This window comes from Trematomus bernacchii, unplaced genomic scaffold, assembly GCF_902827165.1.
Source record: "Trematomus bernacchii unplaced genomic scaffold, fTreBer1.1, whole genome shotgun sequence".
Classification (NCBI taxonomy): Eukaryota; Metazoa; Chordata; class Actinopteri; order Perciformes; family Nototheniidae; genus Trematomus; species Trematomus bernacchii.
Window position 1 is genome coordinate 4553507 of NW_022987588.1, and position 135389 is coordinate 4688895.

Below are 135389 nucleotides of genomic sequence, written 5' to 3' on the forward strand. Positions count from 1 at the left end.
TTTTTTATTAACCACACATCTAGAAATACACGGTCTGTTTCTCTTCCTCTCTCTCGCAGTTCAGCTGCTCAGCTTTGAATAAATACGTATTTAAATGATCAAGCATCATGTTGTGTAAAACACAATAATGTATAGCAGTTACTCCATTCTTGTGTATTCACATATTTATTTGGTTTATGTGTTAGTTTATTCATATACTTTTTAATTAACCACACATCGAGACGGTCTGTTTCTCTTCCTCTCTCTTTCACCATGCAGCTGTACAGCTTCTAAAAATAAGTATTTAAATAATCAAGCAGCAGGTTCTACAAGCTGTAAAACCCAGATCTGTACAGAAGCCGCCTCTGGCTAACTCACCTGCAGTTTCTTCCGGAAACATCATTTTTTCACACGTTTTTTCTCTCATACAGTTTCCCTGTAGTCATGTTGAAAGGAAAATCACTTTTTTATGGAATTTGTGTTTTATTTTTTATTGGTTGTTTTTTTCATAGATTTCCAACTCAAGTGGACTTGTGAGGGATAACTTCTACAATATGTTCAAAAGTAAGTTGCACTACTTGCCCGTCTGATCTTTTTTAAACTAGGTGTATTACTTTATGTAAAGACACCACGTATAGCCAATATATCACTTTTACCTCCTGAAGACCTCGCTGGAAGCACATGACCTTTCAACAGAAGTGAATTAACAGGACTTCAGCTCCAATCATGAAAACAAATTGGCTTTAAAGAGCAAAAAAATATGATGAATGGATTACTCAATAGAAATAAACACCAATTTATTGCTGTTTTGTGCAAGTTTCAGGATGGAGCTGGATCTAAACTCCTCCAACATGTCCGTGGAGTCTGTTCGGCCGGAGCAGGGACCGGTGGAGTACCGCGTGGCGGGCCTGGTCTTCTACTGCATCGTCTTCATCATAGGATTCATAGTGAATATCACCGCTTTATGGGTGTTTTCTCTCACCACCAAGAAGAAGACCTCTGTCACTGTCTACATGATAAACGTGGCGCTGGTGGACCTCACCTTCATCCTGCTGCTACCCTTCAGAATAGTCTACCACTATTACGACTATTGGCCCTTTGGAGACGTCTTCTGCAGAATCAGTGCCGCTCTGACCATCTTCTACCCCTGCATGGCTCTGTGGCTCTTCGCTCTGATCAGTTCTGACCGCTACATGGCCATTATTCAGCCGAAGCACAGCAAAGAGCTGAGGAACATCCCAAAGGCCGTGGTGGGGAGTCTTGGGGTGTGGCTCATGACTCTGGGCAGCACCATCCCCCTGATCTTCTCTGAGGACGATCCAGACAGCGTCTCCAACTACACCACCTGCATCAAAATGCAAGACATCATCTACATGCGCCGCGACAACCCCGTCAACTTCGTACGACTCCTGTTCTTCTTCCTGGTTCCCATATGTATAATGATTGTCTGCTATATTGTCATTGTGGATAATCTGAAGCACGGCCGCACCTCTAAACTCAAGCCTAAAGTCAAGCAGAAGTCAATCCGGATTATCATCACACTCATTGTCCAAGTGTTGGTGTGTTTTGTGCCCTTCCATGTGTGTTTGGTGCTCCGTTTAGTGGGGACGGGCCAAGATGGCGGGTTTAGCACATGGGCTGTCTTCACCACATTCCTGATGAACATGAGCACAGTGTTAGACATCATTTTGTTCTACATTGTCTCCAAGCAGTTCCAGGACAGGGTGATCAGCGTGATTCTGTACAGGAACTATCTGCGGAGCGTGCGACGGAAAAGCAGGCACACAAACACGGGCAGCGTCCGATCAATCAGCAACTTGAACAGCGCAATGATTTGACGCGCGCATCAAACTTTCACGCCAAAAAACGAACTGATATCTACTGTGCTTGCTTTTTGCGCAATGTAACACTGAATGCTTCAATGTGTACATGGTTCATTATCGAGAGGATCAGAACTTGCAATTAATTTCCAAAGTGTAATTTACACTCACAGTATGGGAGCTGGTGCTGCTGTTGTGGCAAAAAACATCTGTGTTCAGAGCTGATTGACTCACCCATGAGACTTGAGATGGGTTTTTTTTGTGAGTCTTTGCTCTGGCAGACAAAGCACGAGTGTCTGTGGCTCAGGTGTTATACATGCAGGTGAAAATAAAGCTCATAATCATTCAAACATAGCCCACAGTATCACAGTGTTTGCTTTATTATTTTGCATCAACTATTCTCAGCCATGTGAATCAAGAACTATGAATGACCTGACTGCCTCCACGGGGGGGGAAACACACAGGAAGCAATCGTGGGTTGTTAAAGGTTGCTGCCTTTTGTTTGTGGTGGCTGCACCATTTTTGGAACGTCGCCTCTCAGTGTTGCATCGTGGTTTAAATATAACCATCAATGCTGCATTCAAATCTTTATATATATACAGTCTATGATTAAAATACGTTTTCTGAACCAGTGTCACTTCATTGTTTCATATTTGTGGAGTCGGAGTTACCATTTGATACAAGACATCGTTTTAACACAAACCACAATCGTCCTGGAAGATGCTGTTAATATATCGACCAGGTGAGGGCAGCATGGCACAGCGAGACCCTATCTGCCTGAAAGAGAAGGAAAAACTGCTTTCTTTACTTTTAAATTGAAAAGTGTAAGGTTCTTTATTCTCTGCTATAGAGTTCTTTATACTTGTCTTTGAACTTGAACTGTTTTGTATCTGTATTTTTTAAAATCTCAATTGGCTTTATAAAATAACCATTCCACTTCATCAGAAGAGAAGTTGTTAACAGCTTCCTCAACCGGGGAGTCAGACTAAAGTGTGTTTATGGTGCAATAGGAATCGTATTGATTAGATGTTAAATGATTCAGCCACTTGAAGTGCATTTACAGTAACATCCTCACGAGATGTCAGCTAGGCTATTTAGCAGATTTAAAGCAACCTTAACCTTAAAAAGAGAAAATATTTTATGTCAGGTCTCTGCTGCAAGCCAAACGATGTAGAACATGCATTGTGTCCACGATGTATACCTAAAATGACGGAAAAGTGAGGATTTTAAAAGGCGCTAAATGTGTGACGGTTCTATCTCTATGGAAAGACTGTTTAATTTAAATGAAGGAAACACTCATCTTGAGCAAGATGGTTTGATAGGTGTCCTGCACAAAACAGCAAATAATTGATTTGGTGTTCCCAATTGTTAGAATAATCTAGTTAGTGTGTGTGTCACACCAACACAGCCCTAACTGGATTAGACAGTGAGTCAGTGTGGCTGAGTAACTATGTAGTGTCTCATACAATTAGACAGTCTGGGCGTCCTGCGGTGTGACCACATGTACCATAGCATAGTAGTGTATTGCTGATCGATTGCCAACAAACTAAATACATTGTGATATACTGTCAAATTGAGATTGTGTTTTCTTTTTCAAGCCCCGTTTGATTTAGGTAAGTAAATATAATACGGTGGTAAGCGAAAAAACTGCACTCAGAGTCCATGTGGTGCTCGGTTGGTTTGTACAGTGGGATAAAGATGGACTAGATTTACACTGTGCTTAACAAGAGGAGGCAGGTTACAAGATTTCCATCTCACATGGAATTCTGGGAACTGCAGTTCATCACATGATGATAGGTTTATTGGCCGGCGGACTACAAGTGAATTTATAACCAAGAGGTCAAAGGTCAAATGAAACATCAGAGGGTCGTCTATCTGTCCCACCTGTTAGACATCAAAGGAAAACCAGTCACGCTGCTCACAGCAACTGGCATTTAAAACAATTAAGTTTCCTGTCAAGTCCCTGTGATGAATTATCCGGAAGCTTTACCCGCTGTAATTCTAAATCTTCCCAACAAGTGCCTTTGTTGTAGAGAAATTAATGAAAACAAGATTGTCTTTCATAGGAGCTGATCTAACAGCGCGACAGCCAGCTGCTCTTCTTTGGGAATAAAAACAGTCAGCATTAAACACAGCTCGCACAATATACTTTTTTTTTTCTTCTACCACTCGTGTGGAAAACAAATCAGGCGGCGAGCGCAGTGGCCATCTGTTTTGTTATTTGATATGTGTGAATACATGTTGTAATGACTTTGTTTGTGAATCACTCTGCGCGGCAGAACACACGAGAGCTCTCGAAGTGCTGGAGTGTTCAAAGCTAATCATATAATTGGACACAATAGTCGATGACAAATGGAGACGCTTGGAGCCAGCCAGCTGGGGAAGTGAATATGTAATCATTGTAAAATCATATCATTTTTGCATATTTGAAGACAGCTTAATAGAGTTTGCGTGTCAGCACACCATCAAATGATGATCAGAGACAGTGTTGCTGTGTTTGTTTTTCTATAGAGTGCTTGGTTGAATTACTTATCTTTGTTACAATTACTGAAAAGTGTTCTTACAAGTTGCAATTTTGAATGTGGAAACAGATTTCGGACAAATGACCCCTGTGAATATAAGAAAAGAAATATGGTACATCAGTGAACTGCCTTCACCAGGGGTAATTCTGCACTTTGCCAGGAGCTATGTGTAAATACTGTTTTGAAAGAATGGAAATGCAGGTAATATTGTACCTGAACAGCACACGATTTTCCATCGACAGTACTTATTAGCAAACAAAGTCGTAAAAGCTAGCTCGAGTGAATAGATACATGGGTGAAATAACATCTAAAAGTGTTTAAAAGATTAGGTTCAAAGTAGTGGGTAAACAATGTAATAGTTTTATCAAAAAGTATTGGATAATTTGTTGAAATGTCCAACTGATGCCACCCCAAGTGCTGGTACAACAAATTCAATCTTGACCAAACCAACCTAAACAGTAAAAGGGAAATGTTATTAGTTAAATCATTATAAAAATATCATGTTATAGAATTAATAGTCTTAATTAAAATCCAACTTCAAAGCAATTAAAACGAACATTTTTTGAACATGATTGATGGTGCTAATGGAGTTTGAGTAAAGGCCTGTGGGGGTGCGTCAGAGAAAAAAGGTTTTAGAAGCCTATTTATGACTATAACATATCAGAAATGGTTCAAAGCCATCATAATATCTGCATATGATCTCATTTATCACATACTTTTTTACTTGCTGTGTTGTGGTGTTTGACAAAACAGAATATGTTGCAGTTTGGTTTTCAAGCACTGTTCCGTACACTTTTACTATACCATTAGTCTTCATATTGTTTCCATTAGAGAGCGAGAGGACATGAAAGAGAGCCCATAACGTTATATAGATACTGTACACATCCAGCCTCGCCTGGGCCTCCTCGTCTACTGTACGGCATTAGCAGCAAGCAGCTGCCTGCGTTTACATCATTTAGCGTTTCTCTCAGGGCACTTTAATACACTGAACCTCTCCCCTGGTAAACTTTACAATAGGATGTAGAAGGATACTTCTAGACTGCCATAGGAAATGAGAGGCACATGTGTGTGGATGTAGCGCTGCAACAGTGGGTTCCCCCCTGTGATGCTGAGCTTAAGGGCGGCGCAATAAGACTAATGGATTCCTTTCGCGGACAAAACTAGGTTAAGCACATGAGCTATTGTTCTTATCACCGCACAATGATAACTTGAACAGTAGGAACGGTGTGAGGTATTCATTCTGTACACAGGATGGCTCTGCAGTAATCTTTTCCTTTGGCAATGGCAATGGCAATCTACTCCTGGATTGTCTTTAGTCTCCATTAAAAGGAGATCATCTACTGCAAGAGTTTCAAATGCTGCTAAACTGACTCCAATTGACCCTGCCGTTAGCAGAGAACAGAAGAAGAGGAAATGTTTGGCCTTGATTACAGCTGTGTGTCTATTTTAGCAGATTGTTCTGTTGCTGATCCACACACAGACAGCCACCATTAGCACGTATAAATAATGTAAGGCCCTCATCTCTCTCTGTTTTTTTTCCAACTCTCTACTCAGCTAAGTGCCTGCATGGAAACCTTGGCCTCCTCCTTGTCAGGTTCTCCATAGATTAGTATACGATTTATTTTAAGTCTGTACAAAGCAGCATGTTCTTGACAAGTGTTCCGTTCAATGCATGTGGGAATGTTTTTAATTGTATCATGTGAAGTGGAATAGGAGCTCCGGTGGGGACTGTGTCAGATTGTGTTAATATTTAATCCGGTCTCACTTCAGTTTCCTCATGATCCATGGTATCGTAAGAGCAGAGTAGGAAAGCAACATTACGGGATGGATAAAGAGACACGAGTTAAGACATTGTAGCTCCAGGACGCTGTCTCACTCAGGATGCAGCGTTGTGAAAAGCTTGTGAAGACACCATTACAAGACGCTTCTCCGACGAGGCCTGGGCCATTGTGCCCCGAACAGGGAGTGATATTACGAGGGCTAATGCTAATGCACTCACTTCAGCTGATGTGCATCTAAAGAGAGCTGACAGACAAATTGAATGTAAAAGCAGGTAGAGAGGAAGCGTTGTGTGTGTGTGCCTGGGAGGACACAGTGTGAACCTGTGGTGTGTGTTTGTGTGTGAGAGAGAGAGGGAAGGAGGGAGAGAAGGAGTGCAGAGCGAGAGAGGCCTTCCACTTCCTCTGTGTGCACATCACGTCTCCTCTCCCTGAGCTCAATTACAGGATTGATACTCAGAGAGGAAACTTCATCATGTCATACAGATGTCTTCACTGGGAGAAAGAGGGAGACGATGCATGTTGTCATTTAACGTGACATGGTCTGTGCTCATTCAAAACAAACAGAATGAGAAACAGTCCGACTATAGATTTCATTATAGGCTAATAATAAATGCGGAGCACCAGTAAAGAGTGGGAACTCGCTGGAGGAGGAACGGCAAATACTTACTGACAGAAGAGCGAACTGGAGGCGGCCATGCCTGTTGGATGGAGAATTTAACAATTCTGCTGAGTGAATTAATCTAAAACAATAACTTGTAAACAATAATACTCTTTCAGTGAGCCATTCAGCTCCATCACAGTAAACAGTTTTTACAACCCAGACAGCTCTATAAAGTGCTTTAGGCATCATTGGGCACGACCGTCATTAGTCAGTGCCTGTGTGTAAATCTGAATAAAACCACTGTGTTGGTGGTGCTGCGCAGACACAAGCCCATATCTATTTTACAGTGTTTCATTTCAAACGTGACACAAGCAGAGAACACACTCCACAACAATGGCCATGTTTTGCTTTAATTTGATTAGGTTTTGTCTCAGCAAATGCCAAGTCCTGTTTTGCCTCAAGAACATATCTCTTAATCACGTTCCATCCAGGCTGTCTTTCATCTAAATCTCACAGACGTGGCTCACACCCAACTTTATTTCGCTGAAAGGTAGGGAAAAAAAGCACACAGGCGCACACACACACACTACAAGGGGGAATACAATGACAAAAGCCTAGCTCTCATCTCTGTCACATAAAGTGATGTTTTGTGTTTAGCTGTGTGCGACTGAGGTGCGTGTGTGTGTGTGTGTGTGTGTGTGTGTGTGTGTGTGTGTGTGTGTGTGTGTGTGTGTGTGTGTGTGTGTGTGTGTGTGTCTGTCTGCAGGGCTCAGATCCATGTTGTTTGGTTTGTTTCTCCATTAAGAGAGCTGTAAAGGAGAGGGAACAGATGGCTGCTGGCCCGCTCTGTCCTGCATCCTCTCACAACTGCCACACTTCCTGTGCGTCCATTAATCTTCTCTCACTACTCCTGCAGCACAACTTTATTAAAACAACTCACGAGAGAGCGAACAACAAGCCTGCGCAGCTGTCAGGAGCAAAAGACAGAACCATTCGTCCACAGAAGAACGGCCTCGGATTTCTAGACGCATCTGTAAAACAGCTCGAGTAGAAGCTGCTTGGCTTTGAAGCAGGCTCTGCAAAGCGCTCGCTGCAGTGGAGACACAATAAATGCTCATTACAACGCAGCTGGAACTGCTGTTGTTGCGTAGTTCATAGGCATAGTTTGTCAAACTTAAACATGTGAGGCCCTTGCTCCCTGTCTGGGAAGGACTACTGTTTCCTTCTGCTCTGAGAACATGTGGGAAATCCTCTGTAATAGTAAAGCTTTGCCTGAGTGATGAAAACCTCATATAAACTAAATCTACAAATCTAATAAACAAACTGCTAAGATTATCACTTCTAAATGTGGTGTTTGTTTGTTTTAAAAAGATAATAAAATGGTTCTCTTGGCTAATTAGTGTTGACACGTTGAAGGGAAATCAGAGTTGCATTTCCACACCACATAAAGCGAGAGAAAAATACCTGATGCCTTAAGACCTACATTTGTTTCCCTTCCTGATGGTTCTCACAGGAGGAAATATATTAGTATTTAGTCGGCCTGTGCACATTTACATGTAGCATGCTGTCATGACAAACATTCTTGGAACGTAGCTCTATTTGGCCCTGCACTCTGTGTCCGTAGCAGTCAGCGGGTAAATTGAAAAATCAATTCCAATTTAAATTATTGGAATAAAGAACTCCAGGAGCTGGAGATAAAAAAAAAAGCAGAGGAGAAAAAACTCTCTTCTTCTAGATCCCCTTTAATTGGAAAGTCATTTCTTCAGGGTATTCTAATGGTTCTGAGGGAAGATTGCAAAATAAAGTTGATGAGCTGGGGGGAGGTTAATAGCGCGCGCTTGTGTTTGTGTGTGTTCGACTGACCCTGTGTGTTTTCTTTGCTTTGCCACGCAGTGTTCAGTCTTCCCCTCCCTTATGACAGAGGCACCAAATGAAGACTAATCCAGTGGGCTCACACACACTCAGACACACACTCCCTCACGCCTGTGGTCACTCGTCTCATCCATCTGCTATCTGGGGGAGTGTCGGGGGCTCTTGGGTCAAACTAAATTAACCATCCCTCTCTCACAATTGTAAAAATGTAATTGACTTAATATAACCAACCCTGGTGATTTGGATACTCCTGTGCCGTGAGTAATTGTGTGAAAGCTTACAGACGCCACTTCAGATTTGGAGCGTCTTCAAAGTCTAATATTGTATTGATGTATCGTGACAAAGTGGGTTTGCGGTGGAAGCTAATTTAGAAAAATGACAACAAGACTATTGTGAGAGTAATGTAAGTTATTGAAAATGTAGATACCCTTTGTGTTTGGCATTCATGTAGTGCAGGGGTGCCCACACTTTTTCAGCTTGGGAGCTACTTTTAAAATGACCAAGCCCAAATGATCTACCTACAGGGCCGCCCCTGCCCAATCTGTGTCGCGAGCACGGGGGGGGGGTTTGCTAGTGGCGCGCTTCCAATAATTGCGCCGCATAAGCGCATAATAGTGCGCCGCATTTGCGCTTCAGATGAGGAGGTGAGGCCCCCTCATAACTGCATGAACCCGTATGGCACAATACAACTCAGACTGGCTTACCTGTACGTTAATTAAGTGGCAAATGCCATAGTAAGGATGGATGATAGGCTATAACTTTAAAATTAAAATAAAAAAAATATTTGTTATTTTTCTTATTTTTAAAAAAAAGTTCAATGCCATGCGATCTACCCACACTACCTTTGCGATCGACCTGTCGTGTCATGTAGTGGATCAACTCTCTTTATTGATATTCACTGTGATGACACAGTCATTTTATACAAATGTATTTATTCTGAGGTTGGTAGGCACAACTTAAAGTGGCAATAATAAATACATTTATAATATCAATAAATCGTATGAGTATCATGTTTGGGTTTTACGACATGCAAGTTTACTCTTTTGGTTATTTCCAACCACTCTTATCAGTTTGCAACAACAGGCTTTTAGCAAAGAAGATAGAAAAACACATTGTTCACTATCAACTTAGCATCCAAACAGTTTAACCTTAAGCAGCAAAAAAGACAGATATTCCCATCAGGAGCTGATGAGGACCATAGAGGTGAGGTCCAAAAACGGAGCAAAGATAACATTGGACCATGGTTTAGTTCTAGGCAGACTTAACCATTGACAAGTCACAACTGAGCTAACGTTAGCAACACGGCTGAGCTAACGTTAGCATGCTTAACACGTTAGCTCTGCTGAAAAAAAAAAAAGTTCCGCTGTAAAATAAACTACGGATAAAACAAGTTTACGTGTATTAAAACATGTATGCTAATGTTACCAAGTGTAAACCAAGCTAGCGAAGGCCAAGTTAAAGTTTTTCAAACTACAGATATTTATCGTCTGCCTGATAAACAGTCAACATAGAGACACACAATATCTCATGGAAAGAAAAGTAGGCTACAGCAAAATCATGTTATTGTTATTTTAACTTACCAGAATTGAATCAGCGGAAGATGAGAGTAACGGTGCGTCTACACAGCAGCGTTAAAAAAATCTTGAAACGCTTCTGCCCATTCACTTTGAATGGGGTGACGTCACTTTCCCTCACTTTTCGCCGAAATGCATTGTGGGCAGGCGAGCGGAGATTTTCAGGATTTTCAGGATTCAAAGTTGAACAATGTTCAACTTTTGAGGCTGAGGTGGAAGCGTCAGCCAATCAAATCCTGTGTACGCAAATCTGACAGTTCAAGCTCTAGCCAATCAAACGGCGTGTATGCTGGGAGAGACATACCGCGGGTAATTTCCTCATATTCCAAAAAATGGAGGAGAAATTAGCGGTAGCGAATCACCCGGTGCTTTATGACCAGACCTACTGGGATATAAACCGGAGGAGCCAGGCATGGAGGGAGGTGGCAGAGACAGTGGTAGGTTTTCGCCTGTTTTGGGGAGTTTATATCCAGTTTACTTTGGGCTTTTTTGCTTCGTATGTCGCGGGCGGGAGATTCATGTGATTGGTTGTTCGTGCCTTGCTCGCAAAAAATCCTCAAGCTTCAGATACGCCCACCTCCAAGATTTTTTTAACGCTGCTGTGTAGACGGTCCGTAACACCTACGTCCCTTTCCGGGCGAAAATTACGGCCCGCCCACTTTTGGGGGAAAACAACGCTGTCATTTGAATAGAGTGGCGAAGTCACGCCCATCTACTTCCGCCCCATGGGACCTTATTTCGGAAAAATAATGTATTGAAGTCAATGGAGAGAGAAAACGTATCTTTCGATCCCGTTTGAATTGTGCCATGAATTACACATATGATGTTTGTCAATCTTAAAAAATAATTTCCATGTCAAAAAAGTCACAGTTTGTCGTAAAACTGTTGAAATATAAGACTATGAAAAATACGTAACTAGAAAGACTACAAATCCCAGAGTCGCGTAAGTGATGTCACAATTGTTTTCCTCCACTAAGATCTAAGATCAGCGCCATATAGATATAATCTATCTATATGGCGCCGGCTAAGATAAGATAACTTTAACAAGATGCCTGTGTGCTTAGTACCAGGTTGTTATTATACCAGCAATGGGTCTTGCTCGTTCTTTCGATTCCCGTCTGATGAAAGGACCAGGAGTACTCTGGATCATGCTAGCTAGTAGCTAGCACGTTAGTTAGCATTACAGCCTTGTCATTTTTATTAGCCTTAACATGAAGTAACATTAAGTAACCCAAAATGTTAAACAGTAAGAGTAGTAGTCATATTTCGTGAACCCTTTGAAGAGTACTGTCACCGGTGTGATCATTCTATAATACACAATTTAAGCCCGGGGGAGAAATGCTAACGCTAACGCTAGCGATCTTCTCTACTTCATGCTATCTGCACACATGGTTGACATTAAACATTAAAACGACCAGGCAGTTCAGAGAGAATCAAATGAAGGCAGGCAGGCAGCTTTGAGAGGCAAAGTCCCTCCCTTTCCGGTGGACCTCATGGGACCTTATTTCGGAAAAATTATGTATTGAAGTCAATGGCGAGAGAAAACGTATCTTTCGATCCCGTTTGAATTGTGCCATGAATTACACATATGATGTTTGTCAATCTTAAAAAATCATTTCCATGTCAAAAAAGTCACAGTTTTGTCGTAAAACTGTTGAAATATAAGACTATGAAAAATACGCAACTAGAAAGACTACAAATCCAAGACGCGTAAGTGATGTCATAATTGTTTTCCTCCACTAAATATAAGAGATAGCTAAGATAAGATAACTTTAACAAGATGCTGTGTGCTTTGTCCCAGGTTGTAATCATACCAGCAATGGGTCTTGCTCGTTCTTTCGTTTCCCGTCTGATGAGAGGACCAGGAATGGCTGGATCAAGTTAGCTACCTAGCTAGTAGTTAGCACGTTAGTTAGCATTACAGCCTTAGCCTTGTCATTTTTATTAGCCTTAACATGAAGTAACATTAAGTAACCCAAAATGTTAAACAGTAAGAGTAGTAGTCATATTTCGTGAACCCTTTGAAGAGTACTGTCACACCGTTGTGATCATTCTATAATACACCGTTTAAGCCCCGATGCCCCCGGGGGAGACATGCTAATGCTAACACTACATTAGCATCGGCGATCTTTTCTACTTTTGTGCTATCTGCACAAATGGTTAACATTGAACATTAAAAAGATCAGGCAGTTCAGGGAGAATCGAAGGAAGGCAGGCAGGCAGGCAGCTTTGCATGACATTCTTCTGGACGTGTTTCATTGTGGTGATAGTGAGGGTAGTCAATCCCTTGTTTGGCAAGACAGCAGTGACGGCCATCTTGGTGACGTGTGTTGTTGTGCGAGACCAGAGATGTAGTTCATTGAGCGGTTTCACACAAAAAAAGTCTTACTTCACAGTTTTACGGCAAAAAAAAAAAGTTTAACTTGAAAAATTATCTTTTAAATTGACAAACATATGTGTAATTCGTGGCACAATTCAAACGGGATCGAAAGATAACTTTTCTCTCGCCATAGAGAGGCGAAGTCCCTCCCTTTCTGGTGGACCTCAATTGGACCTTATTTCGGAAAAATTATGTATTTAAGTCAATGGCGAGAGAAAGATTATCTTTCGATCCCGTTTGAATTGTGCCACGAATTACACATATGATGTTTGTCAATTTAAAAGATAATTTTACAAAAAATATTTTTTGCCGTAAAACTGATTGACAAACATCATACAGTATTCGTGGGACAATTCAAACGGGATCGAAAGATAACTTTTCTCTCGCCATTGACTTCAATACATAATTTTTCCGAAATAAGGTCCGATGGAGGTCCACCGGAAAGGGAGGGACTTCGCCTCTCTATAACCAGCTTCTGTCCAGTGCAAGAGAACGAGCTAACCGCCGGGATGACTATAGGTCTTCTTCTCTTGTTTAATGCGCATGTGCTGGCCTATGTGTACTTTCATCTTATACTTTGGTCCAAACAGATTCTCTGTAGTTGAGCACCTACAAATATTCACATTTGAACATATTTTGAAACAAAATCCTTAGTTGAAAAAACATTAACAAAAAGGATTTAACTGAGTGGAAGTACAATTATAAATTGGATGAAGTACGGCTCCAAAAGAAAATATCAGTGGACATTTTCTTAGATAGCCAGAAGCAACAATGCTAATGTTGCTTCAAGTCTGTCTGATGTGTTATATTACAAGTTGGACAACGTGGACTTGACAAGCTCTTCCTCGGCTACCCACTAACCAAAAATAGGTGCAATAAAAAGCTACTTGCCTGTTAAACAGCGACCAGAGTAAAAAACATTTGGGATAATTGTTCAGTTTGCCTAAATAATTACAAAATAACATAAACATGACCTTATAACCATCATTTCTGTGTATGTTTGTGGATAAACCCATTTTATCCTCCATCATTCTCGCAGCTAACATCATCACTTCAGTAGGCCTATATCACAAGTGTAAGCCTTAAAATAGCGATTCACAAGCCAGCATCCATTATATTTCAACAGGGCCTCATTCTTCACACACTCTTGTGTAAATTACTGTAGCTCTCTTTGGGGCCCCTCTCATAGCAACCTGGTCCGAGACCTTTCTGCGCTAGCCTTGTTGACATTAAAGAAGCAATGTGCGGAGACATTTCCATTCAAGAAACTTGTTGACATAGTTATCAGACATCAAAGAGCCGTGTGTCATTTTGAAAAGGCCTTATGAGAGTAATGGAGATGTTAAAGGGCGTGTTGGCCCCACACATCACAAAAGGATGAGAGGATATGAACACGCTTTGACTGAAAGACTGAAAGGAGAGACAGCATGATAAAAAAAAGGAAAAAGAAAACTGAAATACATTCTCTAGAGAGCGAGGGAAGCGCTCGGCTCCATTTCCGCCTAAGAAGCGCAGAGTTAAAAGGTGGACCCTGTACAAATGAAACTCAATTTCACGCCACATTATCCCTCCCTGTTCTCTTTCCTGGCTTTCATTTTCATTAAGACCAGAGACAATCATAAATTAATAATTACTGCCGAATGTCTAAGCGCAGGCCGCAGTCCTAGCCCTCCCCTCGCCTCTGTGGTCTTCCATGTTCACGCTTGCAAAATGTTAATTTAGGTAATGTGGCCTGGCCCTTGTCAGATAAAACTGTTTTGTAGTTTCACTAATACATAATGGTCTATCTGATTAGGTGACATTAGTCCTATCTTTCAGACGATCAGCCTGCACCTTCCTAATGTCTCTCCTCAGGCTCGGGGCACCACTCAGTTATCAAGAGACATGAAATATCACTGCTTTCACTAAATGGCCATCTCCTGGTTGTGAAGATGAGCAAAGAATTACAACAGGGGGGGGGGGGGGGTTAAAAATGCAGTTGACACGGTGCTGAAGTACGAATATAACTTCATCTCTCCTGGGTAACTTTTTTTATCCTGTAAAAAAATAAATCTGTCGGCAGTGGCAGGATGTTTCCTCAGCTGGTCAAGCAAACACAAATCAACAATGTGCAATGTGATGTTAGGCACACCAACAGTGAAATAAGAGGAAGGATCATGCGGAATAATCACGTCTGGATGATGTCTTCATGAGCACATCTCCGCGTCAAGCCGAGGAAATAAAGCACACGGCTCACACGGCTTTGAATGTACAATCAGCACTGTGTTTTCCACACTACACTGAAGGAAAATGTAACAACACAGCTATAATGCACATTTGGTATTTAAAGTCTTCGTGCCTCATGGTCATATTTGTACCGAATTGAATTTATTACAAAATGTGCAGTGATATGAAACATGTAGCTGCAGGGCCTCCTCTCTCAGATGCCGGTGCATGGGGGGGAAAAAGCATCAAATAGAGAAATAAACAGAATATCTGAGTAATAGCTGCCCACGTCTCCCAGGCTCATTGGAGGCGAGGAGCGAATCTCTCACTGCAGCAAAAAGAGGGAACGATTGAGTAATTAAACGGATGAAGTGGACGTAGTGAGCTTAAGTTTCCTGAGAAGCTGCGACAGTCCGCGTGCGTCTGAACTCAACGAGAAGCATGGGTTCATGATTGATTGCCCATTGTGTGTCATATTGTTCTTTCAAGGTTGATTGAAACTTTAACCTCATTTTTAATAAAAAGAGGAAAAGCTTGAAATATATCAGGCCTTGAGTTTTTACAATGCAGCATTGAATTATGCAGCAATCAGTCAATTATTCATCTCTGTGGCTGTGTTACGGCCATGCCTTAAAAAGCATGCAGAATGGGAATGGGCCAAGCCTGCTGTGTCAACACATTTCACTCAGAATTGCTTACTAGAGAAATTTGTCTCTCAATGTCGATTTGGTGTTTTCTTATGCGTTTTAAGAGCCGTCCCTGTTACAGCTGTTCTGAAATGATCCCTGTGGATAACCGTTGTGTCTCGAGAGCAAAACAAATAATGTCACTCAAGACCAGTCAGCTCAGATTATAATTAAAAACACACAAGGAGAAATGTCGGAAGTGCCACAAAAACTGACAATGTCACATTTTCAAAACAGAACCATTTGACGTATTCAGCGTTAACAGAACAGCTTGGAAATGTCTTAACAACTCCCTGGAAGCTTCAGCGTTATTTAAAGAGAATAATATGATGCATGACCTTACAGCATGTACAACTGCTTAAAGGACTGCTGTTTATTTTATGGTGATATATTGTGAATTAGTGTCATACACTTCAAAGTACACATGAAATAATTTATTTACAGTGAGCTCGGTCACACCCTCATTTACATAATTTATATAGGATTAGCCTACGCAGTTTTTTTTTCTTGAAAACACACTCACACATGCAAGTCAAAGGTTACACACACACGCAGCCACACTCAGGGAAAAGGAAAGGTTACACAAGATATTCCAATCCTTTGATACCCATAAACATTTTTTTTTAAAAGTGAAGAACAATATGTTCATTTGTTTTCTACAGTTTACCTGCAATGTTTTTTAGGCTATACATAATACATGGAATGAGTTAGGGCTAAATATGCCAAAAACACAATATTTCAAAATGAAAAAAGAGCTGCTCACAACACCTGCTTACATTTCAGAATATTGAAATGTATTAAAAGCTGTATCTGGAATTTCAAATGTTCAGTGTGTGTCTCTCAAAACCCCTCAGCCTTGTGAGCAGAAGTGCGACAGAGGTGTGTTCAGGCAACATTAACTCACATGTGGTTTATCATCAACATGTTAACTTTATTTGAATTTGAAGTACAATGAAGAGATGATTTGAGAAGCTATATAAGTTATCAGTGACAACAGACCTAGACACTCCATTGAGAACAAAAAGAACAAACACATCGTGAACATGGGACACTCCTCCGCTCCTGATTGTAACACATAAGGTCTAAACTGTTCTGCAGTTAAAGGACTGACATCAGCTTATTATGTCTAGAGAATATACACAGGTGTTTCAGCACCAACAATTCAAAAGTGTTCAGGGAAAGTAACAGGAAAATTATAACTTATGTTTTTTTTCTTCTCATCAGGATATCATGAAACACTCTAGAAAGGAAAGGAAAAGTGTGTACGTTCAACAGCGATTTGAGCAATGTTATTAAATGACATTCAGTCCGTAGAGTTCTGTCATGACTGATTGTTTCTCAAGCTGACACGCGATTATTCGTCTTGATATTTTTTTTTAGAAAAGCATCGAGAGGCGTTGTTTTTGAGTGTGTCTCATGACAAAAAATGTACAGTAAATTCCAAGAAATATTACCTCTGTTACAAAGATTACAGTACTATTGACAGCAAAAGTCTTCATTTTGAAAGTGAAATGTCTGATAGTTATGTTTTTCAAAATCATCTGGGCTGGAGTGAGTCAACCCTAAGATTTGTTCAGCACAATATAGGATTTATTAAATATCATAATTCCAGGACAAACATTTACATGCCTGCATGCTTTCTCACCAAAATGGCAGCTATAGGAAAGAATGATGGCTCAGAAATAGAACAAAACAAACTGTAGGTTTATATAAATGGTGGTATTGTTTGCCTACTAGCTCTACAGCATACACAATACCTCTTAACGTTATATACACATACCTTATCAATCCGCTGGGGTTCGATAGAGTGAGTTCTCCTATCATTATCATCAGATCTTGTATATACAACAATGGTAAAAAGGAAACTTGATTGTATTGTCATCTAATTTAGAAAACATGGAAATCAATCTTCTCTTTTGATGATCACATGGATAGATTCACATTTTTTTTTTTCCATCTCCACGTGTCATTTTTAGCTTCTCAGAAAAATTCAATTTGAAATACAAAAACAAAACTTCAGTCCAATCTCTTTTTTGAAGCTTTCTCGCTGGCTGAGATACAGTATAAAAATCTTCAGTGCTGTGAATTTACGAGTTATTACCAACAGTGTACCATGGGTACGTTTTTACTGTGCTCGATATATGCGTTTATCCTTCACGTAGGCCAACCGCTATGTCAACACCTCTTCTATCAAACTACTTAATGTTGGCCTCTGTGAGAAATTCTTATTCTACATTCAGACACAACCTCCTTCAGCATTTGGGTGAACACAGCATTTCCATTCAACTTCTACAAGCAGCTTGACTCCTTCCCTCTACTAAATCAGCCTGGATAAGGGCTCTTGAGAATCTTCATGGGTTTTCTTTTTTTCCGTGTTTTTTCAGATTTTTTGTGTGTGTATTTCTCCTCCAGCTCTTCACGGCCGTATCAGTACATCACTGTGGTTTTCAGGAACAGTCTTCCATCTGCAACAGAGGACACACAGGAGCCAAGGATTAGCCAACAGCTAACTTCCTGCTGACGCACATGCACAATTCAGGAAGTGATTGTTGATGAAACTTCAAAATGCTGCCCTCTAGTCTTTCACTTTCAGCGGTGTTACTATGGATTCAGAAACCGATTTACGGATAAGATTAAGTTAGCAACCATGACTAATATGATTAAATATCATGCAGAGTCCATTACTTCACTGCAAATAAAAACAAGAAATTATAATGGTGTCAGGTAGAAAGAAAATGGGACTAACAATATCACATTTTTTACTTTTGAATTAAGGATCATACACAGTACATCAATATAATTACACAGTTACATGAATATTTCACTACAAACACAGCCCCTTCTGTAAAAGCAGATATCATCACCACTTTCCTCGCATCGGGATTGTGTTGAAGACATCTCTACTGATGTGCTTGTTTGAACATAATACTGCACTCATGATGTAAAGCGCTCTCTAAGTGACATTTCCTGCATGGAAATAGTGTTTATTGAAAACGGCAGACATTCCTCTGCTGCGTTATCTCCAGACACCTCCAACCTAACGAGCTTTGTCCATTTCCAGCGAACACTCTTGTCTGAGTGTTCGCCTGAGCGAGCAGTGCTGCTCCGACGCTGAGCTGGTAAAAGCATCTGTTAGGCACAGCTCAGGAGCATGTTTGACGTTTATTACCTTCACATTTCCTCTGCCGGAGAATGCTACAGTAATGCCTTTAAGAAGCACACCTCTCTATGGCAGCGCGCCCTAAATAATTCAATGTTCAAGAGAAACGCACACAAAGACATTTAGCAGCGCCAGTTGTTGGACATGACACAAGCAGCGCGGGACATTCGAGGAAACGCTTGACTCCTGTTCTACAGAGACATGAGAATACACCTGGTTACAATGTCTGGAAGGGCTTCTACTAACGCTGGGAGTCACATGTAAAGCACATTATTTTCTATAATTAAAAAGCATTTTTATCATTATTTAACCACTAACAAATTGTGCTTAATTTAAAATCTGTACTCATTACATTATCAATATTTTATCAATTGGTCCTGTTCCCCCTATTAGCCTGTTTTATATATCGCCGTGCATGCAGAGGAGACAACAAAGGCTTGTGTGTGTGTGTGTGTGTGTGTGTGTGTGTGTGTGTGTGTGTGTGTGTGTGTGTGTGTGTGTGTGTGCGTACAGTATGTGTGTTGGGGGGAAGGGGGGGGGGGTGTACAAACACACAGGCTAATTACCCAGCACTGCCGTAGGTCTCGGAGGCATTGCACTATGGCTGCCTCTATTCAAGCAACAACCACAGAGTTCTGTGTAAAAGTCATTACAGCATGAATGCAGCGCGATGGAAAAACAGACAGCCGGGGAGGGGGTCGGTGGGGGGGTGGGGGCCGGAGAGTGCTAAGAGTGTGCGCCGGGATACACAACTTGACACACACGCGTACACACACCTTAATAAAAAGAGCAGCTGAAACATCACAGGCTCACCTCGCAGTCTGTCTACCTGCCGGCCCGGCTTCACAGTTGGAGCAGTTTGTAAAGGGTGTTAATGAAAAGGAAGATTATAAGACGGATGACGACATTTAACACGTTGTCGAGAGCAGCTTTAATATTGCAGCATTTTGCTTCTAATAGATGAAATTATAATGAAAGACAGGGAATGAGTGAGGAGGTCTGATAAGCTAATCTCACTGCTTCAATTCCCTTTTTTCAAATCGGCGCGCAATATTCGTGCAAATGTTGAAACATCTGCTTTACACACATGACTAGAAGAATCGGTGACGTCCGGACACATTGTTTTATGAAGGACCGCCTCATTAAAATATGTTAAAACTTTAGTATTTTTATATTCAAATCAAGATGAAAAGTTCATTAAAGAGAATAAATATTTCATTAGATGCTAAATAAAACAAAGGGAATTTTTGGCTTCTCTCAGCATAAAATTCCTTTGAAAGATTAATTAATACATGTAAATTATGCAAATTATGCCCATGCAAATATTTTATGAAGACAATTAAGGGATCCATTAATTACAGTCTTTTTTGCTTCAGTGACATTCATTCATTTAATTTTAATTTCACTTTAACTGTTTTGATGTTTAATCTTGCAACAAAGAACTTTATCTCTGTGCACAGGGTCGTGTAAACTCGCCGAACACACCGAGTGGCAGGCGGCAGGGAACCAGGAGAGATACTGGGGGAAGATATTCACATGCGCACCGTTGCCAGGCAGTACTGGCGAGGTGCAGTCCCAGTAGCTCTCTGCCTGTGAAAAGAGCCACGTTCCCTCTTGGACGCGATTCAAAACATTGTAAAAGCAATTAATAAACACAGACTGTGTTAATATCGCAGAATTAGAGAAGTGTGACAAAAGACAAATAGAAATAATTAGTTCTCTAAAATTATGCCCTCATTATTATTTGTTTCTTCCCTCTCTCTCTCCTTTCAGCCTCCCTGAGTTTGGAGTTGAGAATATACCCACACATTTCTCTCGGCTTTCATGCGAGTGATAGGCTTGTTTTTTCCCTTCTGCTTGTGTAATTTATCAACATCATTTTTTGCCATTTGAGGTTAATTATACAGCGAGGCTTGCGGAGTAGAGCAGGGGAGACATGGGTGGCAGACAAATGCTTCTCTAATTGAACAAAAACACAAAATGCTGCCTGTTATTCAGCTCCCTCCTTCATCCCACTCTTCAAGGCGATGATCAGAGTGATTGAGACCGCAGAAATGATATGGCTGCTTTGTGCTGTTCCTAATAGGGTTTCGATTTTTTTCTAAAAAGCAAAGAAAAAGATCTGTGGCTGTACATTTAAGCAGAACAATGGCCGCTGTCGCTATAATGTGAAGATTCAACACGTTTCATTTGATACAATAGCCCCACAAAAGGGCCAGCTCTTCATAGAAGTGTAAGGAAATTAAAGTGGCTAAATGTACTAATTTGGCATGAAATAGGGGGCTATAATTACGCTGTATCTGCAAGTCATCTTTGTATTTAAATGATGACATATGGATTTCCTTTTTTTGGGACATCAAACTGCCTCAGATCCCCGCAGTGACTGAATGACATTTAATTACGGAGGAGTCATCGTTTCTCTCGTTCTTTTTGCCCTTTCACAAAATATCAGTTCAAGTAGACCAATCAAACATTAGAGAGTTAAAGGGACCCAACTTATTCTCGCATACAAAGAGGAATATTTCCCACTTTTCACAACCAAAATGACACGGAGCATTTTCCCAGATACATTGGGACCCCTCCCACTGATAAGGGCGGTTGTGAGCACACGCAGCCGAGGCGTATTAAAGGGGGACGTCCGAGTAATAATGAGGATATTCAACCTCTGCAAGGTGTCTTGTATCTGGGTAAACACAGATAGCAGACAGTCTACAGAGGTTATCACGAGCGCGCCCTTCCCCAAACACATACTGCACCCCCAAGGCTAACAAACAAACAAACCATTAAAAATGTACAAGGCTTATTCATAAAATGGATTGATTTGCCCCGTTTATTACCATCAAAGGGGGGATTGCACTGCTTTTTGTGGTTTTATGACTCATTAATGCTTCCTGAGCTGTAAACAAAACACTTCTGTCTTTCTCTGCGACATTCTAGCTGAGACTATTTTATCTACTGCGTTGTACGGGGGTTCCGACAAAGATCTGAGAAAGCTTCACCAAAGCCACTAAAAGTCAAGTAAAAAACAATATTATTTCAACAGGAAAAACCAATGATCTTGACCTAGTGCTGTGGCCCAGATGGCGAGCTGTATGCCTGAACAGCAGGCACAGAAACACTAATGTTCATAAAGTGAAGCGGTGTGTGTGTGAGGGGGAGCGAGAGAGGAAGCGAGGGGTGGGGGGGGGAGAAAAAGAGAGCAAGAGTGAGAGCCAGAGGAAGAGAGAGAGATTTATTGTCTCATCTGAGCCCCTGTACCTTGTATTGTCCTTTCAGCATCTGTTCTTCCACTGCTGCGGTCACTCTCCATCTCAGGGGTCAGAGAGTCTGCGAGGAGAGAGGGATCGCCGCCGTTAAACATCCGTGACATCAAGCCATCACAACGCCAGCTTCACAGCATCGCTCATTCAAAACAAGAGACCCAGCCTTCAAGCTATATCTCTCCATCGCATCTACCTCCATGTGTGCATGGGAGGAACTACACTTAACACTAGTGGAGGAAAAGGAGCTCAAATCTTTCATTTAACACTTTGGAATATTCAAATCTAACCCTGCATTCAAGTGATTGTTAAGTCCATCAATATGTCAAAGGTTCAATTGTACTAGCACTTTTGTAACTGCTCTTTTAACATTGTATTGTGAACTGCTGCTGGCCACAAACGCTCTTAACTTAGACAATCACTAAAAATGATTTGACCGATATAAATGAAAAACTTTGTATACAAATGATCCCATTACTCTTTGTCGCATTTAAACTATTTTTTCTGACGCACTGGGTAGTTTAAACTCTGACAATAAATCATGTGTGATGAGCTCATCGTGTTTTGTAATGCCTCACTTTGCAACTGAGTAGTAACTCCTGTCAGATCAAAATAATGAAAAATACTCTTCTTAACTTTAATGCTTGGATATTTGGTCAGTAACTTTATATCTGTATTAATAATTAAACTGTCAAGTATGCATTACAGGATTCGACAATTATTAATCTGCAAGTTTGTGGATGATTGATTGTTTAAATTATTTTTTGAGCATTCGTTCCACTTATTTTTACACTTTTTTTTATAGCATTCTTAGGTTTTGGGATGTGGACATTAAGAAGTAAAAACAAGGCATTTGAAGATGTCACCGTGGGCTTTTAAAGAACTATAATCAGCTTCTTTATAGTTAGACATTTCACAACGGAATAATCAAGACACACTATTTATATAACGAAGCGTTATGAGAATGGAAAGCAGGGATGAACACAGGGTTCTTACAGCTCAAGGCAAGTTAGAGTTAAGACTTTTTATAAAGCCGCTCGGAATTTAATTTAAGACCAATTTCACGCACTATTTTCCGCTATCTGGATCTTCCTGATGAAAATGTGCACTTGAGATAAGATACAGCACTCACAACAGCTTTTCATTTAAGGCTCATGATAAGATAACAGTCAGCATGCGAGTTGGTTTATTAGTATTTCTATAATCAAGTATAATAAAGTCATCTAAGACGTCACAATATTTGCTTCAGGTGACTTTCATGTCCTGAAAAATCACATTTTGAACTGACAGATTGTCATTTTTCCTCTTATTTTTGGCCCATTTACAACCCTGTTGAGTGTGTCAAAGTGAAATGTTTAGGATTGTGTCTCACTGTGGAAGTTCTGACCGTTGAGGGAGCGCATGCTGTCGGAGGGCGATGGCTGCTTCATGCTCTGCTCCACCTGCTCTCTCCTCTTGGACTCATACTCCAGAGCTTCTTGGAGTTTCCTCTTGGCCTTCTTCTCCTTCTTCAGACGCTTCTGAATGATTGCTGCGAAGGAGAAAGTCCACAGTGACAATAAATGAGCTGTAGGGCAAATGAGCGTAGCCTTTTTCCTTTTTTTGGACAGAAATCTGATTACTGTAGCCATTGTATTCTAGCAGGGAAAAATAATAATCACATTTAAAAAAAATCTAGCACACTATAATAGAAAAAAGGGAAATCAATTAAAGCTAAATATTTGATAATACATAAAGATCCTCCTTAATAAAAGAAAATACCGACTGCGACTTAACAAACTGCTAGAGGGAATTAAAGCAAATTGAAAAATGTATTGGGATATTTTTCATGAATTTCTCTCATTAAACCTAAACGACACAGTTAGCATGAGAAGCTGATGCATTTAACATGAGACTGAGAGTGAATTTCTCTAAATGAATGTGTATTACCAATTATGTCAACTGACTAAGAGCAGGGAAAGCGGCGCTAAGGAGATCACAGCGTGTCTGCGTGCGTGTGTGTAACCAAAGAAACGCAGTCGAACGTGTCACTGTTGCAATAAGAAACATTAAAACATACATGCAGGAGCGGGGATGTACATTCAGGAGCTATCACATCTACATGAGCATACGCCTGTGAACTGCTGGGAGAACACACACATTTACGCATGCCCCCACACACACACACACACACACACACATGGCTGAGTGTGTGTGTGTAGTCGTCAGGCAGTACCTCTGTTCTTCTGCTCCATGGCGAGCTGCTTCTCCAGAGTCTCCCTGAGCTCTCTCTCTCTGAACAGCTCCATCTTCAGCTCCGTCTTCTCCAGCTGCACCTGCTTCTCCTGAGCCCGCGCGTTGTCAATGGCCACTTTGAGCAGGCCCTGCACACACACACACACACACACACACACACACACACATATGTTTATACACAGTATGTACACACAGATATAGGCAAGGGAAAGAGAGAGTGATGTGGGCTATTTAAGAGCTTCAAGAGGAAGTGACAGCGAACCCCATGGAAAGTGTGTCTTCTCACACTGCCCTCAGTGGTGAGGCAGAACTCAGGGACTAAAACTGACTGCTGCTACATGATGGCTTTCAGGCGTATTACCACCTTTGATGGTCCTAGTGAAGATGTTTGTACCTCTTAGCTGCAACACAACTCCCACAAGATCTAGGAACATGAGCTTAGATCTCCCAAAGTTTTGTAATAACTATTTTTTGGATCATTTGAGAGCACTGGGAATTTCTGACACCTTTTTGGACAGAGCTGTGCAATACAAGATGCAAGGCTTTTATTGTCATTTGTACATTGCTACAGTGTAGATATGTCAATGAAAATCTTAGGTCACAGGCTCCTATAACGGTGCAACATAATAAAAAAAGTAATCCAAATCAAATAGAATAGAAATAGTGCAAGGAGAGTCTTTATACAAGTAATTGGAATAGGATATATTAGATACATATGTAGATAGACAATACATTTTAGAGGTGAACTGAACTGAACCAGACAGAAGCTTGATAGACACTAGAGGTTAAGATGGAGCTCACCTATTGGTCAGAGCTCCACTCTGCTAAGTATAGGGTTAAAGGTTTATGGGAAAGGTCAGAATCTTTACTCTACAGACTGGATCTGTACGTCCTTATGTTCCTAAACTATCCTTCTCTTCCCATTTACTACACAGCTGACAATTGTAACTGGATTGGTATTGATATACATTAGTCTCTGTAGCACATTTCCAAGCTCCTCACACAGCACACCAGGAATGAATAATATGAATGACAAGTATCCCATCATGTATCAATTACATTACTGCCATTCCAAATATACTCCTGATATTCCGAAATTGAAAGATGCGAGACTGCGTTCTGGTGAGAAAAAAGCCGCACGGCCATTTTCCTCACAAATATTCCCCATCCACATGCAATTATATCGAATGCACTGGGCTATATCTTACTAATTGTTGATTCTTCTGACCCCAATTTACTCTAAGTTGCTTTATCTTAATTTTCTGCTTGGCTTCATTTTGTTGATTTGTATATAAATATCCAAGGCGAGGATCATTATCAAAGATGACTTAGTGGAGTGTTGGGAGCCTGCGACGGCTTTACTTGTGACTTTCTAATTACCACACAGAGTCAAAGGAGAAGAAGGACTCGGATGCCAGCGGTACGAGTGCAAGGAGAAGGGCAGCAGTGTATACACATCATTACACTCAGACAGAAGGCAACACATTCATCTTTCTGACTGAGGGGGATGGAGCCGGAGCCTAAATAGCACTCTTGAGTAGACGGGTATTGTTAAGGTATGCAGATTTACAGTCCAGTGTTTTTCTAGTCCTGATGTTCATGTTACTGGAAGGACGATGTGGATGACGTCCACCTTTTTTGACTGAACATTTTAAATTGGCAATGACTTTTACGAACATCTTCTAGAATGGAAATCCTTGAATTGTTGAAAAACTATTGCTGTTAAAAACACCTGCTTAGTTTTATGTTCGGAGATAAAGGAAGTATTTTTTTACTGATTTAGTCCTGAAGCCTTCACGACATAATAGATCGGCATTGTATCGCTAGATTTTTTAGGAGCTTTGGAAATAATTTAATCCCTGTTTCTTTTTACAGTAGCGGATGGAGTTTGCAGCTGCTTAGTTCTCGAGTTAAGACTCCATGGTCCAAAATCAACGATGTTTGGAAAAATTGCGCAGATAGTTACGTTAAGGGGATTTTTTAAAATGATGTTTCACTTTGGCGCCCTCAAGGGGAAGTTGCAACAAAGACATATTACAGGGATTGTGTCCATGTTCAATAGCAAACAACTGACATCAGAATCCCAAAATGCCCCGATCACATGTACAATTTACTCATAGCAGCTTGAATCAATTATTGTTTGGGAATTTTGTCAGGCTTTTCCTTGAGCCTGACAACATGTACTGTACCTCTGCCAAATACTTTTTTAAATACAGTGCCGAGATCATTCACTGTATAAACCATCAGAAGTTGCTGAAAGTCGTGTCAAAACCTTTTAAAGCTGTATTGTTATGAGATCACAACCATCACTGGAAAATACCTGTATGTTGGTGAGGAGAGTCTCTATTGACGACAAGCCGTCTGGGAAGAGAAAGGGTGAGGGGAAGCCCGGAGGAAGGGCCTGTCCAGCAAATGACAACCTCTCGTAGCTTTCTCTCGCTGTCGGGGTGCACATTGGGTTGTCCTCTGCAAAGAAAAACAATAACATTGGAACTAGATTCATAATTCACAGAACATTTATGAGTGAAAACGAACTAGGTGGTAGAATAAGTGAGTCGTTTTTGGCGATGCTGACACATATTGACCCTGACTTGAATTGACCAGAGCAGTGACTGGTGGATATGGACCTGCTGCAGCCAATCCCAGCGTTCCTCTCAGTAATATAGTGGTCTGACTAGTCCCCTTGGAGATTCCTTTGTATTGCTTCTTCACAAGGCCCGCGCGTGGGGTTAAACAATATCTACCAGGACATAAATCCAGCTTCCCCCCCCATTTAAGATATGTCATGTGGACTCCAAAATCAGAAGCAGGCCCGCAGTTCGACCCCAGAGGCTCGGGCTTCCTTTGTGTACGCACGCACGGGTGCCTGTCAAAACCTAAGATGACATCATCCTCCATTCATCACCGGCAGAGGGGTAGGGCCCTGCCATCTGCTGTCCAGCCTCTCCACCAGGCCTCAGAGGAGAGGGGAGAGGAGCAGGAGAGGGGAGGGAGAGAAGGCGGGAGGCAGACACAGATACAGCCTGGTCAAACTAAAACAGTATGTCAAGACACCGCCGTTTGTTTCCCCATCAGATCTGACACATGTTTTTGTCCAGTGAGCTTTTACCAAGCCAAGTGTTACCATCTTGCAGAGAGCCAGTCTATTAAGCACGTACCGGCTAAAAAGGTCTCCGCAGGAAGTCTGCACCATCAGCTGTTTAATTGTTAATTTAATGAAAAGGGGGAAAAAACTTTTATTTGTAATGTGGAACCCTGGCTGTGTTGTGCACAGCACCTCTCTGCTCTCATCCAGTATTCATATCTGTTTATGTGGCAGGCTGAATCTTGTACAAACAGAGAGTGGAGCTGAACAGCCCTGCTTCTCCCTCCCATCAATATTCACCAACGCTAGCCAAGTGCTTGGAACAGCTGGTCTTACATTAATTAGTTTAAAGTATTTATTTCACCCATCCTCAGAGCAGATTGAGCAAAAACATTGGAGATTATTTCAAGCATCTGCAAATGCCCTGGAAACATCTCCGCGCCAAAAGTCGAGTGTTAGGATTCACAGTTTAGGTTTGTAATTTGAAGAAGGATTTTTTTTCTATTTCTCTGAGAGGGGAAAGATGGTGAAATATGCACCGCTGGTCCGTGGAGAGAGTAAACAACCTTTCTCCTTTTTCAGATGGAGTTCACTCCTGTTGATTAATTAGAATGGATGGTTGCCTAATGGATTAAAATTTGTTTATAATTTGACTTCATAAAAATAATGAATTGCCTACTTTTAAGAAGCCACTCTTGTGGTAATTTGTTTTGTTTGGTGCAGTACTGTCTGCGTTTTGACGTGGGCGTGTGGGTGGAAATATAAAATGCACTCTCCTTATACAGTGGCACAACATGAAAGTCCCATTTTATCTCAATAAAAGACCTAATCAAAGATCAAAAGCATTACAGTTGGCTCCAGCTCAGGTTGATATAGATGCATTGCATGTATTATATGCATGCTTCACCCACCTCCAATAAAATCAGCATAACAACTAGAGACGTTAGTAGACCTCGGGGAAAGGTCTGCTGTTGTAGCTTTGTAATTGATTTGTACTGTAGGCACTTTGTCCCTTATTTAGTGTTGGCATTAATCATAAATCATTGCTTTAACAAACTCCGGCTTCCCACTCAGCAGGCCTCCCCTCCAACACAATGTTGGATCACACAGAATATTTGATGGCTTTGTTGCAGGGGAAACAACCTGTCATGCTCTGGGAAAAGCAAACAGCGTGTTTTGTTCGACAGACTCCAACTACAGTACAGCACCCCTTGTCAGATAACATTTCCACCAGGAGCTATGCATAAATACAGGCGTTTAAAAAAAATAAAATAAGGAAATGGGAGGCTAATAAGTGACTAATTTAATCAATATAATCAAAACTGGCTTAATGAAACTCAAATGTAAATTCCAGTGGAACACGATTTTAGATCTGTGGTTTCTTTGCTTCTAATGTTATTTCCCCCCCCCCCCCCCCCCCCCCCCCCCCCCCCCCCCCCCCCTCCCCTCTTTTTCTCTGTGCCTGGCTGCAAATGCTGGCATGTGTTTGCATGTTTATTTCTCACCATTGCTCCACAATCATTGACTTCAACTTAATTACAGCGACAGGCGTTGGAGTGATGGGGGGCTGGTGGAATGGAGTACTCTGTTTCCAGGTGATATTTCTCCACTAGCAAGGCTGCCAACAGCAGCTGTGACAGCCTCTTGTGCTTACCGTACGCTAAAGGTACAGTTAAGGCCCCCGACTATGAAATACTGTGTGGAAAAACACTCGCAGGTCACCCCTGTCACAAATAACATTTCATGCACAACTGTTTCGGCGGATAATAGGAGCCACAAATAAAAATGGGACGCTGTAAATACAATGCATTCTGAATGAAATGCCATAATTTAAAACAACGCCCCCCCCCCCCCCCCTCCTCTCTCCATCCTCCTCCTCCACCCTGCTCTCGATAGCTGCAGAGGGAGTCCTTGACAGTGTGCTAGCAATGATGAATCACCTATCCAGTTAATTTTCTCACTCCTCATGTGTTGTGCTGCTAAAACAGGGGCCCAGGAATTGACTTGACAAACTATGAATGTAAAAAATATCACTTGGAGGGATCTGGGCTTATCTCCAATTTACATGTTATTAGATTTGTGTTGCAGGCGGCACTTGGACCTAGCAAAGCTGAGGCAAAAAAAAGATGGGGCACATGATAACCAGAGATAAAACATGTCTAAAACCCACTTGAAAGCCTTTGAAATATTTGACGGAGAGTCACGGGGAGCGGGGAGAAGCAGAGGAAACTGGCCTGATTTAAAATGTGACAGACACACATTGCAATCTGTGGTAAATCTAGAAGAAACCTTGGGAAATTTAGCTGCAATCTCTGGATAAATAGCTGTAATTGACCTTGGGAGTTGAAAATGTGCCATATGTTTCTGGTTCCTGTGTTTGAAACTGGGTCCCTCAGGACATTTCAGCTGAGTCCTCGCACGGAGCTCAGTGTGAGCGAGAGGAGTGGAAGATACAGAAAGACACACAAAGAGAGCGAAGGAGGACGAGAAGGATGCCAGGAAGGAGAGATAGATGGTTGAAGACAGAAGATGGATGGATGGATAGATAGGTGGAGGAAGAGGAGGCTGGAATAGAATGGGTGTGCAGAGAATGAAAGACTGACAGAGAGGAAGAGAGATAGGAGAGAGAGGAGGGAGAGCAGAGGTACATATGGCTGGCCAGTCAGTGTGATATATTGACAGGTGAAGCCTTTGTCCTTGCAAACCTGTGTTCCTCCCAGCAGGATAACTGAATGCTAAACCTGGAGGTTGTCAGCACAGCCAACACAAAGCAAGGCACTGCTCTGCTCTTCACTGCACAATTACATTTGATTTGACCTGCCAGGGCTGCGGAGAAACCAGCCTCCTTCAAATGGAGTAGTTATGACCTCTCGGACAGCCATTAGCAGCTAACACAGCATTATTCCACCTGCACTTAAAGCGCCGGATTTGGACAAATCTTGTCAAGGGAAATATCTGTCTTCTGGTACAAATGCAGTGATGCTTGGCAAAAAAAGTAGTTGCATGCATTTTGAGCACTTTAAAAAAACATGAGCCCAGCTTATCTTCCAAATGATGTGTGCACTCTGAAGGGTGTCTGAGGCAAAAAACATTCAGCTCTAAACAGATTTAAAGAGCTCTTAAGAGTATGTCATGGTTTTCTTCTTAATAAATGTTGATATTATTTTGTGTATCTTGTTTTTAAAATTCTATACACATGTAGAAGCAGGTTTCCAAAGGTTACAAATAATTTATTCTCAAGTCTCTTGACAGAAAATGTGTACTTAATAATACATAATGCAACTAGGCGAGGGTTAGATTGAAGTACCTACAGGACATACTGTGAGAATGTGTGCGCGATGAATCCATACAAGGCAAATTCCTTTAGAATGACTATCACATGCATATGTTGTGCATATGTGTGTGTGATGTCCTGTATACACTGTGAAGAAAGAAAAAAACACACACACGCAAGCAGATGTATGCAAACAAAAAGCCCTCAAACACACACACACACACACTCACTACACACACTAATGTGCCCTCATCACATTTAAGCTAATTTCCTTTTCATCACGGAGAGAGGAAAATGAGTGTTTGCCCCATCCCTGCTGGGGGACAAAGTCAAGAGCCCCGGCCGGTTTGGGCTGGATTAACAGGTAACATTTGGCTCCCACTCTCTTATCACAGCATGAAAATCAAACCGCGTGTTTTCCTCTATCGCTCTCTCTTTCTCCCCTCCCTAATGTTCCCTTCACTTAGAGATGAAATCGCTTGCTGCACAAACCCATTTGGAGAGAGGAGAGAAGGTGAGCGGGATAATCAGGCTGGCCACTGGGCCGTGTTTCCTAAATGCTCTCCAAAACATTACTGTGCACAGGCATAAAATTAGCGCCGGGACCTTAAAATGTTGACATTTAGCATGACTTTTTGGAGAGTGACACGCTCATATTTTCTTGTAGGATATCATTAAATTTCAACTGCCCTATGGCTGTGCCTTTCCATTAATAACCAATTCAGTGTGTCACTTTTCCCGCTCTCTCACTCCCTCTCTTGCCACCTTTTTAAAAGTAATGAGTCCATTGCTTTGCCTTAATAAATTGAATCGTATTCTCAAGGCCACATGAAGAGAGAAGCCACAGATGGACAGGCTGCACGGAGGAAATAACCATAAATCCTTTACTGTCAGAGAGGCAGTCTGAGGTGACAAAAGGAGACAATCGCGATGCTCAATTGGGATCACAGCGAGATTACAAAGACTGAGATAAAGGTTGATTCCCTCTGTTGAAACTGTCTCTTTCTGGCGTGAATAAAGGATATTTCTTCTATTGCTTTCATTACTGAGAAAACACCCGCTAATGATTAAATTAAAGGAATCTAATCATGCATGGAGATTAGACTTCTGACGGATGATTGTCCATACTAATCTGCCATGCGTGTACATTATGTAGAACACTACCAGAGCGGAGAGTGATACAAACTACAAATTGTGCTTCATAGATCACAACATCACGGTGCAAACAATTCAAATCGATTTCATCATTTGTGTAACTGTTAGCGGGAAAAAGAGGGAGGGAAACAGCCACAGATAGAGAGAGAGAGAGAGAGAGAGAGAGAGAGAGAGAGAGAGAGAGAGAGAGAGAGAGAGAGAGAGAGAGAGAGAGAGAGAGAGAGAGAGAGAGAGAGAGAGAGATAAATGGAAACAGAGAGAGCAAGAGGCAAGGGAACCGAATCTGTGTTGACTTCCATTCAGGAGGAAGATATCTTGTCTTTTTATGCGGCCCATGTCATATTTATTGCATAAAGGTCAGAGTGTTCATTTGTTCAAAGTCAGCGTTTTCCCTCTCTCCTCTCCTCCATGTAATAAATGCAGGGGCTATGTCATTATCAGACCTCTGAGGATTACAGGCTTGGCTGACTGTGATGACTGCATAAAAGCATACAGGACTTTTGTTTCTGCCGGCGCACACTATCAAACAGTAGTGGAGACAAAATGGCATTTTGTGTAGAGAGACGATCGCTGTTGGAATGGTCGAAAAAGGGACGGGGGCAAGGTTAGAGATCACGGCTTTTAATCCATGACCTTAGATAGCTTTTAGTCCAACCGGCAGGCTCAGGGTGGAGGAGCTAAAATCAACTTGTGGCTCAGGAAAAGAAAATGACAGCCAGGCAGACTTGAATAGATTTCTGTAATTCACATATTGACTATGGGCCCAAACTGTCGGGGAGATAATACTCAAAGAAGGACATTATAGTGAGGCACTTTGAGGTGTTTAGATTGCCTTTGCATATTGACCTCCGATGACTGGGTCCGTTTATTGACAGAAGAATCCCGGAGATTAAATTGGCCTCAACTATTGATTGGGTATTTTGCCTGAATCATTCCTATTTCAGAAGGGGATCATTTGTACTGTATACCCCACTAATCTCTCTGACCCACTAATCATCAAGCCATTTATTTCTCACTCTTTGTTTAGTTCTCCTTTGTTTAGCATTTATTAATTCATTAGAGCAACTTCTCATGCAGCTTAACTTAGACAGTGACTGGGGAGTCCTGTTTCTACCCGATAGCAAAGTGCATTCCAGTAAAGTATGCCACCGAATATGCACCCAACATCACAATACACATGCCAATTACATATTGATAATTAAGCATTCAAACAAACAAACAGAGAGGAAATCCCCCGTAATCACTAGGTTTTAATGGAACAAGTATTAGCTTGGTGTGGTTGGCCAGATAGCCTGCTGCTAGATGCTGGGTTTTGGAGGGGGGCGGGGCAGGGAGACACATTGGTGTCATTGCCTAGCATTGCAATCCTTAGGGAGAGACTGTGCTGTTCTCTCGCTACTGAACGAGCTTCGACGACGTCTGGCACTAATCCAGACTGGATATACTGAGCTGCTTTTAAATGAAGATGAAAGGACAAAAAAAGGAAAGCGGAAATGTAAACTTTAAAAGGCCTGGCTTCGGAGCCCCTGCTCTATGGCTGCCTGCTGCAGACGCTCAACAATTGATGCAAATCCATTAGCAGTCCCGGTTTCACAGTTATAAAAATACTTAAGGGGTTTTAATAGGAGCGACGTGTTAAACGTGTGGAAATCTGTTTTGATAACATTATTCATAACACTGGCTTTGCGCTGTGTGAATTAATAACACTTCATTTACAGACGGAAGAAAGCTGGCATGGTATTTCCAGTTAAAGAGATTAATTTTTAAACACCTAATTGACAGGCTGGGGTTAGGCAGGATAAGCAACAGACTATAAGGCTGCAGCTGCAAAGTCAAGGTGACTGGAATACTCAGAGAAAGGCTTTCAAAAAGCAGAATAGAGAGCAGAGAGGGAGGGAGTGAAGAGAATTAGTCCTCAAGCACTTTTCCCTCCGCCCCCTTTTCTTCCTCTCTTTATTAGGAATGATTTACTTTCTCAGTGAAAGGATATAAAAGCTCAAGTATAGCGGCGTAATTATCGCAGAGTGAAAATTTAAAGGTTTGACTCACAATGTCCTCAAGTCAGCGAGCAGACTGCCAGGCGATAAGAGTGACTGTGTGCAACACTCGGCATCCAATTGGTGGTGTTTTATGGGCTTTGCCAAGCAAGAGCACACAAACAGCACTCGGCTCCGCCAGTCTGTAAACATGATGGACTGTGGCAAACTACTAGGGCCGGTGTTTACCTTGGCAGAGCCTGGCCCTGGCATGTCGGTAGCATCACTTAATTACTGTTTACATGTAAATATTAAATTATACAAACAACCCAGCAGAATGTCTCCAAAAGTACAGAAATACATATTCAGGGTCAACCTTATCTGTCCGCCACTGCGAAGATACGAATTGTTTTGAATCGCAAATTCTCGGCATTGTACATAATCTTCATAATTGTTTAATGCTGTTGTCCAAGGGCATTCGGGTAAATATGATCCCATAATCTGCATAATAGCAGATGCTCAGATATGTAAAACGCACCTTGTGTTCTCAGAGAGCGAGAACACAAAAATAAAAAAAGGGAAAAAGAAGGTTATTGTTCAAAACAGTTTTATCAGGAATAAGAACTGTGATCATTAATGTCTCCAGTCAAGAGCGGGAGATGATTGCTGTGATAACAGACCTGTTCTCCTGACAGTCCAGAGCAGCATATATAGTAGAGCACCGGTGCCTACTGTGCATCTCTGGTATGGCTGAGTAAAGCACTTGTTCATTTTCAGTGAAGGGTAACATGAAACAGGCCTCAGCCTTCTGATGGACAGGGAGATTTCACCTTCGCCAGTGAATGATAATGCATTATTAAATTTGCCTCTCTGCTCACTAGATACACTTAGCTGACCACAGCATATTTATCTCCCCATCCGAGGCTCACGTCTTGGCAGGAGAAAGCATTCTGTCACTTTTGAGGCATTTCAAAGATTAAAAAGAACCTCTCTCTTTTCAACGTCCCTAAAAGCATCCCCCCTTTTCAGTGAAATGTGATTAGCAGGAGATGGTGTCACGCAATGGAACATTCATGAGGGGGAGAACAAATATCCAAATGAACTCCCATGTCCTCGAGGAATAGCCCCTCTCTGCACCATCAGCAATCTCTCACATGGGCCGGGGAAATTTGATTGATCCTCTATTGAATTATTTTTTTGCACTCTTTCATTTCAACAGGACGCACTGACAAGTTGTTTGATCATAAAGCATTATTGTCTGCCAAGTCACATTTCAGGGTTGTGATGGCTAATGATCTTGCCTCCTGACTTAGGGAAAGTCAGGTAGTCAGCATGTGTTTGAAGCTAGCAACGCCAAGGACATCGGGAGGACTGAACAAAACACTATGCATTAAAGTCAGGGAGATGAAGAGAAGGAGCTTACACTGAACATATCTAACTTTTTAATGATACTGTTGGAAGATTACCATCAATGTCAGTGAAATATTTACGCCACAAAGAGCGCACAATGGATGCTCAAACTTTCGCCAAACCCAAAGTCCCCTAACTTCCTTTTTTATCGTTGCAAATGCTTATGCAAAGGAGGAGAAGAACAAAGACTACAAAGGCTAGAAATGACTTTTTCATCTTTTCAAAAAGATATTCCCCTCTCTACATGAGCTCATCAATGTCCACAGGTCCTTGCCCAAAGCAGCTGTGTGTAATAGACTGTGACTGCTACCTGCTCATCATTCACACGGTAAACTGGGGGCTGCGGATAGTGCAGCAGCAACTGGACATGTAGGCAGCATCCTGACAAAGAAGAAAGGCGTGGCAAATCAGCTTAGTCCATTGTGGTCACACCAATGCATCGAGGGTTGATAGCAGGTATGAACGGATGCACCTCGAGGTGACATAACACACCACAGGCATCCATTTGTGCTTGGGAGGACATTACGAGTGCATCTCCTGTTATGTCAACAAGGATATATAACATTTACCATCGGAGTGCCGAGATCACATTACCAGTGAATCACCAGCTTTTAAAATATGGTTTACAGAATCAGTTTACATACTGTAGCTGCCTCTGCCTCTCCTGTCAGGCGCTCTAGCTCTGCGTAAAAGAGATGTGGCATGTTTAACTGCAGTGGGAGGGCTGAGGCAAAGTGGGGAAATTTGTTGTTGGCAAAATGCTTAAACTGCCACATGGTATTTACAGAAAAGTCTTATACTTCAACGTACATACATATGGCTTGTGTTTCAAACACCTTCTCCCTGAGGAAATAAAATGATGTCAAGTGTTTGATGTCCAAAGTAAGTTTACAGCCAAAGGCTTTTTTACCTTTCAAATGTCCCCCTTGTTTGTCAGCTACCTGCTGTTTCACGAGACAGAGGCTTGTCGGAAGCTTTCGCCACAGACTTTCTGTTTGAAGCAATTCAATTAGTCACATGTGAGATAACACTTAGCTTTCTACTAGCCTTCTTTCTCACACATCATCTAATCTCCCCCTTTTTTTTTTCTCTGGGAAATTTGGACACAAAACAATCAAGTTCAAACAACAACCCAAAAACAACTACCATCTGGTTACTTTGCACTGGGTGACACAACTTTTGAAATGGTCTTTTTTAGACAACAACAAACAGCCTTTGTCCTTCATCAGCAGAGATGACATGAAAAAGATGAGAAATGTTCATAGGATATGAGTGATGTGACATTATAGTGGCAGTCTCTGAGGTGTCTGGCTATTTAAATAGCTTCCATATGAGCCGGGGCACCGCATCCTTCCTCTGCGCCTACCCTGCTCTCTTCTGAGAGAGTGCATTGCAAGAGATGAATTTAATGCTCTGCCAGGATCATAAAGATCAAACAAGTGGAGAGATATCATTAAACCATTGGAATGTTATCTCATTTATCTAAACAAACTGATGCGATGAACAAGCCTAATTAAAAAGCGCACTATAAACAAAGCTTCGGATGGCGAGGCCTCACCCCTCTTTAACAATGGAACACATTTATTTTATTAATCTAATGCATCATGTATCATATCATTACAGTTCAATATATCTATCATTAATTTTATTCCCTTCACTTAAAGCTTTTATTGGAATTACTTTGGTTATTAGTTTGTTCTAATGTATTGGTTACCTCTGAATCTGGCTGCTACAATCTCTCTTATCTCGCTGCATAAACCTGTGCATGTTATTCAAATTGCCTCATTTATTATGATAGCTTCCTCATGTAAATTGTGCTGACTGCTCGCCCTTGCACAGTCCTCATTAGACTAATGAAAACCTTCAAACGAAAAAACTAAACAACCTGCCAAATAAAGGTCTGGGGTTATTATGAAAATTACAACTGTGGGAGCCGGGAGAAGCTCTCTTCATTAATTCATGCTCAGCAAATTGGTAACTAATTTAGTTGCACTCCTCTGCATTAATGGGTTATTTTATAAAAATGTTTTCCACAGCCCGAGACCTCTGGTGCACACACTGGAGAGCTCAGAATCCTAATCAAGTCCAGTGACATATTAGGAATTGACAATCTCAAAAGATAATGTGGCGCGTGTTTGTGGACAGATGTGTGTGGGTCAACTAGCTAGAATTGGTGTGGATTGCTGGGTAATTTGCTTTCTGCTGGAATATTGCATAGAAATTACAGTTCATTTGTGTTGATTACCAGAGTGTGGAGGAGGCACTTCAGTTAAGAAGAAAGATTTTCTGTTACTGAGGAAACATTCAGGTGATTTAATACGTGGATACTTGATTAAATCTCCTTTTTCTGTTTGCGGTGCTCTGTATGCTCGACGCACACTCACACTGACACACGTGCAGAGACAGTTAGACAGTTTGTGACCCATAAATTCAGCTCATGATCCTGCTAATTATTACTATTCACTGCTTCACACCCTGTGAGTGAAGGTCTAGCACTGATCTTCACGTCAGCCTAGCCAACAGGGAACATACAGCCCAATGATTTCCACAGTGGTTTTAATATCATTATCAGCCTCAACCCCACCCTTCGTCACCCAGCACAGCACCCCCGCCCCGCTCAAAACCAACAGAGAATACGGAAATCTATTATTTGCTTCATTTTGTATTTAATCCGCCACGCTTAGTAGATTTCTATCTTTTTTCTTTTCTCTTTTTTTCTTTACAAGCACGGCGAAATTGTAATGAAATAATGCCGGCAATTAATAATAAAAACATTTACTCTAGACTATGAGATAGAGGTTTTGAATATGTTTCCCTTTAAGTTCAGAGTTAATGAGGATTATAGGAATAAGCAAATGTCAGCAAGTCAAGTGCATTATACAAAGCGCTCATTATTTTCCACATATATGTAAAACATAGCAGTATTAATTTGGTATATAACAAAAACTTTTGATTTAAAAAGTCAAATCTGATTTTCAGTAACACAATTAGACTAATGGGTGTACAGGAAGGTCACATCTGAGCATTATTTTATACACACATTTCTTTCTGGTGAAAAAACGATGTCTTATCTATATATTTCCATTTTAGAAGTTGTCTGATATCACCAAACAGCAGCATGTGTAATACAAAATCTGTTTTATAAATGTGTATTATTTACAGCAGGAAAACATACTAACACTGTGTTTCTGTGGAGTTCCTTAAACAGAGATTTTACAGCAAGCAAAGTGTGTGCAACATTTCATCCAAACATTTACACACATCCACACATATTTACACTTGTATAGCTTACCTCTGAAGTGCATGTTTGATTTGTAGACTGTAAGAAAAGAAATATTAAACTGAGTGTTTGAATGGCTACAGTGGTTTCGGTTTATTGTTATACTGACACAATCCACAACTGGGATAAATCGGGAGGGTGAAACAACTCCTGCCTTCCCATTTCTAACATCAACAATAATCACAGGCTTATTCAAGATCGAGGAAAATATACCGGACAAAAATAATGTTTTCTGCTAATGCTAATTTCTTTCTTCTTTCATTTTTTTTGGGTTAAAATGAGTGTGATCTTCAAAACACTTGGAGGCACCTTTACCAACAATGGTCTCAGAAATGTGTTCTGCCTTTGGTGAAAAATGAACCCACTGTAAGCTCAGTGTGTTCTCCTGCCTCTACTGATTTTTACAAACCTACTCTTCTAAATTGCTGAGCCTTAGTCTTTATAATTAGTCTTTATAAGACTTAATTCTCAAAATTACAACTTATTTTATAAGGCTCCTCTTATAGCGCGGGTCCAGTAGAGCACAAACGTGGCTTGTTTCTCCTAACATCTGTCATGTTCATACATTGTGAACATTCAATAGGAGGAACTAAGCTTATTATAAGTCTTTAACTTAAATGGATGCTTTCAAAAGGAAACAATACAAATCACAGCTCATTTTTGGATTGGGAAATCCATAACTCCATACTGTGTATCATGTGGCCTACACCCCTCTATCAAGTGTTTCTCTTTTAAATAAAACCATCTCACCTTTTTCGTTGTGCATCCTCTTGGCTTCATGGCTCATGTCGTGGGCCAGGTCTCCCTCTTTAGGCCCAGGCGGGATGTTGGGGGACAGGCCTAGCAGGGCGTGGTTCATGGACATGCCATTGTGGTGTATCGCTGGAGAGAGAATGTGAAAACAGCAGAGGTGTTAGGAACATCGCCAGCAAGACGTATTTCTACTTCGTCTTGGTATCACAGAGAAACAACAGCATTCTGCAGTCAAATGTGCGTTTGTTCTTCACCATTCATCTGTGTGACAAACGTACGTATCCTGTCTGAGGAGCTTTCCGTGTGGGCCGGGGAGCTGGACACGCTGCTGCTGCGGTGGGACGACGGGTGGCTGCCTGGCCTCCGGTGGTCTTCTAAGGAAGGAGCAGGGGAGGGACTGTCCGGCACCCGTTCCTGGAACCCCAGCAGCGCCAGAAAAGTACACCCCAAAAATAAATATACAATATATACTTACACGTTACACAACAGTAAGGCATTTTAAAGGTCCCCTATTGTACTGTTTTTCATCAATATATTATAGGTCTCAGATATATACAAAACATGTCTCTGAAGTGTTTGGCTCCACATACCAAACAGATCATGCATTGCAGCATTACCCATAATCCCCTCTGTTTCAGCCCTGTTTCAAAAGTGCTGATTCTCTGTCTGTTACTTATGAAAATAAGGAGCCCCTCCCCACGCCCCTCTGAGAGATATTTGGTTAAAAAGAACTCAATGGTGCTCTAGGAGGAGATTCAGGTGATAAGGTGGGGGGGTTACCTTGGTTGGTTATTGGCTAATGGTTACACAAGCCAAAAAATCGTTATGACATCATAAAGTGGCCAAAATCTGATCAGCTCATTTTCAGACAGGTTTTTATATAAATGGATCAGGACAGAAAGTGAGCGAATCTTTTTTCCTGAAACTTTCAGAATCTCTTTACACAGAGGGGACACATGTTTAAGTATACAAGACATGAAAAAGTGCATTTTTTGCATAATAGGTGACCTTTAAGTCAAGTTCAACAGTCGTGTCTGCTTTCTGTTTTTTAAAAGTTACCTTTATTACGGAGGTGACCATTCTGGAGGGCAGGCTCTGGCCCTGTGCTGCAGCGGCCATGTTGGCAATGGTGCTGAGGTGGTTCATCTGGTTCATCGCCATGGTGACAGAGGCTGGGGGCAGGCTGACGGGGATCAGGGGGTGTGGCATCATCATGAAGGGGAGTTCCAGGCCTGAGACACATGAAGAGGTCGTTGGTTACCCAATGATGCATATTATGAGTGAGATATCCACAGGGGAAACTTCTGAGGCTCTGGCTAAAAAAAACTCAAGACCTGCCGCTGTTAATTCAGCAATCAGTAATTCCCACCACTGAGATACCCTTTAAAAATGGTGTCCAATAACACTAAAGCTTTACACTGCCATCCATTAGGAAAAAAAATGGAATAATTCAAATTAATCGCTTCTCTGGTGTCTTTTCATGTTAACATAATACACATAAATGTTTTACAACATATGTTAATAATAGATACTACTGTAATAATAATAAAGGAAACGGGCATGATAACTATATACACAGTCATTCAAAGACCAAAGTTTACACAGCAATAAAAATGCATAAATTATTCCGTGATGAATAAAAAGGGCACGTTATGGAAATTATCTCAATATTTACATATACAAAAATATCTCTGTGAATACAAAAGCAATCTTGAAAGCCATTACCCAAATGACTAGTTAAATGTGCTAATGACAAACAAGTACCGTCAGACCCCAGTATGGCAATGACTTCAGGCTAATTAAAGCAGCCTATATTCCAGACCAGAGAGAGAGCGCCACCAAAAAGAGTAAAGACACTTTCAGCTCCTACAATAATGGGTTTTTCATTTCTTTCTTTTTAATGTGCACACAAATTATTCCATTACAAGATCAGAGATGTCTTACAAATGTTTTAAATTATTCAATTGCAGTCTGGCAATAGAAGCCTAATTGGGAAAATTGAAAGCATTAGTAGTCCGAAATGTAAAGAATGTCTTATAAAGATACCATAGGGGGTTTAGTACTTAGTCAAACTGCGGCCCTGCACTGTGCTTCTGAATGGCTTAATGAAAACAAGCCAACTTTCAAAGGACACAAGCGCAGACAGAAGGTCAAAGCTAGGTGTCTGTACTCCCCCCCCCCCCCCCCCCGAAAAAAACACGGCACCCCCCTTCCTCCTCCTCCGCTCTATGGGGACTTTGAACTGGCAGGATCAAAAGTGACTGGGAACAGTTTGGTCTCATTCCTCCGCCACTCAGATGCTATTCCTCAAATGCTTTAAAGAAAACCTCACAGACACTATTGGATCTGATTGAGCCTCTCTGTTGATTTTTCACTTCTTTTTTCTCTTTTTCTTGGCAGCCTGGTTCAAGGTAAAAAAAGAAGAGAAAGCAGCGTGAGGGGAAAACAGATTCTGCACTACAGAAAGCTGATCCACAAAACAACTCCACTCTTTTTTATTTCTGACAAAACATCAGTAGCCAAAGGGCAAGGAGATCTGCATGGCGACGCCTATAAAGAGAAGGACACTGGTTCAAAATGAAAGGACATGAGAAGTACTCCTCTCTGTCATTCCCCTCCATCTAAAAGAAGCATTGATTTCCATAAGAAAGATGGCATGCAGTTTCTCAGTGGCGAGTATTCCCAAACAATATAAAGCAGCGGAGATGAAAGAAAGGCGGAAGCCAAGCAGCACCTTGTATCAGCGCCTCTGCTGTAGCTCAGACTGAATCAATTACCACTCAGCAGGCTAAGCTCAATTAAAAAACACCACAGAGGGCCTGATTGCGGGGGTACTTACTGTAGGACAACATGGGGAGGTTTAGGCTACCTATCAGCCTTTCAAGGCCACTCAAGGGCCAGAGTGAAGAGACTTATTTTGCCTTTGAGGTGGATGCATTACACCCATTCAATCAAACACAGCGACACGTATACATGCACATGGACAGATTTAAATACATCAATAAACAAAGTGGCGAATCCTTTCAAATAATACAAGGCTACTGTTAATCACAATCTTCTTTGCGTTTGGTTACATCTTGTACTTGACGGCATATGAATGTCTGTGATGTGTCTCCACCTGACAGAGCCCTGGGGGGAAACACTGGACCTCTGTTCCCCTCTAAGTGGTATTAGTCTCGCTTTCAGTGCCTGTCCAGCCCCTTTCATGTCGCCCCATCCTAAAGCGCTGTTTCTCCCATAAAAGGCCCATTCAGGGTACTGTAGGGGAATGTGCCACAAACCAAGAGGGTGCACCAAATCCTTTTATTTGTGGCTGAAAAGAGCCAGGTGAGGAGGATATTGGTTTATTCACAAAATCTGCCTTTTCTGCATAAGTGTTTTTGATTTAGTTCCCATGCACTTCCTTTGAAATCGCTTGGTTTTTGTTCTTGCTAAATAAAGCAACTGCAGAACTTTGGAACACTAAGCAGGGATTTATTTTCGAAAAACAGAATCAACACATTAGTCAGACTCATTAATCACCTAGATATTGTGTAGATATTCCATTGAGCAAACCGTTCGAGACATATTTGTCAGTTTGTGTTTCTCTCTGATAGAGAAGTTCAGAGCTGATGAGAGGTGAATTCCCACAAGCCCCCCTCTCTGCTGAAGGGCATAAACAATGCATTTGCAGTAATTTACCTGAAGTAAGCCTGAGGGACCTGTAAAGGTGAACTCCTATTTACCATCATTAAAACTACAAATCACTTAATACCAATATAAACAGCTCAGCTATTACGTCGTGCAGTGCTCGGGAGTTCACGCATGGATAAGCAAAGATCTGAATCACGGAGGATGAATGGAATGAATTAAAACAGCCCTTGGTAACGGCGTGATTAAAAAGCTGTTACATCAGAACCAAACCGCACGGCTGACGGTAGGTCCGACACTTAAAAGCATCACACCGAAAAAAAGATTGAATGTTGAATGCTTTAAAATGATTAAAAAGAGAGCAGTAATTTATTTTGATGACAGAAATGATAACCTGCAGTGATTTGTGCAGCAGTTAATCTTCATCTAAACAGGACTTTCTGGACGTGTAACCCTGCGGAGGAAAATAAGAAAAAAGGAACTAAGCCATTGTCATTGAAAATGGTACGGAGGTAGCAGCCAGCCCCTTACCCTTAACTCTGTTGTGGACAGATTTCCCCTGACAAAAATTAAACTAGCTCCTACTTGGCACTTTATTATCTCTTCAACTGAATGATTTATTGTTTGTGGAGCGAAAGAACCAAAGAGAGGGGGAAGATTACATTTCCAGCCAAAGCTCAGGCTTGATCTCGTTTTTTACTCCCTCTGTCCAGGAAAAGAGCTCCCGACAAACAATAATGTCAGCTGTAATTGATCGGAGGTCGCCGGCTGGGCCTGCAGTAAAAGCGCACTATTTAAGCGACAATCGGCCCTGCGCTCTTCAGACGCTGGCTAATGAAGCTGTCTGTCTTGGCTATTTACCTTCTCTTAAATGGAAGGGGAGAGATGTACTGTAAGAGACAGGGCTGGAGAGGATCTGCCTCCCGCTCCTGTGAAATAGGACCTGCACATGCCTCAGGAATGTATAATTGGTTGGCGCAGCCAAAGCTGGGGATCCGGTGCTAATTAAATGACTTGTTTAAAGCCTATCTGTCTTTGTTTGGGAGGCTCTGGGCTTCAGAACAATGCATTGTAAATGCTGTTGTCAAACAAACATTCCTGGTTATCCTTTGATTTGAATTGAACAAGACAAAGGGCTGATTTGCTTAGCGCTAAGCCTTTGGTTTTCATGGTGTTGAGATCTTTTTTTCCCTCTTCTGATCTGTCAAACTGAACAGGACCATTCCAGTCAAGCAGTTAAATGAACTGACTGAGTGCACAATGCATATGCAGTCCGCCACAGAAAAACAATCTTGGTTTTCCTCCTAATTGCGCTAGTAAAATGCCCCCATGTCGTGTACGTATTTCTCCAACAAAGGTGAGGCGGCGGTGCACACACATGGAGAGTCTTTGTTGTGGTCGTATCATGGATTTGCACACCAGTCCCAAAAGGAAATGAATGGCTCGTGAAAAAGTGTCTGTCATGCCGCAAGACATTTAGAGGTCTTTCCATAGCACTAATCAGCTATTCATCTTTACTATAACTATTAATCTCCTCCAAAATCAGAAGCACGGCCACGTGAGATGGAGGGAGCCTTATAGCCGTTAGATCAAACATAAGACACAGCCTCTATAAATATGTTGTCTGGCATTGTGGTGCCACTTTACACAAAACAAGCGCATGGTTACATATGCACAGACACACAACTGCTTCCACATTTCACACACACATACACGCAAACAAGAAGGAAAAAAAAACAGACACACACAGATGGCAGGTTCAGTCAAGGCTGGTGAGTCCTGTTTCTCATTAAAATGGGGGGAGAGAGGAAGGTATTGAGCTTTGATGTAGCCACCCACAGCTTCTCAGTGTCATTGAATGAAACTTTGAAGCCTTTTGTGTTTACGCAGTTAATGTTGATAATAAAGCAAACATCTTGCCTTTGTTAAATACTTGCTTTACACGTACGTATGCACACACACACAAGCAAACACGCAAACGGACACATAAAAAGAATACATCTTGCGTTAACAAGGAGAGGTAAACATGAAAACACATAGGGGTACACGCTCCGACAATATAGATACCTGTGTGTAGGTGCATACACAAATGGAACCAGCCAAAAATAAAAACACATGCAAACAAAATCCTTTACATTCAAAGAGCCGTGATGATTGGACACATTTCAAGCTAATTCACATCAACAAACAAAATGTGTTTTGCATGCCAGGATAAAGAGAAACACTTTCCAATGATTCAGGTACGGGAAGATTTCCTGCCAAGATGGCTAATGTAATGTAATGTAAGAGAAGCCATGATAAGAAAACATTTCTGGTTTGATGAGGTAACATAATTGCTTTCCTACTCAAACCGCTGGAGTGTAACATGTGGTAGAAATTATCAAGGAGACAGACAGAGGTGTTTGTCCTTTAAGTGTATAAAATCTAAAGCAGGCAACTTTTATAGGATAATTCCAATCCTCGGCTCTAATGGCATGCATTCCTTATGAAAATTGAAAGATCAATCATCTCCCTGACAGATCTGTTGTGAAAAAAGTTCGTCCCATCTTTGAAGAGAAAATGCTAAACACGTCTCGCCAATCGCCCCCACCCGCTCTCGCCCGTTTTAGCTGTCTATTTGTCTCTTTGCTGAAAATGTTAACGAACAGGGCAATAATCAAGCCATATGCTTGCATGTGGCAAATCTCATTACAGTAAATGACCTTTACCAAGCCATGCCAACATCCTTGTGCTTGATAACACAGAGCGTATAGAGTGGGGGAGACAATGGTGGCTTTAGTTAACGCAATCATGCACGTGGCTGGGGGTGGCCAGGACAGCCAGGCCTTCAGGACACATTAGCAAACGCAGTTCGCTTCTCTAATTTGGGTCGGAACCAAGCTCACTTTACATTTGTCACACATCACTCTTGATAAATGCACAACATCGGCACGAGAGCACCGACATCTGATCACTATAAGCCGTGGCACAGATAGTGCTGTGAGCAGAAGGAGAGGAGAGATATTACTAGCAGCTGTTACTACTGCGGGTGCAATATATTCAAGCCCAATCAATAAAGCTCCTACAGACAGTGACACCCAAGCAGACAGAGGAATCATTTTCATCTGATACTTAGCAAAGGCTCCCCTTTTAAAAAGATTGCTTTCAGTCAATGACAACCAGTTGTCATTTGACTAAGGCACCTGAAATGAAATATATTGACGAGCGTTATCAATCACGGCCCACTCTGCCGTCATATCACTTTGGTGGGAAAAGAGGGAGTGTGTGTGTGTGTGTGGGGGGGGGGGGGGGGGGATCAGTTTGCATGTGGTCATCAGATCATCTGTTTTAATTACAAAATTAGCATCACTACCTCCTGTCTTCTCACTTCCTCCATTACAATCACCTCCTGAGAGACAATCAGTAATGGGGTGTATAGTGTACAGAAGTGCTAATGAGTTCAAGGTGAAAGTACAGGAATGTACATTTTGTATTAGTTATTTCCAACAATGTTTGGATTCAATTGAAGTACAGAAATGACATTTCAGCACAGAAATGAAAACAAATAATGTTGTTGTTTCAATTATTTCATTGGAATGACTATTTTGTTTGGGATTCTAAACACCATTTATCAAGAAATACCTTCCTCTGTTTGTTCACACTCTGAAGGACATGCTGAGATTGTGAAATTCCTTAACATTGTTTGAACTTGCTCTACTCTCTCCCTCTTTATCTTGGTCCCAGAGGAGGAGCTGTGTGATGCTGAAGATGTCTGGCCTCAGTATGGCTGATAGCTCTATTTGGATGAGGGTTCCCATATCATAATTGAGAAAAAACACCTTTGGGTTCAGGCAACCGACAGAGTGCTTTTGTGGAACAGAACCAACAATTTCTATCACACAAATGCTCTTTGATTCTCGCCCTGATTACAGCCCAGTCCGGCAATGTTACATTTTCACAGGGTGATCACAGTGAAAAGAGTCATTTTGTTGTTCTAACCCTTGTATTCTATCATTACTGGTATTGTTTACACTGTAATGTTATTACTCTATGCTAATGGCATTAGATACCCAGGCTGCAATGCACCATCTTAGCTGTGGATGCGAAAACTGTTCAAAAATCCATGCAATTACACAACGTGCATATTTCACATTATTCCAACCTGTGAAAGCTCATCATCACTGAAAGGTTGAATGTCATTTATTACACGTATCACATTTACACCAAGTGACATTGTCTTTTCAAATTTTGTTGATCTCTTCACTTTCAAAGGTCAGCCCATTCCCTGGCTAAATTCAACCTGACAGAGAATAGTGAGGAGGGGACAACCGAACGCATGCATCACCACCGCATCAAAGCGCTCCAAATTAATCTATCCAATTAATGAAGGATGAGGCGTAATGTTGATGAGGGATGACAACTCGACTGGTCAGTTGTTTTCATAGCTCTGCTCCTGCGGATTGTGAACTAACCACAAGAGACAATCAAAGAAATATTTCTGAGGCGCGAGATTTGTCTAGCATCTTGTCGCCTTGTGTCTGTTTCTCTATAAAAAGCAGCAACTCCGCTGCCACTCAAAAATGATAGAACTTGATATGGATCATTACGGAAATAATGTTTAATCAATCCCCCCTGTTATTGTAATCTATTTCTGCAGTTGTCTGCGTTTGTGTATTTTGTAGCAACACCAGTGTGCCTCACAATTTCCCAATCATGCATATTCAAGTATTACGCTGATGCTTAACAGGCGACGCAACTGGAATTAGAACGAGGACATTAGACTTCATTAAAAAGAGAAATGATTATCAGGTTTATCTTTTGAAATGTCTATTAAAATGTGTGTGTCGTTCTTCACTTATCTGTCACCTGGCTCCCATGAGCCTGGCAGACTAATAGAGAGATGGTGAGGGCCAAAGCCCAAGAGAGAGACAGAGACCCATCAAGCTCTTTACTCAGGCTGGAAGGCTGTCTGTCTGCTCTGCCACTCTCTGTCTCGCTCAGTCTCATTCAGTTAATACCACTTCGCCCTTTTCCCAAACACCTGCAACTTAAACGGACCCTATTTTGTCCGGCCTTGTTATCAGTATATAGAAAATAAAAACAAACCACATTGTAAATGCATACATCTGACACGACAATAATATGTCGCAGTACAGGAGGTGTTATGATATGTTCTTGAAATGAATTCTATTCAGCCTATGGCTACAATCTAGTCTCTCTCAAGAGCTTCGGCTGACAAAGGCTCCCACAAGAGAGCTAGAAAGGAAGATGGATGAAGTTGCCCCTAGATACTCATATCAGGTCAGTATGTGCTTTATCCCCTAATGGTTAAGGTTAGGATTGAGTAGGGGGTTATAGTAGATCTGAGCCCGAGGGCCAATATACTGTCTAGAGGAGCAGGAAGTAGCCACCATCCTCCATCATGGCCCACATTTAGCGCGCCGGGCCACCAGCACTAGTGCAGCTAGCAGGTTGGAGCGCGGAGCTAGCTAGTTGGACGTGTCCTTCCACCCAGAGAGCTTTATTATTAGAAAGGACATAAACAGACTAATTAAATCGCAGCAGTGGAGCTGGGCTGACAGCTGGCGCAGAGAGTGTGACCAAACAGATCCTATCAAAGTGCAAGAGCAGTGTCTCTATATGCGGACTGCTTTGTGTGCATGATTGTCTGTCTGCTGACACGCACGTCAGTATGTTCTGAAAGTATACATATGTGTGTGGCTGCCTATTTAAACCCATTTTACACTTGTGTTTATTTTATAATTGATGACTATTATTTTTTCCCACTGTGATTTTCATTTATACACACTTAATGTCATCTTAATGTATTATTATTATTATCTGTCTATTGCAGAGCACATTGACTCACTGATACGATCCAACATGGTACAAATGCTATCCAGCCGAGCAGTAAACACTCCAGTAATTAGTGCCTGGTCTCCAGGCTGACTCCACTCAGCTCTGCAGCATGGCCAAGCACGGACCCCATATAGAGAGGAGCCTAGTTATGCATTGATCTTCGAAAATTAAGGCTAACTGCCCCAGATTGCAGCGTCTTGATGTACCTTCTGGATGAGAAATGTACTATACCCGTATTGTTTGTAGAGTAAACAGGATGATTTGGACTGGCTGTGCTTTAAAATGAATACATCTTGAATAATTAATGAAGGCCCCTTAAAGCGTTGTTATCTGTGTGACCGCAAACGTAAAACCACTGATGATGAGAAAATATGGTTTTAACAAGTCAATAATGGTGAGTGCAACAAGAACAGCCTAATCAATGAGGCTGCAACGTTTGCAAACAAGGACTTGAATTATAACGCCAATAATTGATCTCTTCCATTTTTTCCCTCTCTCCTTCGTGTGATGTCATTGTTTATTGATTGCTTCCTGCCAGAGAGGGATGATGGGAAGTTTCAGAGTTTGTTTTTGCTCTGACTTTTGCCCCCCCCCCCCCTTTTCCTTCCCCACCACCTTTCCCTCCTTTCTCCCCCATAACCCCCCTTCTCCATTTGAAATTTGCAAGCTGTAGCACCAGCTTAACCAAAAAGGATTAAGTCCCATACCCAACTGAGAACACAGATAATGCTCAGTAATTGGTAAAAAATGAAGATGAATGGGACAGCTAGATAAGGACCAATTAGCTGCTGGGAGTGTACAGCTGTGGTCTCCTCACAGAATGCTCTCAGGGGCCAAGGCCCCCTCTTTCTCTATCACACAAGCATGCGTGCATACACACACGCGCACTAACACACACATACAAACATGCATATGCACACTCGCAAACATACAAGCATGAGGGCGGGGCTTGCAGAAATTAGCCTGATGACCCTGGGAAGACAGAATGATGCTTCCTCATCATCTCACCCAGAACCTCTTCTCTCAACTCTCCGTCAGGCAGCACTCCAGGTACCTGTCACCAGCCGTCCAGCTCCAGCCGAGCATGTGGGCCACAGCCTGGACCGGAGCCACAGATGTGAGACAAAAGGGCTTTTAGGGCTGAAAAGGTGCTGCAGAATGTAACTGCCTGTGGTATTATGGGTTGAGGATGAATTCAAAATGTACATCAACAAACAAGGCTGGGCCATACATTGGTATAATATATATGTCCTGAAATGAGACATTTACATAGATTTTGGAAATTGAAAGTCGTCGTAAGTGTCCTGGTTTTAAAGGCTGCATTAAAGTGAATTATTGAAAAAAAATTAATTACCAAACTGTTCTAACTGCCTTTCCCACTTAGTCAATAAATCCACATTACTGATGATTATTCATTTACATTTTTATTTATTTTAGGAAATCATTTACATTTTCATTGTGAAAATATGTTGTAAATGCTGCAATAGTCAAACCTACAATGCTGGTTTTCAAGTTTTATTTAAAAAAAAAAATTGTATTACATATATTTTGTCCATAGTGCCCAGCCCTATAGCAGGGGCTGTTGTGTCTTTTCTTTTTACTCGGGCTGTTATTTGGTCTGCATGTCGTGGCATCATCTGGCTGATGACAGTAGAATTCCCATATCTAATTACAGGCAGGATTTCAGCTCCATTAGAGTTGTGTGGTGATGAGTCAGATGAGTGGCAGGGCAGCACCCAGTGGCCAAAGAAAGACAGAGGGCGAAAGACGGATAAATAGTTGAGACAGAGTAAAAAAAAAAAGGACGGACGGGGTTGAACACAGCCTTATCTTTTCTTTACACTGCTTGTCTAAGAAACACTTTATTTTCCTTTGGCGGCTGAAAAAAAAGCAATTCCTTCTCTTGAAATTGGCAGGTGTTTGTTAGTGGGCAGCTGACAATATTTTCTCTCCCAGTAATGAAGGTTGTGGCTGGGGTCAATGCACTGGGAGGGAATGGCGGGCTGTTTATCCCCCTAAAGGCCCAGCGCCACACATGTTTTGCTTGGTCTGTGATCTGTAATTGTGGCATTTCCTGAGAGGCGCAGGAACAATCCACATTGTGCTTTGAGAGGGTTCCCTCTGCCCGATTAAAAGCCGAGAGGGAAAATCAAACCAAGACACCTTTTTCTCTTTTTAAACATTTTTATTTTGCTATATAATAATAATAATATCTCTATCTTAATATATTTGTATCTGTCTCTCCCTCAATTACTCCCACACAAATATCTATTCCTTTCTTCCCTTCTCACTCCGGATGTTTGGCTATTTTGAGTCGAACTGGCTGTTTTTTCCTTATAATGAATAACATTGATGCAAACAGGAAGGTCTAATTGTAATGAATATTTAATGCGATGGAGAAACATTAGCCTGTTCAATTTACATCAACACAAAGACAGCGACGGGCAATCCAACTCTACAAACAGAACAGAGTGTCCTTCACTGGCTGGCTCTGGCTTTGCTTTAAGCTCTTCACAAAGATCTGCTTCAGACAAACACTGAGATGAGGCACCTGTATTTTAGCCTGAGGAGAGTTTTATTTTTCCAATGGGTTTATGTAGAAGCTCTTACTGATTAAATGGATCTATGTCCTTAGTGGTATTATCAAAAGCATGCTCATTATCATATCAATTCCTATCATGGTTGGTAATATCATTTGTTTAGGTGAACACATCCGTTCGTGTGAGTCTTAGTTTAAGCTTGTTGATTATAAAACTGCAGTTCATTCCCTCAGAGCAGCTATGGTCTGAGAGAGTAACAGTATGAAGTCATGCCCTACCCAGAACTGTAAAGAAAACAGACCAACATAGCTTCAGCCAAATACAGTTCCCTTTCTGCCCACTCCATGCTATATCAGTCAAGTGATTTATATGTTTGGATTGCTATGTGATAATGGGCTTGAGAGCTGGACATATTAGGCATTCACGCTCCAAAATAGCTTTTGAAAGCAGCCTCGAGTCGACACCAATTCTGAAATCATGTAAGTCGGTTATTACTTGTTAAATTACAAAATGCTTTTGATGGAAAATAAACATGTGAGTGGCTGCCTGGGGCGAGATGGAGAAGACAGCATGCTGCTCGCTGTGTTGCACGGCCCTGTGTTGCCGAGCAGGCCATATTTCTCCGGCGTATTATCAGGATGACTCCTGCTGGCCACCCTGTCACAGGAGAGTGCTTGATATAAACAAGAGATTGCTGCGACACCCAGTAATCAATATTAGGATGGTTTCAGTACCAAACATCATTTGTCTCAGCGACCATTCCTTTGACCAAACGAAGCATTAATTCAAATCATAAATCTGAGCTGATTTAAATCCGAGGAGAGTGAGGGAGAGAGAGAAGCCCCTGTCTGACTGCCTGCCCCTAATGATTTATTTTCTACATTTCTGCGAGCGAGAGATTTGTCCATACTCACTGACAGGTCACCTTCAAACGCCAGTGGCAGACTGTTCATCACCATGCAGACGAGCATCTCATCGCTGCGAGTAAATATTAAAGGAAAAGAATCCAATTGATTGTGGATGGGGCCGAGAGGCGTCACTGCCATATATTTCACTCAGAGAGCTAATGCTATGGCCCATGCACCCACACCTAGCGCTGCTCCCCCTTGCCAGAATTATGATTCTACCGGGAGCTTGTGTGGCTGGCTGTGGGCTCAAGGTTACAATTTAAATTGTAAAAAGATAAAACAGTTTCTTATTAGCTCCATTGCCATAGCCTTGCTGTTGGTACTCACATTTATCTTTATTTCCGTGACCTCGTACGCTCGTATTCTTTTTTTACATACTCCATTCTCTTGGAGTGATGACCTCACACTTTATGCATTTTGCATTGTTAAATCTGCTTAGAAACACATCCTGTTTTCATCTCACACACCATAAGCTCCATGGTGTCAAGTATTACTGATGAAATGTATTCAGCAGTCGAGCCATTTATTACAGTAAGTGAATCAAAATCTCCATTTAGCAACCAAAGCTACAGGGATTACATTTGGTTTATAATTTGGAATGGGCTCATGAATCCGCACTAACATACATTATCTTTCTCTTTAATACACTAAGTGGTTCTGTGTGATATTAGGAAAATCCTTCTGCATTTTCTGGCTAATAATGAATTGAAATGGCACATAGTGAAAAACCAATGCTTTCACAGCAATTCAATTAGATCTTGTTAAAAGCTGATAGCTTTGGGAAACTGTGTTCACAGTTTCACTTAGCTATTAGCAACGAGGCTTTTCAAAAAAAAAAAAAAATCTTTCCACACAAAGTGTAAAATGTTTCAAGAGCAAACCAGACTTACCTCATGGTGGATATTCACAGTGCATACTAAACAAAACAAGCCTTTAAGAAAGCAGCAGTATAGTGGAGACAGTGAGTATTTGGTTTGATGGGATTATTGATTACTTCTGTCAGAGAGGTGTTTGTTTCCGGTGCTGGAAATGTTTGGATATTGGTCTGTGTTTTGTTTTTATGTTCACCTTACATTTCTGCCTCATGTGGTTATTGTATTCATGTTTCTGTGGTCTTCATTTTTACTTGTGAAGCACTTTGTGAAATCTATTTATGTGAAAGGTGCTATAATAAATAAACGTATTATAATTAATAAACGTACTAGGATGTTATTTAAGCAGAATATGAACATTCAAGACAACTGATACATTTTTGCCTTTGGAGAAATATAACATGACCATATTCCAATTAATATTATTATATTACATATTGTCCCCTTTTAAAGTTTGAGCAGCTTTTCCCCTACTCCTAGAATATCTTTGCCCATCCCTTCAAGTTGGAACATTTTTATTATGTTGCCAATGTCTTTCAATTGGCATAATTCATAGATCATCATTTCTATCCAATAGCAAACGTGCATTACATTAAATCTATGTATGTATTTTGATGCAGATTTTTATTATTTATATACAGTGTTTTTCTATTATTAAAACACCATATTGGCGCTTTGTGGTGTATGTCAAAATGGAGATGAGAAAGCAGGTCTTTAAGTGTGTGTTTGTGTCTGTCTTTGCAACAAACGTTTGTCTTCCGTTTAATATGATTGTAAAAGAGTTTGTGACGGTGTGTGTGAAGGGCATCCTCACCGACGCTGGAGCCGAGGTCTCCATTCTCTATGTCCATCCCGTGGTGGATGGCGTTGCCGTGGTAGCCGCTCATCGCCTCCAGCTTGATCTTCTTGACCTTCATGGCCTCTGCGATGGCTGCGTTGGCAGCAGCTGCCGCCGCCGCTGTCAGACCTGGAGAGAGGAGGAGAAGAGACAGAGCTTACAGAACACTACATGTCTGCTGGGGCTGAGCCACTGCACCTGCAAAACCTTTCAGAAACCTTCCCCGGTGAAGAAAGACAACAAACAAATAGGACTTTTGAAATAATAAAACAATGAATAATTGTATACACTAGGGGGAATAAGCGCCTATGAGATCACAGCTTGGTTTTTCATCCTCTGACAGGGGATATCTTCACAGCAGGTTATCATGCTGATGGGATGGATCCGTGTGTGTGTGTGGCAGCATATGATTTTTATAAATGTTTCATGGACTCCGGTATTCCTCCCCACTATATTGATGTATGTGTACCTTGATGAGAACAGATGCAGTCAAGGTAATACTGCAAGATGCGTTTTGTATGTGCAATACGCAAAGTATGTGTGTGTGTAATAAAGGAGAGGTGATACAATGTGACATGAGTGGAGATAAAAAGTGAGACGGGTTCAATATGTGAAGAGAACTATGTCTCAAAAACCTTATTGAGGGTATTTTAATCATACCTTCTAATGTATTCAATGGATGCAAAATCCCTGAATAATGCTTAACATTGGTATTCAAGTTCTTTACAGCGATAGACTTTAGAGTCTCATAATAATACGGCTCTTTGAGAGTCAAGGCCAGTCATCAAGCAGAATGGAAAACTATTAACAATGTGCCAGGTATTGAAGTTTTTTTATTCAAACACTTGAAAAGGCCTTTGAGTGCATTCAGTACTTGGAGGGCCATGTGTGAAAACTAACTAAAGATTATGATCCTTCAAAAAAGTCAAGAAATGTAAAAATTGAATATCATCTCTATTACATTTTCAAAAACATAACCCAACATACTCAGGAAATGAATGAGGCAATAGATAAAAAGACGCTATTGACACATAAGGGCAACGAAAAACTCAAATGTAAATACTAAGATAGATTATAAGATAAAATATTAAATTAAAATATTAATATTAATGGCCATAACTTTAAATATGTGTTTAACTTCCAGAATGAAAAAAAAGAATGTAAACGCTATTGTTCCTACTTGATAGTCTTTGTGTCTGCATTCACCGAATTTTTAAAGGTAGCTTAATTTTACAATCCAGCAATTATGACATGTTTTTTAGATTCCATATCACCTGAAAATGTCTGATAACATGTCATCTTTCTTTATGAATACACATGGATTCTGCTCAGGCCTGAAGTAGATTTTTTCATAAGCAGTCTAAATGACTATCAACTTTTTAATTATCATTCACATTTCCAATGCCATCCCTAAATATACCCTGGAACAGCAATATTTGAAATGGTTGTCCACCTCGATCAAAATGGACTTGATATGATTGATGTACTAAGTCTGCGATTATAGACATACATATGCTGAGCACACTGCAGAGATCATAAAGCATTGGTTTGTCATTGTGGTATTTCCAGGGTTCTGCTGTATTGAACGTGACTGAAATCTTTATTCATGAGGCTGGTCTCAAACAGCAGGGACAGATAGTGCTAAAGCTCCTCCAGGCCTGCTGTGTCTCAGGAGAGTCCCACGACTCTTCTTGCCAACCCCAGCAACAAAATCAAAGATGCACGGCGAGAAAAAGATATGCACCTATTAGTGGAATCACTCATATCCACAATACGGTGTATCACCTGCCCTTTTACAGGATCTGCTCATACTGAATATCCAGGTTTGCTTTGCGTTTGACGCAGAACAAGGCAACGTCTGCGTTTATCATCACTAAGCTGTCACGTCTCCGTGATGGGACTCAAGAGCAGCTATTAGCCATGCATCTGAGGGAAGACACGAGTACAAGGAGAGGTAGAAAAATCGAACATGTGGCTCTAATAGATACATGAGAGCATGCGCACACACAGACACAAAGAACACACCGGTCTGGGCACCCTCTCCTCTCATCCCCAGCTGATAGGCAGATGGCGAGAGTCACTCTGAGCCACTGACATGGAGGTGCATATAATTTAAAGCCTTGTTTGCATCTTAAAATACATCAGTACCATATTGACGTACAGTATATATCATGTCAGCCCGGGCCCTCTCGTTTGCAGTGGACCCTGGCTGCTGTTCAATATGCATGGGCAGATCAGGGGGAAAAAAAGCCATTGCCTCATAAGAAGGTGATACTTCTCCACATAATGAATGTGGCCTCTGCCCAGTCTGAAGGTCAGCCTTCATTTGTGTATAATGGGCAAGAGTCAACTGTTTTCCAAATGAGACGTATGCAGAACAGACTGCCGAGTAAATATTGAAATCACCTCTGGGCTGTTTGTGTGATAAATTCCCCCCACAAATCAGGTGCCGCTCAAAGGAGTGCCGCAGTGGTGCTTTCTGAGGCTCTCTAACTTTCTCTGTGGTTTATTGCACTGCAGCCTGTCTGTCCTCAACATATCTCTTTCTAAAGTAAAGTGGACTATATTGTAAAAAAAACAATAGGGAAATGAATCCATAAAGAATAGGGTGTCAGGTTTTGAACAAATGTGTATTGAGTAAATAAATGCTCAGAAATGGATTTCTACTATAGTGAAACAGATGAAATGATCACGTTTCCATTTTTCATTCCACCCAAACCTCCACCCGGTCTTTGACTAAGTGACACACTGTATGAATTGAAATCTTTGTTCTGATAATTGTTTCATTTCACCGGATCAATTGTCATATCCAGATAACACACACCTCGACACAGTGGATGTAATAAGGAAGCCAGGGAGATGTTGGCGCCCAGCAACAAGTCTATTAAGCCACTAGAAGTCTAAACGTCAACAAGACCAATCCCACTCAGTGCTAATCTGCATTCATTACTATGCAAACAAAACAATCCTGCCTCATATATTCTTTCAAAGTCACCTTTAGATTCAGATACTTTTCTCATATATGCACACGGTCAGAAAAGAATCCTCCTGAGCACAAAACAAACAGCGCTTCACGGAGGCATGTAGAGAGCAACACCAGTCAGAGAAGAGAAAAGAGGAACATTTCAACAAATAGAGAATAGCATGCCAGTGTCACATGGGGAGCACAAAACAGCAAATAACAGAGACAAGGTCTGATGGTAGCCCTTGGAGCAGCTGTCATATTAAATAATAATGAAGGATCTATTAATATGCAAAGGAAGCAGCAGCCGACTGGCTTAACGCTGTCATGCCTCTGCATATTGTCAGGATCTTCATCATTAATTAACATGCTAGCTGCCCCATACCTGCGCCAATGTCAGAACATTCTTACAACAAACACCCCAATGCCTGTGCCCTCCGCAACTAACTCGTATAATTAAATTAAAATCAGATTAACTTCACATCAGTACACAAAAGACTGACTTTTACGACTTTCTCTCGCAGTGATTAAAAAAGGAAAAATAAGCGGGGCTTATCTGTTGTGTTTCTGTTCTGTCTCTGTTAGGGACTGCACCATGGGCAACAATGAAAACACACTTTATTTATCGGGCAAGCGGGATAAGTAGGAGAGAGACACTCCATGTCAATGAGCATGGCCGCCTAATTTTATGCATGGACTGGTGGCAGCGCAGCAATGACAAACTGGGGTTGGGAACAACGCGACTCTTAGGTACACTGCACCACTTGAACTGTGCTATCCACATCATGACAAATTTAGTATCAATTACGCAGCGCGCTAACCTTATGACAAGCAGCGGACTGAAATAGGAGGGGAAGAGACACAAAGAACTGACACTAAATTACCTGGTGCATACGGGATCTATTTTAAAACAGCTTGAAGTGGCACCGGATTAGATGATCCACTCTAGGAGCTGACGTGCTAATTGTACATCAAACGAACATAAATATTACAATATGTCTCCTCCTACAGTACTTGTAAGAATAACCAGCTCTCTGAGGCACAGGGAACCACGTGCACACACACAGTAAGGCTGAGGCAGACAGTATTAGGAAATATTGTTTTTTATCAGTAAAGTACACTCTGGTTAGATGTAGGTGACATTCATTTCTCTAATGGTAAATGCAGTACTCTTGCCTTATTCAAAAGGTTGAAGCCATATCCAGGACATAAATGAATTATATTGAAGCTGCTGCTTAAGTAGTGGCCAGAGTGTGAGTGGAGGCCCTCTCCACTTTAAAGGAGATGTCATCTCAGTGTGGTGTCAGTCCACAGCAAATAATCCGATTTGGGGGCCAATCTGCCTGTAATGCATCAGCAACTGGAAAGGCTCCAGCTCAACCCCCCCCCACACACCCCCCGAGGGCATGAACGCTAGCAAGCAGGCATTCAGACACTTGCACGTACACATGTGCTTTCACACACATATATGAGGGTATTTTCCTTAAATGGAAAACCTAAGCATATTAAGATGTCCTCTTCTAAGTGGAACTGGTGTCAAGGGCGAAGATACATATGTTAACAATGTGTTTCACATAGGGCTTTCTGGTCCTGTTAGAGTGCGAAGATGACATCTTTCCACTGTGTTGAATATGGTTATGATTTAAATCTAGTATGATGTGTGTCTATGTCTAATGTCTGTGTCTAATATGTAAAAAAAAAAACATTTGCTGATGACATTTTGCGTGAAGAAATCAAACAAAATTCCTTAAACAGAGTGAATTGACTTAAGACATTGATTCTGTCATGGCATGCCGCCTTTTGAAGTGGTAAGATAAAATATATGAAAAATGTACATCTAAAAAAAGGGTGAGACCTTTTGTACAATTGAAAGATCAATCCTTGGTGATAAGGAGCTGCATTATGTATTATTTGCAAATGTAACACCAAGAGAGAGCGACTGTTAACATGTATCTGTGTATGTTTCGCTCCATCTTTGCAGCCCAAATTAAACTGCGAAGTGGCTTTTTCGTGGGAAATGAGTGAAGCCTCGGGAAAAGCCGTGGGGTCTGTGTGCAGGCGCTAACTCATCTGAAAAATGAACTAATATGACATGACATGATAGTGTAACTGTATGAGACAGTTTTTTAATGTCGGTTTTCTAATCATCAATCAGTACATTTGGACATGACAGGGAGATCAATTAATCGCCTACTTAGATGCTAACTTATGTGTGGTCAATTATACTAAATTAGGAATCCGTCAGAATGTGTAACTTCTTTGACATTTAATGCTTAATACTATAATCAAAACAATAAATGGATTAATTATAACACAGAAATTGATGGAAAAGTTATGTCTCGCCACAGTTGAGAAGCTTAAGGCAGTTATGAGAAAACCGAAAACCTCAATTATTTTATCTGTGCCCCCTGAATACCCTGACTAAATGTCAAGATCATAGAGTCCCCCCGGGCTTAAAGGGGATGATATCAAAAGGCTTTTCACTTGCTTTATGTTCCACTAAATAACATGGGTCTTTCTCATCATTGTCCTTCTCTGTGTTCACTTCGGCCTTTAAGTTCGCCTTCTATGCCGCGCCGCAGATAGCCAGTGACCTCACTCTATTCCCAGAGTTCAAAGCAGTAGCCTGTGAGCCCCCATTGTACTGAATCACAAGGATGGCCCAATGTGTGTTATTGAATTTCAAACCCCTCACAGACGCTGCCTTTTGGAGAAAAAGAAGAAGAAGAAGAAGAAGAAAAAACACTTTCTGACTGATTTCACACAGATGTAAAAAAATGGTAGGATAATTAAAAGTCTGTTATACGCTGAAGATTACCATGGAAAACCAGCTGTTTTATCTCTTACTAAAGTACTATAATAAATAGCTGGTTAAATACAGTGGGTAAGCATTCAAAGAGCTCCGTTCAACAGTACAATATCATTAAAGACATATAAGGAAGGAGAGCTAAATATGCAAATCAGAGCAGTTACCGCCACCAACATCAAAGCAGTCACAATGAAGCCAGCCACAAATAGAACAAAAGCATTGGTTGCAATAAGACTTGGCCCGAGGGCTAAGTTAGGGCACAAATGGTTGTTGTTGATTCTCGTGGCGATAAGCTTGCTTTAGCATGATCACTGCCTATGTACATATACCAGTGGAGTGGATTTAATCGCACTAATTAGAATGCACTCAAGGCAAAATGCAACATCTACTGGAATAATCTGAGAGAAAAGATCTCCACTCCAATTTATTCTCTCCCACCCCCCCCCCCCCCTTTTAGTTTCCGGGGGTTGAGCAGAAGATCTGTTTTTGGTAAACGAGTGAGCGGCTGGTGTCTGGTGGTTGGGTGCATGTGTCACTTTGGACTGGTTGCCATTTCGAGGACAAGCTGCGGGGAGGCCACTGGTGGGGAGGCTGTGTGTGTGTGTGTGTGTGTGTGTGCTTGAGTGTGTGTGACAGAAAGGAAGAGAGAGATAGAAGACACCCAGACAGATCGAATTAGAGCCTTAGCAACAATGACAGAGCGCTGTAGACCAAGACCAAACCATACCTGTGGGTGGGATCATGCCAGGGGACATGAGGCCAGGGACCGAGTGGGGCATGATGTGGGGGTTCTCCGATGATGTCAAGCACTGGCTCCTCTTCGGGGGCCGTCCGGGTCTGGAGCTGAAACACCAAAAGGAAGAGATTGTGGGTAAGAAACCAGGAAGAAACTGGCAGGGGGAGGAGGGGTTGTGTGGGTGGTGGTGGTGGTGATGGTGATGGCGGGGGGGGTGTTAACATTTGGGCGCCCCAGAATGCAATTCCAATCCATAGAGCTAACATGGACTGTAAATACATTTCTTTTCAAGGACAGTTGCTTTCTGCAGCTCAACATAATAGACTTCCATAACTAATTAGATTACACGGTGAATTCATTTCCTTTATTGAAGATCAACCACTTTTTGATGCATAATTCATAACCCGTACCTCGTTACCTGTTCCTCCGTATTAATATCCCTCCACTATTTGAATTGCCTCGTTTGCATATGCTAAAATCCAGAGCGCGGCCTTCGGCCTGGAAATTACATGTTAACTTGTTATAATTATTGCAGTCAGGCCACTATTGATTTATGAGACTTTTAAAAACCAAATATGTGTAGTTCTGGTAATGAATGATATTTTAAGGTTCTTCAGGAAATTAAAAGGCAATGGCTGCCTGAGGAAATGTTCTGCTTGCTTGATTTAATGCGTGCCTTAGCTGGAAGGTGGTGTGACAGAGTGATTCAGACCTGTTGGACGGTTCTGATGGGGGAGTTTTATTACACCAAACGAGGGGCACAGATCCAGCCGTGATAAATGACTGTGCCACCTTACAGTGCAGGAGAAAAGCCTTCAGAGCAGATACACCCCTGACTTTCCACACATCTTACTCATACACTTATTAATACAGCTTCGAGTTGCAATCAATACCTACTTTGCTGGCTTATAGTTACAGAGAAAGGCCTACAGGGTGAAAACAAAATGCAATGAGCCCATAATGAGGGGGCCATGGTCCTATAGAGGTATATTCTTTATGAACAAGGAGCTGGATGTCTCAGCCCAAGATGAATTATGGTGTCTTGACACAGGTGACATATTGGCTTCATACATTATTTCACATACAATAGTACATTTTCAAGCTTTACCGGGATACTAAGTTCTCTCTTACGAACTGAGTTCAGTCCATCCATAAAACACTGCTGTAGCGTGCGTAACTAAGGAGGCAACATGGATAAACAGGATGAATAAATAATAAGTACAAAATAAATATCATTTTATATAAAAAGGATAGGAAGAAGACTGAATTGAGGTTCATATTTATTCTGTAAATACGCTTTAAAAGGGGGTGTTAAAATGCAAACGCAGTAATGTAACTGCCAAGTGTTATCGTGAAGTTTAATTGGAATATATTTTCAAAAATACATCTGAATAAGTGGTATTTTACTACACTCATAACATTTAATTTAATAACTTTCATTATTAATGTATTGTTTGTTGGTAAACTAGTGTTTTACCATGTCATATTTAGAATCTTTGTCAAATTATTTAAAGATTATTACTGATTTATAGGGTTTTATAGCAATTGAGATTCAGATAAATGTAATTAAAGATACCAACTGATTAGTTGTTCTTTAATTTCATTTAACAACGGTGTCTAATTGTGGACTTTATCAACCAGTAAAGTAAATGTGGCTGTTTGCGTTACAGTACATTTCATTACAGGTCCCAAAGGCAGTATCTGCAGAGTGATGCAGTGTTTTAGTTCAGATACCACACAGCCTTAGTAGTTGCATTTATTCAGCCGTGTCTTGTGAGGTTTATTTACCTCAGTCCTGCTAATAGAGTGCACTCGCTCTATCTGTCTGAATGTGCTGACTCTCTCATATACCGGCTCTGGAGGTTTTAGTACTAAAAGCAGCCCTTTACACAACTGTGTCCCCTTGGAGGGAAAACACAAAAGTGATAGAAAGAAGTGGCGAGAGGGAGAGGGAATGACAGAAAGTGAGAGGGAGCCAGTGAGAGAGAGAAAGTGAGAGAGAGAAAGTGAGAACGAGAAATGAGCGAAATGAACCTAGGAACGTCTGGAAATGTAATTCCTATTTCTATAGAAGCACCTCTTTGATCTTATGAGAGGGAGAGATCGCACACAGTTTTGCTGTCATCACTTTCACTTGTGCTCTGGCTGAATTATTTATGAAAGACCTCAATAGAGGGTATGTGATGGGTAAAAGGCTTTTTACCAACGATACAAAAAGCAAAAAGGCCCTCAAATGGACAAAAAAACGTCACATCCACCTTAGATCATGTCAAAGAATGTGAACCCAGGTACAAAGACCCGGTTAAGTAAAGGTAATGTTTAGATAGGCTGCTAGAGAATGTGACTGGGTGTTTAAAGGGATAGCATTTCAACTGCTGTCTGCACACAAATAACACCGGCTAGCCATGAAAGCAATACACCAACTAAAAAAAGGAAGGCTTTGAACTGAGGGACTTTCAAGTAACAGGAAATCCCCCAGAAATTAAAGTTATCGCCTCTTTTCCTTGTGACAGCAAAGGCTTACACTTTATAAGAGGGTGTGCTGTGACTATTTTGTATCTTTCTTAATATAATCACAGCTTTGTGTATTATGTAGTTTGCTGTAATCCTCCTTAACAGTATGACATATTGTTCCTTTGAACGCCACAGCTGAGGCATTCCTGCTAACATTACTGCAGATTCTGCACTGGTCAGAGCGGTACAGGCTGATACGCCGGGTCCAGAGAGGAACTCAACCTGGCCTAACACAAAAGAGCCAGGCTATTTATCAAGCAGCAGATGCTGATTCCCTAAATAGCCTGGCACAGAAAAACTGCTCCAAACTAGGCCATTATTGCACCAAAAAAAACACAGCACAACTGGATTTATGATTGGAATTTCTGGTTCTTCTCATGCCTTATTCAATGTGGTCTTTCCTAATCTTCCTTGCTTCTTTTCAATTTCCCTTCACTACTGTAAATGTTTCCTAAAAATAGGAACCTCCGGGTTTTAAAATGGACTTATTTGGACAATTCTGTATTGGAAGTCAATCATAAAATAATTGTATTCCCTGCTTTATTTATATTTATACTAAAAGATATTCAGAGCCCTCATATCTCTGGCTTGAATTAAGGAAACAAAATAGGCCCCACCAGCTTCGGGCTGGGGCCACAAATATGTTACACATCTATTCTCTTTTTTGTTTCGCTACCATGGTGAAAGGAAAATAGTGGTGAACTTTCCCTGAACCAGACTTCCCTTAATGGCCCGGCCGTGTGTTGACCCAGCAGAGTCGGCTGGAACCTGATACTATCCAACACACTACGCTGCGCAGGCAATCAGATTACACGGGGCCCAACAATACACTCCACACGAGTCCAATTTCAGCGCTACAATGCAATAAAAGGCCAATAATTAAATTCACGTTCTCACCGTTTACAGGAAGCCAACACGAGGTGATAGGTATAATAAGAGGTATAATATCAAATGAGATATCTGGGCGGTTTTTGATCTCCAGGCAAAATTCTGACATCTCACTATCAGACACTTTTCTGTCGACGGAAGCAGTGACTGAGATCTTATTACCCAGAACGCCGTTAATGCAGTGATTATGATCTGTTATAAATCAATTGAAACCACAAATGTAATGTTTAGCCCAAGTGAGCGCACTCCCTCAGTGGATTTAGTTACACACAAATATCATCTGCTCCTCCCATCTTCGTATATCTTTAGGAATTCAACCTGATTATGTCAATAGCGACTCCAGTTTGCAGGGAAAGAGCATAATATTACTTCCTGGTGGTTATGATTGAGCCATTAACCTTTTATCTCGGTCTTTTGTTTGACGTTTCTAAAAGGTAAGGATGAAGATATTTATTCCATTTCCGCCCAGTCGGCCAAAACAAGCGAGTGAATCATTCCGTCTGGGGCTTGTGTAAACAAAAGGCCTCTCCAGGTCTCTGCCAATCAGGCCTTATAAAATATTAACCCAATGTCATTGCCCTTTTAAAATCTCTCACCTAGAATTCCCTAATTGTTCCTTTTCTTTATCTCTCCAGTGCAGAGAGTAAATAAATTAACAAAATAGCTTTTATCGCCCTGAGTAACCTTTTAACTGAAGGATTATCTGGGGTTTATTTTTCATTTCTCTCACAGCGATAGCGGAGCATGCCCCATTGATTGGTTTGCTGGGGTGGTGACCAGCCATGAAAACAAGGTCTTATTGATAAAACAAAGCAGCTCCTTACCTTTTTAAGTGTCGGGTCAGGCAGACATTCAGAGGCCTCAGACCAGCGGGGGTTTAAATATGCTGAGTTTATAGGTTTTTTAAAATTGGTTCAATCAAACAGTTTAACAATATGCGCGCCACCCCCCCGGGAGGTTAACTGTGTTTGTTGAAAGACAGGGATAACATGGCTGTGGTGTATTACTTCCAATTTAAAATCCCCACGGATAAGACAACAGGGTTGGTTAAGGCTAAAAGAGGAAATGTGTAACTTTAATTCTAGAAATTAGTTCTTTTGAAACAACAAGCGTAACTGTTTGTTTTCCTCTGCTTTGAAAAAAAGAATTCGCCTTATGGCAACGAAAGGAAGCTTGACGTGCAAGTGTGAAGTATAAACTCAAGTCAAAAATTAACACCTGCTGATTTCCCACTGTGGATTTGTGGTGAGAACATGTCTAATTAATTATGTGTTCTCAGTTCTTGATGAGCTGCTTTTAGCTCTTCAATGGAGAACACACTAATGTTAGCAAACACGGGAGATAACATCCCTGTCAATGCAAACTAACATGAGAACAAAGTAAGTGTTAATCATTTACACATGATTTATTTTCTTCAAACGCTCTACTATAACATTAACATTAATTATATACATAACATTAAATAGCTAAAGCATAACATTGTCTATTCTCTGAGTTGAGTATTGTATATGTGCACACTTGTACATGTAAAACTAATATGTGTGTTTTAATCGGAAAGAGGATCTCATATTGAGCCTTAGGAAATTCAAATTATTAATACAATTTTCAAAATGTTCACAACACAAAATGGATACATTAACTATTTAACAACTAATTGATCAAGACAATGATTGTTAAATTCAACCCTAGACAACTGTAATTGCAATAATCCTAATCATAATAATATGACACGTAGTATAACAAATCCCCTGAAAATGACAGGATCTCTGTTCCTTCAAAACGTGGGGAAAAGATGATTTATACTTCCTGCTGACCTTGGCAGTCTATTGGTTGTGATGATCATAATCTCAGAGTCACAGTGTGATACATGAGAATGCATTTACTCATCCATCTTTTTCATGCATCCATCTATCCTCGCCCTCATCTTGTATCTGTATTTGCATTGAGCCTATTCTTGGATTATCTCAATCAGCTTCCCCTTGCACCTGTCAAACACCGCCTCGCACAGGTAGCCACATCGCGCTTATCTGATCTAGATAGCTGGATTACAGCGAGTTTGTGAGTGCGGGGAGGGGAAGAAAAAAAAAACACACTATTATTTATTAGGGGGTAGGAACAGCTGCATCCGCTGTGCAAACTGTGAACCTTTGTTACGGAACAATATATCACAGATCAAATGGTGTGAAATCAAAGGCGGGAGAGAGTTAGCATCAATCCCACTAAAACCCCTTTTAAAGTGCTGTCTGTGCTCTGATCCCTGTGTGGACTAATGTGCAGGGCTGAGATCAGTAGTAGTCGGGAGTGTGGGTGCCTTCCTGGTGCCTTTGTCTGGGCTCAGGCCTGATTAGAACCACGCTGGGTGAGACCATCGCAGCGTCTGATGGCACGCAGGAACTTGGAGTCAGTCACGCTCCTTCCTCGAGCCCGTGTCATGACACCATTGCCAGGCTTTAGGAGAAAATCACTGCTACAGTAGCTACAAAGAGCGTCTTCTTGTACTGTAATCGCATCCTATTAGAGCTGTTTGACGCATCTCAGCTGTGAAATAGAATCTACAGAAGATCTGAAAACACGATAAATGGCTGATTATTCCCATGCATCATTAATGTTAAAAGCTGATTTCATAATTGTACGTCCCATAACTACTGAGTCCAAGATTGTTTGGTATCACATCAACAGACTGTGATAATGAGTAAGCAGACTTCCTACATCACGGCAGCTGATGAGGAAAGCCTAATTGGTTGACTTTTCCATGCCTAATGGATGATTCTCTTAATTAAAAAGATACTGTACCAAATGTTAGAAATCAGATAGCGCTTTAAGTAAATGCAGTTAATCAAATGTATGAGAATGAGCAGTTCCAGGAAACCCTAAATGAGATTGCTAGATATGATTTTGCTCCAATATTTATTAATTGCAAGTGCCTTTGGTTAGCAAAACAGAACAGGTCTTATCTTCAAACTGCGAGGAAATTTCATCTAACCACTCTCACTGATCTCTCTTTTTCATGAACTGCGATGCATATGAAACAAGTCTTCAAAACAAGGCTTTAAAAACTTACCCAGTCAGGGTGCCTTTGAGGATATTTAATTAAAATCTAATCCTGCATTCATTAAGGCTCACATAAATTAAGCTGTCATTCATAAGATTTATGGATTCTCATTTGCATATTGCATACAATTCATCAATTACTCAAGTATGAAAGGAGCGCATTTCCCTTGGAGCTGCCTGCTAGCCTGCCAACATTTGAAATGAGAGAAAGAGCACGACTGTCAGGCATTCACTGCAAACTTTTCCCCACAATGTCTGTGCACTGATTAATCTCATTTTCTAGGCATCCCTTACAAGATTGTACACAGTCCAGCTGCACTTTTCAATTATTTCTCCTGTCCTCTCAACTAACTTTGAAAGCAGGACGGGCTAAATGTGGACTGGGGGCTACTTTAGTCTTTATGTATATAACATGTCTTTTTGCCAGGGTAGTCATAAATTAGAGAGCGGGGATTTAGAGATCCTAATGGAAGGGAAATGTAGTAATTTTATTGCAAATCCCATCAGGCAAATATTCTGCATGCTATAATAGCATATTTCCTGTCACATTTAGAGAGGAATACATCCAGCAGGCATTCTGACAGAGGGAGAACAAGCGAGAAAAAGATAGAGGGGGAGGGTGGACGGATGAGAACGAGAGAGTTGCAGAGAGAAAACAAAAGAGAGGGGGGAGAATCTTAGTGCTAAACACATAAAAACTCCCTTTTTGGACGTGAGGCTATGGGAAACGCAGTATGGAGTAAGTGCTTAAAGCAAGCCAAGCGTGAACGCATCCAAGATAAAAGGTCAGGCAAAAACAAACAGACCACTCGCGAGGACGAATGGAATTAATTGACTCATTAATATGCATGGCTAATAAAGCTCAAAATCCTAAAACAAAAATCATTGTCAACCATTCCCTTTTAATGGCTCTTATTTTCAGCTTGAGAAGAGCTAGTCTACAGGGTGTATCAATCTTAGGCGGGGTGGAGTTCCTCCAGCAAACAGGCTCGGGGTAACCTCGGTGTTGTATGCTCATGTCCTCCCCAGCAGACAAAGGCAGAGTTGTTCTGGTGGAGGGATTAATTGAGAATTAATCCCAGTTTCTGGCAGTGGAACAGACCGGCAGTTAGAAGTGAAAGTCATCCTGAAGGGTAGTTAATTGGTCCCCCATAGCAAAAGCTTTGGAGAACAGAAATCAAGCTGCATTTTCATTAATCCTCCCCATTGTTTTGTGAAATTGTTGTGGAGAGTGACTTCAGATAGAGTCAATAGTTAAGGCTTTTAATTTGCTTTTAATTCTGCCAGTGGGGTGACAATTAACAAACCCCAAAGAACAATAGCTGTGAAGACGATGCGTACGGTTGACTCTAAATGACTCTAAAATCAAAAGCCGATAAGCAATTAATATACTGTACTCTACAAATGGTTAAGTACCCCCAACATGCTTGATGCCCTCCATCTTGCACTCCCTCCACCTCTTCCTTTACATCACTCTCTCACCGCTAAAGCTTTTGAACTTTGGGAATAGCACCACCAGATTGTCGGATGTGATTAATTTCAGGTCTAAATGGACACAACAGAGCGAAAGGGTGATGTAATCATAACACGAAGAGACACGGTGACTAACAGCAGAGACGGAGGAGGGAGAAAACGCATAGGAAAAGGGAGAGAGAGAGTTTAAAGGAAGAGAAACCGAGCAAAAGATGTGGACGGAGACGACTCACAAACACAATCTGAGTTCAAGCTAAACAGGAAGGCAGTGGTGATTAGCATTAATTGCACTGAGGATTGGAATCCTGTGTGAAACATTAAACAAAAATTATCTACTGTTTATTCTCTTTTTTTCCCCTGATTTTCTTTTTTTCAATAATTAATGAAAAGTAAATACTTGGAGGAGTCCAAATATGATCTGGGGAGGGAAAAAAATGTTTACATAATCAGGAAAAAAATGTTCCTGTCTTTCCTCTCTCTGTGTATACATGGAAAGGTTAGGGCTCGAGTCTGTTTTCCCACTGATTCTCACTGTTTCTCCATCAGAAGTAACAGTGTCTGTTCCCCCGAGTGTGGACTGCTGTGAGAGTGTTTGCATATTTAGATACAAGCAGCCCTGTTTATGCAGCCCCACTCTCTGCTGCTCAAGTTCACTCCAACGCAAGCCCTGATCAATTTGGCCAGCTGTGCTTTAAATACTGTTTACAACAATAACATCGTGGCTAACAGAGCAAAGCCTAGCGTGCAAGCACACACACTTTCCCAGAGACGGGGAGAGAGAGAGAGAGAGAGAGAGAGAGGAAGAGAACTTCAGAGGAAGCCCCCAGCCTGCACATTCCCAGACGAGCATTTGTACTGAGTTAAAGACAAATCAAAGTCTGACTCCTCTGCAAAACACGGAAGAATTGGATTCCGTCTGTGTACATCTCTGTGATCCTCCCGGAAGAATCCCTGACTGCGAGCAATGAGAGGAAATAACAGGAACTCACAAACAACATTCCCACTCTGAAGTGGGCCAAATTGAAGATGGCACGTACCAGTTACAGGCTTTATTTCTGATGAGTGACTGGCATTGAGCGCACGATATAATGTCAGCCTCACTGAAACCCCCACATACATAACAATTGCTTTTGACAAGCTGCAGTGCGTTTCACAAATAACTCTGTTTGGGTGAGATACTGTGCTCCTTGAGACTTCAGATTCCTGTTAAAAGCTTCATAAAAGAAAAAAGAAAACTCCATTTAAGCCTGGCAGCAGAGCAAATAGGCCTGCTCAGCAGATAGCAGTGAAGCTGCTGGTGTCCTCTTGCTTGATGATATAATTCTTAATGTACAGCCTGGCTAGACATAAATCTTACCCAGGCATCACCTCACCTGGATTCTTTTCTCTGCCTCTCTTTCTCTCCCTCTCTCATGATGAATTGTTTGCTACATCTCGGAGACTAAAACCCTTCAACCTCTTCAAACCCGGGTTTCTAATAACGCGTAGGTGTTGGGGCGAGATGACAGCATGATGAATATCACAACAGACAGCTCCAATATGGGACAATTTTACCAGATCGATATCTCACTGCAATATCAGAGAAAAGGAGCTGATATTAGTCTACACAGTGTATTACAGATGGGGTACATTTCTTCTCTCTGCACTCCCAGTGAACCTAGGCTATATTTCATCCGTGTCAGCAATGGTTTACACACTCACAAACGCTCTGGAAACTAATCATAGCATGTAGCAACGCCAGATGCATCCGCTTAAGAATTATCCATACGTGTGGATCACCCATAACCCCTTGTTTGACGCCGCGATGGACTTGCAAATAAACTGTGAATCACATTAGAGGATGTTACAGACAATAATTTCAAGTGAGAACAAATGTTTTGTCACGTTCTAATAGAGAGATCACGGGTCTCATGAGGGAGAGGCGGCTTCAGAAGGGAAAGCTGAGGCAAAAAAACGATTTCTCACATTTGAACAATTACATGAGACGTACAAAGACAGGCAACAAACACCTGAAAAACAACAATGAAAATGCAGAAGGTGTCAGTAACACACCGGTAGCAGTTTCCCTTTAGGTACAATTTCAAGGGGGAAAAAGGAAAAAAAGTCATAAAGAAATGTCCCTTTAGTCCTTTAAAATTGTGTAGGGCAAAAACAGTGTGACAAAAAAATGTAATTGCCTCGCAGCATATTTTATACATATTTCAATTGTTGATGTGATAATAACTTTTGTCCTTAATAAATCTTGAAAATGTTTGAATGAGTCCAAATAAACAGGGACCTTTAATCACTCGGTACATTCATATCTGTGTGTCATTAGAGGGCCGGGTTTAATTTGCAGTAAATGATGGTTCAGGGGATTCATCTCAGTACAAACATTTGTTGAGCCCTAGATGAATAAATCAATCACAAACACTCTGACAAATTAACTGACACAGCTCTCTTTGTCACGCTCCGCGCTAAACACCGTGGTCAAGTAACGTGTGGCTGAAGAAATAGAATGAGACACCTTTTGCTTCCAAGGGAGTCGGATGCATATAGGGAGAGAGAGAGAGGGAGAGAAAAGGACTAACAGAGAGACTGAAGGAGAGTGCAGACGCTGCTAACGCTTAATATCTTCTCTCTCCAGGGGGCCGGGGCTGAGGGCCCCTCTGCTGTCAGCTGCAATAGGACCAGGCTTTTTGTGAGTGCCCAAGGTTCCTTAAGGGCAATTAATGGAACACAGCATCCCTTGTGCGGGGGAACTTGTCAGTGTTTCATTAGAGACTGATAAACATATAATACATAAGTGTCAAACAGTGTGTGGGCAGACGCAGCGGCGGAAACGGGATTTTGGGATTGCAGTAAAACACTCATTCCCATGCATCCACTGACAATATTAAGCATAAAGAGGGAGGAGTACGGGGGACACATCAAGACCTGTGGTGCATGCTGTTGGCATCACAGAGGAAGTCTATTGCTGGGGTGCAGCTTGGCAAACACTGAATTGTTTTATATCCTTGAACGGTGATCTAAGTAAAGAAAAGTATTCTTGGGTCGATATCTAGCCAACATTAAACAAGCTGGCATATCTCTGTTGTTCTCTTCTGGCAGACTGAGCCCAAAAGTACAAGTAAAAGAAATACATCATATTCAATTAAAGTTCCTCTTTCACCACTACTGAACAAATCAGCCCACAGCTGGGACTCTGGGTCTAGTTCACAAAGTCCTTTTGATCATTCTGTGGCAGTGAAAGAGTGTGGAGTCCCATGGAGTATGGGACCAAGCTGATCTTATTATGATAATTGGGATACATCTACTTCAGATAGCACTAATGGAGTGAGATTTCAGTGATCAAGAGCACATATTCCACTGTAGAAGCAAGTTCACTTTTTGTAGAGTTATTATGCAATGCTCTGGTTGTGTTCCCTGTAGGCTGCGACTGAGACCGCCAGCACAACTCAAGAGTATGCTTTTTAGCTTTGGTGTTGGAAGCGATGCTACGCTCTGCGACGTTTAGCGCTGAAGAGAAGTGTTACCGCGGCGAAGTTACATCTATTTCCTCATGAGTGAGTAATTGGTTACCATGACCGTTAATCAGTTAATCTCCTCTTTTTTACCCCCTCTCTTCAACAGAGGAATATCAGAGGTTCAATAATTAAAAACGTGTCAGGTGAAAGTCCAACGCGCTTCCTCACACTGTATGTTCTCACATTCCCTGCTTTGTTCATCTTATTAACCTCCTCTCCTCGCCTTTAAATGAAATCTTTAGCCCCTTACATGTGAAATTAAAACTGCCCTCCCTTGAGCGCTTTTAATTATTCTTCTTCAGGAGAAACTTCCACTTTTGTCAGGGCGGCCTTCTTCTACCCAGTCGCCCTTTTCCTCACTCCCACTCGCTGCCCAGGTCTGTCATGCTTCACTCCTCCCTCCTGCCCGTTGCTCGGGCTCCTTTTTCTCTTCTTCTACGGGTCTGTTTAATTCTCACCTTGCTCTGCCCTTGTCATCAAGCCGTTGAAGCACAAAGCCAGGAGCAAGGGAGTGTTTACTCATTTCCCCACTACATTACCCCTCCTATTAATCACCGCATGGAAACTTCTGGACACTGAAACATCTCTGCAGTCGCTGGCCCAGCTGCCCCCTGACTCTAAATAACTGGCATTCGGAAATGCACAGACAGAGTACTGAACAACTTGTTTATCCAAGTAAACTTTCTCAAGCTGAGAAAGGGTTCAATGTCAAATATTTGAAAGGTCTTTTTTTTCTTTTATAATGAAATTATGACTGTGAAAAATAAACATAATGATGGCTCTTGATAAACACTGCATTTAAGTAAACAGTTGACATTGAAATGCATGAAACATTATGTGCACACAGGACGTGCAGAGGTTAGTGTCTCTAATTAATCAAATTTAATTGCATGTAAATTGTGTTTTAAATGCAGATGAGGGAAAAATATAAAAGCTGTTTTTTTTTTTAAGGAGAAGGCACCCTACTTGTTACCCTGTTCTTGTTTATTCACTGAGATCAGAGAGTAGACAAACGAACAGTTTGTGCAAATAAGCCATGTCTCTAACTGCTGTCAAATATCAAGGCTGGGAGAAAAAAGAAATACTGCAATCTTTATAAAAACAAGGGGTGAAAAATAGAAATAGTGGGAAACAATTAGATGTAGAGCTCTACGTGTCCACACTGCCCTGTGAACAAGGCAAAGCTACAGCCAAGGATTCTTCTTATGAAATTCAATTAACACACCGACAGCTTTCCTTTTCTCTCCTGCCCTAATTCCCACATTCCCGCTGAAATGACTGCATTCCCAGCGATTATGCTAACCGCTTGGAGTGCACCATAAATTCACAGGTCTGGGAAAGGCTGTAACGAGAGCTCCTTAAATATAGGAAGGAGACGTTTGAGAAGATGGATCGCCGTGGGCTAGCGGCGGACCGGCGGTGGGCAGGGGGAACTTGTTTGTGAAACACATGCTACTCGCTGCTATACTGCCTCTAATGAGGCTATGGACATAAGCAACATTATCATTAATGATTGAACCCCTCCTTTTCCGGCTTTTTCTTTTCTTTTTTCTCTGCCACAGCCCCCTGTCCTTTTGCAATTACTGTTTTATTGGATAGCCAGAGGCGGCAGGCTGCATGTGTGTCAGCTATATATGGGAGAAGAAAGAACCCAAAATATTTGAAATTCAAATAAACGAGTAATGTAAATAGTTTTGAGAGAGTTTACCCAGTGAACAATGGCCCCTTATGAGACACAAGTGCAACAGAGGGAGAGAGGACAGGACTGCTGGTGTGGGGTTAGGAGCGGTGGGGGTTGGGAGGGATGATCCAACACAATGTGGCCCTTCTCCTAAAGCAACTTGTTATCAGGCGCTACGCAGAGCCCCCCATTCAATCTGCATTTAAATACATTTCAGTCCACTCACTCATTTGCATTCATTTCTCCCATTATATTTGAAAATGGCCAAATGTCTAGCCAGCACAATGAGGGAGCCTATCACCGGCCAGGGGAAGCCCACACCTGATGCCAATTTAGCCTGCTTGGATCTATTCACTGCCATGGCCCGATCTGACAACTCCAGCTCTTCCCCATCCAGAAGACTTTTCAATTGGATCTGCTTGTGGTGACAAAATTGTTTTGCTCATTGAGGTTTTTTTCTTCTTCGTCGTCGTCGTCTTCTTCTTCTGTTTCCCCCCCTTTTTCCGTCTCGCTCTCTCATCGTCACTCCCTCTGTCTGTGAGTCTGGGTGTCTATTTGGGAGCCATGGGAAAAGGAGAGGCAAATGATTCTCAGTGGCTTCTGATTTCCACTATTTGTTCAGCATTAGGCCCACTTATCTCTGAAAGAAAAAGCAACATGTGGAGAGAAAGTGACAGGCAGAAACTCAGCCTCACTAACAGGCCTATTGTGTGCTGAAGATCTGCATTCAAACATGAGGGGCCCTCTAACTCTTTCTCTCTCTCCCACTCTCTCTCTCTCTCTCTCACTATAAAACGCGCGCATACTTGTGCATAGACTTCTGTCGCAGTCAATTACTGCTGCTAATCTGTACTGCAACGGAGAGTAAATATTTCATTACTTTTTCAAATAAACAGTTGGTCTGAGCCCATGAAGTGTCATCTATCCTGTGAAAGGAGCGGTGACGTTCACATTCAATTACTCCTTAAAACCGCCAAGCTACTGAAGTGGACTTTTTTGTGCTGAAAGCCCACTACTTAAATCATTAGAATTGGGTAGCAACATCTTGAGATGAAAAGCTGAGTGGAGAGCCACCCATTTACACTACAGCACCTTTTCTTCGGCCCCCGAAAAGATTCTGTGAGCACCGCTCTCTCGCTTCCCCTTCCTCGATAATACTCTCCCTTTATGCCCCGGAGAAAAGTTCATCAGAGTTTGTGTCCACTTGGCTCGGCACAGACACACAACGCTGTTTTTTGTCGCGACACACTAAGTAGTGTTGTGTGAGATTAGCAGATGAAATAATGCAAGGAGCGGGGACGGCAGGAGGGGAGAGGGGAGAGGGGGGGGGGACTGGCGGGGGGTTGACAGAGAGATCCCAGAGTCTACTGCTCATTAATCACTGCAGCGTCTTTGACCTTTCATTTGCCAAGGGCGCAAAGAGAGGAGGAGGAGGGTGGCCGCCGCTGCTAACGCTGCCCAGGAAAGAAGGAATGTGAGCCACGGTGAGGGGGTATATGCTGGAGAAGAAGCAAAAGAAAAGATGACCAAGAGACTGTGTGGAGGTAGGGAGATATGTCCGGAGAAGACGCCACAACACATTGTTAATGAAGAGTGAAATTAATCAGCTTCACGGGCTGTTAGATGAATCAGGCGTTTCCCAGCCCCTAGGTGGTATCAGCTGCTCTGCTCCGCTCGCCAGGCCTGATAAAGACCGATAGGCCCCTTGCCCATTTACACATGTTATTAAAAGAATTACAAAGATGTCTGCCTGGCCCCCCTCCCTTCACACCAGCCTGGGCTTTGGGAACCAGGTGCGGGAAATGGCAGGGGGGTGTGACATTAGCGGCAGGCGTATTTTTAGCGTCTGGGTGCTCAGTTCTTTAGTCACCAGGTGGGATGGGATCACTGAAGGCAGCCAGGCCGAAGTGGTGGTGGTGAGAAAAAGTTGACACACCGCAGCTATCGGAGAGAAGCGAGTGTGTGTATTTGTATGCATGTGTGTGACAGAGAGTGAAGGAGAAGAGAGAGAGTGATGGAGGGAGGGTTTGTACAGCTGTAAAAGCTGGATTGTGACCCTGCGTTGGAGACTTGTGTTGATTAATATGTAGAACGATGCCTGTTATACATCATTACATCTCTATTGTCTGTTGTAACTTGGAAACACACTCCTGTAATTAGATAATGAAGTCTCAATGTTTCACAATGAGAGCGCTATAAAAAATACTCTGGACTAAATAATTAAGCTACAAATAAGCACGGGAGAAAATAAATAATAACGCAGGCTAATCAAGTGAAAATAATGACACTTACGGAATCAATACAGGGGAAATGAGTGATACGAGTGAAGGAGAGTTTAGCATCAAATATGGTGGGCAGTTATTAAAAATACATTTAAGCTTATTTTTAACCCTAATTGATGTTCAAGGTTAATCTAATCAGACCAATTGTACCTCTGAAGAGCCTGCTCCAATTTAATTGGCTATTTTTATTGCCTCAGCGAGATTTTAATTGAAACCAAAGGGGATCTAACAACAACTGTGACATGTTGATGTCTGGGGGATAGTTATAAATATGTGACAAAATATGTGCATTATTAATGTGATTTCTTAATGCATTATTGTAATATGTCCCCAGAAACACAGAGATATTACTTCACGCAACAAGGGGGGAGGCAAAAAAATCATTTCATCCTGAATATGTCAACAAAATAATACAGACACATTTTCCTCTGACTCCAGGCAAATCTAGATTTAAATCATTAACGTTACATGGAAAAATTTGAATTTGTCAAAGAAGAGCTAGAGGTTACGCACAGTGCCCCGGACACTAATCTATCCTACAATGTACATCCTGAGACTGTTGAGAAAACTGTCCATCATGTTTGTACGAGTGTTAACTAAGCTGTCAGCATATTCAAAGCTCTCCTGATCGCTTCCGATTGTGTGATTCAAGAACAGTGTTACCATCTGCATTAGAAAATGAGATGAGACCATTAAAAAAGTGTCATTGATTCAAAAGAAGAGATAACATTGTATCTGACACAGGCGTGAACATTAGCATGAGACTCCTGGATCAAATTCTGCACGGCAGCAGTAGCCATTGATGATATCGATCAGACTTTACCTGGCCCATCAGTCTGGCACTTGAGAAATGGGCTTCCTCTCTTTGTAGAGATCTGCGGAAATTCTCTCTTACATCTGTGTGAAAGTCTCTTAAATGGTTCCCATTTGGCAGAGCTGTGATTTTAGAATTAAAGGCTTATTAATTGCATGCCTGCTTCCTGCTGAATGATCCACTGAGAATTTAGTGGCGCACAGGAATCAGCGCTGGTGGAGTGTTGTTATTTGTTGTGCTAAGGGATGTCTTTACAAGTGCTTTAAATATCAGACCTATTTCCAGGCCTTAAATGACAGAGGCTCAGATAAGTAAAGATAAACTGAGAGGCAAGTAGGGAGACTATTACAAAGACTGAGAAAATGTAAAAGAAAAACAAGCATTGCTCTGTCATGTGCGAATGAAAAGAGAGTACAACGGGGCCCATAGTCCCACAGAAAGAGTGGAAAACACCACCTACTCAAGCCTGACATCTGTATAAAAACAAAAATAATCTGCTGTCAGCAGAATGTTCAATGACTCCTATCACCCGGGTGCTGATAAAGACTCGGGCCGCTGTAAGGATTGGGCTGTTATGTGAGGGGCTCAGTGGATCGGAATGCATGCTAATTGCCATCAGAAATATGTGGTGAGCCTTACAATTTCTGGCATTGCTCCGCACCTTGGCGAAGGACATGCCAGAAGGGTTCTAGCAAAACAAAGATTAATGAACAGTGTTGAATCGCTGTAATGCCATGTCAACAGCACCATACATTTCATTACAGAGGTCACCAGTGCTTCTGTGCTAATGCCATGCGAAACATTTTCACAGCACAAGTCTTAGTGCCTCCAACAAGCTGAAAACAGGAGATAAACATTTTACTTGTTGGATGATATTATACCGCTGATGTGATTATACGGAGCCATTTGCAGTGGCCAAATGCACGTTTTGTCAGCCAAAAGGTATGAAAAAGGGTGTTGAGAATGGAAAAGTTCACAGCATCACCACAGTAACAGCAGAAAAAATATATTCAACATGTCAGTTTAATCCACTGTGTCAGTAAAACCTGATGCTCTAAACAGGAGCAAACTCCCCCTTTTAAATAATTGATATTTTCTGATTAAATGTGGCAGTTTGGAGATAATGAATTCTTTATAGTGTGCCTTGAGCAACTCAACAGCTTTGCCCTGCATGACAGCTTTATGGGGCGTCTTTTTGCCCAAATTTTGAAAGTTTAACCTATGTAGATCAATGTGCTTCCTTAAAAGAGTTTAATAAATTAAAGTGCAGGGGGCTTTTTTTTCCTCAGCGAGCAGAAAAAGCTGATGAGACAGGTTTAGTTTAATCTCAGGCAATAGAAGTCATTAACCATTCTCCCAGGAATTAAAATATAGCTTGCCCTTTTCTTCTCTCACTTATCATTAGCATCACTTTAATCTCCCCGCGTTTCACACTGCTATTTTAATCATTACTTACTGCCTTTTGACAAGTGAAGAACATGGCTTCTCCCCGCTCAGGCAATATCCTGATTTTAGCTGACAAAATGTAGGACATCATTTAAAAATATCTAAATTTCCTCTTCCCTTTTTATTCTTCTTACTTCCACTCTTCAGACCCCCTGAATGTCTATCTATTTATATCAAAGAAAGCACAAAAGACCAGAGGAGATTGAGTGGACGACATTGAAAAAGTAATTTGAGTTAGCTGCAAGGGTAACAAAATGTATAATACAGTTTATTTGTGTCTATCATGTTATTTTAATAGAAGGTGAATTGCACATATTGCTCTAAGTGGGTCATGTAGGGTATTGGGGGTATATGTGTCTGCCCTTGAATCAATGAACATGTACAACAGAAACCACATGCAGTATCTGTAGAGCAGAATATAAATAAAGTATTATGGCCAGTCTTTCAATGACAATGACAGATGTAGGGCAAGCAATGTCTTCAACTTGTGTTTCTTTATTGTTACTGGTAACAGTCAAATTGAACAATGGCAGAGGATCTGGAGCATGATTAATTCGCAAATGATGGAGAAAAAGAAGAATACAATAGCCTACAGCTGATGCATTATATTTGTAATTGTGGTATTGTGTGACATTTCTAGTTTGGGTACTTCATGATCTAAATTCCACACATAATTGATTTCAGAATAAAAAATGTGAACAACATAGCTCTTGTTTTAAACATTACATATTCGCACAAACAGTTTTTGCTGTTATTTGCAAATAGTTAGTTTACACAGCTTCCTGTTCATGCAAATAGATACATTTTTAAGTCATTACATTTCAATTGACTGATTCAACAGTAATCCATCTAAGCTAGCGTAGTTCTGCCCTAAAAAACATGATATTGAACTAATCTGCTTTCCCTCAGTGACTCAGTACTTCACTGCCTTTTTTAAAACTGTGCCAAGATTAAAGGCATTACCAAAGAACAGAAACCTCAAGTCCTTTAGATTAGTGTTCAATTACTTAATCCTTTAATAGAATTTGAGTTTTGGTCCAAAACAACAAAGTACCTCAAATGCACATTATTACTGCTGTCAAAAGCAACAAGCAGATTAAGTATAACCGCTACAGTGAGGTTGAACTCCTATGATTCTAGGCACGTCTTTTACAAGTGGGGAAACTAATGTAACGATCATTTAGGGAAACATATGGATGGCATATTGTCCTAATGAGCCACACAAGCAAATGTGGAGCTTGAGACCCTGGAGTAACTTGAAGACTGTATCTAAGAACTCTTTTCTACAGACGGGAATAAAAGCCCTTGTTTTCCTTTCCTTGTCAATGGTTGCACGTGAACATGAAACCAGCATCCACCCTCCTCTCCTCTCTTCAAACCCCATGCCGCCATCCCTTTCTCCTGCCTCGTTTTAAAAATCAACACTGAACTTGTTCTCTAAACGGTTGGAAGCAGTTTATGAACATTTCAACAATAAAATCCCCTCCTCTTACATCAAAAAGAAGCTCGATTCATTTCTGATCTCTATCCAAGTTCAAAGGCGAAGTTAAAGTGATACTTCAAAGAAGCGTGTAATCAAAGACACGCAGCTGTTAAAACAATCTTTTGTTAGTTCATTGTCTTCAAACCGGGCTCTTCACAAAATCCCCAAATGAAGGGAAGTAGAATCAAATAAGTTACATTCAATCATTCTGAGTGGGAGGCTTTGGTGTCATGCTAGGATAAATGCAACACCAAAGATTTACTACTATTTACAGCAGCTGAAGCAGTACAATAAGCCGAGTATCCTGCCGCGGGAAAAACTACCATGGTCCTCTTAAATATGCCAAGGGCTCGAGGCACTGTAAAATATGCCCGCAACAAAAGTGAGGCATTTTGACAAATTAAGCACCGAGTTACGAAGGCTACATTGTTATATGTGATGCCTCTCTACTGCAAGGCTCTGTGTAAGCAGTATAATGTCCTATCCGTCTTTCCTCTGTGGCCTGCTGCACTGTGTCATTAGATTTCATCCACAAGGGCAAACTGCGGCTGTATTAACAAGTCGCTATCACCACTTGATGCCATTGAAATTTTAATGTAATACCATCCAAAAGGAAGTACATGAAATGGGGGAAAAAAGGGCAGAAAAAAAATGGAGCTTTGCCAGTCCAGTGGCTTGGCTTAATTTTTTAATATGCGTTAGCACCTTGCCTTAATCCGAGTCTAATGTACATGGTCAGGGGTTACTGTTGAGATAGAGAAAGGGGCTGTCAATCAAAGCTTGGTCAAATTATACTCAGACTCCATTAGGTTTAAAATAGAGCGGTGAGGTCTAGCGTGAGTCAATCAAATCATTTAAGGATGGCTGTTACGGTTATTACGTTCTACTTGTTATGGAACCTGCTCTTACCTTTATTGCCATCACTGGCAGGTGAAAGTGAACGATCAGTGAATTGCACCTGTTGTTTTCATGATAAAACGTTATTGTGAATCTTACTCGAGCTCTTTTGTATATTGTATCTCATGCAGAGAAACTGAAACTGCACTTGGAAGCCATCTGCCTCTTACAAACATTCACATCATTTCATTTAAGTATTATATTAAAACATATGAGTGTTGGGTTTTTTCATTGCAGAACTTGTTAAGGCAGTGGCTTATCAAAAAGTAGAAAGTATGGAAAACGTACAAAAAATCTGGTTGCAAATAAGATCGAATTTCTTTTAACATATTGATTTTTTTTATTGTTGAAAAATGATGTGGTTAAAAATATAAAATTTGAAGTAATAATCTATCAGATTTGGTTTAAATTTAGTTAGGCTAACTTTACATGTTGGTAGTAGAAAAACGACTAACCTGAACATCAGAGAATCCAAACGGGGACACAGCAGGACGCCACATGGAAAAGGGAAAAAAGGGGAAAAATTGAGCATGATAATTAAAGAAACCCAATTTTCAAAAAGTTGAACTTACTAACTATATTTACCAAGTTACCAAGAGGAACCATAATGTGTTTCATCTCTAGAAGAAAGCGTTTCACATTGGGCTTTGCTTTTTGGGCAGAGCTCCTTGGTTGAGTGTAATTGCCAAATAAAACAAAGCAGATGCATCTGTTCTGTGAGGCGTTCACACATTTTTGGAAGGAAATCTGTAAGTGAATAACAGACCAACTGACAATATGCGTAAAATGAGAATACTGTTGTGAGACATTTTCATTTGGACTGTTTGTAAACATGACATGAGCTGTATAACTGCCAGGCAGCTCTTAACAGCTCTTAAGAGCCACATTTCCAACTAACAGAAAAGTAGGGGAAGACAAATTGCCAAAAATGACATTATCATTTCCGTATGTGTCACAAGGCAAGTAGATCTATGTCAACCATTGAAAAGCAAGTGTGTGAACCTGCCTGAGTGTGTATGTGTGTGTATCTTTGTGTGTCTGACCTGCTCCATCTGGAGGATTCGAGCACTCGGGGGCTGTCACACAATAGGGAGACGAAAGCCCGCTGAAGGATAACAAATGACTTCATGGCAAAACAGCCATTGAAATTCTTTCAGTATGTGGCATTAAAAACAACTGAACAAATAGAGATAAGAAGGTGGGTAGGATTTGAAATGAGATTTTTTTTTTCACTCTCCCCTCTCCCTTCCTCTTTCCCTCAGCTTAAAAGCTAAACAAAACAAATGGAGCTTATTACTGCAGATTACCTTACACTGGACAGATTCACCGCATGAGGCCTAGTGTAAACAATGTCTTTCTCTCCGTGTACTAACTATGTGCCATTTATAACAGTGAGCAATCATATCCACGGTGCCCATAGATAAAACAAAATATATCCTGGCCAGCGGTTTAAAAATATAATTGTTTTAGGGGCTGTTTCCATGTGGGTTACCATAGCAAACACTGATAAACCAATTAGCGGCTGTTGTATTACCTCTGCATAAACAGTGGCTGTCATAGGAGACTGACTGAGTGTCATGAGCAAAGGGAAAAGCTGAGCCCTCCATCCCAGAGTCGCTCAGGAGGCGTCGGGACACGTTAGCCAAGACCCCAACAATGTTTTCCATTTACTAATCCATTTTGTTTCAAGTTAATAACTTTAAGTGTCCTTCCGACTAGTTTAACAATAACATTTGTTGTTTCTATAGCCACGTTTCTATTACATTTGAGGGAAAGTTTTAAACAAATGTCCAGAAAATCGTCAATAGAAAACGCAAAGAAAATAAATATATATAATATCTTCCACTCCACTTGTGTGAATATTAGGAAGTCAATCCTTAAAGAAAGAGCTGGTGCCTCCAATTTCCCAGTAAGGTACGAATAAACAATAATAGAAGAAATCGCAATGAGATGACGTAATGAACATTTTAATGAATAAATACAAATGAAAGCAATACTTTTTCTTTTCATGTATTAATGTAAGTACGTTTTCGTATCACTCTCAATAGATCAGATTTGTTGTCGTTGTAATAATTTATAGCAGTGGACAATTAATGTACAGAATTTGTGTACGTCATGATATTGCATTTAGCTTTTATCGAGACATCGAAGTTCTTTTGTGAAAAGCTCATAAAAGCAGGTGAATGGAAAACGATTTGCTGACTAATGTAAAAGCACCACGTTTACATTTACATTAAGCTTTTTCAAAATAGCTGTTTTCTACATTGCTTGTAAATGGGCAAAGGAGTGGAGTTTAAACGCAGTATGATTCACATTAAGTACAGGGGGGGAACAAACACACAGCTATTGCACAGAAACAACCTGCTCAGAATTTATCACGCGACCTAGTCGGCCTAACAATCAGGCGTTAAAGAGAACAAAAGCCCATTCCAAATAAATTCCCACTGTATTTGTGCTGGGATTTGATTTACTGGCCTGTGGGGAGGCACCATTTGGTAGCACAAGAAGAGGCGGGGAGAGGTAGGTGGTGTCTGAGAGGAGAGTCTGTGTGCGTGTGCGTGCGTGTGCGTGTGTGTGTGTGTGTGTGTGTGTGAGGGGGCTGGGCACCAGGGGATGGTGGGTAGGGGGGTGCTCATGTGCCAGAAGTGTTTATTGTGTCATGGTGATTTATTGAGTGAGCTTCATTTCACTGAATGTTCTCAGATATTTATTTCCCTAAAGGCCCCACAAAGATATGAACAGGCCTGCATCCACATATGTCATCATTGCCCATTTTACAGCGTCAGGAGATTTCTCTCAAACTAAGAGAGGGAAGAAAACAAGAGAGGGAAAGAAACAGCTAGTGGCGATCAGGGCACCTCTCCATCAAAGCCCTGTAAACAATGGTACCTCAGCAACATGGAAATAGCATTTTGAGGACTTTTCCGCGTTCATCCCTCCTATTCTACCTACTCTTTGCTGCCAAATACATACTTACAGAGCATACATAATTTAAATCAAGACTTTAAAGGGCCACTCAGAGCTCCTCTAGGCTTTAAATGTCATTGCGTTACAGTTTTAGCTTGTTAAGCAGAACTTTCTCCCTTAAGACTCGGACAGCTTTAATATCCACGAAGAATCAACAACAAAACGAGAAGTCTACACTCAATGATTCATGGACATCGTAGATAAAGAAGCCAGGGATTAACAAATCTTACATATGAATGTCACTTTTAGAGAAATGTGTTAACTATCAGTGAGTTGTCATTCGAATTGCATTTTTAAACCGCAAAATGATTATTAAAAATATGCTATTATTCGTCATCGAGGATAATCTTAAATACTTTATTTCAAAACTTTTCGATGCATAATTCAAATACAAACTGCAGATTTGAATACTGAACATGTGTTTTCTAAGCAGATGTGAGATTGATTTAAAGCGTAAGACAAAGATGGAATTAGTAAGTATTCGGCTTGGCAGTGGAGTCGGCATATGTTCATTTGAAAGTCTGATTTTAACATATGATGGCTTGACGAATGAGGGTCAATTCTATTTTCCTATCGGTTACAGAGCTGTACACACATGCAGATCAAACGCCTGTTTTCTTTTACCGGTTTCTCTTTGAATGTTGACAGGCCAACGTTTTTTTTATTTTACTTAAATGCAGTTTTACCTGACTTTTTTTTTCCTCCAAGAGGCCAAGGAGTGTTATGGCAAAGTACTATCTGGTTGATTCTTATTCTGTGGGGGTAGAGAGTGGGTGAGGCAGCCAGATGGTAGGAGTCTTTGATTCTCCAGATGGCTGTTCTGTGTGGTGCTCAGTGACACTGGGCAGGCTCATTGACATGCTGCCTCCCTCCCCTCCATCTCCTCGCCTCCTCTTCCTTCACCTCCTCCTCCAACATAGTCACTGTTACGAAGATGGATACCAGCCCCCCTGGCCTCTAGCTGCAGATCTTGAGAGGATGGGATGGGACTTTCCACTTAGCCCACCAGAGAAAATGTCAATGTTTGGGATCGTATTGATGACACCCATTTGCCACTGTCAAATCTACCTAAATTGTCGATGGGAGGTGACTGCGATTGAAACTAAAGTGATTTGAGGGATGAGCAGGCACTGATCTCAGGTCAGCTGCAGCATGTCTACAAGGTAAGTTTTGTATTAGGGTATAGGGTACACCTCTCAGTTCTGGTCATCTTCAATCTCACATAACCGCATGTCAAAGAACACATGTTCAGGCTCTATTTATTAAAATACTGACGGATCTATTGGGTGTGTATGTGATATATAATTATATGTTAGTGTATAGTACATTTAAAAAAGATATATCCCAATGCCACCCCCCGCTCAGGCAGCACCCCCCCTCCCCCCCAAAGCAGTAAACCTAGGGGAAACACTGCAGACTACCACATAATTATTCATATTAGGTCATTTCTTTCAGTGTGTATCAATTATTATCCAAGGCATTGACTGCTGACAGAGGAAAAAAGTCATCGTGACCCTTATCATTATTTTTACGGGAAAATAAATCCCACCCTAGCCATACTGCTGGAAAATGAATCTACATTCATGCACATCTAAATGAGCCTGTTAAGAAAATCTTGGCTTAATTTGAATTGGACCAGTTCAGACGGTGTTTCTGCAGATCAGCCAAGCTCTGGCATTAAACACTCCCTGCTTTTATCCCCTGACCCCTGATGCACCTCTCCTTTTGGGGTCATATCATCATTACCATAGTGCAAGCTCAGAAGCTGTGTTTCGGTGTGCCTTAATTAATGTGTGTTTATAGGGGGCCACAGGAGTGAGTGCACTTAATGAAACATTGCTACGGTAGCCTCCGGGGCCCAAAAAAAGACAGCTTCTCTATTGTGCTGCTGATTCTTACAGGCTGTAAACACTTAATTGATCTGAGGAGCATATTTCAGTGCACATTCTAGGGAAATCCTTTTCGAATTGGGACCGTTCATGATTACTTTTTAACGTCTCTTTAAGGGGGTTGGGGAAAAAAAATCATCACTGTCTGGTGTCTGTTTATTTGTGCAAAGCAATGGTTAATTACTGATAACTTTGAACACAAACTGAGAGCAACACAAAAAATGAAAGAGGCATGGTAAATAGAAATACAGAGAGAAGTCAAGAGAAATAATGTGGGTATGTGTGCATGGGTATTATAAGACCACTGAAAAAGATCTCTGATTGTTGTGATGTCATGTCTGGGAGGCTGATTGGGGGGGGGGGGGGGTTGTTGGTGCTATAAAAAGGCCTGGAGGTCCCTCTTTCGTGGCGGATTGCTTTCCTCTAGCCAAGAGTGATCCTGTGTGTGTGTGTGTGTCTGAGTGCGTGCGTGTGTCTGTGTGTGCACTGGGGCCGATGACAGGGGCCATGGCCTCCACACCCGGGGGACCGCCAATGAGAAAGAAGCATTTCCTCTAACATTCCATGGGTCACAAAAACAATTTGCCCAGAGAAAAGTGGCTAAACAGCCACAATGTTACTCAGTGGAGCTGAGGGACAAAGCTAAAACTAACTGCCAGTTTTTCTTCCACTCTTGAACTTTAACGTGAAGAAACTGCCGTACAATTAAGCAGACAACACATGACAGCATTTAAAAAATATTATTCTGCTAGCTCAACAGCGGCTGTGTAATTAATAAGTTTGCTGTGTGTGTTGTGAGACTGCTCTGCATTGGAAGAAACAAATTCATTTTTCACGCTTCAATTGCTTTGTGATTACTGTTAATCGAGAACACAGAATGATTCCCTACTTCATTACCCTGTACACATAGCATGTCTGCTGCAAAAATGGAACTACGTGACTAACCCCTCTTAAGTATCCCCATCCCAGCAATTCCTTTTCTAAATATGTCCACTTCACTAGGGAAATATCATCTAAATATAAACACAAGACGAATGGCAGATCTCTCTCTCTCACACACACACACATGATTATCTGCTGTCCTTTAATCAGCGTCAGATTCAGGACCCCCAAATAACTTTCATGATGACATAACAGCAGGTCAAGTAAAACCCCGGATATGTCAGCCACAGCTTCAGCACTGCCTGAGCACAGAGACCACTTTCTCTTTCTGTCCCACAACCCACATGGGCTGACTTCTGGGACTGCTACAGAGAGAACAGAGCGGACATTCCTCAAAATACCCCCCGATCTAGGACAAGTGAAAAACAGACAATGACAAGTGGCTGCTGCAGTGTTAGCAAGAGAGTAATCTGAGGACGGAGGGAAGAAATAAAATAAATAACCTTTGTGGAATGACCGTGAGGCTTGGCTATGACAAACTGTCGTGTTGTGGGACACCGTGCGTTTAGGGAAAACAGCGCGGCTCGGCTTATCCTTTTCACTCATCCAGATAAAAGTTGGCAAGAGTGTGAAGTGCAGTTCTCTCGCTGGCTAAGTATGAAAATGTGTTTAGCGGTAGCCTTAAGAGGAGTTGATTGGGGGTGGAGGATTCTCCCTGAACACAGTGCTATCCCTGGGAGAGTGAGGCCAGGTAGTTAATAGGGGTCAGAGCCAGGGCTGAAGTGTAAATTGGCAGGGGTGCATCAATTAGAGGGTGGCAGAGGCTAGGATAAGGAGAGGAGAGAAGAGCTAGATGGAGCAGGAGACAAGGATATAATCTTTATCACCACTGTGAGATGCAGCAGGAGGTCTGTCCGAAGAGAAAAAAAAAAGGAAAAGAGCTCAAATACTGCACACATTAATGAGACAATGCACTGGCTTTGTAGTCGTGTACAGACTGAGATTCGAGTAATCACCAAGTAGCTTTTCAAGCGGATATATTATGCTTAGTTGTATCATTCCTCTAAGGGAATACAAATATGCTTTTTCTACTTCTCGAGGGTCTACTTTTATTTGCATGAAAGGCATAGACGCAATCACCTAGCCCACCTGGATACATAAGAAGCTCTTGAACATATGTAGAATTACACACAAGCAGGAGAAAATAACTCAAGTGGGCTCTTTCTCTTCTCTTGTGCAAAGCAACTGAATGGATCTGTTTTTTTTGTGCATATATACTGTATGTGTGGACCAGTGTGCCCTCTTCTCTGCTAACATGGGTGTCCTTGTGTGCATGTGCAGGAGTTATTCAAAAGGAGAGATATTTGATTATATTGTGTTCACCTATCCAAATTATTTGAACATTGAGCATTGGAGCAGACGGGCACTACGGAGCTTACATTTGCAATCTTATACCGTTTAAGTGTATATTGGAAAAAAGACAATCTCACTTATTGAACACATTCACCCTGGAGGGCAAACTGCTACGGTAATGAACACCACACTCTCAGAGAATTACAGTGTCCTTTATCCTGCTGTAGTGGAGGATGAAAAAGGATCTGGCCGACACGAACACACAGACACGCGCTCACACACACAGAAGAGAAGAGAAGAGAAGAGACGTGGAAGAGAGGGAAAGGGAGCAAACACACATTTCAAGACCCCCATAAACCTGTAAACAAATTCTGTGGAGCAGATAAATTATAAACGCCACAATGCAATTAAAGCCAAATTCAATTTGAGCACACACTGTCCATCTGTCACGGTGAAACACAAGCCGAGAAGCTCCATTATTACCAAATCCCTGCTCCCGTTAATTTGCTTGCTGGGAGATTTTCAGTTTCTAGGAGCGGGGCCGTACTCAAATGCCAGGGTTGTTCACTCAGGTTATGTCCTCTGAAAACAGTCCCCAGATGCTCCCAATCAGCCTTCATCAAACTGCCCACTCTTTTACTCCAAGAAGAATATTTTTCTTTTTTCCCCCTCTGATCTTAATGAGGTTTTTTGTCCAACAACAATACAGATACAAAACACGGATATCTCAGGAGAGTGGCACCGTAATCAGCATTGCCCAGCATTTGATAATTGTGCAACAGATATTAGCAATAAAAAAAACAAAAAATTATAAATGCTTTGTTGATCACATCAGCATGTCTCACAGACATCCCCTCTTTCAGGTGAGAAAATAACAGCTGATACAGTCACAGTGTGCATCTGAGATCTTTAGTCAAGCTCTGAACGCTTCCTTGGTCCTGATGGTGAAAAAGAAGCGCTGCTCTTTCCTAATCCTGTTTGGCCACTTTAGAATGGGAGATAGGGATCTGCGCCCCCAGAATCTGAGAGTGGGGGTTCAAGGGACTGAGCTCTCGCTGCTTTAAGCCAGCGGGGGGAAAGAAACTATCATCTTCAAAGGTGGAAGAGTGTGTCAATGTAAAATCAGAAATGTATCTGGCATCTTTATGCTTCTTAAACTACAATACATCTCGGCTGATTAAAGCACATCAAAGACGGCTCATTCCTTCCTCAGAGCAATGAGGGGAGATTTTAATTGCAAAATGTTAAACCTCACAATTAAAGGCTTTGTGCTACTCAGAACTAACCCAAACACAACCATTAAGGACAGCATACAAAGTAGCCTGAACACGGATGAGATTCAGGGACAAGGATGGGACTAACAAGTGTCTTCCGGAAATGAATATCTTTTATCAGAAACATGTGAAGGCGGCGTCCACAAGACTGAGGATACAGCTGGAGATGAGCTTTTCATGATCTCGCCTTTATCTGTGACACTTGAGGGCAAGCCTGCTAACGAGAGCAGAAAATATTAATTCTTAGACAAAGAGATCTTGACAGAGGATATATATATAAAACTCATTAAAATGATTTGCAGACAGAGATGAATGCATGCAAACAAGTGTGCAAACACACACAAAGATATGCTCACACACACACCATTGAGGTGTCAGCGTGTCAGAAAGGGCTGTGCCTGCCACGATAAGAGGCTGACAATGATACTGTACAGCTATTAGGCTGGAAATAACCTGCCAATACAAACAGTTGTCGGGCCAGCCCATTGTCAGGCTGTGGATTTACAGTGAAGCCCAAAGAATTTAGTCAATTGCACTTTTGTAGGTAGCTTCCTGAACCTTTTCACTATGTTGTTTTCAGACAAAATACTGGGGCATTAATAAAGCTAAATAAACACATTTGAAAGGTGTGACAGTAAGTGAACAGATAAAGCGCGCAGTTACCTCGCGCACACACACACACAATGCACACACATGCCTCCTTGTAACAAGCACAGAGCCCCCTTTTTACAAGCCCTCAGAGTAACAACCGTGTCTAATTAAAATTCACATTTCAAACCAAAAAGGGAAAACAAGCCATCTTTGAACAATCCCGTCCGTCCTCGCCCTGGTCATGAATTTCAGATAAACATTGTGATACACCGAGAGTAGTGCCACATTAATTAAAAGCCTTGATAGACGCGGCTTCCATCTAACAGACCTATCAGGAATTAAATGTGTATCAGCGGCGGAAAGAGCAGTTGAGGGGTCCCTCAGGGGGATTAATGAAACAGACTTTCATAGAGGAGTCATCAGAGCTCTGTGCTGAGGGGAGGCGGCAGGGAAAAAAAGGGCCAGCAGCAGGATGTCATGTGTGGGGGCCACCGCGTCACTGACCTCTCATTTCATACTTTAATAAAGTCGCACCCAGGTGTCCTTGATGCCTTCCAGTCGCCTGGGGCTCTGGGAAAAGCTAAACAGGAGGCAGCCATAACATAATTCTGAATGCTCACCCCCCCCCCCCCCCCCCCCTCCCCCCTCCCTTTCTGTGTTCTCTCTGTGGTGTTATGATATACGTCCATGGGCATGCACACACAAGCATTCCTGAAAGAAATGCACACAAACACACAATGCACAAACTGAACTTGCTTTGTGGTTCCTGGATTGAGCTGATGTTAGGCCTTTGATCAAGAGAACACTTGTTGTCGGTTGAGAAACATGAGGCGATTTCCTCATGTAGGTATTTAACTCAACAATTGAACTTGGGCAATACGAAGTAACAGTGTTACATCAATTCTGCAAGAAAAGCCACAAATGCAGCAGCGTTGGTACAGCGTTCGCCGTGTCATTTCGACTTGATGATTTACTATCATGTGCAGTTGGTTACAGGAAATTGGAACAGCGCTGACTTGCTTTTGAATTGTGGTCGAGACAGTTTTCTGTTGAAAACAGAAGCAGATTATCTCGATGAGAAAGCAGCAGATTTAGAGATGTACAGTATGCAATATGTTATCACAACACAGTCGGCCCAGACAGCTGCTATCTGTCATAAACTCCGGCTATTGTTGGCGACACTACACAGCAACATGTGACCTAATCTAGATGAGCAGCCACTGAGCAAATACAGAGTGGAATGGTGTCATTTTTAATAAAGCTGTTTTATGGACTCCAGTCAACAGAGCCAGAGGAACAGGCTGAAACTTCCTTGTGCAAATGATACGGCAGCAGGAGTTTCATAACTTCCTCTGCTCAGACAAGCCTGTGGCAAGTCTCCTAACAGCAGTCAGAGAGAGAGAGAGAGAGAGAGAGAGAGAGAAAGAAAAAAAATAACCTCAGCCTTATCAAGATTTTACAGAGACATTTCTTTAATTAGTTTTAATATTTCTTGTTTAGATAATGTCAGCCAATTGACAATTCGGTCCCAAACGGAACAGAGGGGAACTCTGCACTTCTCCGATACAGAGAAAATGGCTGATTAAAAAGATTGCTTTCCTTCATTTGATTTCAAATCATATGCATATTTTGGACAGGAGTCAATACCATGGCATACACATACTTTCATTGCTGATCCTATCGCTGATGTCTGAATGGTATCATGCTACAGTATTTGTTAAATTCACAAGTACATTTTGATGAAGAAAGAAAGCTATCTCCCAAACATTAATTGTGCAAACACAGTCACAACAGCTTTGTCCTTTCCTGGTGTTACGTGCTCTCGTTGCTTGCCGGTGAGGCAATGTGGATGTGAGGAGTTCTCACTGGTGACGGGGTGGTGATGGAAAAATAATTAGCGTTGCTGAGGAAAAGTTTCCTCTCTCCGAGATCTCAGACAAACACACCGGGCCTCAACCCCAAAACAATGTTGATCAAAGCACGTAAACATCTGGAGCAACGAGACTGCCGCTTTTGGAACAAGATATTCATCTATATTTTTCCAAGATTACCAGGGAAGATAACCAGACTGTGCGCATGAGGGAGCACTTAGAATACCAAAGGTTTAGAGTGTGATACTGTAGCCTACCTGCATATCCCCCCACCTGTCTCTCCTTTAATCTTTGGGTTTTCACAATCCTCACTCCCACATTAACACAATCTCAGGCTTTTGTACTCATGTCGCCTCTCCCTAACCACCTATCTCTGTTTCCCGCCTCTCCCTTCTCTCCTGCACACACCTTTTCTCCTCACCGGGGCAGCAGGTGTTGAGTAGTTGTGTTTACTCCCCCCTCCTCCTCCTCCTACTCTACCCTTCCCTCTCACCGAAGCTCTCTTTCCCTTTCTCTCTCTCTCTCTCTGTCTTTCTATGTGTGTGTCTCTCTGGCAGCTGGTAAGAGGAGGGAGGACGATATAACAGCTGCACATGAGGGCGGGTGGAAAGAAAAAAAAAAAAGCACACAAGGCAAACAGCTCCAATCCCCTCAGGGTTGTCAACTCCAATCCCCCCGACCTCTGGCGTTTTTGAACCAGGCAAACAGAGGGAAAACTGTTGCAGTCGGAAGACATCAGTGTCCCCGTTCCATTAGCCCTACCTGGTGATCTGAGCCACGGTGAGCAGAGTTTACGTTCCCCGAGGCATTTTGTTGAGCGGCCTAGTAGCCTGCATGAGAGAAGCATCCACTTAAATCCACTTACTACCATTTAATAATTTGGAGTTTGAAAAACATGTCACTTCCAAATGGAAATTTCGCTGGAGGTACTTACATCTGTTGGAGGAAAAACACAAAACAACGGACACCATCGGGGTTCTTTTTTTCTCAGCCCTTTTTCTCAGTGTGTATGTGTGTGTGTGTGTGTGTGTGTATGCGTGTGTGTGTGTGTGTGTGTGTCGTTTTCACAAACAGCATCAAAATACATGAGATCAGCTCTCGGGCTTTGTTTGGCCCTGGCAAGGTTAGGCCAGCCTCATTCCAAATTTCCTGAGGGGGAACAGAGAGAAAAACGATTCCATGCAGATAAATCACTCGCACAGATCAAAAGACAAATCAGTGGCAAAGACAAAAGATGCTGACTTGCAGAGAACAATGGAGACAGGGAGACGTAGGTATCAGAGGAGTCGGCCCTAAGATCCCCGGCTCCACTCAATCAAACCTGCTAACCAGGGTTTGCATACTAGGTCAAACAAACTCTGCTCCTGCAAGAGGGAATGTGTGTTTAAACTGATCTCAGCGAGCTATTTTTGGGAAGCTCTGACTGTGTCGTTTTGAAAAAGTACAAGTAGCATCGAGTTTCTCTGTTTGCAAAGTCATCTTTTCGGTTTGATTTAATAGCCACCTTGAGAGTGGGATATGCCCCGGTTTGAAAAGAAAAATGGCAAGAGAAAGAAAGAGAGGGGGTAAACTATTTGATATAGAGCATCGGTGTCTGTGTGGGTAGTTGTGCACACGCACGTCTGTGTGGTTTGATGTATGCCTCTTATGCATCTAAGACAAGGAGTCCTGTCCCATGCAGCCCTTCACGCATCACAGCACACAGTCTTCTATTAACTTCTTCAATACGAGCAATAAATAAATATCTGGAATCCACAACTCTTTATCATCCACTCATCACTTTAGAGAATCGAGGTGTCGGAGAGAAAAAGAGCCCTTTGGGAAGTAACTTGGAGCAGACACGAGGCTGCAGCGGCCCCTCACCGATATTACCTTTTGATCAAACTGCTTCACGGATATTAGAGGAAGCAACACATCACTTTTACAGCTCTGCTCTTTGTTTAAAAAACAATTCTGTCAAAAAGGAAGGGTCATTTGAAAAGCACCTTGTGATTTAGCTTTAAAGCATATTTTATAATGTGGAGGACTAAATTATGTTCAAAAAGGCAGTTCACCATGCACCACTGACAGTCACTATTTGATCCCCTCCTCTGAGATCCATGTTTGATAACACATCAATTTAGATTAAGGTGATATGAAAGAGAAATGTAAAGTAGGTTTCGAGGGGGGAGGAGCTGATGCATTTGAGATGAATAAAATGATATTAAAATTAACATGTTGAGCCTCGGAACAGACACAATTGACCTGTGGAGTGTGTTTAACAAGAAAATATTTTAAATTGAAGGACGAGGTCTAGATAGGCTGTTATAGCAGCCCATAACATCGGCTGAACTCTTTAAAAAAATGTCACATATGTCTTGACATCAGGCTTTATTTAAATACCATGGGGGGGGGACACAGAGGCTGATAGGGTCAGAGGCTTTCCTTAATAGATTAGGATGGAGAGTTAGAGCTCCATTCAGGTGCCATGAGGACGAGAAGGAGAAGCATTCAAATATATAACCGCAAAAGCCGAGCTGGACTGAGCCCCCCGATGAAACTAAACCACGTTCCACACTCCAGTCGCTATCTCCAGTCCAAACAAGTGAGATTTGATACCGCTGTTCTGGCCTGGAACAGAGGGAAAAAACAAGCCCACTGCCACAACAAAGACAGGAAATTCAGCATAGATTCCTACTTCTCTCTTTTCTCCTGCCTCTCTATACCTAACAATACTGGTAATGGAGAGAGAACAGTGCCCGGGGCTGGCAGAGACACCTGCGACATATTTTCTCCCCCACACCACCCGCACGCCAACACCCCCCCCCCCCCCCCCCCCCTCCCGCTCTTCCCACCCCCTCGACATTAAAGTCCTTCACAGAAATCAGAATTTAATAAATCACCCCAGAGCCTGACAGAGTTTATCTCCGGGGGTCGCCTCCACTGTGCGGAGACTCACAGACAGACAAAGCCCGGCCCGATAAGATGTGAAATTAAATACAGTTAGCAGTTTGAGACAAAGGAGAGAGAGTGTCACACCGAGCTTTGTACGGCGTAAACGGCTGGCTGTTAGTCGGGGCACACGCGGGCGCGCACACACACACACACACAAACGCCACCGAGACAGCGGGGTGATTCATTTCAGGTTTCCTCTCACATTTAGCCTCATTTGCATCATCCACTGTCAACATATCGCCTCTCCCAGATATGTTCAAGAGCTTTCATTAGACGTCCAGGGGATGACATCCTTTTTACCCAGATGCACCATTATTAATCACTAGCTCTACTCCTATGTGGACTCATCTCCATCACGGATCAAACGCTATCTGCCTGTGTTTCCTTTCATTCGGCAGACATCCCTGACATCAGCCATCACTACAGCTAAAGGAGACTTATGGGAGTGTGTTGGGGCTCAGACGACCTTATGAATGCAGTACATAAGCATTTAGTACTGAGAGGATATAAATGTGAGGATTTGTTCGACACTGGTAGGATCTGTCAGGGCAAACCTCGGGCAGCCTAGCGCACACACTGAACAGCATACCAACTCCAGGGCTCGGTAAAACAATTAGGTACTTTACAAAATGAAACATGCGATATGAAATTGCTGGCTGTTGTTATAAGGAAGCATGATTGCAATCCTTTCATATGGAGTTATATTATTTTCAATTAGCTGCGGTCTCCAATACACATCAGGATATGGCCGACCTCAGCTGTTCAAAGCTCATTTTCCCCCTGTACGGTAGTTAAGAGAAAGCACAGTCAGGTTTCCAGGACGTAGCTGCGCGGGTTGCTTAATAGGCTTAGCCTGGTCGCTGGATCCGACCTTTCACTTTAACAACAGCGAGGCCGAGCGGCTCGGGCCTGCTCTGGGAACACAATGACCCGCGGGTGAAGCCTAATCTTCTCCAACTCCATTCTCTCTGCTGACCAGACGGCCTTCGTCCACAGCCTCTCTGTTGCTCTAATAACTGACGTCTTCCTGCTGAGACAACAGTGCCAAGGAACTGTCAACAGGCTGGGCCCCCTTCGCGCGCAGCCCTTCAGGGTCCGCGGGCACCGACAGTCCACGCTCAGAGTGCGAGTGCCGCTCGGTACTGTAGAATGCCGAGAATGACAGGAATGCTGGGTGCCATCATGCATCCCGATAACGTTCTACATCTAAGAGCATGAGTAGCAGTCTCAGTAGTCAGCCCGAATATGGATGTGATTGAAAGAAGTGACTGCTGGGTATTGTAGTCCTGTCATTATAATGCAACTTGTCATTTTTGAATGACCTGATCCTGAACCTGCCACGTCAAACATATAACCATTTAAGATAAATAGTGTGGCAGAAGGTATATTAATACAAAATGATTATATGTGTAAATTGAGGCATTAAGAATTTTGAATAAGTTCAGCTCAGAAACATTAGAATAACTGAGTGTTGCACCGGACTTGAGATCTTACAGCTATTTCACCTAAAGCATTACCATTCTTATTTTATCCGTATGTTTTTTCCAATTACAGTATGAATAGTGGAAAGCTTTTTGGTGGACAGCATCAAATGAAATATGATTAGCTTATCTGGCATGTAATAAAAGGAAAAGCAAATGGCACAACTATGTGAAAAGCTTTCTATTATATGTCAATGACATACATAATAATGTAAAAAGCAACACAATTGGTACCGTAAATGCATGTGTACACACATAGAAACACACACACAGCTATATTGAAGAGCCAAGTCCCAGATGACTGAGTGCCCTTATACAAAACCTATTGCTATGGCAGGAGCATATCAGATAAAGGAAGGAATAGAAAGAAATGTATCTGAACTCGAATGTATCCGTTGCTGCATTACTTCTTCTTTTTAAGTGTTTGATGTATGCAGGCGCCGACAAGGCAGTTCCTTCTTTTCCAAATATGTTTTGGTTTTGTTTTTCCTGTGTTCAAAAGATGGGCTGTGAAAGGTTGTTCTTTCTTCTCCATGCAAGTAAACTATACAAAGTAGTGTTTGATCTCTGAAATCTGATCTGTATTTCTGGCATTGTCTCCAGTTCCTACTGTGGCATCTTAAAGGTCAGGAGTGAAAGGCCATTTGATAACTACAGAAAGACCTTTTGGATTTATTACACTGCCTTTCATCTCCTTTCCTGCGGAGGTTAAAACAAAGCATTGCATCCTTTGAAAAAAGAAAGGATAAAATGGATCGCTTTGGAGCCTTAAGCCTCTTTTTGTCACTGGGAGAAGTCTGGCATCCAGTGTACAAGGAAAAGTCTTGTGGGATGTGTTTCCGAGAGGCGAATCTTCTCAGGCACAATTAGCATATGTCCTCTCAACCTTCCAGCAAACCTCTCAATGAGACCCTGAAATCCTATTGAGATATTATTACCACTCAAACGGGGCATTAAACAAAACATCTAAAAGCATGCACGCACACGCTCATACAGGTGCACACATGCAAAAACACACTATCACAGCTCAATGACACCCACTTCCCACTGAATATTCCTCTTTTTAATGGTAACCTTGGGAGACGTCTGCACCGGCGCAACACTTAACAGCCACTAGTCTGAGAAAAATGTTTTTGATATGCTCGTGTCATTTAATCATCCACATTGTGGCGAGGCAGTGCAGGACAATTTTGCAGGATATTAACTCTCAACTAAACCCTGGCTTGTATCATTTGTGGGGCCAGTCAAGCAGGAGTCCCAGGAGGAGCAGAGACTTCCTCCTCACAGTCGTAGTAATCTAAGCTTGACTGGGCCCACACACACACTCACACACAGAAAACACACAGCTAATAGACAGGTAGAATGAACCATAAAGGAATCAGGAAATGTAAGGAACAAATGAAGCCCTTTTACTGACAGTCACAACAATAAATGGATGAGTGTATTTGCGATTTGAATGATCGGGCAACAACAGCAATGCAGTAGAGTGAGCAGTGGTAGAAAATGGTCCAGTGTGTCCTGAAGATATATTCACAGAGAGCGAAATGACTTCCTTTTCTTTTTATTTCCAGACCAAAGTTAGAGATTGAAGAGCATTCGTAAAAATGTCACTTTAACGTGATCCATTTAGACAGCTCACATTGCTTAATGGGGTAGGAAATTCATTTTTTCTGCTGGGGAACAGACATAGTGGATGATGTGATTCTATGCAAAATATATGAAGCCATTACGAGGAAAAATGCATGAGTTTCAATAGTTGGAGGGGGGGGGGGGGAAAGTATCTCATTGCATGGAGGCTATCCCTATTCTTTACCGGGGAGCGTCACATACACACACACAATGCAAAAGACAGCAAAGGCAACTGATGAAAACCATTTTTGTTCCATCACAAAGAACTAGGTCACCCTCTCATAATTGTCAATCATGCAATAAATCTCTCTGTGGCACAAATGAATACAGCATTGGAAATGAGACAAAGCTTATTGGCATGCTATGTCAGCTTGACTCAATTCATCCTTCTTTTCACACAAGACCATTCATATGTGAAGTTGTGCGAGGGTGTCTCTCTCTCTTTCACACTCTCTCTCTCTCTCTCCCCCCCTCTCTCTCTCTCTCTTGCACTTACACACACACACACTCTCACTGAGCAACGCACACACTCACATGCTCCTAATGTGAAAGTAACACAGGGTTAATGTATGTGGACAAACCATTTTAGCCAGAGGCGGCTTTATTATAATAACCATGTTTATTTCCATAGAGAACATGTCTCAATGTATTTTCTGCATTACTGTGGAATTACTGGGAACATACACAAGTAACTGTTACAGAACATTGCTTTCAAAGTGCTTGCACATGCATGGACTGAGTTTGACAAGTTAAGATCACACTTACATTTTTCTGTATTGTTTTCATGTGTATAACAACTGTCTTGGATTAAAAAAAAATTGTATATATTTGAGTATAAATGGGTATGAAATTAGCCCCTGCCACGCCACCCAACAAATACAGGGTAATGATGGTGTCTATGGCGGGTATACATTTCAGTGTACTTGCCACCATGGCAGAAAAGAGACTACCTTAATTAAGATTACATTATATTCTCTATATTTCAGTCTTGTGGAACCACTGACAGTTTATGTTTCTCAAAAGCTACATATAGATTGCAGAATGGGCAAACAAAAGAATTGATTGGTCTGTAGAAATGTTCAGTGACATAAACCATAATTCCAGAGCCTGGTCATGTTTCTAAAGTATGAAACTGAACTGACTTTACTTTCCTGCTCACCTCATAGCATACCAGGTGTACAGTGGTGTGTTTGGTGCTATCTGATTGGCTGGGAGCATCGGCTTGACACAGCAGTACAGCTCCATCCACAGAGGTTTGTGTCGCCTCTCCGAGGACCCGACTGTCACTCTTTAAGAGGAGGGTAATAATAGCCGGGCGCCACAGCAAGTGGTGGCACAGGCGATTTTAAAGAAACATCGGGGAGACGGTGACATTTGAGTCTACCAGGAGAGAAACCTAAGCGCTGCAACCAATAAAGACCCCCACCAATATTCTCACTAGGCTTAGAGGGAGAGACAGAAGCAGAGAGGGAGAGTGAAAGGCAAAGAGAGATGTCAGTGTTAGATGAAAATGTGTTGACCTGGTGATATTGATACCCCGCTCATAACCTCTACAGGTGTGCAATGCCGTCAGGAAGCAGCTCTGGGTGTGGCTATCTCTGTGGATAACAGCCAAAATTGCAGACCTTATCGTTTTACAGTACAGACAATCCACTGCCTCTTTCACTTTGAATGCTGACAGCTGAAATCACTCTCTGCAAAATAGAGCCATTTACAAATAACCCATTCATATGCAGCACAATATTTAATTTTGTCTTTTGTATTCATTTTAATTTCGCAACTTGAATCACACGAACATAGGTACTGGATGGGGTATTTTATCATAATTTGACATGTTGTACGATTATAACGTGTTGCCCTTTTCTCGATTCTCTAATTTAAGAATAGTTCCGTTGACAGTGACCTTAAGATTAATGACTTCATTTTGATTGAGCAGATTTAGCAAGGTTAAAGGGATTTTATTCATCACTTGAAAGACAGATCTGGAACAATCCTCGGATAAGTGTCCAACGCTGTTGCTGGAACCATTCCTCTAGATATGACATTTAAATGTGTTAAAAGATCAATGTAAAACAGTTTTTAACATGGAACTCTGACTTTACAGTGAACTGAGAATCACTTACTTTGACATCAGCGTTGCCGTCATCATATCTGTTTACTTATGATAGCTTGAATGAAATGTAAATCAGTTATTTACTTCTAAATCATTTTTAAAGCTGAATTTAATATCACAGTCTGAGGCTCCAAAAGCAGACATATGAGAGCAGTTCAGTGTCTAGCCTGCTGGCTCATCAGGAACTCATTTTAAGCACATTGTTAGTTATAATTCAATGCTACAAATTGACTGCATAAAGTGTTTTTGGTATCTTAAGTGAATTCAGACTTCACGTAAATAGCTGTGGGGCCGTTTTCTTAGTTTTTCATCACAAGGTATTGACTGAGCAGATGCTTTGAACCACCATAGAATGTGCTGCTAGTCTCAAGTGTCATTAGCTTCAGGGCTTTTCCAGCTAGCGCCAGGTAAAGATTAGATAACAATCAGCCCTTTAATAGATACTGTTGGAGGCACTGGAGCCGTTCCTGTGCTGTGCCGTTCATCTGAAGCTAACAACAGAAGAAGAGAGTGTGGAAGCCGATGTCATTTCCTCCCTGATTTCTTCTCTGTGATGTACCGCTGAGCCCAGCGAGGAACACGTCAGTTGTTAAATTACATGTAACTGTTTGCTCAAACTAGTGTCAATGTACTGTACTGTCTGTCTCTTTGGGCAAGTCCAACTAAAATGGCACATTTCTAGGCAAGGTAGGTTTATTTGTACCGCACGTTTCAACAACAAGGCAATTTAAGTGCTTAGATAAGACAGGAAGACAACCTGAGAGGACATCAATTAATATCGATGCGTGTGACTATAGACACCTGGTGCTATTGCTATATACATCTGTGTCTTCTGCATAACTTTGGAAACATATCACACACCTATACAATTACATTGCAATATATTGTAGAATCAATTTGATTATTTTAGTATCTCAGTTTTAAATTGAAACCAAAATGGAGACTTTTCATGCATCTACTTTGCAATCACCTGCCATAAGCACATAGTAGCTATCTCATAGCATTATCAAATTAAAATGGATTCAATTTAAATTGCATGATATTAGACGAACAGGTGCCTTTATATAAAGGAAGGTGCATCTGTGTAGGGTGTTTCCTAACGTTCTGTATAACGAGAAAATAAGTTGTGCCATCATAATATAATGTGCATAACTTCAATGAAATTCCAAAAGTACAAAGGGCTTTTTGTTGGATCACATTCCTTTCTTAATATACTTCAATTATTGGGAGGAGTCTTTTGTATTGAGTGGAGAGCTCCAAAAACATTGACACTGGAGGAATAACATCTGCATGTTTACTCAGGAGAAGATTCATCCCCGATAGCCTCCACGAAAATGAAGTAGGGGAGAAAAAACAAGTGAAGGAAATTTGTGGAATCCCATCTGAGATTGCTTCCCTGATGGATTCCTTTTCCTGTCAGCTCAGACGAGAAATGAAGCCGGGGAAAATTAACTCCTGATACAGCTACGCTGAATTAGACAGAGAGGGAGAAAAAAAAAACTACACACTTTTTAAGGATTCCAGCCTTGTCATTTTCAATTTTCTGCTCTTTGGACATGCTTGTATTCAGATTCCCCAACATCTATTCGCCATATCAATCCTAATTAGACAATCTGGGCCCACGAAGGATGGGAGCAGAGTTATTTGCATAATTTAATCATAAATACTCAGTGATACATATTTCCAAATGCATTTGTACAATTATCTTTTCATCCTTGGGGCAAAAGTATTAATATGATTAGGCAATAATTCTTTAAAAAAGGGGGGGAAATAGGAAACCAGCAAGTGTGCACTCTTTTTTAAACTTCAGCTTTGGGCTATATGAAAAATTAATTAATTTCTGAGGAAAATCAATTTCTCTATGTGACCATATTAGACAGAGCCAGGCAAGGGCCTGCATTCCTTCTCCAATCAGAAAATCTCATCTGCTCCCTCTAACTTCTGTCAGTAGCATTTAACATCCTGGAACGAGCATCAGTGACTTCCGCCATGCTCCCTAAATGTGCAGTAATGTGAAGGAGCCCGTGAGTAAAGACAACCAAGGGAAAGAGAGGAAGGGAAATCAGAGTGACCCAAAATCTATTGCAGCCCTGTCAGGCAATCAGTCTCAAGTGTAAAATCATCAGGTAAAATCACTGTTAACAAATCTAGTTTAACATGCTAGATAAGTCATATTGACAGATAGATTTTAAACAGCTCAAGTCTGTTGTCTATAAAAATCCAAGCTAATGCCCGTTTATGGTCGGTGAGCACAGTAAAAATAGGTCATTTTAATATGCTGATTAACGTGGAAAGACCTGATGTCAGAGTGTGGTTTTAAACCATTTGGTAGAGGAATTAATTGGTAATTCAATTGCTGTTGCCGATCCAGTAAAAGGCATGCAAATAAGATAGGAGCTTGGACGACTAATGCATCCAACAGGCAAATTAACAATACAGGCCTCTTTGCCATGCAAATATCCTCTAAACCCACAAATGACATCAGACAGTGTCAAACAAAGCCTCCTTAACGAATGAAATCTGGGGTTTGGATAGTCTTGGCTCAGCGTTATTGCAAGCTTTAAAAAAATGATCTTACTGCAAATGAGGAAAATTAATGTTTCTTTTGTCAAGTGAGCTAGTCTGTGGATTTTGCTTAAAAAAATGTTTTAATTTGCACTTGTTCCGGCTGAATGAATGTCAAGTCAATAAAGCAATTTTGATTTTCAAGGAGACTATTTGTTTGCAAAAAACACCTTGCCGCCATCTGCCAACTGCACAGTTGACTTGAGCACATGTACTGTACCTAATCAAATTTACCAGAGCCCCACTGAAGGATTAAAATGCTAAAAAGAGAGAGAGAGAGAGAGAGAGAGAGAGAGAGAGAGAGAGAGAGAGAGAGAGAGAGAGAATTTTAAATGCTTTTGTTTTCTTTTAATAAAGAAACAACGCATGATATGAGGGCCAATTTGACTTTCGAAAAAGTACTTGAATAGATTTGGATTTTAAACAGCTTTCTATACACCCATCTTCCTTTCTCCCCTCATCTCTCTATCTCCCCCTCTCTTTCTCTCTCTCTAATCAGGCATCTGTCACTCTGTTTTTGAAGTTATTATCGCCCAAGCTCCCTCTTGGATGTGGTTGCTGGGTGACGGGTATCTTAGCACCCACTCTGACTGGGAATGATTTGAATGGAATCCAGAAATCTCCCCTGAGTACCTGTAAACACATCCGTGCCTTGTAGAAAACAAATATATTATAAGAGAGCTCAGCGGAGGAGAGGAGGGAGAGAGACAAGCTGGCACCCTCGGTGGCAGCTCACACTGAGCGCTAAACAAAACAATTACCGTCATTTGCAAATACGTGTGTTTAGGCATAAACACTCTTGAAATAGGAACAAGAGAGGTGATAGCTCTCAAAACACTCTCTGTCATATCAGTATCAATTAAATATATCTGTTAAAGAAGAAGTCGTTCCACTGTGACCTGTCACTCGTAACGTTTCAGAGTAGGATCTGTTTGACTGAAACGAGCCGGGGAAAATCTATTTAAGAAGGGCATGTAAGTGAAAAGCCGTCCCATTCCCAGTGGTGGGACATTGTCTGGGGCGTGTGGTTAACCTTCAAGGGTAGACAATGATTGTCAATTAACTGCTGCATTTCTGCGCCCCAGCATCGGATAGCCTGCCCCTACAAAGCAGACCAATGAGAGATATGCGATATCTCTGCACCGCCCCCCGTGTTATAATAACCTTTCAGAGAGTTCAAGTGTCACGCAGCAATAAGAACCTTTTCCATCCCACCACAGGGAAAATGAAAAGGAAAACATGTAGCTGGAACAGAGGGCTCCTGGAGGGCTCCTGGAGAGTCAGAGTCATAATGTAGGGGAGATTACTGAACCTGGATCAGTCAGGGAGCAAGAGTGAACACTCCTAATCTGCCACGAGAGTCCTTAAGAAAATGAAGGGGTCAAGAATAACTGTATTCCTAGTATCTTTAAAGATGAACAATAATGACTAAAATACCGTGTCAGTTATTTGACAAGTACAAACACTCAATCTTTAAGTATGACAAAGGAATTTTTCATTATATCTTTTTGTACCATTACCATAATAATAAATACAAAAATCCAACATTGCGTTTCTCAGCAACAGATTTATTTTCTGTTTAATGTTATGCTAAAGTAGGCATAGTAGGGAACAATTTGGTTGGAGTTTGTTTGTGTCCACATCAAAACTAGACCAGCGGGATGCAGCGATGCTCTGTGATGCTATTCACATTCACACTGTGTGCAAAATGAGAGTAGTGTTGTTTTAACACAATAGACCGTGGGAGGGGAAAAAAACAGCATGTGAAATAGTAAGAGCCATTGTACAGGAGTATTATTCACTTCATTGTTACCACTCTGCCACTGCATAATAAGAGTTGTGATAATAGGTAGTAATAGGGCCGAGATGAAAAGCTTAAGTCTCTCAGGCAGCAGGCTGTTGTTGTGTAACCTGAGCAGGTTAACCGGTGAACTCAGATACTTTTTAACTGACACTAAGTCGGGGCAAAACGGAGCACCGCCTTTGGAGAGGGAACTCGTTTTCACCTACAGGGCAACCTGTGTCCTGTTTACTCAGACTGATCATTCTGTCAGCAGCAATTCAATGACAGTCTGTGTAAAGCACACATCCCTGCAAATAAAATCAACTCTTTCTAAGTAACAGAAGCCTTTTATCCAGCGGATGCCTCACTGTTCCATGATGTAATTCTCCAAATGGGGCAGGCAGGCGGGCAGGCCGGGTCTGAGTGATTGATTTCAGCCCAGCACCGGGAGTACCTGGCTGCTTTCAGAGACAATTACAGTCCTGTCCATGTGCCCGTAATAGCCCACCACTTTAGCGTCATTAAAGCGACGCGAGGCACTGCATTATCCTTTAACCCCATCGCTGGCCATCCCCCCATTGACAACCCGGAGAGTTCAACCACATACTTTGTCACCTGAAGCCCCACGCCAGGCTTGAGGAGAGGATAACCGAGCTGTATGTTTTTTTTTCTAAAGAGAGAAAGAGGAGGGGGTTCTGCTCTCTCAATGCTTTATGTAAATGATGTCTAAGCACCCAAGTGCACAGGTTGTTAAGACGAGTACAACAGCAATGGAAATATGAGAGTACAGCATATTTATAAGCTCTCAATATTATATATAATGTAGATGTGTGAGGCTGACTGTTTTGATTTAGGCATAAAGAGAACAGGTACTATGTGTATTAATTAAAGAAACAAACGATTACAATTACATGAATTTAGAAAAAAGCTTGAGAATTAAAAATGTTTCACAGAATAATATTATTCTCCCTTCCTCAAAATGTTGTGTCAGTTATTTCATTTGTCATTTTCTGACCAGGCCAAGGCACTTAGATACAGCAGTGCTTTCAGGGTCAACATGTAGTCAACCTCATCATACATATGGATCTTAATGGCACAAAAAGAAATCTGTCTGCACAGCAACTTCTGTGTGCTTGAGTGTTTTGTCACGTGCGTTTTATACTAAGCATGCATCTTAAAGTCAGAAATAACTTTTAATTTCACACTATAATTTTTCATAAGGCTGTCTGCTTTTACACCGAGATAACCAAGTGACTCAAAGTGTTTATTGCTATTCCCCACTGATGTGAGCCTTTCCATCATATTTGCATTTCCAGCTCATTTCTGGGTAGGAGATCAATATGAAATCAATCATAGTGACAGGTAAGATGGTAAATTTGACCAGGCTGAACCATCCTGTGAGACTGAGCGATACATCAAAGCTAGGAGCAACAGGACAGTAAAAATGGCTTTTAATCAAATATTGATCTTCACTTAAATCACTCCATATTAAAACATATAAAGCTCAAAATATTTGATTTGGTAATATGGCTTAATGCATTAATTTCCACATGCTTTATATTAATTGATTTGTTTAATTAAAAGCAAGCATGTTTCATTAAGATACATTTTAATAAGAGTGTTTGACTATTATCCCTGGCATTTACAGTGTGGAAAAACTGGCTTCATACACTAGAGGTGTAGTGAGTGTAATTGAACCTCTTTAAAATCTGTACTGGCTGTCATACTGACAGAACAATTATAACAAAAAATATATCATGTCATATAATTATGTTAATTATGGTTCGCCTTGTTTACTTTTCAAATCAAAGTTATAATTGAAAATGTATTACCCTGGTGGCAAGTGCATATCAAAAGAAATAATATTTTTTTCAAGTCATTCAAAAGAGGATTCCTTAAATAAAGAGGTATTACATTAAAGTAAGGGTCATAAAATATGATTGGCATGATGTTTATAAAATTGTCTTTGCATTGGCAGCCCTACACCTGAAGTTTATTCTACACCATTGTGAAACTCAGCCGTTGTGTAGCCTACATTATCGATTCATTTGTTCTGAGGCAGACAGGCTATCCATCATGGCACAGCTTTGCCCTGCACGTGCTAAAAACTTTCACTAAACTTTTTCACTGATGTCGCGCGCTGGCCTCTTCCCGTCTAACTGACAACTACGACAAAAGTTAGTAACACACGCTCACAATTGCACCAACTAAAAACAAGCGATTTGTAACTTCGAATGGCAAATGTATCTCGTCACTTGAAACACTTGTTTAAGTTAAAATGTCTCCCTCTTCCTTGCTCCCGCGCCTTTACGCACGGCTGTCCGTACAGACATTTAAACCAACACGCCGTACAGAGCTCTCCACGTACCTCGCATTGGTGCAGTCGTTGTACAGGGTCTCGAAGTCTTTTCTGGAGATGAGTTTGCAGCGGTTCACCCCGGGTTGGATGGCGCCGAGCCCTCTGAGGATGCGGACCTGCTCCACATTGCACACCACCGGCGTGATCTCCAGCCGCTTCAGCTTGGTGTAGACGGTGTGCAGCCCGCCGACCAGGTGCTTCAGGAACAGGTCGAAAGCCTGAGGAAGGCAGATGAGCTCGCAGCCGTCCACGGTGAAAGACGCCACTTTGGCACCGCGCAACTCGACCATCTTGCACTCATTGTTTTGCGGTATGTTTTCAACAGGCGACGGGGTCGAGTACACGGGTTTGCCGGGTGGAAGACCAGCGTTCGGGATGCCCGGGCTGCCGCTGACGAGGTGCTCTGATCTGAACAGGTTCTGCCCGGTTCCGGGTGGGGGGGCCAGGCATAGGGATGGAGATGGGGATGAAGTTGTCGACGGCGGGGACGTCGTAGCGGAGGGAGTCGAGATCGAAGGCGGTGGGACGAGATGAGTTGGTAGGATCAGAGCAGCCGGTACGGCCATGGTCACCTACAGGAGGGGAAGAGAGTAGCCGAAGTTCAAAGTATAAAACCCAGCCTGCCGAGACACCCCTAAATGAAAGAATCCACGAGAGTTTAGCCCCTCAGATAAGTTGGGAAGTAAAAAGAGCTGCCGAAAAAAGGCGTTCTGAGTGAGGCTTTTGGGGGGGCTGAGCGGCGGGACAATGATCAAAGATAGGAGGAGGAATGACAGGAGGAAAATGAGCTGAAAAGTGCAGCTCCGCTCTGTGGATGAGTTGTTGTTGTCACACGGTACAGAGAGGGAGGAGCTAGGGGACAGTGGGAGCCTTTGAAGAGCAGATAACTGGGCTCGGGCTACACTCAAATCGTTCAGGTCTGTTAAAGTGTTTAATTGTTTATTCCACATTAAAGAGATCCGGTTATATCGGATCATAATCTGGTAATTTGCATGTTTTTGCTGTGGGAAAAAACACACATCAAGATAAATCTAAAATGTCAGTTAACAGTTATTTCTGCTTCTAATAACACATTAACAGCCTGACAGGTTTACACCTGCTATCCAACAGTATGCAAACCCATTGCACCACTCTATTGACAGTTGAACATCCTAAAACAGTCAAATGTTTTATTAAAACAGTGTGTACCCTTTTTTGCTTACATCCTGCAACTGTTTAACGCTCTTTTCACTTTTTATATTTGTAATATTGTCTCACTAAGCATGCCAGTATGAGTCACTGTTCAAGGTTCACGATGTCTGTGAGAAAGGAAAATATGTCTCATTAAATTAGTCCTTTATGATTATTGTATTTGCACAGTCAAAGGGGCTATAGCTCTTTCTATAAAGTGCATTACACAAGGCGAATGAGGCAATGGCTGTTTTGAGATAGACTTTTTGTATGCATACTAAAACTCTCTATATATTGATATGTAAACTGCTAATGTACAACAGTAAAAGTACTATTTAAAGTCTCACTGTTATCACTCATCTCAAATCTAATGCGTTGTAAAAGTTATATCATCTTACATTTGCAGTGCTTCATGCCAGCAGTTGTTTCCCCAATGTCCATTTCAAGTTCAATACCCATGCTAACTACTACAGTGTGTACATAGTTAATAAACTCGACTGAGCTGCAGATAAGTACAGTATAGGCACTATGCTGTGCATGAGAACAATTCAACTAAAGAGAGAGATAAACTAAATGCTTTATATAGCATTACATTTGAGAATCTGATGTAGTGTGAGAACAACAACAAATTACCAAATGAGTTCAAACCTAAACAAATGGTTAGGTTCTCACTTTTATAAAGACTCGCGTTTAATAAAACCTCACTTTTTATAAAACATAAAAAGTTTGATTCTATGTAAATATATTAAAGTATTGACACATTTAAAGGTAGGGTAGGTAAGTTTGAGAAACCGGCTCGAGATCGCTAGAATTTGAAAATACACAGCCGGAAAAAATCTGCCACTTCCTTACAGAGCCCCTCCTCCAACACACATGAACGCTCACATGACCAATGAGGGCACGAGATAAGTTTGTGCACAGATGGAAGGCTGACAGGCAGGTAGGCCATCCAGTTATTTTAGCCGGGCCGGCTAAAATGATTGGTCGTGCTTTTTACAGTATTACAGCTTCCACAGATGACATTTTTTATGGATTTTTTGTCAAAGCACTTAAGATATTCATTGCTATCGGGATGTTAAGAGCATTCCATGGAATATAACAAAAAGTGTATCTCGAGCCGGTTTCCCAAACTTACCTACCCCACCTTTAATAGAGACCATAATAATTGTTTTCTTTTGCAGTATTGCAGTTTCAAATCACTGTAAAAACAACACCGGACATAACATCAGTTTATTTTTTATAATGCTGCGTACTGAAGCAAGCTTAACACAGTAAGAACACAAACTCTCAAACTTTCTCTCAATCTCACACTGTACAGGAAAGAAGGATAAAGGCAGAGAGGGAGGAAATGCAGCACTGTGCATGGGGGCAGGGTCATGTCCATGCACAATAACAGCTCATGTAGAGTGTACACATGTATTCAATCACTGTGGAACATCATGAGTTACAATAACTTTCTTCCTGCCTTTCTTCCTAGATTCATCTGTTGGTGTAAAACCGCAAACTATGTATACATGTAGCTGGATAGTCCAATCTTGGTGGACGTATTGGATTCTGTTTTGCAGGAAGCTATTCTGGCATTTTGTCAAATAAAAAAAAGGGAATTATTTAAGTTTTATGGATTTTTACCTTCAATTCCCAACACATACACACACAGCTTTCTTATATTTCTTTTGTTTTTTGCCATGTTTATCGAAGTTGACCATTTTGCTGTGAAATGCATTACATTTAGCAGAGGACATCAGGACTCACCATGTAAGCGCATTAGGTGGAATGAATGCAGTTCACATCAGAAAGGGTGTTTCTTATCACAGTCTGCATTTGCCTTAATGTTCTGTGTATTGCTGTTGTCCTGTTAAGATCAGCTTTAAGATAAGCAGCGTGCCATTTCAAAATTATCATTCAGGGAAAGAGGTAGCTTGTAGTGTAAAATCAATAGCTGCTTAAAATTCATTGCCAGGCAATCCATTTGCCCTTTATGTTGCTAACCTTTCACTTAAATATGCACCATATTAAGATTTCATTATATACAATGAATGTCACAACAGTTTGCCCACTATTTCTCTTGTTTGCATGGGTTAACTGCAAATCATTGTGCTTGTAATGTCTGAAAAATGACTTTCATTAAGATTATGCAGGAAAGGCTATATGAGGCTGAGTGGCCTGATAGGTATTAAAAGGCACCACAGGATATGTATGATGTTTCAGATACAAAGGGCTTTCAACAGACTGGGTGGGCTGCATGTGTCTGACCCCGGTTACGAAAACAAAACGCAACAAAAAAATAAAGTCTGAAAACTGGCGCTGTGCATTACACCACAATACTTTGCTGATATAATTGAGCACAAATGCAAAATCAGTATTGAATGTAAAAATCAGGTATGGGAATCTTGAGAGGAAACGGCTTACTAAGAAAACTGTTGAAAAACTATTTGTTTCCAGGCACAGTGGGGCCAAGTAGTGGCTGTGTTAAATTGTCCTTGCAAAGATAGTTGGATATTTGTACCGTGAATGAAGTTTCCAGCGTGACTAAATCTTTAAGTAACACAAACAGTTAACAGACTTCTCCTAAAAGTACACTGAAGTACAGTACATGCGGAGGAGATTGCAGTAAACAAATGACTGTGTCAAAACGTAATCACCCAGTATGAGTTATGGCATCAGGAAAGTGTTTCAAAATGTATGGATATGGGACAAGACTTGTGTATGATCAATGACACCGTATATTGTTTGATGTAATAATTTATTCACCCCATAAAGCTTTGATAAAACAATGTTGAAAAGCAATTTAAATTGAATTCATTTAAATGTCAATTCTCATGGTTAGGATTTTTCTATAATTGGCTATTTAATTAAAATAATTTTCATAGTCATTAATACAGCCAGCAACTTGTAGCGCGCTGACGTGTTTTAATTACATGGTATTAACAAAATTGATATGCTTTAGAAAGCATGGTGAATAAGAAATAATTAGACCAATCATACATCATCCTCTTATGGACATTAAGTGTATCACAATATAATTGATGAACTTAAAAAACAAGAGAGATAAATAACTTTAATTGAACAGAGTTGGTGTACAGAGCTTGGAATAAAGAATCATACTCACGATGTATTATATTTCAGAGGCAATTCATTATCTGTAACATCACTTAGCCCTCTGTGCACAGCACTCTCCCCTAACCTATGATTACATGACATTTGGAAGCAGTGATACTGTGTAGTCTTTTAAAATGTCCTTTTACCTAGTCTGCATAAATCTTCAAACCGCTTTTCCGCATGGGCAAATAGGGAGGCGGGGGAGCAGCTTCAGACATAAGAATCATTTAGATGCTTGGAATAAAGCACGTATTGATCATGAATATTTGCTTCTCCAAGGTTACACTGCCTTGACCCCATCTATCCTTAGAAAGCGGCCAACACAAACATGTCACACGGGGTAAAGGGGAGATGTCAGAGAGCATGCTGATGGTGGAGGCGGTATGATAATTGTCTACTCTGGCCATTAAATTAATATCTAATTACAATTAAAAGGATTGGACATCTCTCAGAATGCTAATTGTTCAGTGTGTAGTGACAGCTTCTGTATTCTTATAATCAGAATCACAAACTGTTTAATTTAATCCAAAATGTGGCAGTCAATATTAGCGATAAAACTGTTTAAAATTACTTGGCAAATCACTGATTAGGTTCATTTTGAGCAAAAACACAAAACATTCTGTGATTCAGACTTTCTCAAATTAAGTGCATTTTCAATCTTTTTTGTTTTGGATTGTTTGTTCGGACAACGTAAAGGCATCACCCTCACTCTGGGAATGTTTGATGTGTAATTTTGACACTTTTCAGCCATGTAATCTAATCAACGGATTCATCAATATTGAAAAAATTAATGTTGCAGCCCTAATTAACTCGAGGTGTAGGCTAATGACACTAAATTAACTTTTCCAAAGAGAAAATAAAGTTAGAAAAGTCTGAAAAAAGCAACGCAGAATCCACATTTAGTGAACAATTGTGGAAAATGACTATTATGTCTTAGAATTTCTCAATGATACAATCACGATTTCAGCAATGACGTTACCGAAGAGTTTAATTTAGAACCAGTATTTATTTACACAGTAGAGTTAACCGTGGATGCTCACTTTATACTTGGGTGAATTACTTCCCACAATCTTCCACCTCTTGATACAACAGGCCAGATAATAGAATGCTCCTTCACACAAAGTATGTAAAATAACAGCTTTCTGGTAATGTGACTGCTCAAAAGAGGAGCAAATGGAGTTCACTTCATTTTCAAAGAGCCAGCCTCTCCCACAATTAGAGTAGTCACGGCCCACATCCTGCAGTACTTCATTTGATGCCACGCAGCTTCCAATATAACTGGGGTGCAAGAAACAGAGAGATTTGTGGATATCTAAATTGCTAAAGCAGAAACCTGTATAAACAGCGGTAATTACCGGGCCATTGACAGTCTCTCAGTGTTGTGCTCATTCTGCCACAGCCGCAGTGATTAAAATGAATCCTCATCGACTTCTCCATTAAAGCGCTGGCAGGAGCGATCCCGTGACCTTTCCCCATTGATTGAACATAACAATCACAATTCAATTGTAATGCAAAGAGAACATTTGTTATAATGTACATGAGATGCATGAGCCATTTCCTGGGAGCGGGGAAGGGTAATCAATGGAGTGACTCTTGGCGTGATGCAAGGAGAATGAGGCTGTGTTTGCAGGCCCTAATTCATACAGCCTGCAGTGTATGATGGAAGGCAATGATATGCATGTAAACACTCCGATTTCTCTGTGCTCATCGTTCAATAGGATAACAACAAATCCTGACTTCTATATCTATATACACTAAGAGCCCAGCGCTGCTTTGATTGGCAGTAATGCACATGCACACACAGCCTGATGCACTTCTGGTCCGATCTGAGATCAAAGTTTGATTCATGTATCATGTCACGTGGTGGTATCTCTTCTAAATGATCTTTCAGAGCGACTGCCATCACTCAAGAGGAGAGACTTATTGTAACATATGACTTCAGAGACAACAGGCTCTTGCCAGGACACTCGTGGAAATACTAAGCAGAACACTAAGTACCCACATAAACATATATAATATATTGGAACGATCTGAAATGCAGCTATAGTGTATGTTCCAGTGATAGTAAAGCAAGGACACCCTTGTAAAAGCGTAATTACTAATGATTAGCTAAACTCAAGCAAGTGAAAGCACAACTTGCACAATCCATGTGCCACAGAAAAGAAAAGCATGATAGGCATAACAACCCATCACTGTTCAATCCCTCTTTAAAAGCTGCACTCGATCGTGTCTTTCAAAAACTGTCTTATGAAGAGTGTATGCGAATGATGTCCTTAAGGGATTTCTTTTTAGAATCGGGAGATTATAGTTTACACGGACATTAAACAGATTAAACCAGCCAGCTCTCTAAAGGCAGTTTATCTAATGGAGAAAATGTGGTATGCTAATTGAGAAATTCCGATGGTAAAATTATATTTAAACCTCTCTCTCTGTCTCACTCTCTGTTTCTCCCTCTCTCTCTCTGTGCTGGAGGATTTTAGTTTGGCTTGATGAAATCAAATGGCTAATCACAGCCATAAGCTGTGAGACGTTAGCTGAGTGAAACAGTGTTTGCCATGCTAAAAGGTAATTGTCTCGGAAAACTTCATCGATGACAGATTCAATTCCATTTAGTAAATGTTTAATAAATGCTGTACAAACAGGCTGCCCTATCTCGCTGTGCTTAGAAAACAAAGGGAAACTTTAATTGCTTTAATCATCCCTAGCTTTGACGTTGTTATTGGCCTTAAAAATAGCAGTTAACAGAAACTGTCCTGCTGAGGAAATTGAACCACATTTGGAAAATGATCCGTAATTAAGATAGGGGCATCCCGAGCAGCGAGGTCCAGGCGAACTGTTGTGACTAGGAAAAACATTCCAAGTCATACAAAGCTATTCAATTAACAAGGAAAACAACCTCCCTATTATGTATCACTTACTTTAATCAGATTGAAAGCGATTGTATCCTTTTTGAAAATCCCCTAACACAAACATGTTAATTAACAGATAGGAGGGTGGAAAGATGTATTTTTCATTAGCGGGTGAAATAATGTTCCCCTTTTAACATCAAGGAAAATCAACTGCTTACTGCAGTTAAACCAGTCAGCGGTGTAAATTCCCTGCCAGCATTTTTATTTAAAAGCTCATTAATGTGTTTCAACCCAGCATAGCTGTACCTTTAATCTGCACTAAAAGGAAATAATGCGTTTCCTGCTTTATTTACCAGCCTTACTTAACAAGTGTTCCTGTACAATTAGAATTGTTAATAGATCTGGAAACAAAAGGACTTTGAAGGTGGGAAAGTGCTGACATTATTTCACAGGGGAAAAACACTCCTGAGAAAAAAGATCTGCTGTAAATGTAGTTTCCTGGAACACAGGCGCACTGCAATGTTGGTCTCTCTCATTAGAAATGCCATGCACAGGACATAAATCAAGGCCCGTAAAACATTTCATTGCCACACAACACTAAATTACACACTTGCTGGTTTGCCACACTGATTGTGTTTAAACATTGTAATTTTACTTTATTCCCATTAAATCTATGCAGAGTTTTACAATCCATAAACAGAGTATCCGTAATAAAAGTTAATAAATGTCAGGATTTGCATTTGGAAAAAAAACACCCTGCTACAGCTTTGCAAATATCAATCTATGAACCTTTCAACATTTCGTCAAACAAAATGCTAATTGTACCTTTAGGAATTTGGGAGACAAGTGACAAGAAATGAGATGCAATGTCCTTTGGAATCAGGAAATCAGCAAAGCTGGAATACATTAAGTGTGAGGCCACAGCAAAGTGAAGCAGGACTGTTTTTGTGCAGAACAAAAGACAGTGACAGGATGTAATAAATTGTAATCCTAAACAGCTTCCTATGTGTTCAGGTGTAATTTAACAGCACTAAAGCAGAATGCACACCAGTTTGGTGATTTGATCCCCGTCTGCCTCCTGTCTTTCTTATTTCCCTTCCTTTCCTTTTCCTATTATTGTTTTTGTATGGTTTTGATAGAAACCGAATGGATTTAATCATTTGAACATGTATAGCATTACAGTGATAGTAAGGAGTAATCAATAGTGTCAGGTTGACCTTTGGATGACTGCATTTTCAGACACTGTTTTGTTATCACTTAATGACTGCGAATCATGAAATATTAATTAGTGATAGCAATCTTGTTCTACTTTATGAACAAAAGAAATACAAACTCTCCTCTTTATCTCCTGATACACATTCCGATCTGTGTATTCGTCACTAATCCTACATACCAGTGTTTAGTTTGAATGTTTACTTCAGAATATGTATTACCCATTGTTTGGAACCATTTCATTAGGAATATTCCTTTGAATGCAAGGTGACATGACGATGTATTTCCACTTTATTACTTCCCTATTATAAGATATGTTTGAGAACATTTGAACTACATTGTTCTAAAAGATGACTAAAACTTACACTGTGCCACATTCATACTGTACTGGCAAAACGAACATTTTAAAGAGCATCACTCATGGTTGGCCAATACAGTTTGGTCAGTATCATCACTTATACTCACCCCATATATCTGATGAACACCAAAGGACCAATTGTAATCTACTCTCCTGTTGTGTGCACCAGGCTAAAGAGGGGCTGCTCACCATTAACAGCAACACCAGGCTGTAAAAATGTGAAGAAACCAATGGTGTGTAACCATTATCATTGTGTCGCTTTGGCCATGTTTCTGTTTAGTTATCATGATCACCGTATGATACTGATATTATGGTGCATAATATGATACTCAAATGTTATATTATGAGTTAGTGCAAGAGGTCATTCTTCATTTTAGTATCCATGCTGTAATCTATCAAAAAGCCCTATCAGGGCAGCTCTATGCTATAATATCTCTCCGTTTGCAGTAGGTTACTATGCTCTGCTGGTTTAGTAAACTAAGCATCCAACAACAATGATTATTCATGTCATTCTTCAAAGGTCCTTGAGTGGATCTTGATGCAGCAGCAATTCAACCTTTCGTATTAATTCAAGCTTGGCTAAGATTGTACCATCTGGGCCCTTGTACTTCATGATTAATGCCAAAGAGTTGATTCATATGTGCAATTGGAGTTTAATAAACAAGGATTTCAGAGTTAAATGGCACATACAAATGCCTGGGATGAACTCATTCATAGCATCTAATTTGTGTTCTTGCTAATAAAGCCCACTCATAATTGCACACTACAATCATCTCCTAGATACACAAATATGGGGATTTGGTGATTAACATAATGTGTTTCTTCCAGAGGAATTAATCCGACAATTCTAAGATGCCTTCAGACATTTGTACATAAGATTCTTTATTTGCTGCAAATTACTGCTACAGCATGATTAACACTGGCACAAAAAATAATTACTGTTCATCATTGTACAGATTAAGCCCCAACAAACTTTTCCCTTTTAAAACAGTGTTATTGCTACTAGACATGGCTTTGCAAACCATATTAACTTTGTAATTCTTCCCTTGCTCACATTCTTAGTCTGTTTCAATGTCACAGTACGTGCTGCAGACTTCATAAAGAGAGGCATTAGCTTCTCAATCTGACACAGAGGCCCCACACAACAGTGACCTCTACAGGAGCACAGGACACATCAACTGCATATCTGTCATGCTCACTGTAACACCGTTACATGCTTCAGCACGTCTCACCAATGTTTTTTTAAGGTCATGCAATCATTGCATCCAACCATTAATATACCTGATTCTGTTGTACCAAAGAAAGTTATCTGTTACTGTCATAGAATAAGAATTCATCTTATTTAGCTGTGAGAGTTATTGTTAAATGTGCTTTGATTGTATACTGTTCAGTCAAATAAACTTTATTATTGTGTATTTTATTCTTTTGAATACGACTACTATTATTTCCCACTAATGGTAAGCAATCTCCTTTGAAAGACAGTTCTGATCGACAGGTTAATGGCCATAAATAAAAAAAGACTATTATTGCTCAGGTACCTTGGGATCCTTTTGGATCTGGCTCAACAAGAACCAACTGGCAAACATTGACAACAAAAAAACAGATTTGGTTATGAAGAACTTTGCATGTAACCTTTTTGTTATTGTTTATGTCCTAGTGCTGCATAAAGCATCAGATTAAGATGCCGATTAAGGCAAGGTGTAACGCAAACAGGTGGGGTTGCTGCATATCAACAAGTAATGCCCTCACACACCCCCCGCCCCTCTGCTTTTAGATTGAAGACAAAGAACAGAGCAGTGTCTTTAGTGGGGTAGCGGAGGAATGGGAGGGAGCCAAGCCACGCAGACCCCAGCCAAGTGCAGGATCACGGACGAGGAATGAATGATGCTTAGATAAGGGACAAAGTAAAGAGGGCAGACCAAACAGGAAAACTATGAAGGGAAAATGTGCGGGGCGTTGCCTGCCTGAGCAGGAAAATGTGCCGATATGAAAATATGTTGCTTTCTTTTTTTGTTTTTAATTACTATGTGTATTTTTGCACTGCATGTTTTTTTAGTTAGCACAAAAAACATCCCAGTTAAGTCTTTACATATAAAATAAGGGTGTAAGATGAACTAAGAGGCACAGGGAGAGTCCTCTTCCAATGCTAACATTCCAATTGTATGATATTATTATACATTAGTTTAACAGCTAACCGTGTTGTATCAGGAAATCCTGGATCCAGTACACTACTAGAATCAAATCCTGCTCTTCTTGGCACAAGGCCCATCTGTCCACCGAAGTTTGCACTGAAATGTTGAGGTTTTGAGATATCTGTCTCATGAAAAGTGTAAAAAACCAGGTGGAAACATGTGACTTCTTAAGTGAAAGCAATACATCTGTGCAACATTTTTATGGCAAGGCAATGTAGGTGTAACATATTTTAGAAGCAGTTATGGAAGCTTTCATTAGAAATAGAATAACTAGCATTGAAGAGCAACACGTTTGACAGTTGGAAGTGCAACGTGCCGAGGTAAAATATGCAGTTCTCCAGCTAATGTACTCATGGCACAATTGCAGACCTTAAAATGCTAAATTAGTCATTGAGAATAGGGCCAAAATGGAGGAAAAAAATCCTAGGGTAATCTGCTTCTTTTCCCACACAAGGGACCAGGAGAACACAGGCTATGTTGTACCCCCCTTTCCTTTTTATCCAAGTTCTCCTTTATGTATTCAAATTCACTTCAGCAGCATAAAATTCTCCCAAGAGACAGCATTGTCCTCCTGCTTGTCCCTTGGGCTCCCAGTAACATCTCTTCACTCCACACAATTGAGCGCTACACCTAGCAGACAGACGTTTTTCCACAGTGCCCTCTTATTAAATAATTCAATGCCATTTGAAGAAAATTAATTAAAATGCTTTAACGCTACCAGTAAATGCACAGAATGTATAAAGGCTTTGTGCAAATTACTCCAGTTTTAGTACGGCGGAGTGAAACAAATGTAGTGAATAGCCTTTCACCGGTTTTACTCCCTGAATAATAACCGCTGTTGTGTCATTATGTGTGAAAATAAAGGGTACACACATTTTACCCCCTCTCTGTCTCATTGCATTCAGGAAACTTAGAATAGCACATTTTCCACCGATGGCTGAGTTGCAATTGCAGTTACAAATGTACGAACACTATACTTTCATAATAACGCGGTCCAAATGCTTCAAAAGGCACGTAGGTCTGCTCTAGTGAACTTGAATGTGTGGTCCTTGGTGCATAAAGTAAGCATAAGGCCAACTCTATAGCAATGAGGCTTTACTGAATGAAATGAAAAGCCTGAGGCGTCAGTGTTAATACATTAACACAGGGAAGGACTAACAGACACAAATACTAAGAAGCGGAATAAAATAAATGATAGAGAACCGTACTGAAATAATAAGTATCTGGCTTGTATTTTACACTGAAGTTGTGATCATAAGTCCCCGTCTTAAGATGTTGATTTATTATGTTTTATGTAAAAAATAAATGAATATAAATACGCAATGGAGACTTATCTCTCTGTTCTGCCAGAGGCTCCCAACACATAAAAATCACATAAACCCCTTTGGTAGGAGTGATTTTAAAGTATTACAATATTATCATATCTATTCACTGCTAGCATGATGCAAATAGGCTCAATGACATGCCTGCCTCTACAAAACTCTCCCACTGGGTTCTAATAAAACATTACAATTTCCCACTCTCCATTCTCCCTCAGAAACACACCAGTCTGCAGCCCTGTGATCTGCTACAGACAAAATGAGACGCAGTAGCTACAACAGAACTGAGACACAGTCAGAGTATTCCCTGCGCTCCTTGAATAGATAATGCTTTTCCTTCACATTCCTTTATTCTTTCAAAAAGAATGCATCAGAGGCCAAATATTAATTCTTCTCGTCATATGGAGGAGCTACGCAAGTGGCATACTAGGATGGGCTTTTGAATGATTAAGGGAAAACATAAAGGGTTTCTTTTGGCGCTTTGAACTTTCTGCAGAGTTCTGAGAACTCTCCACTTATTCCCCACTCTGCAGGAGACTTGATGTTAAAAGACAACATTAATGAAAGCTCTGTAACAGGTAGAGACAGAGGGATTAATGCAATCTAAACACAGCAAGCCTCTCAGAACTGACTCTGGCTAGCAGGCGAATGGGGAACCACTTTTCTTCACTTTTCCTGTGTCCTCCCACCATGAATCTCCTTTAAAGAAATGCCAATAGATCCGATCACCTCATTCACTATTCCCTCCCTCCCTCACCGGGCCCATAAAGATGCACGTGTGGGGGAATCACTTCAAGGAATGACATTGACTGGGGATGTGCTGACTTGCACCACTGTTTGTCTTTTGATGTGAGAGATCAAATCAATGTACACGCCGTTCTCCGAGCAATGTGCAGGCAGATTAGCATTAGCCCGAAGGTGCCTGCTTGCCCTCAATCATTAGCGTTAGCATCTGACTCTCCAAATAATCAGGATTTACTCAGTGCTGTTGTGAGCTGCACTGATAGGTGCAAAAACAGCATAACATTTAAGATGAAGGGTAATGTGAAGCTGTCATAATGAGACTAACACCTACATAAGCCATATACACTGCCTGACACTGGCATTTGTTATTGGTGTGAGCGCGATATTTGTCACTGGCCTGGTGTGCAATGGTGCCTTCACATGGAAAATACCACGATGAGATCTCCTGAGTGCTTAAGTCAGATGGATTGAATGCTCTTGAACACTGATAAAGGTTGATTTCAGGTTGTGGCAACATTATTGTGGGAAGACTAATGCAGAATAATTGTCATATTTTGTCCCGTCAAACCCCGGAACAATGATATATTTAACACTCTAAAGTTTATCTTTGCATCACAAGGGAAATATCAGCATATTGCATCAATATTTGAGTATATTTTGATAAACTTTTTGACAAATGTATTCCCTAAGTGTCCCTTCAGTGTTAAAAGAGAATTACTCCAACAATAATTGTGTAAAGAAACTATTAAGGGGTGCGACTTGAGATTAAAAAGGCATAAGGATCTTGGCAATGCATTTATGCCACATTTGAATTCATACTGTTTGCCTGTAACTTCATGCTAATGATCAAAGTTGAGGGGGGGATTCTCCTGAGTGCAAGTTATGAAGATGAGATGAGGAGAGAGAGGGAGAGAAACTGCTTTGCTGCCCTGCTTTGAACACTTTTACACTTTCCAACAAGCTTTGTTTTTTAATTGGCTGAAATTAATCTTAGGGATGTAGATGCCTGATTTGCATTCATTAAAACCCAACCAAAAGAAGTCATGCTTAATTCCAATCAAATTTGCTTAATTATGCATGGCGAGATATTCCCAAATGAGCTGTGGATTTTTGTCAGACCCTTTTTCTGTTTCCTATAGCAAATAAAATGTAATGAAGCTGTCTTTTTGTGTTTTACTGAATGTTGAGGAGCATATGAGGAGCAACTTGAGTCTGGGCTGAAAACAATATTACTGCTAAAGTGATTATAAGAATCTGCATTTTTCATTGTTAATTGTGGATGTCAGCATCATTAATTTTAATTTACGGCAGGCAATAAAATTAAGAATACTTTGTGCTGATGTTTTAAATCATGCCTGTGAAGGGGACACATAATGCAACTTAAATCTCAAGTAGATATTGATTGGGGTGGATGGTCTTTTCTATGAATCTTAAATAGGCAGACGCTGGGAATCTGCTTGAGACTTCACTTTTACGAGTTAACTCCAGCACCAGTGCAATACAATTAAAGAAGTGTCAGTTTATGCACACACGCATTTGTGCGCGTGCTGTCACACACACACACAACTTAATCAGTAAACTGCATAACAACAGAATGATGTTGAACCAGAAGACAGTCATAAAGGAGTGAATGCGATACAATTTAATCAACGCACAAATAACTTCTTCATAAAGAGTTTAGAATAGGAACACTATTGCATAATATCCAAATAAAACTATGTGATTCTTGCTACCTTTTCTGTGCATTATTTGACTACTTTTTTTGATATTTTGACAGTCATATTAATTAGATGGTCTGACATTGTGAGGCTGTTTGTGGAGGCAGAATGGAGGAGTTTGAGGTGCGGTGCTGTACAGTGCGTGGTCTATGGGGGATGACATTATGTGTTTCTGCTCCAACACTTGATTTATAGCTTCATTTGGACCGCGCTTGTACGAAACACATCCTGCCGCTGCAGGAGCTTTAGTGCATTGTAGTCTGAAAACAAAGGAAGAATAAAATTGATCTTTCTGGACACACACAAAATCAATGAATGGCTATTTCCTGTTCCATGGCATGTTAGTCCAACTGACTTGCTCAATCCTTGAACTTACCTTGTGTCCTCATTGCTGGAGAGGAAAGGGCTTCAGAGTTCAGTGGAAACTTAAGATGATGTCATTTGGGTTTCTTTGGATCGGAGACATTTTGTTTTCACTCCCTGCCTTGACCCTTAAAAAGAAAACATTGCAAGGGCCTCAAGTTCATTTCTATGCCATCGCTTGCTTATTTTCTTATTATAAACTGTCAATCTTTTCCAATGTTTAGTTTTAGATTTGTAAAAGTGTGTGGGAGGCTACTTTTCGATGATTTAATATCAAGGCAGCTAATATGGCAAAAGGGAAAAACACAAAAGCCAAAACCTAACTCATACATGTATGTCTTGAAAAGTGTGAACTGCTTTGGTTAAACTTCACATGCTTGACTATTATTCCAGAGGATGTGTTTGTACCTGTTGTACAATACCTTCTGTTTTGTAACAAGGTGATTGTGTTTCCAACACAAAAAGACTGTGATGTTCAATTGTTCTCTTTCAGCCTGGCTGTTAGCCAGCGGCTCCTTCTTGACACATGGAGCTTGTACACTATCAGCTCCCCTCTCCTCTTCCTGTCTGCTTTCCTGGCGGTGACTGAAGCAAGTCACTCTAATGCAACAATGATGGTGATTTCACTCTGCTTATCGAAGCGACTAAGTACTTAAGCAGCTGCTTGTACTTTGATCCAATTTACTTCCTGAATGTGTGCTTCCTCATGCACAGTAAACAGGCCTGCCTAAGTTGTCATTAGTTCAAAGCTAAGGCAAATAGTTCACGATTATTGTTTGCTCATTTTTTGGTCCTACTTTCTACAGTAGCTCTGTTAACAGAAGAGAGTTAACTTTAGTGACAGGCCTTCTCAATATGGGGCATATTTCAGGTATCAATTTGTACGTTATGGCAATGGCTATAATTCAATATTGCCAGCGGAGCTCTGGAGGTTGAACGAAAAAGCCATAAGTTGAATAGCGCAACCTTTAACATCATTGTGCGCTTGACTCATCTCCAAGGACAGGACAGATAAAAGATGATCAGTAAGAAAATTGATAGCACTGATTTAATAAACATCCTCAAAATGATCTCGGTGACCTGCAGGTAGCGCGGCAGTCACTCGTACTTCTCCTGGGTTAAAGAATCAAGTGAGATGATTCATTTGAGTGACTGAGGTAGTTGAGTTTGATGGATCATTCCTAAAAGCATCATTGCTAATCTTCAGTTCCTCTTTTTTAGGTTATTCACAGATCAGTGAGTTTTCCGGCTAATCCTGGACCTGACGCTGCTCTTGTCTGTGTACATGGTATTCATCATACTCTGACAGGCAGAGTCCTTCAGACGACAAATAACCTTCAGAGAGGGGAGGCAGGCAAGCAGTAGGTGTGCAGTTATTTTGGATACATTTCACAGTGGAGTAGGAAAGCTGCACGGGGAGATGTATGGTGTCCTTGTTGGGTGCGGAGAGATGGACCCCTCTCCGTTTCGTAGCATAATCATTCTGAGCCTCAGCCATGCCTTCGACAACTCAATCAGACAGCTCTCTACCTGTAAAGTGGCTGGGTTGATTTGATTGCCATTTTTATTGGATCCCGGTCACATAAATCAAACCAATGGGGACGGCTGTACAGACGTGACCACTCGTCATTCGCTAGTAGCCTTGGAAACATTGTTTCGGGGGCCGCGTGGCTGTCATTGGAGGTAAATCAGGGGTCTGAAGTTTCTTTCCTCCAACACAGGAGCATCGAGTTAAATCATCTTGAAAATTGATGTCAGTGCGCCCAAGTGTTTTCACCTATCCCTTGGATAGAGTCCCATCAACTGGTGACAATGTCAGCACTTTTACCCTTCCCTCAAAAAAAGCATGTTTCCTGTCCTAAGGCCTAGAGGCCTGCTGTGGCTGATAAGAGCTGTTAAAGTTTTCTATCGGATTTATTACTTGTTTTAAAATATAAATATATATTTTGCTGCAAATCAAAACAACTAGAACGTTTAAAGTTGAACTGGAAACATTTAGTGAACTTTAAGTTATACATTTGTTTTTGAGTTCAATTCTATATTTGAGTTGGAATCAAAAACAACTAAATCAGACGGTTACGTCGACTTGTACTGGGAGTCATTTATCCTGTAAAATAAAGTAGTCCTCCCTTCCAGCCGGTAAACTCAGAGACCCCTTCTTTGAAACTTAATTCATTGCTCATCGCTAAGCACTGTCTGGTGAGCTTTTTTGATTCAGTGTGAACTGATTAAGTCTATCATGTCCACCAGCGCTTACAGTGGGAACATATTAGATTAAATACAGGTAGCTAATTTCCTCCTCTGCATGGGTGAGTGGGAGTATGAATGAAAGTGATGTAAAATTAATTTAAACCTCTGAAATTTTGATCACGCTGAGGCTATTTTGGTTCTCATGATGACAAGTAATAGGCGGTTGTTGCTTTCTAACCTCACAATATTACCCCGTTTGCCTATAGGGCTTTCAGGATCAATTTCATTCAGCATAAATATCACTTGATCTGTAAAACAAATTAGAAATAATAAAAGCAATAAAAATGCACCCAGGCTCTATTGAGATGTCCCTTCTAGCCATGTGTCAAGACTGAAGACATTAATGATACACGGAGGAGAGAAAATTACCATCTAGGATACGTCCGAACCAGTAAACTGGTAAACAAGCTGGCCGTTAGGAGTGGGGATGATTTGAATCAACAAGGGTGAACAGATATGGATACTCCGCGCATTAGTGTTAATAGGAATAGATTATGGAGGGATTTCGTGGAGTGACCTTCAGTGCACTAATTGAAATAGTATTCCGAGTCAGCAGTGGAGTAATCAACTTAAACACAGAATCATAAATCATCATGAATAGCGCTGTCACAACCAAGCCATTAGCCTCGTGTTTTTTCCCCAGCAACCTCATGAAAATATCTGCCACACCGATCCGTAGGTTAATAGGAACAGAAATGGCATTTAGAGTCTATTTGGATCAAATGTACTGTGAGCTTGAAAGTATAACTTTGCTAATTTGCAGGTAATGTGAATTGATGTAGTAAGGGTTGAAGATAGTTCAGGCAACGAGTCAACGCGATAACTCTGTGGAAAAACGCAAGAGCTAGATATAGCGTTCATCATAACGGCGCTTTGTGAAAAGTCTTCTGTCTACGAACAGTCTGACACCAAGGGGCCCAGTAGTGGCGAGATATGTTATCAGGCAGGGGTTAGGTAATCATATTTGCTTGCCTTGACCTTTGTCTTTTGTTATTAATTATGGCTGACAAAAACGCAATAAATTGTGGGACCTTAGAGCTACACTTGCTCACTCTAAGAATGTGCAGGGAGCAACTTGGGTGATCATTGCACAATTCATAACCCCACTGTGCTGTGTGATACTGCAGGCTGTTAGTAACTGCACTCTTTATCAGGTCTAATCCACATAAGTTTATTTACTTAAAGCCACATATATTTCAAGTATCCATACGGAGTGCTTTGTCAAAGTTTACAACATCTATATTAATATCAACAAGTGCCCTCACAGTAAATAGCTTTTTAATTGCAACTAAAGTGAACGAATTAGATACTAAACAGTCGGTTAGCGTCAGTAAAATGTCTTTCACACAACAATACCCAGCAAACTTGTCAGAAATGCTGATAAGAGGGCCGATCCTGGGCGCTTACACGGCATTAATCAAATAGCAGGTCTAATTAAAAGCGTTTTAAACAAAGCTTTTTTTCTAAATGTTGCTCAGGTATGGCAATAATTTTTGATCAGCCAAGCCTGGAAGACAAATAATTAGAACTGCCACAGAGGCCTGATGAGTGATGTCAGCATCTCCGAGTGACCTTCCCCTGCTAATTAATTTTCATTCCAGGGAAAAAAGACCCCGTTGTTGCACATTATTAATTGAGTTCATGAAAAGATGCACCTGATTAATTTTTGTTGATAATACTTGTCATTCTGGCCGCCGCTCGTAATCATTTTATGGGTTTTCATCTTAGTGTTTTTCAAAGTTGATCTAAGTCATCTTTACTGGAGATTAATTTGTCCAAAGTAGAGCTGCCCTGTCCCATCAGACAGCCGGGCCTCAGTCTGTCTCACTTAGACGGCTGGGCAACACATGGTTCTTCTTTATCGGCATTTGTTTATTCTTATTTACCGTAACACATTTATAGAGGGCACATATTGAGAGTAAGTGAGAATAATTAGCCTCACAAATTAATAATTAACTTTTATTACAAAACCATGTTGTGAATGTATAAAAATGCCACAACACTAAATTCAAGTTAAGCTGCTATGTCAGATAAAGTTGTGGCATTAAAGGTAATAATCCAGTAGTGGGTAATTTACTAATGCAGTGTATTAAATAAGATATGAATATGCATAGCAGCAGAAAATGCAAGGAAAAACTTAGAAGCATGCTATGATTAAAACGGCTTCTTACTTCTATGTGTTACTGTTGAAAAACTAATGGATTATATAATTATGTGTGATGTGCTCAGCAATATGTTATGCAACTTTAGAGAGGTGCCACAGGTGTAAGGGTAAACATTTTAGGGTATTTTGTGCAGCGTAATGTTTCAGATTGGCTGGGCATCCAGACTTTAAACAGCTCTGTTTAAAATGTATTCAAGTGTAAGGAAAATAGATCCAAGAGTTTGAAGGCTTATCAGACCCAAACACTACAGATGTGTTTATAACACTTCAAGACTATATTGTTCAACTCTATCATGAGATAAGCTTTAGAATGTCCCTGTTCAAGTTACATTGCCGGATGATGTTGCATTGTGTTGTGGTTAGAGCTGGGCCAGGTTCAGCTATACTGAAAGCCTAGCACTTTCTCTGCTGCGCCAACACATTGGCCTCATTCTGGCTGGTAGTATGATGGAGTTCAGGAGGAATTCAGCACCCTGTGAAACTGATGTGCTGGTGCGGCCCTCAATTTGTTCCCAAAAGCTGGCAGCAGCCTCTGCTTCTACTGTCAAGACCTGTACTATTTGTCAAAGAGGCAGCAAAGATTCTTCTTAAGGAAACATAAAATGTGTATGACAGTTGGGTTGGAGTTTGATAGCCCTTATAGTTAATGACTATGAACTTATTCGATCTGTTAACGAGTATTACCTTGACTTGAGGTCGACATCATTTTGGGGGTCGGAGCAGCTTGTCTTTACTCTTGAGGCAGGAGGAATGGATGGACGGCAATGAGGAGGCAATGCAGCAGCTTCGCTCAGAAGATCCCAAACACTGCCATTTTCAAGCATATTTTGCATTAGAAGTCAAATCGTAATTTTACCCATAACACACCAGCTGTGCCGAACATACTCTTGGTTATACTGTAGCTGTATTTTCATTTATTTTTGCTTTAGTAAAGTCCAGTATATTGATCACAGAATGTCAGTGTTTCCCCTATATACATTCTGAATGTATGCGCGCCGCTGCTACGGGGCGCCAGCCAGGTACGAAATATACATTAAAATAATAATACGTGGCGCTCGCGTCATCGCCACGGAGGAGCACACAGCCTCTGTGAGCGAGCAAGACAGAGAGAGAGCGAGAGAGCTAGAGAGAGCACACCTTTATCTATTTTAATATAGTTGTACAAAATAAAGTAAGAAATCATTCCAATGTGTACTATAGGACAGTACAAGACAACAGTTTAAAAGGGGAGTGATTAGTCAAATATGCATAAAGAAAAAGAAAGAATACTAACTAGGTAACATAAGATAAGAATAAACAAGTTTAAATGATTTGTTGTGATCATATTCTAAAGATTTTTGGATTATTGAAAAGTATACAGCTCCCTTTCATATGAGTGTTGAGAGCTGTATCCATAAATTCATTTTGTGATCAAAGTGCACCAGATTGATGCATTTAACTTCAACATTTTGCATGCCCCCGGACCCCCCTAGAGGATGTGAGGTCCACCCCGAAATAAAGCAGGTTAAAATAATTAAATTGCATACATTTTATTTTGATTGTTTGTTATGTGGATGTGTAGTATTTGTGTTACTGTATGTTCAATAAAGGTGATTTAGCAAAATACACCTGTAGAGCGTCTAGAGCCTTTCTTGTGCTGGCAGACACATAGAAACATATTGGCGGGGCGCACTTCACACGCGCACACACTAAAAAATTCCACGCGCAGAGTGCTCACATTTTGTTGGGCCCGCGTGCCTTAGCACCGCTGCTATGACTCCATCCTAGGGGAAACACTGAATGTAGTCACCTAACACTTACACATTCTTTTGCAGACATTTAAACACAAGGGGGAATCATTTACTTAGAACAAAATGAAATCCTTAGGCTATCCTTATGATGACTAAACGTTACAAAAACAACAATAGCCATGACTAGCTACAGTATATCAATATTTAGTTTCTGACCAATGAGGAGCATTTATCAGGCAAAAACGTAGTAATAGTCACTATTAATCCCATTCCTAACCGTTATAAAGTCCACTTTTTACATACTTTCCCTACACCTTACTTCAAAAAGGGTGGCAATCTTACACTAAAATATTGTTTTTAAAATAGCTGGCAGAACGGTGCAGATGATATAAAATGAACATCACATGGAAGCTCACAGCCACGTTTAGGTGGTTTAAGTGACATTTGTGCTAAAGTTAATAAGAATTAGATTAGATAATTTGATTGTGTTAAATGAAATACTTGATAAAGCCTTGAGCAAATGTTGCTCAATGATGTAAAAAGTAGGTGGGAAACTGGCATGATCACTACTACTACTACTACTGTATGATGGCATATTATACAGGTTATTTACTCGTGAAATGTACTATTATATTATTGTAACGTCATGGGCTGTACCATTACCATGTCACTGATATCACTATTTCGACAACACAGCTCCATTGATAACTAAATTAGGCATTAACAGGATGCCTCTTCCTCAAGACCCTGAAATGGGTTACATTCACAACAGCACGGACTACCTGTGATGTTGTGAAGGAGTTGATGCTAAAGGTTGTATCACCTCATGCAGTGAAAATATAATCACCCAATAAAGTATCATGCGTCATAAAGATGTATCAGCACCCCTCTGTCACAGTCTCAAAAAAATGCTATATTTTAAGTTTCGCCAAGTTAGGATTTATGGCTGGGCTCTTGTGCTGGTAGACATTAAATTGTACAGTTTATTTTCTGGTCAGTGACTCTCAAATATTTGGACTGTAAAGTTTAACTATAAGTATTTGAATATGTTCAATGTTCCATCATATTGTCTCTGTATCTTATCATCATCAGACCAAACTTTCTGCAAAACCAGTAGATCTTATTATATGGAGCTGTCCTGTTTCCTAAATGAAAGGTGCCTTTTTGGTCTGAACAGGAAAAATGTGAAACACTGAACACATACAATTATGGATATATATTATCTATTTGGCCTACTGTATACAAGAATGATAAGACAATGTGGCACTGCTGTGCTTTCTGCTGTGGGGGTTATTGGGTAGTTATTTCTCTGTTTATTTGTATCAAACAATAGGTGAAAAATATAGCCTTAGTACATAGGCCTACTGTAGGGCAGGCCATAACCTAGAAAAATGCTATTATTGTTATCAATGTTCAACACTTATCCTACTCAATTTTGACATCTTAATAAAACGTTTACATTCAGGATTAGCTTTTCACAAATCATTAGGATAACATTAGTCTTGTCCATCAAACAGAAAAATAGTAGGCCTAAAGTTAATCCTTATACTTTAATTAGCTGGCTGTTGATAGCATTTAACGTTAGCCAACACTAAACTGTATTGACGTTATCTCAACGTTAACATAACTTTTTCAAGCTAGCCCTACCCTAGCTAACATTGGCTAAAAACAAAACTCCAAACTTTGGTAGTCGCTACTGGAAACGTTGTCCGTAAACAGTTTTAAACCGTTGTATGGTTATCATTAAAGATTTCAGGGCCGTTATTCGGGATAGTCTTACCTATCACTAAAACGTGCATCCTCGCACTCCCGTGAAATGTGTGTGTGGATCAGGGCCTGGAGCTGCTCAGAGTGAAGTCACCTGTCTGCTACTACTGTCACCTTGTTGAACTGTCTAGCGTTTAGCAGGGAGTTAAACACGTTAGTGGTGGAGAGAGCCCGGATACTGCAGGTAAGTGAACCTCCTCAAACACACAATAACACCTGGTGCAGCAACTAGCACGCCATTAGCTGCAAACTGCCGGAAATCAGATTGTAATCATGGCTTGAAATGCATGCATGTTTTTCGTGTCCACAAACATAGATCCTTCTAACGTTTGAAACGTTGACATTGCTATATCATGGTGCTGTTTGTGGCTTGACTGTTGCCATATAGCTGTATTTACACCATGACAATTAAACTTGCTATTGCCATTGTCTATTATCAACAGGGTACCATTCAATGGTTTGACTGTGAGTTTACAAATGTATCTCAACTTTAGATTGTAGATAGATACATACATACAGATGTACATGTATACAGATACATGTAGACGTAGTACAATGGAAAATGTACAATGTTTGATAGTAAGTAAATAGGTGATTGAACCCTTGATTCTAAAGGGTTTAATAACCTATTTACATACTATTAAAAATGGTTTGTAAATATGTGTGCCTTTGTCATGATTCTTTAGAATTTTTAACACCATAACAATTTTAAGGAATATGGTTATCTGAGGACAACAGTCTCCAGTTTTATGAGCTTTGTGGATTGTTCACTTGCATTATTTGGTTTGGTCATTGAATTAGGTTGTATCCCGTTTTACCTTCATACTCCTGAAACAGAAACCTTTAACAAAGCATTGCAGGTTTTTTTTCTTTCTTGTTCTTAATTGAAAATACCTTTGCAGCCACAAAAGCCTGCTTTTGTATGATAAGCTACAAAAGTAGAGAAGTGTCTAGAAATCCATTAAGAATTAATAATACCCAAACCATTCTGGTTAATGAAAAAGTGTAATTTATCTGAAGAGGCAGAGCCATCTTTGAAATGCAAGATGTCACTGAGCTGGTATAAATGCAGCCTTTAATGGATACATTGACAGTGCTGCGGTATTGTTCTTGACTGTAGAAAATGATGTGAATAGCTCTGCTTGTCATTGTTGTGAAACTATTAATAGATCTGTAATTATGGTGGGCAAATTGTTTTTGTTTTTTCCCGCTGTAGTATTTTTGATATGCTCAGCACAAGGAGGAGATGAATTAGGACTAATAAACAGGTCTCATGATTCTGTCTCTAATTGGAGGATCATTATATCTCTTCCAGAGAGATGCCCACAGCTAAAGCCTTTAACAGCACTATTTCAAACAGGACACAAAGGCCTTAATGAATACTCCTGTGACTTCGCACCATCTCTCACAAAGGGAAGCACATACTCTGTTTTTATCTTTCACATAGTTTCCTATAATTGTTGGATTGAGGTGCAAGATCAAACCTCCTTCCCTTTGAAATCACGATAATTGTACTGGGGTTGTATTAACAGTGAGCTAAAGAGCCCACGGATCATTCAAAGATGTGTTTGAAAATTAATATTGCAGGTGCATCATACTGTTCTAACTTTAAAGAAAACTTGGTGTGTGCATATACATGTGCAAAGGGGGGTTGTTAAATATACTTTAAAAAGAAAATCTGATATTGCTATTTTGAATTGTTTTACAATGTCCTTACATGCATACTTATGTTTTTCCATTACAACACAATAACTGAAATAAGGAGAGCAAATGTAATGCATGCTCAGGGAATATGTTGAAATCTCTGGGTGCCATTTACTCCCATCAGTGTAGCTGATAGAGTCATTAGAGGGCTGCTACGGCTCGGCTCTGGGGTCTCTCTCCTGTAAATGGCTCTGTTGGATGGGTGAACAACCTTCACATGGCTCCGTGGCCTCAGAACACTTCACTAAAGCTAATAGGTCATAGCTGCAGAGATGGGTGACAAAAGCACGAGTGTTAACAATGGATAATGTGAGAATGGATTGCAGTTATCTAGTGCTTTCTCTGTCTCTCAATTCCTAGCATTTGACATTGCATCAAGTGAATTTCGAGTGTAAATCACATTGTTTTTTCTTCTCTGAATGCAGTGACAGCAGGGTTTTGAATTTTTTGACATTACACATATGACCTCCATGCTAATGGAGGAGCCTCTTCTTTATCTATTAGTGACTAACGTGATCACCCTTGGACAGCTGGAAAACCAAAAGTGCTGAAATCGTCTAAATGATGAGCTGAAGGATGTGTGGGTTTTGCATATCACGCCTCCTCCATGGCTTTAAGAAAAAGGGTGAAAGAGGTCAGTGCAATATGCATATAATTTGGGGTTACATTGGAAGTTTGGGTTTTAAGCTTCTTGATGAAAGACAGCTATGAATAAATGTAATCTTTTTCTTCCGCATTTGGTCATTTGCTGAGGGCTAGGAAAAAAGTCTTTGTATGCACTTTTACTTAATATTCCTTATTACTCTTCCTTGAGGTTCATTGTACCTCTGAAACACCAGAAATGATTGAGAAATGTCCCTGATTTCCGATAATTTATTTACAGAAGTAATGCTACCTACCACTGATTTTCCAACATACACTTTTCATGCCCTCGGTTTGTCATGGATGAATGAATAGGAAAAGTTTAGGCCACACTGGAGGGGAACTTATTTGTTGAGCAAGGGAAAATACAACGAGACGAGGGCAGACTGTCAAAGGACTGAACGCCATTCATCTGCTAACCTGTTCAAGGTGTGCCTGGTTGATGTCCTCCTTCTTTGGTGGGGAACATATGTCCACAGCAGCTGTGCCACCGTGAATAGGCAGTGATTGTGTGCTAGCTAACTGCATTCCTGGGAGCCAGGCCAAGTCTGAGTGGAGTGAGCTGTCCCATTTTTGATACCAGCATCTCCTACATTCCACCTGATTTACATGTCTGTATTTCCACACAACCAGTGGTCATTAGCTGTGGTCAACATATCACAGAGAAGATCTTATTTTCTTCTGACCAAAGATGCTGAAAAGGTGGTATTGAGACCTATTTTCAGATGAAGTGCTATAAGCTTTGTCACTTGAACATGTGTAATACTGTATCTTTCAAGTTCTGGTGATAAGACACTTCTTCTTGTTTGATAAGTTTGACACATGCTAGATTGTCTTGTTGAGGAAAGGCTATTTCTCTTTGGCATAAGGAAAGAATAATATAAAACTGAATATCTTTACATTTTGACAAGGTTTGTGCAGGTGATCACTAGATAATAGGCATGATCCCTCTAGCTATAACACATCTCAAAAAATCTCATGACAATAATCAGAGCTAGGCGGGGGTGATACTTATCCTTGGATGCAGTCATTATTAAGAAATCTGGCATTCATCCTCTCTATAATAAACTGAAACACCTGTAATTGTTATCAGACATTTGGACAGGAAACCGGGGGCCTGTAAAGGCAATCTAAATGTAAACATTCAAAGGCAGTTGCGAAATGGAAATCTCATTTCTGCGGGGGCTGATGTCTGATCACAAATAAACAATGGACATCTGCAATATTTCTGTCCTGTCTAAGACCTCCATCCCATAAGGAACAAGGTCGACAGAAGCTCTCTGAATGGGATGGTGATCCCAAAATAACAATCCTAAGCACCAACAACGCCCCCCCCCCTCCCCTTCTCTCTTAAACAACACAATCACACAATCAAAGCCTGACTGCCTTTCCCTCATTGTTTAATTTCTGCTGGCTATCTTAGATATCTCTGCGGCTTTTCTTATCTTTGACCTTCAGCTTGTTGCTTTGTCGTCACCCCCCCTTCCACCCACCTACCTGCTCCCACCCCCACGCCAGTGTGCTGCGACCTTCAGAGGGGTGTCATTACTCCCTGACCCATTTGACGATCCCCTCATGTGGAATGTGCATATGCCGAATCGCTGCGGATCTGCACAGTATGGGGTGAGGTGAAGTACTTACAGAAATATGACTTGACACGCTTTATCAAATGGGGAAAGATGAAGACGAAACAGCTGCTGGTGCTGTCGTAAGCAATCTGGCCGTGATTGAATAAAAGTGTCAGGAAAAGGGCCGCTTGATGGTCTTTTGTTCTCCCCCATCCAGCTTGATGTTAGTTTGAGCTGTCAGGAGGGAATCACAGCTGGGTGATTTATCAATACTTGGAGTGACCTTGCAGCCACACTGCTCTGTGTATGTATGTGTGTGTGTTGGTGTGAGGAAGGTATGTGTGTGTTTGTGCACGCGCCCCTATCTGTGTGTGGCTCTCATGGATTAAAAAGACACAAAGTGAATATTTTGAAAATAGTTGGCACACGTAGACAAAGACTTGGCTTGACTTGGAACGAAATTCTCTCTTCTCTTAGACACAGTAAGTGGATTGTTCTGCCAACACGATAAGGGTATTTTTCTCAACATCAGAGCACTCAAAGTACCACCAGCAAATGTTTGGGAGAAGTGCGTCTCTTTTAACTAATGCTGCCTTTGAACAGATTTTTTCCCTAAATCTCTTTACTATTTTTTTTCCTTACCTGTCCACACTGGCTGTTCACCTCAGTACTTTCTTTGAGAAGTACTTGGACAGCCTGTTTTCACAGCAGCCATTGACTGTCTCTGTTGTGATTAAGCAGATGTTTTATTGCAGACTGGAACAGTCATTACTGCCATAAACCCATCTGTGGAATTGCTTTTTATGCAAATTGACAAAGCATCTGCATAAATAAAGTTCTAATGAATACCTTTCTGCAAACCTCTGCGCTCTTTGATTCCTAAGTGTTCTTAATTGTGTACAAGCAAGTAGAAAAAACAAATCAATGCCCACAACATGAGAGGGTTTTGTTCTGCGTGTACTCCATTTGTATTTTTTTTATAACACAACACAAGTAGAACTATGAATATATAACAAATAAATGTTGTTTGGCAATATTTGACACATTTATCGATTTTTGAAAGCACACTGCTCAGCCATTATTTAAAGATATACACAATTAGATTTTGACAACCCAACATGGTTAATTATTGACAAATCTTTGATTAAGAATGAGCTTAAAGCAATTTCAATCAAGGATAACATTTATGTAAAGTTGCAGTCAGTAGCATTTTTAGCCCCCGTTGTAGGTTACAAGGGAAATAAAACAAAATCTGCTGCTACCGGTTGATTGGGAACCACTGAAGAGTAAAGTTTCCCTGAGAACATTAAGGCAGCTTTATAGATCCCTTTGTTGTGAGGGTGCCAATGGAAGCTCATTAATTTCCCCAGGTTTTTAATGGGGAGTGTTGAACATGTGGCAAGAGTTGTCTTGGTTGGACCCTCATGAGTTGCACCTCTGCTGTTGAAGCGATGCCATGCTATTTAATCGTGAAGATGTCCCTTTGCTAAGTAATCAACACATTTTATTGTGTGGAAAAGTGTACACACCTATTTACTTAATAAGTGGTGTTGAGTATTTATTTTCAATACATTCTTATGCTGTCACATTTAATATGCAATTTTATGTCAGGCATTTCTTTTGCTGTTTCCAATTTTGTAAGATAATGGTATAACCAATTTCTTTTTTTTTGTTGCTAACATTGGCCTATTATTATCATCTCTGCAAAGCATGTCATTATAATTAACCCAAAGTTAGTGAAGTGGGTGATCCTGTATACCAAAGTACAGTATATCTAAAATATAAAAGACATTTAGAGTGAACTTGAACCTTCATAAACCTCTGAAATTAGAAGTTGAAAAGACATTTTGTGAATAAAGAAAGACTTTGTTTAATGATTAAAGGAGGCATCTGAGACATGAGTGAGGAGGAGGAGGGGCTGCAGTCAGTGAGGTCAGGGGAAAATGAAGAATGGCTTCAAAAAGTTAGTTGGTATGAGTTTTTCCATTTCACTTTTAATTAGTAGGGAATAGGGATAAAGAGCCAACAATTACTGTACAGCGACCTTGGGTCCCTTGAAAGGCGCTATATAAATGCAAGCTATTATTATTATTATTAACAATGTTTCCCAAATGAATCTGATGTTTCTTGCAAGTGTGAAACAGAGCATGTTAAGTTGATTCACTACAGTAGGTGGCAGTGTCACTTTAAACAAATCAACACTGTCACACACTAGGCAATGAACTGCTGTATATGTGATTGACACTAGATTACAATGCTTAGTTTTCTGTGTACAAGTAGAATCATCAAAACATTTTAAATGTAGCTACATGTTAGTTACGGTACAGCTACTGTATGTAAAAGTCGGTACAATTTCAGTTAAGTTGGTTGAATTGAAAGCTCTGTGGTTTAAAAAGTGCAAAACACTCCAATAGAGGAGAACGTGGGCTGTCATCAAATTACACAATGCACAGCCAGGCTTTCTTATAAGGCATAAAATAGAAACAGGTTTAATGAGTAATAAAGCGCGATAAATCAGGTCGAGGTCGAGAGGGGAGCTGAGCTCTTCTATCTATCTCTCTAGCTCTCTCTCTCTCGTTCTTATCTCTCTATCTCTCTCTCTCGCTCGCTCTCTCTATCTCTCTCTCTCTCTCTCTCTCTCTCTCTCTCTCTCTCTCTCTACTCTCTCTCGTC

General features: G+C 41.0%; 2 protein-coding genes across 11 annotated transcripts in view; one reads left to right on the forward strand and one right to left on the reverse strand.

Moving 5' to 3' along the window:
- The window catches only part of gpr18 (G protein-coupled receptor 18), a 2984-nt gene extending 553 nt beyond the window's left edge, over nucleotides 1-2431 (forward strand). Inside the window, exons 2-3 of one of the 2 annotated variants that reach the window (XM_034128892.1) lie at nucleotides 492-543; nucleotides 803-2431. In XM_034128892.1, coding sequence (XP_033984783.1) covers nucleotides 804-1817 — 1014 coding nt within the window. In that variant the 5' untranslated portion in view covers nucleotides 492-543; nucleotide 803 and the 3' untranslated portion in view covers nucleotides 1818-2431. Of the gene's footprint in view, nucleotides 1-491; nucleotides 544-796 lie in introns of both variants that reach the window. The other variant, XM_034128891.1, reaches the window with a different exon arrangement.
- Nucleotides 2432-16330: 13899 nt separating this feature from the next.
- dachd (dachshund d) lies at nucleotides 16331-106674 on the reverse strand. Of its 9 annotated transcripts, none has more exons than XM_034128811.1 (12): nucleotides 105877-106674; nucleotides 60133-60248; nucleotides 53611-53763; nucleotides 40068-40240; nucleotides 39287-39431; nucleotides 39006-39137; nucleotides 38268-38294; nucleotides 26396-26541; nucleotides 24056-24203; nucleotides 23213-23371; nucleotides 21839-21907; nucleotides 16331-17885 (listed from the first exon to the last, which is right to left on the reverse strand). In XM_034128811.1, exons 1-12 carry the CDS (start codon nucleotides 106431-106433, stop codon nucleotides 17848-17850), a joined length of 1863 nt encoding a protein of 620 aa, XP_033984702.1. In that variant the 5' UTR covers nucleotides 106434-106674; the 3' UTR covers nucleotides 16331-17847. The 9 variants fall into 9 exon arrangements, with proteins under 9 accessions (XP_033984702.1, XP_033984697.1, XP_033984696.1 ...); XM_034128806.1 differs by having other exon boundaries at nucleotides 39263-39431; XM_034128805.1 differs by having other exon boundaries at nucleotides 39263-39434.
- Between the last annotated feature and the right edge of the window lie 28715 nt (nucleotides 106675-135389).

What these genes read in the sequence shown, in the direction of transcription:
- dachd (XM_034128804.1), bottom strand. Translation starts at nt 106,433, where the DNA reads ATGGCCGTACCGGCTGCTCTGATCCTACCAACTCATCTCGTCCCACCG. An exon ending in ATCAAACATGCACTTCAGAG is followed by an intron (nt 26,542 to 38,267) that starts GTAAGCTATACA and finishes TTTTCTTTGCAG; the next exon opens with AGGACAACCCAATGTGCACC. An exon ending in CAACGGTCAGAACTTCCACA is followed by an intron (nt 21,908 to 23,212) that starts GTGAGACACAAT and finishes CTCTCCTCGCAG; the next exon opens with ACTCTCTGACCCCTGAGATG.